The 144,179-nt window shown below is 42.5% G+C and overlaps 1 protein-coding gene across 1 annotated transcript; it reads right to left on the reverse strand.

Moving 5' to 3' along the window:
* Nucleotides 1-13,934: 13,934 nt before the first annotated feature.
* On the reverse strand, nucleotides 13,935-97,433 carry tmtopsa (teleost multiple tissue opsin a). The gene is made up of 4 exons (XM_085805152.1): nucleotides 97,061-97,433; nucleotides 87,037-87,365; nucleotides 32,194-32,427; nucleotides 13,935-14,399 (listed from the first exon to the last, which is right to left on the reverse strand). The coding sequence occupies exons 1-4, from the start codon at nucleotides 97,431-97,433 to the stop codon at nucleotides 14,118-14,120; spliced, it is 1,218 nt and encodes a 405-aa protein (XP_085661278.1). The 3' UTR covers nucleotides 13,935-14,117.
* Between the last annotated feature and the right edge of the window lie 46,746 nt (nucleotides 97,434-144,179).

Consider the following 144,179-nt stretch of genomic DNA (forward strand, 5'->3'; position numbering starts at 1 on the left):
CTGTAGCTACGTCTTGACCACATGTCAGCTGTTGAGCTGCAGCAGAGCAGTGTTGCCAACTCCTCAGTAAGCAAAGTCGCTATAGGCTGTTGTAAAAGTCGCTAGAAGTCGCTAAATGACGTCATTACCTCAGCGGGGGGGGGGGGTGCGCCGGCAGCGGCCAGCGGCAGCCATAGACATATAGACGCCGCATTGGCTGTGGAGCGACGTGCCTACGCGCCGCCATATTGGAACAGGACTGACAGCGGCAGCAGTGCATGCAGCTATGGGGAAAAGAGGAACTCCTCAACCTCAAATTCGCTGAATTTTGGACCGATTTCCAAACGGTTTGATTTGTTAAAAACGTCAGACATGTAGGTATGATACAGGATGCTTGGATATTTTGAAAATGCTGGTTTTACTTTTTTTTCTCCTATGCTATCAGCAGACAAGCTTCGGAAAATATACCAGACTTCGGTACCGCATATGGATGTGTTAATAAGGGGAACATAAAAAACAGATCTTGTAGAATCACTTTTCAGAGGTCAGATGTAAGTAAAGGATAATATATAGTGAGCAGGTTGTCCATCCATCCATCCATTGTCCACCGCTTATCCGGGTCCGGGTCGCGGGGGCAGCAGTCGGAGCAGGGATCCCCAGACTTCCCTCTCCCCGGACACTTCCTCCAGCTCTTCCGGGGGGACCCCAAGGCGTTCCCAGGCCAGCCGAGTGACGTAGTCACTCCAGCGTGTCCTGGGTCTTCCTCGGGGCCTCCTCCCGGTGGGACATGCCCGGAACACCTCACGAGGGAGGCGTCCAGGGGGCATCCTATACAGGTGCCCGAGCCACCTCAGCTGGCTCCTCTCGATGTGGAGGAGCAGCGGCTCTACTCCGAGCTCCTCCCGGGTGACAGAGCTCCTCACCCTATCTCTAAGGGAGCGCCCCGCCACCCTGCGGAGGAAACTCATTTCGGCCGCTTGTATCCGGGATCCAGTTCTTTCGGTCATGACCCAGAGTTCATGACCATAGGTGAGGGTGGGAACGTAGATCGACCGGTAAATCGAGAGCTTTGCCTTTCGGCTCAGCTCCCTCTTCACCACGACGGACTGATACAATGACCGCATTACTGCGGCCGCCGTACCGATCCGCCTGTCGATCTCGCGCTCCGTTCTCCCATCACTCGTGAACAAGACCCCAAGATACTTAAACTCCTCCACCTGAGGCAGGAACTCTCCCCCGACCTGGAGGGTGCAAGCCACCTTTTTCCGGTCGAGAACCATGGCCTCGGACTTAGAGGTGCTGATTCTCATCCCAGCTGCTTCACACTCGGCTGCAAACCGCCCCAGTGCATGCTGAAGGTCCTGGCTCGAGGGAGCCAACAAGACCACATCATCTGCAAAAAGCAGAGATGAAATCAAGTGGCTCCCGAACCGTACCCCCTCCGGCACTTGGCTGCGCCTAGAAATTCTGTCCATAAAAATAATGAACAGAACCGGTGACAAAGGGCAGCCCTGCCGGAGTCCAACACGCACCGGGAACAGGTCTGACTTACTGCCGGCAATGCGAACCAAGCTCCTGCTCCGGTCATACAGGGACCGTACAGCCCTCAGCAGAGGGCCTCCGACCCCATACTCTCGGAGCACCTCCCACAGGATGCCACGTGGGACACGGTCGAAAGCCTTCTCCAAGTCCACAAAACACATGTTGACTGGTTGGGCAAACTCCCATGCACCCTCGAGCACCCTGCGGAGGGTGTAGAGCTGGTCCAGCGTTCCACGGCCAGGGCGAAAACCGCATTGTTCCTCCTGAATCCGAGGTTCGACTATCGGCCGAATTCTCCTCTCCAGCACCCTGGAATAGACTTTCCCCGGGAGGCTGAGGAGTGTGATCCCCCGGTAGTTGGAACACACCCTCCGGTCCCCCTTTTTGAAGAGAGGGACCACCACCCCGGTCTGCCAGTCCAGAGGCACTGTCCCCGACTGCCACGCGATGCTGCAGAGGCGTGTCAGCCACGACAGCCCCGCAACATCCAGAGACTTGAGGTACTCAGGGCGGATCTCATCCACCCCCGGTGCCTTGCCACTGAGGAGCTTCCGGACTACCTCAGTGACTTCAGCTTGGGTGATGAATGAATCAACCTCTGAATCCTCAGCCTCTGCTTCCTCAACGGAAGGCGTGTCAGTGGGATTGAGGAGATCCTCGAAGTATTCCTTCCACCGCCCGACGATATCCCCCGTCGAGGTCAACAGCTCCCCTCCTCCACTGTAAACAGTGTTGGCGGAGCACTGCTTCCCCCTCCTGAGGCGCCGGATGGTTTGCCAGAATTTCCTCGAGGCCGACCGGTAGTCCTCCTCCATGGCCTCCCCGAACTTTTCCCAGACCCGAGTTTTTTGCTTCCGTGACCGCCCGGGCCGCCGTCCGCTTGGCCTGCCGGTACCCGTCAGCTGCCTCGGGGGTCCCCCGAGCTAGCCAGGCTCGGTAGGACTCCTTCTTCAGCTTGACGGCATCCCTTACTTCCGGTGTCCACCACCGAGTTCGGGGATTGCCGCCGCGACAGGCGCCGGAGACCTTACGGCCACAGCTCCGGACGGCCGCGTCAACAATGGAAGTGGAGAACATGGTCCATTCGGACTCAATGTCTCCGGCCTCCCTCGGAATCCGGTCAAAGCTCTCCCGGAGGTGGGAGTTGAAGACCTCCCTGACAGGGGATTCTGCTAGACGTTCCCAGCAGACCCTCACGATACGCTTGGGTCTGCCAAGTCTGACCAGCTTCCTCCCCTGCCAGCGGATCCAACTCACCACCAGGTGGTGATCAGTTGACAGCTCAGCCCCTCTCTTCACCCGAGTGTCCAAGACATACGGCCGGAGGTCAGATGACACGACTACAAAGTCGATCATTGACCTCCGGCCTAGGGTGTCCTGGTGCCACGTGCACTGATGGACACCCTTATGCTCGAACATGGTGTTTGTTATGGACAGACCGTGGCTAGCACAGAAGTCCAATAACAAAACACCGCTCGGGTTCAGATCGGGGAGGCCGTTCCTCCCAATCACACCTCTCCAGGTAACACTGTCGCTGCCCACGTGAGCGTTGAAGTCTCCCAACAGAACGATGGAGTCCCCAGTTGGGGCACTTTCCAGCACCCCTCCCAGGGCCTCCAGGAAGGCCGGGTACTCTGCACTGCCGTTCGGCCCGTAGGCCGAAACGACAGTGAGAGACCTATCCCCGACCCGAAGGCGCAGGGAAGCGACCCTCTCGTTAAGTGGGGAGAACTCCAACACATGGCGGCTGAGCTGGGGAGCTATGAGCAAGCCCACACCAGCTCGCCGCCTCTCACCATGGGCAACTCCAGAGTGGAAGAGAGTCCAACCTCTCTCAAGGAGTTGGGTTCCAGAGCCCAGGCTGTGCGTGGAGGTGAGCCCGACTATCTCTAGTCGGTACCTCTCAGCCTCCCGCACGAGCTCAGGCTCTTTCCCCCCCAGCGAGGTGACATTCCATGTCCCTAAAGCCAGAGTTGTCGTCCGGGGATTGGGTCGCCGGGGCCCCCGCCCACGGCTGCCACCCAAAACACACGGCACCTGCCCCCTATGAACCCTCCCGCGGGTGGTGGGCCTACGGGAGGGCGGGCCCACGTCGCTCGTTCGGGCTGCGCCCGGCCGGGTCCCGTGGGCCAAGACCCGGCCACCAGACGCTCGCCTGCGAGCCCCGACCCCAGGCCTGGCTCCAGGGTGGGGCCCCGGTAACGCCAGTCCGGGCGACGTACACTTCCTTGCTGTTTTCTTCTTCATAAGGGGCTTTGAACCGCTCTTTGTCTCTTTGTTGTTATATAGTGAAATAAACCCAGGACGGACAGAAGCCCTCAGCTCTGAGTCCAGGTTCCATTCTAACCAGCTCACTACATCATCCCGCCTATTACACAGCTGCTTACTGGTGAAATAACTCATTTGAGACAAAATGCGACGTTATTAATCTATAAATTACCTCTGAAAAAGAAAACTACCGGCACGGCTTAACAAGCGGCGTCCCTAGCAACGGCCCGGTTACGTGGTGCTGGTACTCCGGTTGATGAGGGGCAGCTGTCTGCTGCCTGTGTTGTCAGAGAGCAGCCCACGTGAATCTGTTGCCGTCGTCAGTATCGGTACCAGTACAATGCAATCATCGTTGCTGGTACCGGTGCTGGTGCCGAGCAAAGTGTGTTTTGTGTGTTGTCAGAGCTCTGGAGGGGAGGCTGGCTGGCTGCCCAGCACGAGGCACTAATAATAATAGCCTATAATATAATAATATATACCCTTAAAAAAAACTCCTTAAATAAAGACCGGATCTACATATTTATCATGTCTGACATTTGTTACAAACAAACCCCGTGAAAATAGCTTGACAGTTGAGCGAATTATGATCACTTTTACATCATACCTCTATGGAAGTAATGCACTGCAGGAGTGAGTAGTCCTGTTCCAAGATGGCCGCCCTATAGGCACGTCGCTCTAGTGGAAGGCAGCAGTCAATGCGGCGTCTATGTATATATGTCTATGGCGGCAGCGGCCAGCGGGCAGCGGCCAGCGGCAGCGGGCAGCGGCCAGCGGCAGCGGCGCTCTTTATCTGTGGCGTGGAGCAGTGCGCCTCTGAATGCAGCAGAGACAGCTCCGTGACACTACTGTGTAGGCTGACTACCTGTGAGTGCTCGCGGCAGCGCCGCTGCTCGTTGAAAACAGCTGTGATAACGTGATTTCAGGTCCAGAAACGTTTGTAATATCACTGGAAAAAGTCGCTAGATTTGTCGCTAGTCGCTTTTGACAAAAAAAGTCGCCAAGAGGGTTTGGAAAGTCGCCAGATTTAGCGACAAAGTCGGCAAGTTGGCAACACTGCAGCAGAGGAAACTCCGCTGTTCTCAGCTCTGACGAGCCCTTTTTTAGTAATTCTTTTTTTAAATTAAGCTCCGGTAGCGACCGGCTAAAATACGGGACGATACTGTAAATTGGCGCTGATCCGGTGTGTTTATCAAAGCTTGGTCGCCGTGCTGAGGCACCAGGTCGGTTTGAGCTGCGTTCATGAAGTTAAGAAGCTGCTCTCAAACTCTTCAGGCAGTGATCAGCTTTTTGACTCGTTACTCACTGGTCGTCTGTGTTTTAGCGATGGTACAGGCTGAGGCCAGTAGGCTACAACAGGTAACAGTGTGGTTGTCTCTTTTCACCTCTCTCGTGTGATCAGTGCGCCCTCAAATCTGTTCCACTGTTAAAGCGGTGCAACTTGGTGGACGTCACTGACCGTGGTAATTTAAATGCGTGAGAAATACAATGTGTGGCGTGTGAGTGTGTGAACGGGTGGGAACAGGGCTGCCCCTGACCAAAATGGGGCCCTAAGCGAAAAATTTCTTCGGGCCCTACTATAATCGATTATAATGCAAACTACAACCACTAATACTGGCAGTACTACTACTTCTATACTTACACTAATATTAATTTAAAAAAAACAACTATTGCTATTGCTATCTATTATTACTATTATTGTCATTATTATCATCATTATTATTATATACTGTAGGCTACAACTACAATCCTAATAAAACATACTAATTCAGTACCAAACAGCTGGACTGATATTTCAAAATGTAGCTACATTCAAATTTAGTTTCTTCTGTCAACCCAAGTATCAAATACACTAACTTCTATCAATATTTATCTCTAATATCTCCTCCAAAGCTGCCTGTCCTAGATTAAATTCACCACGACCAACAACTGATAAATTTACCACTGCCTCTCAACAGAGGTGAATGCATATGCAGACAAATGTTAACAAGACATTTAATAAATGGTAAGGTCCGCTGGAAAATTACTTTCATCTCCAGACCACAGTCCACATCTAGACTCTAGCTAAATGGACTGGAGGCTAGCATCTCTCCTCCTACCTGCAGCAGCAGCAGCTGTGCTGAGCATGGAGTGTGCTTGATTATGCCAAAAAGTTTTACATTTTTACTAGTGCTGGCGTATTAACAGCGTTAACGGACATTAACGGCGTTAACGGCGCCGTTAATACGGCCCAGCACTAACTTCAACACTAACTTCAACACTAACTGGTGGGTTTTTTTTTTTCTCTTGCGCCTGAGTCATAGGTTCTTTTCGAAGCCATGATCACGTCTTCACCTGCAGCTGCTTGACAAGTGCCTGCAGCACATGTGCATCTGACCAGTGATTGGTCAGATCGATTGCTGTCGATCATTGCAGTGACGGCGCGTGCGGTGTCAGATTACAAAAAAAAAGGTCTCCTCTCTCTCCTCCTGCCTCGCACTGACAGCTGATCTAGTAACGCGCCCCACGGCTGTACATATGCGCATCCTTTGTGCAAAACGGGGCCCCTATTGGATCACGGGGCCCTACGCAGTGTGCGTGATCTGCGTGTAGGCAGGGGCAGCCCTGGGTGGGAATGCGTGTGTCACACGCCAAATGCGTGAGACTTGAGAGCCCTGGCAATGTTAAGTCAGTGTGTGATGTTACCAAAAACACCAACAAATGAAGAGGTCATAACTGCTTAAAACTGTTGACCATGAATTATGTAGCAACACTTTAAGCTGCAGCTCTGATTCAAGCGTTGGTTCCTAAAGCAATGCAATGTTTACAGGATGAACTTTGTCAGTGAGCATCTCCGTGCTTGGCCTTCACTTCACGGCAGGTGGGATAAACATAAGAGATGCTTCGCTCACAGTGACCAGCACTGCTTGTTTACTGTTGGTCAGGGAGTAGTTAGGAACCCTGCAGACAACTCAGGGTCAAGTGTTTCCCCATTGGCTTGTTTGCCTCACCTGAGTGTTGGTTCCAAGGGTTCTGACTACAAACTTTTCATTAGTGTATTGCTGTGGAAATCTCCATGGTGGTTTTCTTTGGATGAAAATCAATCTTTTGCAAAGAAATAGTGCAGCGATCTGCTGGAACACCATGGCAGCAAACCTCAGCATTGGGTTGTTTGCCATCCTTTGACAAGAGTTTCATCAATCAATTTGTGTTACTTGGCTTGTTTCAGTTGGTGGGAGATGGATAGCCTGTCCACCCGGGGTCCTGTATGTTTGACTACCAAGTCTTATACCCCTTTCCCACTGGTCAACCCATTTAAACCCGCTAACAATCGGGGAGCATATGTCAGTCCGACTGCCCAAAAGTCCGACGGCTCATTTCTCCGACTACCCATTCTACAGTGTTAAGGTTAGGTTTAGGGTAAGGTTAAGGGTTAGGGCTACTTAAGTCGGAGAAGTGGGTGGTCGGACTGATGGACGCAAAAATAAAGAAATGTATGGTCGGAGAAACGGGTAGTCGGACAGACGTCATGCACCCCTAACAATCGGCTTTTGGTGGCAGTGGGAAAGGCGCACCAAGCCGCGTACGACTCGGCAAGCGACGCGGGTTAAAATCGCCTTCAATCGGATCGGCTCCGATCGGCTTGCAGTGGGAACGCCAGACCCGCGTCAAACCGCTAATTTGCGTGATGACGCTGAGCGTTACATGATGCCACCTCATCGCGCCGGTCGCGTCTCTTATCACGTACCAAAACAAAGCTCTGCTCCGCTCTGCTCTCATTCGAGACTGGGATCAAAAGATCAAAGAACACCGACCAAAACTATTGAATAAAAGAAAAGAAGCGACAGTCTGTTTAACTGACTCGTTGTCCTCGGCGGTCCTAGTGCTCCAGGTCAGCCAGACGCCTCGTCTGCCTCAGCGGACGGACACTCCGCGGCGGGCGGCTGTGGCATTTCTTGCACCGCGGATGAGAGCGGGGCGACTGGTTTATGCTCTGTCTGGGGGGGGGGGCAGACTCGGCTCATTTTGGTCAATGGGAAAGGGGCCAAATGCCGATTGTTAGCGGGTCGACCCGCATTTAAAAAACCCGCGTCGACCCGCTAATTTTAGTGGAAAAACGGCTCTAGATAAAAGAATATGTCTGGTGGGCGTAAAGTAACTGTCACCCCCTCTGAAAAGACAAGTCTCTTCTTTAGGTGTATTTGTATCATGGATCAGTTTGATATGTAAAGAAATGGAGGGTGCATTCTTGGTGGTTTGCCATTTTCTTCCTGGAAGTTGATAACTTTGAGTGGTGGTGCTAAGAGTTTGTTGGCTTTGATCCTGTATTTGTCTGTCCTTAAAGGGATAGTTCAACATTTTGGCAAATTGGCCCATTGCCATAATTGCTATAGTCATAGCAGTAGGTTCGTTACCTTTAATTGTAGGTGTAAGCTATTTTTAGTACAGCGGAGCGCAGCAGCAGGCTGCTCAGAGCTACGCTATGGAGGCTAAGGGAATTTCTTGGTTTCCCTCATTAAACTCATCAAATACAAAATCCCAAAACTCCACAGCGCTTTTGTAGACAAGTTGTGAGCTGCACAACCACCACGCTATGAGATAATGACGGAACGATACGAAACGGAGCCGTTTTCGAGGTAAATTCATACAAAACCGCTGATGCGCGTTGCGTTCAGGGACAGTTTTTCAGCAAGCAGTCTCCGTATTTACCCTGTATTTACCTCGAAAACGGCTCCGTTTCGTATCGTTCCGTCATTATCTCATAGCGTGGTGGTTGTGCAGGTCACAACTTGTCTACAAAAGCGCTGTGGAGTTTTGGGATGTTGAATTTGATGAGTTTAATGAGGGAAACCAAGAAATTCCCTTAGCCTCCATAGCGTAGCTCTGAGCAGCCAGCTGCTGCGCTCCGCCGTACTGAAAATAGCTTACACCTACAATTAAAGGTAATGAACCTACTGCTATGACTATAGCGATTATGGCAATGGGCCAATTTGCCAAAATGTTGAACTATCCCTTTAAGGAACCCTTTTCTTCCACCTGTATGAGCTTTGACTCAATGCTTTAGGAGAACTGGTCAGTGTATGATTCGGGGTGCAGATGGATGCTTCTCTTTGCTTGCCAACTGTTTCTTCTTCTTTGGCAGGAGGTTGGTGCAGGTTCACTTAGGATTCTCTGCACCACAAATGTCTCTTTTGCCTCTGGGATTGGCTTTGCTTCTTCATTTGTGTGTTTTGTATTATTTGGTGGGTTCCTGACTCGTGTCTGCCTTGATAGCGTTGTTAGTATGTGGTCCCATCTCCTGACAGTAAGTAGCAATGTATTGCTCTTATCTTAGTGGCTTTTAATTCCTCCATCACCCGTGAACCAGGTAAGTGGAGCTTGGAGGAATTCCAGAAATTGGATTTGATTGAGCTAAAAGCAGGGGGACACTCAGCCACCTCCGCACAAATATGCGGCACATTCTCTCCATGCTTCGACTTGAGTGATGTGAACTGACTCTAGATCTGGTCTACCATGAGCAGTTGAGATAACTTGCATTTCATTATCCTCATGGAACTGTAATCTGGAGATGAATTGAGTGGTCAATTCTTGCTGAGTTGATGGACAGAACATCAATCTGCAACTAATAAAAAATGGTTTTAGCTCTTTTTTTAATTCATTGTAGTTTTGTTGATGGGCAAAGTTGAGTTCTGCATTGTTTTTATTTTCAAGGTCATTAAGGTCACTCTACAGTAAAATAATATATCTAAACTGTGACAACCAGAACCAACAACACCTTGATCATGTGGCAGTGCTGTTCATAATTAACATTAGAGGCTCCACTTTAACAGGGTAGACAGGAAATGAAGAATTCTGCTTGTGCAACTGGGCATCGTGCAATACAACCTGGCACTTTAAACTGATGTGCACTTTAGGGCCTTGTGCAATACTATCTAGCACTTACATTCTTATAGGGCATCTTCAGAAGGTAAAGCTATCTTACACTGCTTGTATCTCTAGTAAACATGGCCATTTACCTAAACAGAGTGTATTTCTGAGGGTACAGTGTAGCTTTAGAGTAGACTTTTTTTTTTAAAAAAAGGTCAAAACTTTTTTTTATCCCCTCTCATTTGTTTTCATTCTGGTGACTGATTAAAGAAGAAGCTCTTGACATTATCCATGGCTAAACGTGGCTAAATGACACATTCACGCACACACACACACACACAAACAAACACACGTGCACAGAGATAGAGAGAGGTGTTGAAAGTGAGAGAGGAAAGGGAGAGGAAAATCAATGTGGACGTAGGCCTGTAGTGGCTCGCTGTTTATCAAGACAACTGAATGGCTCTTTTTTTTTGACAAAAGCTGAAAGGGTTGTTAACAAAAGGCCATTTTGATTCCACTCGCCCCAGCCTCAGTCCAGTCTTGAGGCTATTCAACCTAGTTAATCAGACATTACGCCCTGAGCCCTTGGTTAATGGAGTCCATCACTACAATGCTGTCTTACAGCCACGCTGATATTGGGGAGTCTCTTATCACTGCTCACCAGGGGCTTTATAGTAAACAGTGGAGACCAAGGACCAAACATTACACAAAAACAATTAGCAGAACATCCCTAAAGGTGCACTGAAGCCTGGAAAAGATTTGAAATCGGGGCAGAGAACAGATTTGTTCAACCTGAAGTCCCACTACCAATTTAAGTTGAGTCTCTCTGGGGAACAAGCCTTATGGGATAGACTGTGCACATCTTTTGGTTGTTATCTACTAACACAAATGTTATTTAAGGGGACTCCTCTTATATTGTAAGATCTTCCTCTCATCATGAAATTATATTTTTACCATTATGTAACAAATGTGGTAAGTCTAATAGAGTATCAATGAATAAAATATAACTGACTGGGCGACCGGCTGCTAAAACCCCAGTATAATAACTCCATGTCACAACAGTTTTTGTAATACTTAATTACCTCAATTTGTTGGCAGTTCTATAATTACATATTCAAGCCTATCTCCTATTTACTATCTCCAGTGATTCGAGTTGACTTAATTTCATTTTAAGATCTGTCATACGTGATTCAATAACTGCTGTTTGTCAGTTGCCCTTTAATCTCCATCTGAAGTCACTAAAAATGCCAACTAGTCGTGGGTGTGTAACGTGTAATCTGTGATCCTCTCTTATCTATATGTTCGTAGCTAAATGTACGTGAAAGATTGGGTTGAAAGAGTTAGGACAAGACAAATGGAAAATTGGAATTACAACACTGACTTTTTTTTGCAGTTAGATGGTCACAGGACTCCTGCTTTGATTCTGTGTGTGAATTTAAATTCTGGATGTTAAAGTCCTCAGTGACGGCTCCAGCTCTACAGGATCTTCAGTGAAGAAGAAAAAAACCTTGTGACCAGGTAGGACATAGGCTGAAACTTAATATTCCCCTCGGAAAATCAATGTTTATCAGATTATAGACGGTAACTTCATTTGCAACTTGCTAAGTTCGCCCAAGGTAACCTTTATTCAAAGTCTGCTTATCTTGCTAATGGAAGTGTTCACTGTTTACATTTTTTAAACATTCCTCTGCCTCCTTTCTTCACCAGTGTTTCCCACTGTTGACTTTATTTGGGTGAGTCATCCAGTCATATGTCAAGAGCCAGCAAGGTATATTTAGCAGCCAATTTGAACGTCTTTTTATTAGTTTGAAATAACAACTGCATCTGTGATTAAATGACAAATGGAAAATCTCTTAAGGATCTATCTGTCTAGAGTCTTTTTGCTGCCACAGTCTTATTTCTGTGTAAAATATTTTCACACCTATCATAAGAACATAAATGGTCTTTTACATAGTTTGTTCTGCTGCTTCATTGTCGAGCATTCTTAGGACCATGAATCCTGCTGCATGGGTGTCCTCCTGGCAATGAATTCATAAAGTTTTTATGGGTCATATCAGCCTCTTTTCTAGCCCTGGCAATGGGAGTGTGCTGCGTGTGTGTGTCAGCACTGGGGGCATGCAAAAAACCATAGAGATTAGATCAACCCTGATTGACCCCCCCACCCACCCCATTCTGACTGCCACAAATAGAAACTAATTCTGTGGGAAACACTGATCTCTCCTCTCAAATACTGTTTCTCTGCCTGTCAAGCTTGTCAAGATCTGTCCTCACACAGCACCTAATGCAATTTACAGTTCTAGTGGTGTCAGATTTACCACCCAATATTCTCACATATAAAAAGACCAAAGCAGGTTGGAATGACATCTGTTGCCACTTTATAAGCCATTGGTGGCTGCCTTGTTAGCTGTTTACTTCGATTAGCCCTGTATGTTGTTTGAAAACACAATATTGACTTTGTAATAGGACTACTTCCTGCTGGTTCATTTTAAATATGCGCTTGAGTTGATTGGTTTGAGTTACAGCAAACCAACCAATCAATATTTAAATCCCTTTATCCACTTTTATTTCTTTAAATTTAGTTCACTTGAACACTAAGCCCCTTCCCCAAACACTGACAGAATCACAGCTTAACAAACATTTGCATTACATAAAAGTACCCCTCCATTTGATGGATTGCATATCTTCATCGCAGACCATCTTCTTTATCTTGAATCTCACAATTTAAGCCTCTTTAATTATGATCACCCTACGTTTCTAGCAAGAGTTCACCAAAAGAAAGCACAGCACACCAACTTAGACTAAAAAGAAAAACCTTTATTGAACACCTCAAAAAATATGAATTTTCTTTACCTTTGGTATCAACTCATGTACCTTAATCTATAGATCTCGATAGCTCATAGAAAACAGTTTGTGTGCTAAAAGTGAAATACCAAAAATTGCACACACTGTGATCATATGTTGTAGCGAAAAGTACCACACCACTGATAGTTTAGACATTCACTGACAACACAGTACTGACGCACTGCTCTCAGAAACTTTCCTCTTTGTATTGCAAAAGGGAAAAAGTGTGAAATCACTTATCAAAAAATTGAACAAGATGCAGACAAGCACATTGCAAAAATATATACAGAACCAACTTATTCCATCTAACAGATATTGCTGCCTCAGATAAAGTCCTTTGTTATGTTTTGGGAAACTGTAGAAAATAATGTTGTTTCAGTTGTTTTTTCTTTTATAGATAATGATAATTATTTAAAGTATGTTACATTAGAGTGACATCTGTGAAAGCATTTAGTTTGAAAATGATGAGAAGAGGCTGGTACTGTATCTTTCCACATGCAATGCTGACTATGTGCCCCTGACCAAGGCACTCAATTGTCACATTAGGACCCAAAGGCCTGTGAGCTCAATCCTTTTTAAGTACACAGCCACAGGGCACTGTGCACTTTGGGTTTGACCAAATTCAGCACAACACGAAAACTGATTTCACAGCTTTATGTACACGTTGAAGTGTCTAATTTAAAAACATTAAAAATATCAGCCCAGGGAGGCACCCATTGCCAGGATTTGTGCCTGTACCTATCTACTGAACATTAAATCTCTTTGACCTCATTTGCATATTAAACTGCAACAGTTTGCATGCAGAGTCATTATTGAAGGAACTATACAGTAACTCTTCAACATGCAGCTATTTCTTTGACCATAAAGTCACTATCCCTGAAATAAATGTGACTGTCGCTAGCATGCTAGCAATGCTACATGTACAACAAACCACTTAATTAAAAACCACTTATGCATTTCAATGTGATGATTGAAATATAATTTGATGGCAGAGAATCAAAGCGAAAAACATTGATAGTTTAAAATTATTACCAGTACATTCTCATTACTCTTTTTTTTTCTTAATCTTCTGTACTCTAAAAAAAAAAAAACCTTTCAAAATGGTGTTATACACAACGTCTGTTCTCAGAATTCTCTTTGTAATCATAGTCAGTAAACAATCAATACATTTTTTTCCTCTTCCCGCAAAGTGAACACATTTCTGTTATGACATTTTATGAGAAAATACTTCACGGAATATTAGAAATGACACAAAATAAATTATCCAGTTCCTCTTCCATTACCATAACAGTCTGACAGCGCCTCTTCCAAAAGTCATGACAAGAACATCCTTCAAATGCTCACTCTCAGCAAGACAGATGTATTCTTTCTTTCTTTGCAGAGAAACACTTCTGCAGGTTGACTGCTTCAGATTTCGGCTCATATTGTCCAGAGGCAGTCTTAACATTTCCCTTTTTTTTTTTACCAGTTCATCATTTTTACTTGCCAATACAGAGCTGATGTTAACAGCCATGTTAAATCCATCTGTACTGGCAGTCCGCCTGGACTGCCACTCTTTAGGCTTCACTATCACCACCTCTTTTATTCTTAATGACTCCCTGCTGAGGGAATGTTGGCTGGAACCATGAAAAAGCCCCAAGTCATCAGCCATCACAGTGGGCCACCAGCGATGCTACCACAGGTTTGATGTCTGAAGAAGGGGCTTTGGTGATGTCAGCAGTTGGTTCACAGGAGGGACCCAACTGGGGCAGTGTGGTTGCCGGTTGACCCAGGGATGCTACCATAAATAAGAAGTCATTGGTACGTCGGGGACTAATAGCCGCTGTGCCTCTCACGGCCTTGGTGACGACCTTGGAGGAGCTCTTCATGCTGGAGCCTCGTTGAGGAGTCTCACAGCGCAGCAGGGCTTGGAAACATCTGTAAAACTGGGGCAAGCATACAACACAGGCACATGATCAGAAATGCACTGTGCTAGAGGAGGCAGTGAAGGACCAAACTGTGAAGACACAAGGAGCATTGCTGTAATATTTTTTGCTACTTTGGTTAAATACAGTTAAATGCTACTCCAGACATTTGTTGATTCAAGGTGTTGCTTCTATAGGAAATCAATTTACTGTACTCTTCCTGTCCCCTCCTGCCAGGCCACTGATGCTATTGTGTCACCTGATTTTCCATGTGGAACAATATGCTGAGGGACACTAATTATTTGTAAAGTTATAGATTTGATTAATACAAGCTGATGGTGAGAGAAAGAGAGTGGGAACAGAAAATAGATAGATCGATAGATTTTTTGTCTCTTTTTTCTCTCAGGTAAACTAGTTAATCAAAGGGTAACTTGCATTAAAGAGCTCTTAAAGGATCGTGATGTTTGAGTTTAAACATAAACTATAAGCTGGCTGGTTAAATTGAGGGAGATTTGGTTACTTGATATGTTGCTCATGATGTGGTTATTTTAATTCTCATGTGATAAGATTTCTATTTGCATTGCAACAATGAATTATCAGGTGTGTCAGTGAAAACATAAAGTGAAGCTTCAAAAAGTAGCTCCACCTCTATCAAACATTGCACAAGTTCTACGAGCTAATCAGAGGAACCACAGAGAGAAAAGAATATCAAAGTGTTCAGGAAGAGCAAAGGTCATCACACACCGCTGTGAATCCAGACCTCTGTGGAGGGAATCACGTTTTTTTTAAAGTATATTTTGGGGGCTTTTTATTGCTTTTAATTGACAGCACAGTGGAGAGAGAGACAGGAAACGGGGAGGCAGAGAGGGGGAATGACATGCCCAATGCGAGATTCGAACCGGGCAGTGAGGACTGTAGCCTCAACATGGGGCGGCAGCTCTACAAGTGAGCTAAACTCCGCCCCGAATCAAGGTTTTTTTTCTCTTTAATTCAGCAGTGTAAGTCTTGCTGAGAGCAGAGCTCTGGTTTTTCAGGTTCCCACTCACACTGTTTTACACATGGAAGCTTGTCAGCACCTGGCTCCATGGAGCAGTCGGTGGGTTAAGGACCTTTAGGTAGTTGGTAAGAGGGGAGGTGTTGATTTTTCAACCATCTTTGTGGTGCAGCAACTTTCCAGTTTTTAGCCAGGTTCTTTAACGTTTGTGCCACCATGACCTCATCTTCAAGCTTTATCCTCAATACTGTGCCAATCCTGTCATTTGTGGACAAGTTTCAGTTTTGAGGGCTGGACTGTAGTGGAATGTACAAAGAGAAAGAGGAATGTTTTTTTTGCCACCTGAGCTTACACAGGCCTGTCAAAACTCATCTATACATTGACTTTTCTAAAAAAAAAAAAAAAAAAAAAAATGTCTAGGTTCACAGGGACAAAAATTCAACTGTGCTGCACTGTGCCTCTTAACCCTGCTATGCTACTGTATATCTGCACAAAATAGAGAGAAGATTCTTATGCATCTTTCACGTGTTAGTGATGTGTCTAACCTCACTGCTCCCTGTTCTGTTGTTCACACTGATGAACCCCAGAGAAGCCTTGCTCTGACAAACTGAATATTGGAAGTGAGGCACCCTTCAGCATCAGTGAAATATGTGCTCTCATCCTGTCTCTGCATAGTAACTGCACAGTGGATGGTGAAGTGGTGGCAGCTATCGGTGTCTTGTTGGTTCTTCGTGTTGCTATGGAGCGTCTGTGGCGAGACATAATAACCCTTTTGAGATGAGACAGTGAGGACGTGTTAGAAGTCTTCCTATAACCATGTCACTAAAGATGCTGCAAAAGGATAGAATAAGAGCCCTACCATGCTTTATGGAACCAGAAAGCAAAGATTGAGGTCCTCCTGTTTTTCTTCTTTAAGTCAAAGTGAAACACTAGCACTATGACACCAGTCTCAAGTGGGCTGATTTGGGTCTGAGAGTTGCCCCATCAGGGCAGAAATTCATTAACAGCTCAACTGATGATCCAAAACTTTGGTGTCTGGCTTGTGATTGTGGAGTTGTGATCTGTAGCACTGTGCTCAGTCCACCTTATAAAAAGCTTTGCCTGTCAGAAGTGTAGTGAGATTTAAACCTACTGACCTCACTGCTTTCTTACTACCAGCGTCTCACTATAGGTCTTTCAAATTCTTGTACCCTGTTTGTGTCAGCAATTTTTTCCTCTTTGTTGAGCTTCTGTGAGAAAATGTGGTCAGCCATAACCATCAAAAGACTGTCAGCACTTTGCCCTGCAATGTTCCAAGTGTTATCAATGCCCTCCTGTTAGAGTCTATTGGCTGAATTATAACCTATTATCAGTGATGCCCTGGTGCCTAATGTGATTGCAGCTGGAAGCAAACTATTGTGTCGAATGTGTTGTACAAAGGAAAGTGCCGAAGCCCACTGTGCCTGTTACAACTGCACATCCTAGATTTGCACTTCAGTGGTCACATCTGTTGCAAACCTTCGGTGCCGTCCTAGGAGAGAGATGCCCTGTTTCTCCAGGCATATGAAGAAAGGTTGGGATTGTAGGTGGACATGCAGCACAACTTACTTTAAAAGTGGTAATTTGGACGTTTTCTCTGTGGACAAAAATGTTTTGTCATGAAGGAGGTGGTTATTGTCACTCGACAAGACCTTCAGCCATTTTTGCATTTACAAGACAAGAGGTTACCGCTCAGAGCTAGCTCATGATGTGAAGCCAAGGCTAGCTGGTTAGCATGCTAACCTCAGTGGAAGACAAGATGTAACGGAGACAATAACATGGCATAGTATTGCTTTCCACTGCTTAAAGCAACTCAACAACAACATCTGAGTTAAAGGGGTAAAGATGCTGAACATAATTTCCTATGGTACGTTGACCTTTGTTAATGCTACCGCTTAGCAGTAACAAAAAAGCTCTCTCATCACAGACTTGCCAATATAAACTTTAAAAACTTAAATGATTTCCACCTTAGCAAGTGTTTTATTCACCTAACCACAGCTCTCTGTCAAAGTCACAATCCTTACCTAACCTGAACGGTTCAGGTTAGGTAAGGATTGTGACTTTGGCTGTGGTTCAGGCTGAACCACAGCAGAGAGTAAGAATTTTAAAAACAGTCAATACTCTATATACATGTCTGGCTTAAGTCTTGGCTGTAGAGTTCAGAGCAACTTACAATAAGCGTGGCCTTGTTTGCACTGGTATATTAGTTTATGTGATGATCAAAGGTCTGGCTACATACAGTACCCAACAAGCTTGCTCCCTTGTGTCTGGAGGAAATGATTTGTGAGCTGGAGCATCACTCAGTACGTTTACATGCAGAGCTTAATCGAGCTATGCTCAAAATTCGATTTTGGCGTCAAGTCGGACTTCTGTCCTTGTCTCAATATACATGCAACTGAGAAAACCGAATAACTGACGGGGTCCGCCCCCTCATGCGGCGTCACCCGTCATTTCAGTGGGTTAATACGCCCCCTGTCCTGTTGACGTTTCTGTCACCTCGTAAAAAACTGAATATAAACAATTTAGTAAGCTTAATAATAAATTCTCAACTGAAGTTCCCGACCAGACGCGCCAGTCTGGGCTGGATGCTCGCTGAGAACAGGATACCCTCTCTCTCTCTCTCTCTCTCTCTCTCTCTCTCTCTTTTTTTTAATAAAACATTCTTGCTGGTCGCGCTGTGTGAAATGCATTGAATCGGCGCTGACGTTGGTTTTTTTTCTTTACTTTGCCGGGTTCGGGCGGCTTCTCTGCTCCACTTTGTGCCGTCTCTACTGTTGTGGAGCATGCGCACATGCATTGTCCAGTTATACTCTACATGATGGAGAAAATCGAATTCCAATCGCATTATCTGGGTGTCTTAATCGGAGTTCTCAAACTCCGATTTCAGTCGGACTAAGGTGTTTACATGCACTTCAGTTGTCCAGTTATAGTCGGATTAAGGCAATAATTCGTTTTTTTCAAGTGTCATGTAAACGTACTGACTGTAGCACAATGCTTCGTTTATTATGGTGTGTTGTTGTGACATATTTTTAACTCTTATCAAAATATCAATGCTAATGTGATTTTCTATATTGCAGTATTGCGATAACAATTCGATTAATTGTTCAGCCCTAGACCAGATGGCTGGAGATATTACCATAAACACATTTGCTCAAACTGATAACATTGTCTCAGCGAGTCCACATAAACTATTAGGCTACAAGTCCACACCTCCATACTGTAGTTTTACCGGAAAAAAAAAAATTGTGGAAAGAAAGGGCAGGCTGTCTCCAAGCTACAGAGGAAAGGCACTAAAGTCTACACACCATCTGTCAGGGTATAATAAATAGTGAATGGACACCTGGATACATTTTTCAATGCGAGTGTTCACCAGATCTGGAAGTCTCAGGATTATGATTTCATGCAGATCTTCCCGTATTACACCAACCTCTGCCCCTACAGAGAGCCACAGCTGCTGATGGACAGATAGGGGGATTCTGAATAATTGAGGACCCCAGCAGCAGGTTGAAAGCATAACAATGCATTCAGGGTATTTGGCTATGCTTTAAATTCTAGGCATTTCCAGCCACATCCAAGGCATACTCACAACACAAAGGCAAACACTAGACCACAATTTGGACCATTTTCAGTCCTCTTCCCGTGCTCCTGTTAGCGTGGTCTGATGCAACTCTTGAGTAAACGTAGTATACTTAGTATACTTAGAATGTTATGTATACTTATAGTCTACTACATTTTATCATGAGGTGCAGAACATGATGAATCTTTCACAGTGTCTAGTCAGAGTAAATGAAATACACATACTGAAAGCAATTCAACTGTACTGTTAGAAAAGGACAGATAAATGCATAGATAAGACACACAGATTCAGAAATTCAAAAAAACAGATTAAATAAAATGTGTACAAGTTAACATGAAGCCCAAAAAAACTGCAGGAGAGAGGCGCAATGCTGAGTGCAGTGCTGAGAAACACCACCAATATAATACTAATAATAAATCTCATGTAACAGCTTCAACCAGCTTCCTCTTGTTAAAGCATAACCCAGACCTATATTTTTCTTATTGTCAACAAACCCTATAAAAACCAATAATGAAATTATCCCACCAACAAATGTTCTTTCTGTAGCCTGATATATATCATACTCCTCTGTGCCTCAGAGCTGCACTGCTGTCCAAAAGTTATTGAAATATTTAAAAAGAACCATGAACCATGTTGCTTCATTAAATGAGTGATTGCAATGAACATGGGCACTGTCGTTTATTTTGAGTTGGCATGCTGGTACACGAAACCCACAGTTAAGAACAGTCTCAACACATGCAGCATTTACTGCACTTGAAACTGTAGTAAAGATGCTGTTTGGAGGAATCGTCTTTCATTTTTAAAAACAGAAACATTTCTATGCATTGCAATATGGTTTTAAAGATATATGATAAGAATAAATGGGCTGGGGACTAAGAGCCATTGACAAGCTGAAGAAGTCGAACAGTATTGACAGCAAAAATATTTCATATTTCCAGCTCTGCTCTTAAACTATGGACCCGAGTACTTTTCAGCTTAATGTCTCAGACATGAATTTTTTAACACATCACACACTCATCTCGTAGAATTTTCATAGCCACTGACTTGACATTGAGCTACTACATCGCTGTCCATCAAACGCTTGTATGAAAAGATGTGGAGATGCCTCTGGACATAACTGAAAATTCTCCTCCTGTATCTATGAGCAACATATTGGTCCCCATTCTTAGTGTGTCTGTAACCTAAGGTCATGTAAGAGTGAAGGCTAGCATGGAGATGTGAGGGAACGGGACGAGCAGCACCTCCGTTCCCCTCAGCTGTCCTTACAACACGCTGGAGAGAGTGCTGGAAAGATGGAAGAGAGGGAAATGGAGACAACAGGCAAGTGGTAGAGGATGAAGTTAGTTAAGACAGAAGCATCAGGGCTGAGGTCAAGGGAAAGGTGAAGGCAATGACAGATAAAAGATAAAGCATGACAGGGAGATGGAAGGAGTGAGATGCACTGATAGTATTTTGGAAAGAGGAGGTTGGACGTGACTCAGACGGGGTCATCTCATACCAGTCACATCAGGTTTAGTTGATTCCTTCTATGATCTGGACTGATGCTTTACGGGTAGAAGATGACAACCCAGAGGGTCAAAGGTCAGCCATCATCTCAGACAATAAGACCTTCTCTCACTTATGTTATTTTCTAAAGCAGGGGACGCCTGCTTGGATCCAGGAGTTTCTGTTTCTACGTGACTGTGCAGCCAGAGAATTTCATTAGCAGTTCACTCACGTCGGCTTTGCAAGAGGAGACATCAGTTTTGTTTGTTGTGTAAAAGTCCAACATAATCTGAAAAATATGAGGTAAGCAGTTTTTCATATCCAGACTACAGAGCTGGCTGCAAAAATGAACAGGTCCTCTTCCTTTAATTTAATTCTTTGTGACACTAATAATAGAGACTTTGCAGTGTTCTCACTACAGCATGAGAACACTTCAGCTGTAGACAGTCAATCACTTCAGTACATTATACTTAATGCAGTTTAAGGGATATAAATGAAATAAGCCAATGGCAGGAAGCCTTAAGCCTCTTTTAAAGGCATCAGCAGATATCCCACTACTTCATTTAACAAATGTGTGGTTTCATTTGTCCCAGTAAACTCCCCAGTTCTGCAAAGCACCCTGCAGTCCAAGGAGTGTAAAAAAAACAAACTGAAAAGGTAATAAATCTGAGAGCACAAGTCAGAAAAAATAATGACTGTCACACAGACACATGTGAACAGAATGACAATCATCTGATTTCCTCTCAGGATTTCCCGGCACATTTTCAATTCAGCAAAAGGCTGTGCTGTGTTTATATTGTGTGTATCAATCATTTCCTCACAGAGCAATCAGTCGCTGGAACTTTCAAGTTGCACAGGTTTGGATTTCATTTCCGTGAACCACAGATGTAATGTTTCCTCTCAGGTGAGTTGCCTCAGACTTTCTCTTCTTTGGCAACACATCTGTTCAAGTTTGTGTTTGAAGTGGCTGATGATTATGTTCCTGTCATGTTATGCAAGGTTCCAAAAGAGCCTTGAAAGTTTGTCAATTATTTTTTCTTTTGAATATTTTTTGGCTAGAGTATCACTGCATGCGTGCAAGAGATCACATCATGTGTCACTGTAATACAGCACTATTGAGATGTTTTTGCCCATTCAAGGCCTTCTCTCCTTGAATTGTTGTCTTTAAATCCTGCTAGTTCTCCTTCTAAAAACAATCATTAAATAACTGTCGTCAGCTGCAATACCTGTGAGCTCCAACAGAGAATTAAGTGTTCATTTCATGAAGCCCAGTAGACTGTAACTGTCATATCTGCCTGCCAAGGACTCACTGCACTGTTGAGCTCTCTTTTTTATTACACCAGACAAAGGACAAAGTTTTGGTTCCAAAATGAATGTCTGTGCTTGATTATAGGACCAAAGTGTAGGATTTTCGGAGGATCTGCTGATAGAACTGGAATAAAAATATCAGAATTATTTCCTTATAAGTATATTATCACCTGAAATTAAGACTTGTTGTGTTTTTATTACTATATTGTTAGGCCTGTAGGGTCCAAGTCTTTTCCACAGAACCAATCATGTTGCACTGCAGTCTCTCTACAGTAGCCCAGAATGGACAAAGGGCTCGAGAGAAGTTTTTCAGCTTTTTTTTTTCTTTTTTCTTTTCCTCCAGCTTTGGAAAGGGAGGAGTGAGCGCAAGGTTACTGAGTGTGTGTCCCTGCCAGATGGCTCTCAGTTCTATATAGTGGACTATATCAAAATAGAAATAAAATTAAGTATGCAGTTCTGTCGCTCAGGAGGTCCGAAATTAAGCAATAAGGCTGAAACAATTTGCTTAATATTGCTGCTGACCGAACTTTGTGATGACTCAAAACAGATTATACTGGACTGGAGCTTACAGCCACAACGTTTCAAGTCAGCCAGTTGTTTTTTCGCTGGAGTCTATTCACTTAACTCAGTGCTTCACTGGAGTTCACCAAAAACCTCTCTCCTGAGAGTCTCTACAAGTAGGACATGAAAGTAGGGTAGCAGAGACAACAGTGCATACACTGTATTATGTGTAATGCCAAAGGGGTAATTAAAATAAGGTGCTATTATAATTATCCAATTAAAAAGATGATCATATAAAGACAATATAAGGCCATAAAACTTTGAGGTAAGTTAGCCTTAATGGCTCCTAAAATCATGTCGCAAATGCATTTCCTATTTAAGTCAAACGGTGATTTGAAAATTAATATTACAAACTGACCATTTAGTGAAATATATTGATCACACTGAAAAATATGAGCTGATGAAAAATTGTGGGACTTTGTCTGGGAGTAACTGCATGATTATCTGTAAGTCTGTTGGTTGTTTCTATCATTTCATTTCATTTTGAAAGTCCTTTCATATTTCTCCAGTTTCACTCTATTATCATCACAATATCAAAAAAAGAAGTAAAACAAAACAAAATCTGAGATAACTTTTTATAATAACAACTATCCTTCAGAGATACAATAATACTGTATGTCCTGCCGGTTGAAACAAAGGAATTTGCGTTTTCTTACACTTTTTACATCCACCTGATGTGCACTGCCTGAAGCTGGAGATTTGTCCCAATTAACTGAAATGTCTGTGTTAATGATTTTCATAAGGGCCATTAGTAAATGGATATTTAAAGACAAAACTGCAAAAAGCAAGCCCCATCCCAACTCAGGGAGGTGAAGCAGCGTAACACAATTTATTGTATTTGTATTCTGTTCCACACACACAATCCTGACAGCAGTGGCTTGAACTATTGCATCAGCTGAGAGTTGTATTACAAGAATTAGCAAGCAGTATGGATCAATAACTAACCTTGAGTAAATCTTGGAATAGACTGTGTGTGAAAGAAGTGAGAACGTGAGTAATAAAGGAATAAATACTTAAACCAACCCAGTTATTTGGAGTTAATCACTCAGTAAATCACAGGCCGTGCCAAACTGTCAGTCATGATGAATCAGTTCTCAACAATGAAATGGGAATATGTGGAAATGACACCACCTGTCAGTTTGCGTGCCATAGTTTCACTGCTTGAGTCTGTTCCTCTTGACAGTAAGTAATTACACAGTCATTGGGAATAATGCTCCTGCAGTTTATCAACAGACGAGTTGTTCTTTTGAAGCACTGCTGGGTGTCTTGTGTTGTCTCTGAGCTAACAATTACTTCTGACTGCTGCTTGATGAAATGTGACTCAATGTGGCTGCAGTGTTTGTAATTATGATTAGAACTGTTTTACATTTTGGTAAAGATGCTTCATTACGTTTAGAAATTGTGCTTTTATACTTAATCCCTGGAACAGATTTAACAGAATAAAGTATGTTAAAGCAGAAGTAAGCGGAATATTTGTGTTGATATAAGTCTTAAATAGTTATATCTTCTGACAGCAATCACTTATATAGAGTGTTTGGTCTGAAACACAGGTCTGTCAGTCACTCTGCTCTGCTGTAAGCCGAGGAGAAAACTTTCCTTGTATCCTACAACCTTTATCCAATGAGGAGAGAGAACGGCATAAAGGGGCGGTCCTCTCTGTGTGTGCAGCCAAGGGATGCGCGTGAATGTGGTGACGTAGGGACGAGGGCGGGGACTGCTAACTCCATCGGCTGACAAGAAGTTAGCCAAAACCACCGGATCGCTTACTTCTGCTTTAATCTGTGAGTTTTGAAGTGCTACTGTAATAGATGAGTTTTGTTATGTTTGGATAGCACAAGGCTAGCTGTCTTGGTCTCTTTCTGATCTGTGTGTTATCAGCTTCCCTGGCTGTATTCACATATAGGTAGGCCCTGTTCATACTGTCCCTGGTATTAACATCTGTCTCAGACAGTTATAAGTCCGGGTGTAAACACACCCACGACACATTTGAGATCTGGTCACTTAGACCTCGTTTAGAGGTGGTCTGTGCCTCATGTGGACACACTTCTTTATCAGTGCGAACGCAAAGACGTCCCTGACACATTGAAGGACCGATTACAGCTAATATTTGACTATTTCAACCAGACAACACTTTATTTTATCATAGGAGATGAGCTGATTTAATTCAGTCAACCCCTACTACTCCTTCTCCCTCTCTCCCACACAAGCACATTGACCACTGACCTGTCAGATTGGTGAAGAACAACAACTCATTACTATTGTATGCATTGTATTATAATTTGCATATAGAGTCAGAAAGTGATATCCAATCACAAGTGGTGTTATGGAGATGCATTTGGAAGCAGGTGCGAAGAGATTAACTTACCACAGATCAGATCACAGGGTAGGGATCATCTCCATGCGCAAAGACAACTAAGAATATTTCTCGCTAAGTTGAACTATTCCTTCAGTCTTGAGGTCATCTCCCTTTTATATGCACAAGGCTTTTTTTTTACTGCAACTGACTGCAATGGAAGCTCTGACAAACTGTGCTTGCCATGAGTCATCTTAAATGTTTACCTGCTTACTTTTGGACCTTGAAAAGTGTGTTTATGTATGTGCGTGTGTGTGTAAATAAGAAGCAGTGAACTTTACTTTGCAGTTACTTGAGGAATTGCCAGTAGACTCAGAGTTTATGGGGCAACAGTAATGACTCCTCTGTCCCCTGTGTGCCCTTTTCCTATCAGATCTTTCAGCAAAGCTCTCGTGCACCGATGCACACGACAGACACACGGTGCAAACAACATGTTTTTCACGTGAGAAGAAAAGACGGTTAGTGAACTTACCCGTCGTCCGGCTGCTTGGCTGTGACCGCCGCTGATCGTTGGTGGGACAAATGCACACCAGCTGCTACTTGTATCTGTACAGCATTTTTAGTCTTCAACTCGCCTCAACTCACAGTTTCCATAGTAACGGGCTGGGAGGAATTGAAGACTGAAAATGACATACAGGACATTCGGTGTCCCTCTACCCCCACTTTCGCTCTCTCTCCCGCTTTCATGAGGTCGATGATGTGTGGGCTAAAATGTCCCTGTAAGGTACATTGACGGCACAGTGGCCACTAGAGCATGAGGGGAGGGTTAGATGGAATCTTGCACCTCCAGATGCTATGGCAACATCTGGAGCAGGGTGTCATCTTGTGTTGATCTCCCATAACTTTTAATAGTATAGTATATGAGCAAAGTTATCGTTGAAGGCAAAGTATTAAACTTGACTGGTTTTGGAAAACGATAAGAAATCCATTGCAATATATAGTACTGTATGTAATTCTCTGTACAGTTCATGAAATCCCTCTGGCTGAGTCTGAGGGAAATTCCCTAAAGCCCTTACACAGCGTTTTGTGCTTTACTTAATAGACCAGAGTGAGATGATGAAGATTACATTGAGGACAAAAAAGTTTTATCGGTCGGCCCCAGTGGGAGTGAAGGACAATCTTGTTATCTTCTCCTATTTTTTTCCCACCATGATGAACTGTGTTTCAGAATGGAGCAAAACATCTTAAATCTTAAGTTTCAATGTTTTGTTTTGTACAAAGAGTTTTACTTCAGAGAAGAACTTGGTATAAAGAACAAAGTGGAGTTAACTTTTGGAAAGCTACACATTGAGATGAAAGTAGTAGGCAGCAAAATGTGTCCAATGATAGGTTATTAAGTCTGTGAAAGCAGTGCTGTCATCTGTCAACCAACCCGGCCTATACACAAAAGACGTTTAATTCAGACTATTTTCACCCAGGCCCATATTTGCCTAGTTTTTCCCATTTTGTTGCTGGATTCTAGTCAAACTTCACTTTTTCAATTTTAAGCTACAGCTTCATGCACAGTGCCTGTCATTCACCAGTGCTGACGTTCTCCTTAACACCAAGACAACCAGGACAAGCTCCAGCAGTCAAACCTATAATCCAATTTCTGATAATTCGCTGCTTAAAACACACGCATGCTGCAGCAGAAGGTGACTGACAAGTACTGTAGACCGTTAAAGTATTCTGAATGCTCTGGAACTGCAAACTGTCAACATAGTAAAACTGTCCATGTCAACTTCTTGTAGCTCCTGTTATGGCACATCTGTGCTTGTGTCCATGTGCTACATAGCAACTTTATAGCCACCGATCTAATGACATGAATATGTGTTGAAGTGAATTTTTGTTTGCCACTGAGTAACATGCATTTTAAACAGTTTAAATCTCAACCAAGGCATACATGTAAATATAAAGGGGTTATAAGTAAATTGCCCCCCTTTTATACATTGCACTATATTGTTTCATTTTATATATGGCTTCTAAAAACTTTTCTAAACTTTTCTAAAAAAAGATGTTTGCACTGGAGCGTCTAGGTCCTTGTGTTTCAAATAGTTGAACATAGCCTAATCTATTTAAAGGACATTTAGATGCCCAAAGAGGTAATGTGACAAAAGTAATTTAATGTAACAGAAATATTCATAACATTAAATTATTTTACACATGATTTATCTCTAACCACAGCCTGAGGCAGAGTTGCCTGTTTGCTAATCCAGTGATTGTCAACAATGATGATTAAGCATCAAATAAGTAATCTCAGCTGCAATGTTATCATCAATCAGTGTAATGTAATGCATTATTCAGAATATCTCTGACTCAACTGTTAGTTGATCTACAGTGAAGCAACACCGTCAGTCATATTGTTAGAAAACACCAGGAAATTAAGAGCTTGTTAAAGTACCTTATCATATCATTCCTTCTGGGGTAAAACTGCACCAGCACTCCCGCTGATTAGGCAATGTGTCTCATTAAATAAGATTTAAATTCACCAAAGACCTTTGCTGGAAATAGCCTGATCTAATTTTCAGGAAAGAGAATCTCGGATCCATCTCAAACATTGTTCTGGAGTCAAAGCCCCATCCTGAACCTGGAACTGCTAAATAAAGAGGCTCCAACTGAATGATTCAACAAAAACACACTTGTTTTCATCAGTCTGTGGACTGAATTAAATAACACAAACAGGCAAGAGTTGCATGATAAATGTGACACTACTTTTAAGGTCTGCGGTGATTAATTATTTGGATACAAAGGCTTTGTGTCCCCCAGTCCTTGATCAATAATCTAGTGTGTGAGTGTACAACTAGAATCAGAAGCGGATCTCCACATGTTAGCCACTAGAGGCACAACATGACGCTGATGTTAGAGTTCACTTCCCAACCCTGGCTGTTTGTGTGCTTTCATCCTGTGCCCTGTCTATCTGTCTGTCTGTCTGTCTGTCCGTCTGGCCTCCAGCCTGAGTAGTACTGGCAGAGCCTGCGCAGATGTCACGGCTGGCCCCAAAACTTTGTTTGTCTTTTCTTTGCAGTTTGTGACACAAGTGTTTCAGTATTCCTGAAGTTTACGCAACAACAAAGTTAAAGACCCTGAGAACTTCGTCATTCAGTCTCCATGGGATCCTGTATTAAAATATTGTATTCTCCCATAGTTTAAACAGGTATGATTATGTTAGTAGGCGGGACCCTGGGGTGAACGAGGTGACAGTTAGTGTCAATCAAAGGTGATCAAACCCACACAGTTATATTGAAGCACTTAGTCAGCTGGCAGTGCCAACTACCTTAAGTATTTTTTGATTTATAGTTTTTATCTACACCTTTAGACATTTTGGGAAATTTGCTTATTTGCTGTCAGGAGACAGTTAGTGCCTTTAGAGGTCCCATATTTATTATTTATTTTTCCTCTCAGTGTTTTCTCCCTGGAGCTCTTGCAACATTGTTTTTACAGTCAGGCTTAGAAGATATCTTTCTTCTGATTGGCTGTCTGTTGTCTTCGTGATTGAAAAAAAAAACAGCATATTTGAGCAGTAAAGACTCAGAGAAACAAAATGCTGTGAGGTAAAACGGTGGTCCAGGTGGGCAGAGCTATGTCTGCTTTGTTGTGACATCAGAAAGTGAAGGCTGTGTATATTGCTCTGTGGAGGGAGCATTTCAACGCATTCAGAGAATGACCTGGGCATCTATGGGACCTTTAAGGATAAAGCAAACAGGTAGTGTTACACTTACTGTATAGCGTGACACAAAGGAGGAACAGCTTCCCTGGCTCTTTTTGAAGGTGACAAGATCTGTCCATTGCCTAATAGAGCTAATTCATTTACACAATTTATCTAATTAGTGAAACTATTACAAATACCAGTGTTTCCCACAGGTCTGAAATGTACTTGGAGTCAGAGCTGGTGGAGATGGGTGGTTTTATCTATGACAAAACACTGTATTTACATTAATTCAACATATATTTCACAGACTGGAGCCCCACAGCCCTCTCCTCCATCTACCCACATGGGAGTAAGACAAAGTAAAAGCTATAAAGAATAAATTACTCTTTAGTGGTACAAATATGGCTCTGTTTGTCAGAGCACTTCATCTTTCTGTGGTTTTTCAAAGAGGGGCTCCAATGCCTGGTCATATGGGAACACCTCTGGTACTGGTCCATTTATTGCTGCTCCCTTTTCAGTCTGTTTCTCAAATCAGCTTTGACCTGAAAACCAGATGAAAAACAGCCACTTGGCTTTAAATGAACTTGAAATGAAAATGAAATTGAAATTATATATGAAATTATATGCAAAATCTGATTTAATGCCGTTAGATAAAATAAACACTTAACCTGTTCACTCAAGAACCAGTTCAAAAATCTCTGTCAGGTTACACTGGAGTTTGGGCATGACTGGGAAGAAGGCAGACCCCAAGTTACGTGTTTTTTTTTTTTTTTTTTTTAAAGCAGTACTAAAGAACTTTCATTTTTGGTTGAGTTTGGCGGCGCCAGTGGCCCAAAGCGGTAGTGTTTTGCCTGAAGGAAGACTCCATCTCCCATGAGCACCAGCACATAGCGCTGTAAAAATTCTGATCTCCCGGTGCATGGAAATTAACAGAAGACGTCCAAACTAAGTTTCTGTTTCCAGTGGATCACATCACAGTAAACACACATACACAATCCGACGGAAAGGTGCCGCATTGCCTGCTCCCTCCTCGTCGTGACTCGCGAAAGTGAAAGTGAAAGTGAAACTTAAGGGAGAGCCGGGTTCCTACCATGCTCCTCAAAGCTGCTTAGTGCCAGTGAAAGCGATACAGACCCCCTCAGGCCATGACAGCGGTGTCATTCAACTTGTTGTAAGTCGATGTACCATCACAAAAGTTATGGAAATATTTTATGAAGGTTGAAAAGTTACTTAGTGTTGTAGTATTTTTTTTTTGGCGTTTTTGCCTTTATTTGATAGCACAGTGAGATAGACAGGAAAGAAGGAACGACATGCAGGAAATGTCTGCCGGACGCTAGATTCGAACCGGGGACACCTTCGTTGAGGACTGTAGCCTCTACATGGGGCGGCCGCCTTAACCACTGCGCCACGCACCGCCCTCTATATATTTTTTGAATGGGATAATACCTCAAATTAGGTCTGTGGTTAACAAAAGCTTCAGCGAGTTTCAGGTTTACACCCTGTCAGGGACATTAATGTCATCACCCCTGAACAAGCAAGAGTGTTCTTATGTATATTATTTTATGTTATTTATGGGTCTTCAACAAGTAAAAACAGCCTGATTTCCCCATTATGCAATGTTTTTAAAATAAAGCAGCTGAAATCAGTCAAAAGCTTAGTGGTCCGTTAAAGCCTAACATTAGCTTTTTACTTCTGGTGATCGCATTAAAGCTTCAAAATACGGTATAAAAGGTGTTCATATGTGAAGATTATCTCACTGAACAAAACTTGTAAGTATCATTAGCCACAGAGCTTATTTTCTGACATAATCCAACACAAAATTCCCATTCACTTTCTTTTCCCGAGAACCAGCACGATGCTAAACTTCCGTTTTTTTTTTTTTACATCAGCCCAGCACACTCCATACACCGCTGAGTCCTTTGGCTAACACTCAGTGTAGCGGCTACTTTGTTCCCTGTAAAATTTTTCAGAGGCAATACTAGAGAACTCGTAGAAATTCTGTCATGATCAATTATACTATGATTTTCAAAAACAACGTGGATTATGCAGCCATGAGGGCATGAAGAGACAAAATTAACATTGACTGCGACTTTTCATGTCAACACCATATGAAGCAGGTGGATGTTGTTGTTGTTGTTTTTTTAAATGCCACAGTGACACAGGACACTACAACACTGTGGTTACTGTGCCTAAACAAATATGAACAGTGCAATCAAACTCAAGCCCTCTTTCAGGTTTTGAACTGGGTGTACACATCGGAGGAACAGACACAGCTTCACATGGCCATTGATTTTTCCCCGAAGCCTGAACTCGTGCTCTGCTGCAACAACTGAGATTTCAATCATCGGCGCCACTTCAGCATAAACTCTTGTGTTTTTCTTGCTGTTGTGGATTTACTTCTGATTCCAATTTCGCTGTGTTATCCTTCAACAATGTTTTTTTCCTACATATCTAGAACTTTCTACTGGAGATAACTTAATGCTACAGCACAGTATTTTTTTTTGCATCCTACCACTGTTAAATTACCCCTGGACAAGGTGTTTATTTGTTGATAGTGGGGGATGTGTGTGGCGTTCTTGTCCACTAGTTAATCAATCTTAATAAAAAATGCTAAAATGGGTCACCAAACACACTTTGGCAGTTAATAAATCTGGGCAGCCATCCATGTAAACTCTGTGGGTAGTTAAATCTACCTCCATCCCCCTTTTCTTTATTTCTCTTTCTCTCTCCCACTCTCACCTCAGCTGTGTGTCATTTCAAATTAAAAGCCTTTTGCAGAGTTTATAATTGCAACTCCTTGTCATGCAGTGACAGCAAGAACTGCAGCAGTGGTTGGCTGCTGCATAATGTACTGTATATAGGGACAACATCCTCTTTATTTATAACAGAGTATAAGCAAAGTATTGATCATCTGTGCCAGACAGTGAATATGTTTATTTTCCCAAATGCTGAAGAATTCTTTAAATATAATCAACAGATCTTTGAAATAATTGATAACAGATTTGAAGGAGTTTTCTAATGTGAAGGTTATTCAAGGGTCACATGGGACAGGCACAGATATAGAAAGTTTGAATTGCTGGTAATAGTGGTCATATATCAGTACGTCTTGGGGTCATTGTGTCATTTTGATTAATCACCTCACAGCAACTAAAAATTTAATGAAGCAGAAGTGCTTGTAAAGCATAGTAATAGTCCCCGTCCACTTATAACAGCTACCTGGAAAAAACAGCACACAATTAAAGATAACTCCCCAAGCTATTCATCATATTGTCTAAAGTGGGCGTGGGCCAAAATTAATAGAGACCTACTGTGAGTTTAATTATCAACACTTCAGATGGCTGGTGTCTTTGTGACACTGCAAATATCTGTTCTGCTTTGACAAGCAGTCAGCAGGTTGCAGGACTCACATGAAGGGCTTGGCTCAGTTGATCACAAATATATTAGATTAGTTCAATGTGGCCTAAAGTGCACCGAATGCCAACTCCTTTCAAGTTGTTGCATTGCTGATGTCATGAGTTGGCTCGTGCAAAATGAATTAGTACAACATATTTTAAGTGTTAAGTTGAATATGTAACAAACAACTTTATGCACTGTAAAAAACAAAACAAAACAAAACTAAAAACTAAAAGAACAACATCAACAACAACAAAAATAGATGTAATATAATTTGGAGCCACTGAGCCTCTGGGATTCCATCTGATAGGAAAATAAAACAATGACTCATTAGCCCACCTTGAAAACAGTCAAGATGGTTGGTCTCAGTAGATGTGACCTCCGCCCACAGCTTTGTGACAGTAAAAGACAAACAGGACTGACCCCAGGCCAGCTACAGCCCTCACCTCCTCCATACTTCCCTCCCTCCCTCCTTCCCTCCCTCCCTCTCTCTCTCACCTGTTTATTCATGAAGACGTAGATGACCGGGTTGATGACCGTGCTGGTCTTAGCCAGGACTGAGGGGATGATGCTGGCCTCGGGTGTGACCAGGCCTGGTGGCCCGAAGGTGGCCAACAAGGCCATGATACCGTACGGCAGCCAGCACAAGAGGTAGCAGATCACCATGACCACCACCATGAATAACACGCGCTGCTCACGCTTCCTGCTCATCGACGCGTTGATCCCGCTCACCTGCACATATGAAGAGGGAAAGGGGAGGGAGGAAGAGAAATTGGACTTTAATGAGGTAGCAGTCTCCTGTGATGACACAATGTGTTGAGACATTTTGCTGTCACAATGCATCTGACCTTCCCCCACTGAGAGAGAGCTGTTAGAAGGAGAGGAGTCTTGGAAATAGACTGAAGGCGTGACAGGAGAGAGAGCAGGTCAGGTGGGTTGAAGAGAGATATTGAAAGACGTTCAGATAGGTGTAGAGAGCAGGAAAGGGACAGAGGGAGAGGCTGAGACTCATCTCTACACCTACATAACGAGTCTAATCAGAGACGGCTAGTGGAAGAAAGTGACAGGGAGTGTTTTCATTCATCAGTGGGTTTCCTGGAAGTCTTGATGTCAAACATGAAGCTGAAGTGGTGCAAACAGAGAAATGCACACAGTCATTCAGTGATGTAAACATGCACACAAGCTGTCTATCACAGATTAAATTACATTTAATTGCAATAAGATAACACTTAGGGATAGGTTGGTTAAGCATATTAACATTTGAGGAAAAAGTCCAAAGGTGACAAAATCCACATACCAGCCCCTGTAAAGTGAACTCAATAATGTACTTTATCTTGGTTGTTTAATCTGTACAAAAGCACGACCACTATTTTTCAGAGGGACTTTGTGAGTTTCTGCTGGACAGATGTTAAGTAGTAGAAAGTATCTTTGGGGACATGTTGTTACCTTTGGACAGAGACAAGCTTACTGTGGAACCCTTTTTCCTTAGAACACTGCTGCAAATTGAAGTCAGAAAAGATACAGTTGCGCGACTCTGCAGGAGTCTTGAAACAATGGACACACTAAATAGAGACACATCGTGTCTGATTGAGGCTGAGAGTGAAAAAATAGAACAGTTTCAAATAGCTATCATTAGGTTAGATAGAGTTTTATGATGTATTGATATTCACTGCTGTACCACACATTGCAGTGCATACAGATCTGGGTGGTTTGCAGTGTTGCAGGTTTAGACCCAGTTCCAAATGGTACAGTAATACAGCTGGAATCTTTCATCATTGGCAGATGAATCTGATTGTATGAGAATGGACAGCTAAAGGCTAATACATGCACTCACCTGCACATGAACACACCTTCACTCTCACACACTTGAGCTGTCTCCATTTGTTTCTCTGCTTGATGGCCCCATGTCGGGTGCTGTCACTCAATTTCATCGTCATAGAGACACATGCTGACAGGTAGCCAGTTTCAGGAAGGGCTCAAGCTGTGGCAGGTTTGTGCTTCTTTTGGGGGAGGTGGTTTGGAAAGGTGGGGTGAGGCGCTCTACTGTGCATTAAGCTACACACACGCAAGTAAAACACTCAAAGAGGAAAAGACTTTTAGATTAGCATTAAGAAGAAGAGAAAAAAAACAATCATGGGCCCAGAGATCAGTCTTCATAACTCACATGACAGCTAATAATGCAGAAAATATTCTTGGCACTTTCTGTTATCCACTTAATCATGCCTATCAAACCTTCTTTTAATAGATATTTTCAATTTACCAAATGTTCCATCCATATGCTTTAAATGCTATAAAGCTTTTACAAAATATATGGAAAAGTATAATTGGGTATTTCTCTCCTGCATTATTCAGTTCACATGACACTAACCAGGCTGTAAAGTGACACGTCCCTATATGGACACCGTCATACTGTCACTCACACTGTGCCATTTGCATGAATACACATTACTGTCAGTGTTTGTGGAAAATTACTTGTATGACAAACACTTTTCCCCTGTCGCAGACTAATCAAGCCAAACCAATGACCGTCAGCCTCTCCTCTATATTTCACTCATTTACCCTTCTGCAGTTGAGAATTTAGGGTGTGTTCATGCACAGCGTGTTGAGGTTTAAATAGGAATAAAGTTTTTATTGCCTTTATTTATTTTTTTTTGTGTGTGTGTTTTAATACACTGTGTTTTTATGTCTTTATGTCATTTTTACTTCACTGTTTGTGATCTGTGTTGTTGTCTGTATTGTCTTGCTGCTGCTCTGTGACATTTTAAATTTCCCCTCGGGGATTAAATAAAGTATTTCTATTTCTATTTCTATTTCTTAGTTTGCTTTAGGCAAACTGTATAGTGCAGCTGGCTTAGTATAGTTTATGAGACAATGGGTTCTTGATGTACAGAGGTAAACAAAATTTCTATCTGTCGTTTCTAGCTGGCGACCCTCTTCATAAATCGTCTCCTATCTGAAATTTGTAATACACACTATGATTGCCTAGGAGTGGGGGGTGGGGAAGCATAACAAATGCATATAGTCTATTATGTAGAGTCTATTTCTTTTTTTGCTCTTTCGATCATCATCATTATCATTATTATTTCTTATTATTTGGGGTCAGCAATGAATGCGTGGACCTCATTTAATTACCTGCTATATGTATTATTATGGCTCGTATAATTATTTTCATTATTATTACTATCACAGGAAATGACAACCATGATTCATCAAGATGGGGTTGGTGCCAAAGAAAAATGTTACCTCCCCTTTTTGGCAATATGTCTATTCTTCTGGCTGGGGTGAAACAGCCTGTTGCCACAATGCCTGCAAAGTTATTGATGATGATGATGAGAAGCCACTGGAACGGAGCAAGAGAGACAATAGAAGCCAATTTCCTTTACTGGAACACACACTCCTGATTTGCAGACACATGTTTTTCAAACCAGAATAATCCAGTTTGTTGTATTGTCTGTAGGTATAGATGGCTGCCTGGCATAACTCCCAGATAAAATCTGTAGTCTGAAGCATTTTATTACTGAAAAAGACTCTAGACTAATTTAATTTTTGAAATCCTTCAACAAGTGATTGATAAAATACTTTTTTTCAGCTCACATTCAGGCTTTTCATTGCAGTTCTTAACTGATGGGCCAAGTTTCTGTGCAACCTTTTAAGTTAAATAAATTCAGTCCAATAAAGTTGGTGTTTCAAATAAACCTGCTTTAAACTTTCATCAATGACTGATTATTGGACAGCTATTTGATTATTAATTAGTAAGCAATTAGTACTATTAATCACAGCATTAATGTTTCTATCAGTGCGTTACATTATCATCAATAATAATCACAAGTAAACAACACTGTTTCAGTGGGACACAAACTGTCCATGGTTCTGAAATAACAGCTGAAACACAAAGTCTATATGGGAAAAGGTATTTCAGTTAGTCAGAGTGTGAGTGTTAATGTGTGTGTGCTTGCACATGCCCATGGAGGTTTGAGTGCTTACAACTATAATGACTGGCATTGTCTTGACATTGGCAATTGCCCGTCCTCTTGGCAATCACTCTGAGGATAGCTGATCACCAAGATCTTTGTCTATCAGGACAACCCTATGTGTAACTACCCACAATCAATGTTGCTGGGGTCCAGGGCTTCAACACAATGGGAAAATATTTCTCAGTGGATGTTTGTCTTGAATTGGTCTTTTACTAACATAACACGTAACCTCACAAAATAATGTAGTATAAAATCCCTCTTGGCTTCAGACCTAACCCTACGTCGGCATGTCTCACTAACTACCATTTTTCCTTTGCATTATAAATACTAAGCTCTACAGAGTATTGCTTTTACTGGCATAAACAATGCTTTAATCTGTACAGTTGCTGTACAGGGGAGAAGTTTAGTAAATTGTCAAAAGACAGAGAGCAGAGACTAATCCATTACAATGAAATTGAATATTTGATTCCCTCCCCCTCGACATTAGATCTCTGACTTGGCAGCACATTAGGGCAAAACAGTCCCACATACAAGTTCTTTAGAAAACACATAGATTTGTGTCTGGTTAATTTACATTTCACCGGAAAAAACACAAAAATAACCTTAGATTCCAGACTGTACTGTATCTTGCCAAGACCTGAGTGTATATCTCTCCTGATACACTGGCTCATCTGTGCAGAAGTACACACATGTTTATCTCTTTTGAGCCACCTCATGTCCTGTAAACTTTATTTTAAAACTCATTCTTGTTGAACTGAAAAGGTCAGCTATTATTGTGGCTTAAAAAAAAAGTTTGTGTTGTACTTCTACTTTGGATCTATTTCCATCCCCTACACTTTCTCGCTTTGTCAGCTCTGGAGAATAGGTGGCTAATAGTGTCAGTGTTGGCTCTGATTAAATAAATGAAGTGGCGGAGATCACAGACAAATTGAGGAAATGGAGAGTAAGTGCTGAATGATTGCAATCAAAGGCAGGGTGTCTGGTGAAAGGAGCTTGCTTACTAATTGACTGCCCTTACAGAGAAACTGTTTCATATGCTAAACAGCAATCCCCAAAGCTGCATAATTAATATGAATGCGTTGTGTCTGTGTGACGGCACAAAACAGAATTTGTCAAGAACAGTCTGACATGAAATATTTGTCAAGAGAGAATATCTTCACTGCCTTCACTGACTTAATTAGATATGCAATGGCTAATTTTTTTTTTCTTACGACACAGAAGGAGCATTGTGTCTGCTTAAGGCCCTGGCGGGCTGTCTGTTATTCAGACAGATCATCTGTCCGGTGCGTTGCAGTGATAAAATGAGTTTGAAACTAAACTGACATGAATTGCCTGGAAATTGAATAACGTTTAAGGTGTCACCTCATGAATTGTCTTTATGCTTTTTGTGCTTCTACTGTCTATTCATATGGTTTGCTTGTCCTGTCCCTTTCACATGCACATAAAAAATAAGTGGAAATTACACATGTTTATGAATATATTCTGTAGTGTCTGATAATATAAAGAATTTGCAAGGAAAATTCATCTTGAATGTTAACAAATATGTCAAATAATGAGCACAATATATGAAACAATCAGTGTGGATTCAGCTTTAGTTGTTATGCTGAGAGCACACTGCCTGTGTGTGGCAGCTGTGTTGCTGAATTACTGTTACTTGAACATGTATTCACATCTGCTGTGTCTCTGCTACAGCTGGCTCTGTCTTTACCCTGCATTACAAATATTCAATGAATGTAAATTATATGACTAAATTGATATTTTCATTTCAAATAAATTTGTGATTTATTTTTCTCAAAAATTACCAAAAAAGACCCCCCCCCGCCCCCCCAAAAAAAGAAAAGAATAGTATATTCATATTTTTAATGTCCATGTGATAGTCAGACTTAGCCTGGATATGGAAAGCCGTCAGTCTAATATAATGTTGCTGGTGTGATATCACTATGACTACAGGCCTTTTTGCTGGTAACCACATGCATCATGAAAAATAAGTGAGGCGCCAGATTTCTAGATTACATGATGCAGCTGCGAGGGCAGTGATGCTCAAAGGACAACCAAAATGTTCAATATCTGACACACACACACACACATATTGGTGTGGCCTGTGTGTTCTCAGCGTGCACACACAATGTATTTATGTCAAAGTGACATAATTGAATTTAAAATCCAATAACAAGCAGAGTAGGGGGAAAAAAACATTTGTGACAACCCTCAATTTGTATTTCCAAGTCTGAGAAGTCTGACTGGATTTTCTGATATCAGCTCTTTGACAGTGTTTATTGTATGTTCGGTTTTCTAGCAAATAGAGATGCCTCTCTTGTTGATAGGTTGGATAGTCGGGGATTTGTTGGTGTGCAGATGTTTGATAGGAGTTCAGCAGAGGATAAATCATTTAGTATTGTGTAATGATGGGGAGAGGGGAATGCTTCAACCCAATACTATGAGGTGTTTTTGTGTTAGTGCTGTTTGTTTGTTTTGTTTGTTTTATTATGGATCCCCATTAGTCCTCACCTTGGTAAGGACTATTCTTCCTGGGTAGGTAGACATAACCATAAGGTGTGGAGGAGTGATCTGTGGTGTCTGGAGGCCATTGTGTTCATTTGTCTATGTTAGAGACCCATTTTTGTGCTTTCTGTTGAGGATTGTTTACTGCATAAGTTGTACATTTGTACTTTATTTAATTTTAAATGAAAGAGTGGTGGAGGGGAGAATTGTTTTTCACATTTAGCACTATAAGACGGTGGACATGGAGATTAAAGTTTGAGATAGTTTTGGTGGCTGTAGAAATGTTCATGATCTGTTTGGCTTGTTGGGTTGAGAGAAGGAGGGTGTTTGATGTATTGATTTCAATTTTCATGACTTAATTTGTTAGTATTGGAGGACCCCATACCTTTGGATCGGGTCCAGATCCTGATTGCATTCATTCCCATGTGTGAAGTTGAGATTTGTTGAGTTGAAAGTCCAGGTTTTGGCAGAGAGAGGTGTGCATGGGGGGGGGGGGGTTGAGGGCAACAGTGATGTTTGATGTTTGAGCCGATGAGAGGTTAATCATTCATTTTTATATTATTACATTCTCCAAGATCAAGATATGTGAGCCAGGTTAGAGTGAATCCATTTATACTGATGATATACTGGATACTGATATTGGGTGCCAGATGGTAATGATAAAAAATTGGGTGCATTAAAGGACAATTCCAGGCGAATTCAACTCGGGGGTGTATTTTCCTATCATTTTAGGTCTAAAAGAATGAATCTGAAGATTTTCAGTTTAATTGCTCCTGTTTTGCGGTAGTTGCGTCTGTCCCCACATCGCCACGGCAGCAATGAATGGGAGTGGATGTAAGTTCCGCTGTTTAGGCTGTTTACATCCCTCAAAGCTGCAATTTTTTTCCACAGACAGCATCAGATGGCGACTCAAACATGCACCGAGAAGTTTATTTACTTCAAGCAAGCCGACATGTTTGTAAAAGTCGATCTAATTCAAAGTCTCCCGGAGTCTCGCGCGAGACAGTTGCTGTGCTGGTGTGTTCAGGTGCAGTGGGAAAAGCTACCGTTTGTGTCATAAACACAGGAATATCAACTCTTGACTTGCTTCAAGTAAAAAAAACTTATCAGCGCATGTTTGAGTAGCCATCTGACGCTGTCTGTGGAAAAAAATGTACACTTAAAGCAAGTAAAGAGTTGATATTCCTGTGTTTATGACACAAGCGGTAGCTCCGACTGCGCCTGAATACACCAGCACTGCAACTTCAAGCTCGCGCGAGACTCCGGGAGACTTTGAATTAGATCGACTTTTACAAATATGTCGGCTTGCTTGAAGTAAATAAACTTCTGCATGTTTGAGTAGCCATCTGACGCTGTCTGTGGAAAAAAATTGCAGCTTTGAGGGCTGGAAACAGCCTAAACAGCGGAACTTACATCCACTCCCATTCATTGCTGCCGTGGCGATGCAGGGACAGACGCAGCTACCGCAAAACAGGTGACGTTAAACTGAAAATCTTCAGATTCATTCTTTTAGACCTAAAATGATATGAAAATACACCCCCGAGTTGAATTCGCCTGGAATTGTCCTTTAAGGCCACCGCTAAATCTGTTGAGTGGACATACTGATTTTTTTTTTCATTTTTCCAGTAGAGTTGTGATAAAACAAGAGGATAAAAATATAGTGATTGAAACCATTTCCTGTGGGTTTGGTAAGAATCATTAAAAGTATCTGCATCATTGAACGCGGGCTGCATTAAAGGGACAACAAGGAGTTTCTCCATCGGCAGAACGCAAAATTCTGCGACAATAAAAAAGTCTCATATTAATGTGGATGAATCTACGTTACCCACACTTGTTAAAGGGCCCATTTTCGATAAATATATCGTTTTGTCTCTATCGTTATTTTGTTATTATTAGTGGTGGTGGAAATGCTGGTCGGACCAGCATTTCCTTACTTTCGGTTTTGCGGCGAGTCATGAGAATAACGCCGCAGAATCGCCGTTTATGGTCGGAACTACGATGGTATATGATCGTCTTCAAACCTCTGACTTTAATTCTTGATGAATGAAAACATGAGTCTGTCTTGCGCCAGTCAAAGAATTTCACGGTGCGCGCGGAGGCTCAAAATGTAGTGTGAAAACTAGGGCTGTCAAACGATTAATTTTTCTAATCGCGATTAATCGCATTTTTTCCATAGTTAACTCGCGATTAATCTCTATTAAAAATATTATATATGGCGCTTTGGAACACTCCAAAGTGTTATAATCTCTAGACAAACAACTTTTAGACCAGACCTAGTAGGCCTACCTAATCATAACACATGATGCATGAAACTCACACAGAATTGAAACGAATTGCATCCAGTGGAAATTGCCCTTTACTTTGCTACGTCTCTGCCTGGCCATGTGCATTTGTTGACAACCGATGCCGTCAAAAAAATCAATACATGGCCATGTGCATTTGTTGACAACAAAGCCGTCAAAAAAATCAATGGATGGAGCTGTGGATATATGTTAGACTGTGTATATTTGTGTAGCAACCAACTTGAAGGTGCCTTACCGCCACCTACTGGACTGGAGGTCCCACACTCCAGTCCTCCAGTCCAGCAGACAGAGGACAAAATGGGCCGCGATTAACCGCTTAAAAAATTTAATCCGTTAATTTTTTAAATTAATCTCATCGCGATTAACACGTTAACTCTGACAGCCCTAGTGAAAACACTTAGCTTATCCAAAACTCCTCGTTGTCCCTTTAAAAAATAAATTAGGGAGGAAAACGTGCAAAAAATGATGCTACCTTCTCCCAGCCCTTATGTATGCAGAGCACTGCTGCATCTATATGTATGGGTGTGTGTGGCTGGGGAGAAAGGATGTGACATATGACAGCGACTGCGTGTTTGGTGCGCCTTGCTTCTTCTTTCTTCCTGTCTCAGTGCACATACTTTTTGCCACAGAAGCATTTCTGCTCTTCCCGATGACACTCAACTTGAGAGTAAGAAACCTGCATTCAATATGTGTCATCCATGTCGACCCTCTGTGGGAAAAGGCAGTCACTGTGCTGTCACACTGACATCTGCTGTAGGAATTTCCTGTCTGTAGGCAAAGCCATCTATTCTAATCACAACATGTCACATGCAAGAGGATGAATAATGGTGTGTGAAGCAAGAGAGACGGATAAACGGGATGGCGCGCCATGTCACTCTGCGTATTTGACTGTATACTTCACTTCAGCCATTGAGCCGTTCATATTTGATGTTGAAAAGGAGATCTTGCAGTGGATTAAATGGGAGGATCTGTTCCCATAAAAGACTTTAAGAATCAGGCATCTGACACACATAAAGTGTGCACTTACTGAGGTACTACATGATGTACTGTTAGAGTAGAGTTCAGAAAATAAGAAGTTATTTTAGGATGCCAAATACAGAGGGCAGACACTGAGCCAGGTGGTCTCATGGAGGGCAGTGCTGCATGGTGCAGGCTGCAGCTCCACATAGTAGCTTTGCTCAAGGAGGAATTATTCCAAAGACAAGAATCATGTGAGTGTCAGTTTAAGGGAATATTTCAGCCGCCAGAGTCCAGGAGGGAAGCTCAGATTTTGAAGGATTTCTGGGAGAGATAACCTCTGCACTCCAGTTGTGGCTGCACTGTGGGCTTCATATGACAGTTCCTCGTCTAGAATCGAGTCAGGTCTACTGCAGTTTTCAGGTAGTACTCATTATAGTCCTGTCAGTGATGATGGAAAGGTCTAGTCGAGGGGAGGAAGTACTGCAGAGTCCTTACTCCCAGCCTATCCATTTTTTAGTGTTAGTTTTCAAGGAGAGTAGTTCTCAGCCCATTGTTGGCATATTCTGCAGCCCCCTAGATATTGAATTACACACAGGGAAGATGAAATAGGGAAATTAAATGTTTTGAATACTTTGCAGACATAAATGAAACCTTCGCTCTTGCTTTATTCAGCTGCCTCTGAATGGCAAACAGTTATCTTCATTCAGAAAGTGTTTTCATTTCCTGAGTTCAGGCAGAGGGGACACCCGACCAGAAATGTACTTGAGTTAACATTTGTATTGGTTCTAATTTGCCAGACAAGTTAAGTCAATGAAAGAAAACTGAAAAGAATGAACATGTTGACTCAGTTGGATTGTTTGCCCACTGTTATTTCCATTGCCCTGTCGAGTCAGCTGTGAGATATTGTTTTTTTGGACCTCAGTGTGAGGACAGCCTGGGTCACCAGAGAAGCTATGTTTATTGGAAAATATGGCTTCTGCAGCTTCTATTGTCTCCTCTAGATAGAAGGAGTCCACAAAAGCTGACAAAAAGGCTTTTCATAGGAATTCTTAGCTTCACTCAGAGACATAGTTTGAACTTTAACAGTCTCCACCATTTTGCACATCGTATTAGCAGTATTAGGGAAGTTACTCACTGTAGCATAGTTGTACAAGTTACTAATGACTTCACACTGACGAGTGAATTGACAAAGTCTGTGTGATATGAAAGTTTAGGAAAATGTAATATAAAAAAAAACATTTTCAAGCTCATTTGTGCTCATTCTTGCTTATTCACGGGTCATAAGCCCTATTCGCACAGGATTAGTATCACCTGGGGACCTCTGATAATTTGTAATAATTGTGGAGGACGTCTGTGATCTTAATCCCGTGCGAATGCGTCATGTCTGTAATTTGTAAAGTAAAACTTGCACTGCAAATTACCTACTATATTTCGCCAAACATCTCAGTGATTGAGGGGTATTTGTTGTTTTTATTACGCGCCTTTTTCTACTTCTTTCCCAGTTGAAACATGGAGGCTGCAGTGGAAATTATGAGTGGCAATTTTGACACCATTTAAGGTGCAAATACAGTCTTCTCTCGGTACTGGAGACCCATTTGAAGAAACAGCTCAGATCCATAAAAGAGTGAAATTTAGGAGGATATTGAGATGGACGACATGCGGCTTTCAACAAGCTTAATACAAATGCCATGACGGCCCGTTATTGTAACAACAACTGCACTGTTGCGAAGTCACGTTGCTGCTTTGACATTTTATTTACATTGGCTTCGCACATGGATGTGACAGCAGCGGATGTTACAACATGCACAGCTTTGACGTCATATTGGAGCCTTAATGTCAGTAAATTTGAGTAAAAATACAGACTTCACTTATCCCGTGTGAATGCACCGCAAGAAACACAGACGTGGGGGGGTAATTTAGGCAACACTAATCCCGAGCGAATAGGGCAACATAAATCATAATCAGAAACATGGTTTAAAGGGATAGTTCACCCAAAATTCAAATTTCAGTCATTATCTACTCACCCTCATGTCAACTAAGAGCTGTGAGAATTTTCAGAGTCCTCCGTGCCTTCTCTGAGTTACGGGGGGGGGGGGGTCCGTGCAGCAGTATTTGTCCATATAATGGTTGTCAATGGATACCAAATTTCTTTGTCCAAAAAGACACACCAAAAAACATCCAAATACCTCCATAGTGCTCATGTGTAATGTCCCTCTTGTATTGAATTTCTCATGCCCCGACATGAGAAATTAAATAAGTCTGTATTTTAAGCTTGTTTGTAGCGGAAGCTCGCGTGATTTGCACTGACCGGCTGAACAATTTCTCATATTGGCGCTTCAATACAAGAGGGACATTACAGACGAGCAGTATGGAGGTATTTGGATGTTTTTTGGTGTGTCTTTTTGGACGAAGAAAGTTGGTATCCATTCACAACCATTATATGGACAAATACTGCTGCACGGACCCCCCCCCCCCCCGTAACTCAGAGAACGCACGGAGGACTCTGAAAATTCTCACAGCTCTTAGTCGACATGAGGGTGAGTAGATAATGAGTGAAATTTGAATTTTGGGTGAACTATCCCTTTAATGGACCATAATTAAAGACGGCTGTGATGATTCTTCCTCGAGATGAAATTTTTATTCTTGATGATGTCGCTGTGTGAGCACTGAATAACACCTGCCCCTCCCTTTAGCACATACATTACACGAAGGTCAAGTGTGTGGCTGCTGCTGCGTGATGGAAACATTTCCAGGACATTCTTTCACAGCAGACAGGGTGAAAAAAAAAGATAAAACTTCAAAGCACACATGAAAACATCCAGACCTGACTGTAGTAAACAATGTGGAAGCTCAGGCCCAGTTTTCTTTGATGGTCAGCTCTGAAGCCTGAAGACACACCGGTGGGATCGACCAGTGTTTATGCCTTCACCCCAGCAACAGCCAAAATAAAATTCTGTTTTATGGACGTCTGTCTGTCTTTCCGATTTTTCTTTTTTTGATTTTTTGTAAACAAGGTCTCTTACTAACACCTTTAGGAGAGGGATTTCTTATTTGGTATAAACATTCATTGGGACTGATAAGACTTTCGTTGTAAAAGGTCAAGGTCACTCTGACCCTACATTCTTTGTATCAGGTCAGCCTACACTGTAAATTCTAACAAGTTGAGTTTACTTAAAGAAATTTAGGAAACCGATTACCTTGGGAAAAGTAAGTAAACGAACTTAATTGTGTGAAGTAGTGTGAAATTATTGTATCTAAGTAAGCTTTACTTTCTTTTAAGTTGTGAGCACTTAATTTATCTCAGTATAGTTAAATCCACACAAGTGGGCATTACTTGAAATTTGTAATATATTACACTTAAGATATCTAAGTGTAATCCACTTCAATTAAATTGACAGAACTCAGTTAAAATAAGTCGCCTGTACTTAATATACTTTGCAAAAGTAAGTGAGCAGTACTTCATTTTAAATAATTTCACTTAACATACCTTAGTTAACTTAAATAAGAACACACAAAATGTCATTATGAAAACCATAATTTATTTCTATTTCAGTAAACAACAATAACAACAATCAACATGCTGTTCTTCTGAAACTTGTCTAGAAAGAGACCATCAAAGGTCGAGTTTGGCTGAACAATTGGGGTGGGAGTTTGACATTGTACTGTATAAATAATAAAAACAAAAACAATAAAATAGTGCCATTTCACTACTATATTGACAATACATTTTCTTTTACATATAAGTATAAATTCATAATTTTTGTGAGAGAGGATTGTTCTCACTGTGTTGTGTATCAAACATATTTTCTTATTTCTGGAGAATACAATATGTAGAGCTGTAGCTCACAGAAAAAAAAAAAAAAAGTACCGGTATCTGTCACAGTTTTTCATTATAAAATTAAAAAAAAAAAAAAGATGTAAGTAAAATATAATATTCAATTCAGTAAAAAAATAAATGCATAAAACATTCAATAATGTTTTGTTTAATTGTTCAGCCCCATCATACTTGCACTCATTCACACACCACACTTATGTAGACAACCAGTATAGCTATCCCTAGCCACAACATCTGGCCCACAAGAGCATGTTTTAATGTTTGCAGTTTTGGACTGAGCTTTTGTTGTCCGAGGTTCAACATTATCTTCTGGATGGAGTCAAATGTGTTCTTCATACCTTTAATCCAGATGGAGTGCATATATTAAGCCGCCAACAGAACACAAAGTGCTTGAGAGGTTATGGGAACCTCATCCATGACAATGTTTCCTTCAAGGATGATTGCAATGCTGTTAATCACTGGAGGCGTGTCCTCAGTCAAGACTCTAAGAACCCCAACAGGCACCTGGGTGAAGTCATCTGCAGTGTCCGAATCCTGCAATCAAAATAAAAGAACACAAATAAATTTAGGTAGGATGTTATTACCCACGGTTATAGTGTGTTCATTCATGTAATCAAAGTGTCCACAGGAATCACACTTTAAAACCACATAGAAAAAACTAGCACTCTGGAATATTGTCTGACAGAGCTCTCTTTAAAGACTATGAGCAGGAAGATATGGCTGCATTTCAGCACAAAGTCCTAACAAAAAGCATAAAAAATTTGAAAAATTCCTGTACATTTTGAAATCAGCCACGGTGCCTGAGAACTTTAAGACATGTGTTTGGACTGTGGCTGTTAGAAGTCCAGGTGCAGGTAGGCATTTGCTCGAGTAACAACATTGAATTTTAAGAATTACTTAGTAGTAGTAGAGGTAGCAGGAGCACTTACAACACTTACTTGTGTATTGGGAGGAGGATCAGGTGATTGGCCGACAACTCCTTTTCTGGATTTGAAGAGGTCAGTGAGACGAGAAGTATGGTGGTCCAGAGCTTCGTAGAGGTCTTTCTTGAGGTTTTCACTGGCAACTCTGTAGAACTCGGCAAACACCTTAAGAAACAAAAAAACACATCCAAAGGATTGTTTACTCCATCATAGTAGTCATTTAACGCCAATAGTCTATTTGACTGTCACATGATAACATAGTCAACAGTGTTGGTGACCGAGCGTACCTCTTTTCAAACTGCCACCAACTTCACTGCCAGAGACACCACCACCTAAGATAGGCTATGGAGAAAAAAATAAATGTAAAGATAATTATTAAATAAGTACAATTTTAACAGTCATGTGTTGTGTCATATCCAAGAAAGATTAATTGATGAACTGATTAATATTTTTTCCATTATGTTTTCAAATTAGTGCCATAAAACAGACAGCATTTTTGAATTTCTAAATGAAAGCAGTACAGTAGGCTACCCACCTTGTCTCTTTTCTTCTGTTGATTTGTTGGTTTTGTTTACCAGGGTCTTGTACCACCTGCATGAAATAAAACAAACAGGGTGAAGTCACTCAGTGCCATGGTATCAGCACTGATCAAAATACTGCAATTATTATTCATATCATCATGATCATCCTTTGATAGTCGAATAACAGCTGAAACTAAACTGTCTCTCCTATTTAGTTGGTTATGTTACTATATCTGATTAGCATTGGATTTGCACCCAGAGCAAACAGTGAGGCTGCGAGTGTGGGGCTCATGATATCATGATATTTTAGAAAAGTACGTCGAGGCTCCTGTTGCCGGGGCAACAGCCATGATCTGCGGAGCCGGAGCCGCCCCCTCCATGGCCGTTAAGAAACAGCTAAATTAGCTGCTAAATTAGCTGCTAACAGGCAACAGGGCTGGTGCAGGAACAGGGGGACATGTTACACTACATGGGGGCTCGCACCACACCGTTTAGACCGAGTCACAACACTTTTTTATCGGACTCGTTTTTGAACTTTCTAACACCTGCTCTGTGAACACGCGCGCAGACACACACATGCTAACCATGATGCTAACATGCCACCGGTCTCGGAAGAGAAAGTCGGGGCTGTTGGCTGGTTTATTCGAACAATTCTCATTCCAAAAATTAAATTATATTGACAAGATTATAAACAAAAGCTTTACACTTACCGAAATAAACGTTAGATCCATCCTTCCGTGAAAGCACCGGCTGTACTGTGCATGGCCTCTACCGGCTTGCGTGGGCATGCGCACTGGAGCACACAGCTCTGTTTACTTGAGTCTCATACCACAAACCATACTACGAACTCAGAAAAACCAAGTGCACGAGACTTAATAAACAAGTATGCAGGTAAAAAGTACAGAAAACTCTGTGTAATAAAGTAAACTTAAAGAACTAGTATGAATTGAGTTAAATGCACTATTTCAGCTTTAGTCAGGACATTGTTTGCATTTACAGTGTAGTGTGTCACACACAGCCCACTCTACGCATGCACACACACAAGGTAAACAGTCAGATAGAGACTGTTTTGATGGTCCAGCAGGACGCCCACTGTTCAGTATGCAGCAGGATTTCCAGCAGCTTAAAGTTAAATGGTCTCTGAATCAGTGAAGCTCTCACTGAAATAGTGGGTTCAGATTATCATCGCTTTGGATTAATCATCTGAGTCTTGCAGTCATTAAAGGTTGGGTTGGAGATCTTATTCTGGAGCATTTTTTACTAATCTGCTAGAAATCCTCTTAACACCCGATTGCAACTGAGTAAATAAAGGTTTTTTCACAAATATCAAAAACAAGCCTCAAAAAACACCATCCAATCACGTACAATGTCACGTTGTAGTCAATTGGATCATGATGTGTCAATCAAGCTACCGTCGCTCGCCCGCCCTCTCTCCCTCCTCTCTCGTGCGTGATCGGACCTACCTTTAAACACATGAAAACGCATAGTAGCTAATAATGTATCTTGTTTTTTTTATATATACTGTATATATTTTCTCTGACGAAGAGCTGCTTCTGCTCGAAACATTACTCCTTTTTCTGTGCAAATAAATGGACTGCAAATTGGAGCCCTGCAGTGTGCAAGCCGTTTTCTTTTCCTTTTCACTTTTGTATGTTTCCGACTAAGCACCTGCCCAAAGCTTTTTTGGCACGGATGTGCGTGTGGATGTTTGTTTTTTTACATATATTTTTTCATCTTTAATGGAAAGCACAGTGGAAAGAGAGACAGGAAATGGGGAGGCAGAGAGCGGGGGAATGACATGCAGGAAAGGGCCCCTCGATGCAGGATTCGAACCGGGGCTGCCTGCAGTGAGGACTACAGCATCAACACATGGGGCTGCTCTACCAACTCAGCTGAACACCACCCCATAATGTCTCTTTTCAACTTTTGGTTTTCCACAACCTGGTAGCTGCTTATTTTTGGTAGCCTATCACTCTGTAAATTGTCATAAAAACATTGCAGGCTACTTACTGGTCAGAGAGAACTACTACTGCATCATCACTGTGTGAGACAGGACAGAACAAACCTGCCGTGACTGTAACCAACACTCACTCTAGCCTGTTATCCTACCATATTTTTAGTGGGGCAACATACTGTGTGATACCACGTGGTGGTCAGTTGAGAGAGTGCAGCTGTTTCTCTGTTTGCCATCCACATTAATATCCTGCATTATTATGCATGTGTTATGTAAGGGATAATGTATAGTTTGGAGGTTGTTATGGAGAAATAAACCCCAACAGGAAGTATGGAGTATGTGGTTTCATACATCCTGAAGGGGTTTATTTCTTCATAACAACCGACCAACTATACATTATCCCGCTTATTACACGGTTTACGAGTAAAATAATTAATTTGAAACATAATGTTGACGAAAATACGACTTTAATCAATTTTTAATTGCATCATTTAGCGAATCTGCAAGACTGGCCATGTCCACTGTTTTGCTGAGCCCCCTCCCGGTCGTGCATTTGAAGCCTTGGATAATCAATCAGTGGGTCGATGGAATACCATACACGTGTTACGATGTGTGTATTTTGTGTAGTCTTATCTGTCATAAACAAGAGATTACTGTTTACGGGGTGCGTTTGTGTCGCGGAGGACGAGAGGAAACACCGGGTCAGAGGTTCTGGTGCAAGTTTGGTTTCCAGCCACAATGTGGAAGGAGCCTCCACTCTCAAGTTACAAGTCATTTATCTAACATCAATATTAGTCTGAAGCTGTTTAACTCATTGAGTGCCATTGACGTCTATGGACGTCAATCAAAATCCAACGCTTGAGTGCCATTGACGTCCATAGACGTTTTCTGCGGCTGGTAAATGGGGACGCTCTCGCGCACATTGTGAGTAATTTTGGGGCTTCTGGGATGTGTAGAACGAAGAAGACTGTAGATCAGAGCAAGAAGTGAAGAGGAAGGAGAAGACGAGCGCGATCGGTACAGAGATAAAAAAGTCGGAAAAAGTTTCTATTTCTAGAGAAAAACGACAGGCAGAGCCTGGAACAAGTGTAACGTGGAGCTGGAGGAAGCTTAGCCACGGATGCTATTAGCATAGCTCCAGCATGAAGTGATCAGAGGAGGCAGGAAAGGTAAACTCATCTAGATGATCAGCACCGAAATGCCGAAGCGAAAGCGGATCGCGGAGTCAGTTTCACCAGTTGCTGCCTAACCGACGTGACGACGAACCGAGAGATCAGTGCGGTGAGACGCTGCCGCGGCCGCGTCCAGCAGAGAGGCTGAAGACGCCACGACGTCTCCCTCCCTCCTTCAGAGACGAGGGGATGCAGCAGGAGGAGAAGAGAGGGGAGGGGAGGGGGTGGAGGGGGAGGGTGGCGTAGGAGAGGCTGAGGGGGTAGCAACCGCTCGTACTTGTTGTATTTTAGTTGTTGTTGTTGTTATGTTTTTTGTTTAGTCTTTTTTTTTTTTTGTGGGGGGGGGGGGGGGTTAAAAAAAACATGTAAAATGAAATTTTCAGATGTCTTACATATTTTTTGAAGCCAAAATTAAAACGGATAAATCACTGTTTTTCTTGAGAGACTCTCTTTCACAAAAATGCATTTTTCTCAGCTTTCTAGAAAAAAAGTGGTATTTTTGGTGCAACCAGGCTCTATTCAACTTTAGATAAATCAAGAATGGAACAAGGTACAAACAAATGGTTTTTTCCCTAGTTAAATAGAGAGTCTCCTCTTTCCTTTGAGCTGTTTGGTGTTTTCAGAGTCATAGTACAAAATACTCTCTGGGTCTTGACATATTACTCAGAATGCCCCAAAACGCTGGCACCTGGCACTGACCATTTTATAAAAGGTCTGGCACTCAATGAGTTAATGACGGTAAAAATGAAACATAAGGTAAATATCCTGCATAGTTTCTCTCATAGTTTTTTGTAGGCTACTGCGCTGATCAAAGCGGAGTCCCTAGCAACGGTCTGTTATACTTGACGACGGTCATTAATATAACGGACCGCAGAACGCAGCGAAGGACCAATCAGAGAGCAGCATTCAATAGAGCTGTGTAATAAGTAAGGGATAATGCCCGACGAGGTGTCCATTATCAGAAATTAATGGACGACGCGGAGGCGTGAACCGTCCTCCGCTTCGCGTCGGACGGTTGCTTCCGCGAAGTCCATTAATCTCTGATAATCGGACACCTCGAAGGGCATTATCCCGCTTATACCATGGTCACTTACGAGATAAATACATATTAAATCAATTACTTATAATTTAATGTTGTTTTTACCGTTAAAATCATACGTCTTTAACAATAAGCGGCTGAGCGGACTATTTAATAACTCTCGTCGGCGATAAAAGAGAAAAAAAGAGGGACCCGCTATGACCGCAGCGTGTTGCCATAGTGACTCTGCCACAGCCTGGTAGTTGATCAGTGAAGGGAGGTGAGGTGATGGCTTAAATGTTACGTGACACAAAGTATTATTTCAGACGGCCAGTGCACTTCTTACCGCTTGTGTGTTTACAGACTCCAGTGCCGTGATGCGCTGAAAAAAAGTTGTTTTGGTCTGAGTGTCCGTTGCCGTGGTTACCAACAAGCGTTTGAGCCAGCGCAGTAATATTTAGAACGTAATCAGGCTATTTTACCGGAACGTCTTTATGGGTGTCCATTATCACTTTTTAATGGACACCCCGCAGCCAATCAGAATCGAGGATTCACCCAGACCATGGTATAAGTAAGGGATAATGCCCGACGAGGTGTCCATTATCAGAAATTAATGGACGACGCGGAGGCGTGAACCGTCCGACGCGACTCCACTTGCTTTTGGCCTGGTGCCAAAAGCAAGTGGAGTCGAGTTGAGTCGGTACCATGTGGTGGAAAACACTATTAGTGCAAGTTGAGTGTTTTGGTGGATTTGGAGGAGGATCATTGCAGACCATCAATCTGTGTCTGATACTGGGCCAGCCGGCAAGCAGGAGGTCCCCAGTGTAAAGGATAAGTCACTTCCAGCATGCTCCAAACACACATGAAACGGTTGTGCAGGTGGTGGAGACAGGCTGACAGCACTGTTGACACATTGCTCAGACAAGGCTGAATTAAATCAACATACAACTCTGAGTGCGCGTCCAATTTAGGAAACTGCTCTGACAGGAAGTGTGGAGTCATTACATGCTAAACTACACACACACTTACGTTACTCTTTATAGCCCTGACGTCTTATCAGCCCTCCACTCTCTCAGCTTCGTCTTCATTCCCTGTCTCTCTCTCTCATCCCTGTTTCTTCTTTTCTCTTCCTCGCCTCACTTCTTTCTTCATTAGTCGCTGCACAAATGCTGCTGTTTTCCTTCACTATTATCTATAATTCTATCACGAAAAAAGCAGATTGTAGCAGAACAGAAATAACAACAACAACAACAGGAAGTGTATGTTCATTTATCAGACACGTCCAGAGGGAAATCTAGTTACACAAGCAACTGAAATAAAATAGAATAACTGTTGGTGACAGAGTTAAACAACAGTCACACCAGCTGCCCCCACTTTCTTCTTCACTGACCCACTGCAACACACACACACACACACACACACACACACACACACACACACACACACACACAAAACCATATTAGTGTACTCTAAGTGTTCATAATGAATCCACATAATCAGTTAATTTGGAGTCTTCAGGGCAGCTAACCGGGTTCCACTGATGGAGAGAGAGGCAGCCAGAGTGGCTGCTGAAAATCACCTCTGCCCTCCGAGGCTGGGAGGGAGGGGGCACAGTGCACCTCCTGCACCTTCCCCAGCTGCTGCCTGCCCCCCCTCTGCCTGCAGCAGCAGCACCAGACACTGGCTATTAGACTGTGAGATTGGTAGTGGCGGAGGCGATGCGACAGAAAGCAGGTGGTACGAGCTAGACACGGGGTTGAGAGCAGACAGGGGGAAGATAGAGGGAGCGCTCATGCAGCAGCAGGGCCATTGCTAAGAATTCTGGGCCCCCTGAAAGAATACTAAAGTAGGCCCCTGCCCCCTGACTTTTCCACTTACACTGCAAAAACTCAAAATCTTTCCAAGAATATTTGTCCCTTTTCTTGTTAAAATGTCTCATTTCTAGTCAAAACTAATTTCTTTCCACTTAAAATAAGACTCATCACCTAAAAATGTACTTGTTTTTAGATAATTTTCACTTGTTTCAAACAAATATTCACTTGAAATAAGTAGAATAATCTGCCAGTGAAAGCAAGCTTTTTTGTGCTTGTAATAAGAAAGAAAAATTTGCTCCACTATCAGATTTTTCTACTTATTTCAAGTGAAAATCTGCTTGAAAGAAGTAAAAACTGTCTAGAAACAAGCTACTTTTTAATATTATTTTAAGTATAATGAGATTTGTTTTGACTAGAAATGACATTTTGACTAGAAATAAGACAAATATTCTTGGTAATTATTTGAGTTTTTGCAGTGTAGACTACAGGTATTATCATGTGTTATTAACTTTGTTTTGATGCTAATGCAGCATTACTATGAGTATTAGTCAGGGTCTTATGCAGAATAATCCAGTCATTATACTACTGGGGTTTTTTGTGGGCCCTACTGGGTACTGGGCCCCTGGAATTATCATCACCTTTCTCCCCTATACAACGGCCCTGTGCAGCAGAGAGGTGGGTGTTTGAGCGTACAGAGGAAGGAGTGGGACCAGAGTAACACGCGCATTTCCACTGCAGGCACTTGGGGGTGATTTTCCGGGGGCCAGCCCCGTTGGTGTGTGTCTCCACTGCAGGAACCTCCCCCACAGGGCCATTTACAGGAACCTTTACGGGTCCAAACAGAGTCCCTGGTAGGTACTCAGATCAGCCCTAAAATAGGGGCTTGAGATTTACTCTGTGCTGATTGGTCAGACTCAAAGCAGGATCATGTGACGCTAAGAGAAAGCCCCGAAATAGGGAGAGGGACCCAACTGCAGTCAATATGGCGGACACGGGCGGCGCCATACATCCAATCCATACCGGAAGTCCCAAGCGGAAGTTTGTTCTTCGTGCAGTCTGGTTCACACTCCAGGACAGAAGGTGGCGGTAATGCACCAAAAGTGTAGAAGAAGGAAGAAGTCCATAAAATCCACCATCTTTGGTGTAGACAGAGCGGTTATCATTCCACGAGTGTGGTATTATCTTTAGGATGTAATTCGTGCTTTTTACAAATGCGATGCATGGAATAACTGAGTGACACGTCTCGTGCAGGTTGTTTTTTCTTGTCCGAGCTATTAGCTTAGCTTAGCTTAGCTTAGCTCATACGGCAATTTTAGCAGCGTGGTTGGGTGGGTAAGTTACTGGGGCTGTCCCATTCCTCCACACTTGACTCAGTGCGCTTGGCCCGGCTTGGCCACGCACACACTTTGGTGACGTTTTGCCGGCGTAACGTACATTTGCGTGTAGTGTGCAAGCATGGATTAAGTGGCCAAGCGTGTGGGGGGATATTTAAGAGCAATCGGGACACACTTGACAAGTGCAGCCTGTGCCATTGCGCACAGTAGCACAACAACACACACACACAGCACCGGTTTTAATAAACAGTGCTGCTGTTCTCAAACTCCGTGTTAAGAACTTTGTTGCCTTGTTTGTTTGTACAACACACACATTTATTCATTCATTCATCCATTCTTTTCTTCCAGATGCATCCTTCTATATTAAAAGAGGGCGACAGCCTGATCTACTCCGTGTTGCCGTCTGGTTTTGGGTGTCCTCTCTGCCCCTCATTCAACACAAAACATGAGAGCGTCATCCACAGGCACCTTCGGAATCATGTGGCAAATGCAGTGCATTTCAATGGTATGGCCATGATTAAATATATTATTTAGATCATATGCCTGTACGTGTCATTTTGAATGATACTTGTGTTTTTGCATGTCTAAGGTAATGTTTTAACCAGTCTTACACTGGGTTGCACTCCTTTGATGTCTGATAAGTTTATCAAAGAAAGCAAGTTACTCTCAAGAGATTCCTACTTGTAGCACTCCGTGGAGAAGTTTCACTTTTTGAAATGGACATACCGGTAACTGTTTATAATGAGGAAAAACACATCTGTATTATACTCTATATAGGATGTTTTCTCATATGATTTTCTTTTACGGCTAATTATTCTTTATTTTTAGGAAATATCATCTGCAGATGTAATCTGCAGTGCAGAAATGGAGGACATTTCCATTGTCCATTTTGTTGTTCAACAATAATTCGGAAAGAGGCCATTACCACACATGTCACAGACTGTCAAAACAAATGTGATGTGCCCCAGCTCACACCGGTTTCACCCTCTCAACCATCAGTTCCACCCTCTCAACCGCCCTTATCAGAGACCCACCCTACTGTGTCATCATCAATGAGTGTGGACCATTTATATTCACTGCCAGCTTTGGTTTCAGCCATTGAAATGGACCATTCCTACACAATAGCATCCCCAAAAACCCCTGCTGTTGAGCCAGAAGAGCCAGATCACCCTCAGTCACCCCCAGCTACAACTTCAGAGGAGCCCATTGCTGCAGAGGAACAAGTCACTGAGGATGTGCTACCAACCCATGTAAAGTGCCCACACTGCCCAGTTGTCCTGTACAAGAGGAATTTGTTTTTACATATCCAAAGAAAACATGGCAAAGCACAAGACATAACGGCACAATCCCACTTACGAAGTACATCGGTTGATCAAAGTAATGGCCTTTATGCTGTTAGAAAAACTTTAAGAAGATTCAGTGTTCCAGTGCATGTGCAGCGCAAGACATGGGGACAGCAACATCTGACAAGATGTGAGATGGAGGATTGCCGGCAATACCACCTGCTTGCACAGCGAAGTGGCCTCTCTCACAGCTTGTGCCATCACATCCGTTCATTGGATTATTGTGACAGTACAGCCAGTGAGGACCAACTGGACCACCAAGTCCTCCAGGAAATGGTGGAAAACCGTTTTTTTGCAGACTCTAAAGTAGCAGTGTGCAAAACAAGGCAACAAGAAGCAGAAGCAGCACATGTCCCCTTGTCTGTCCTTGTTGACCTTACTGGTTCAAAAAATCATATCTGCCTTTCCATTCATGAACCAAAATTGCAACATTACAGCACTTTAGGGAGAGTCTTTGTAACGTATAACATTAAAAAAAACACCTGGCATTGTCCCTGCGCTAAGGCACGTGCATCTTGTACTCACAAATACATTGCAAAGTGGCACCTTTTCCAGACACACAAGCACCTTTTCAAGACGGTGCCACCAACCACCACACCAGCAACGACAACTCACTCTGTCAGTCACCCCACTGCAGAGACGGAGAGAAGTGTGCGGTATGTCTACAAGTACAAAAAAATACCAACCACTCTCCCTGAAGATGTGACAGCCCGCAGAGCTCCAACAGATTTCCCTCAGCAATTGTTTCCTATTGAAACAACCTGTAAGCTCTGTGAAGGCAATCCAAAACTGGAGAATGCTATTAGAATAACTAACAAAGCCACAATTGTTGGCATGGAAGGCTTAATACAAAGTAAGTTCATTAATTTTTTTTTTTGATTTATCATGTACAGTTAATTTGATATATCATAATATATGTTTTTATGTTTATTGCAGACATCTCAACTTACAATAGAAGATGCACCAAATGTCAGATGGTGTACAGATACCAGGAGTGGACAGATGGCCTCCACAACTTCAATGACCGTGTCATCATTACACTGCAGCTATGTCTGTATTTGAGGCACAATCTTCAGGTGTGTGTGAAACCACAAACCATACAAGGTGTTGCTACTCATGTTGCCACAAATGTAATTATTTGCTCTGGTTCTAAATTTGTTTTCCAAGAGTTATTTCAGCTAATGTGGTTTGTTTGGCACATGGCACATTTATTGTGACAGTTATTCTCTGTTTAAAACATAATTTGCAGTGATTTACAGATGCAAATGTCCAGGCACAGTGATATCTGGGATTAATTTTATTACTTTTCTGGGTATTTTTTGTCAATCATAATATTTTCCTGTTACTCTTCTGTTTTTAACTATAGAATCATGTGTCTGTGTCTCGAGTCATCAACTCTCATGAGAAGCTGCTGAAGGTTAAGTTTCCAGCCAGTGACCTCATTTTTCAAGGATACTGCCAGTTCGAAGCTCTTTGCGAGACAGAGTACAGACACTCTTGTGTCAATTGTGGCTTCTACCCTCCTGTGGTAATTATGGACCTCCACAGAAAAGGAGTATTCAATTTTGAGGGTATGACTCCCTTTCAGTTACACATATACATACTCTTTTACAAATGTTATTATTGTGACTAAAGATTTATGTACAAAACTATCTGATCTAAGAGTACTTGTATTTTATGCTTGTCAATTTCAGTTAGTGAGCTTGAAGAACCAAGAGAGGATTTTAATGGTGAACACGACATAGTTGCATTCTGGGATTCTGTTGATCTCCACATGATCAGCCGAGGATTTTTTTGATTGTAAGTCTGTCTAGATGTTAAAATTCAGGCACAGGTGGTTGTGTATTCTTCCCTTCAGAATTAACATTATTCAAATCTCTGTCTTTTCCTTGAAGCTCCTGCACAGAACCCATTTGTTGTCAAACCAAAATACGACAACAAGATGGTGGTGTCTGTTGCTTTTGGAAAACAACACCTTGAACAGGTAGAAATAAGTATTCACTAGATGAGATGGCCAAATTAACATTGGTAGCCATTTTTATTTTTCCACTATTATGAAGTAACTTTTCTCATCTCTTTCTGTTACTGCTGTTGACTGACTGTCATTGCTTTATGTATTGTTGTTGCATACCAAGCATGGTTTTGGTTTTCTTTGATCATTAGGAGGCGTTGTAAAGCCATTTGATACTTGTTTGTTAAGTTAATACACAACTGGACTGGACTAGAAGAAGCTCAACTTCCTTGTACTTCTATGATATGTCATTATGATATGCTCCTACTCATCCCTGAAGATCCCTGAAGGGTTAAAATATGATCAGCAGGATTGAAGTCCCTACTCCACAGCAGACTGCAGCATAAAAGAACACACTTGCTATCACAGACTGATTGTACTACAGATGTCAAGAAATCTGAGCCTCCTTAAGACAGCACAGTTCCCCAAACTGGCCTTTATCTCCTCGGTCACATCTTACCTGACAGGAAGGATCATGATCAGTGCATAATGTCTGGTACCACCAATTATTTGTGTCTTCTATTTTTCTACCTCCCCAATAATTAAAATATTAATGTCAAAGTATGACTGTGTGGTGTGCATGTTGCAACTACTGACTAATCTGAAAGTGGTCAATTAATTTGATATTGTAAATTCTCATTTTATTAATCCTAGGTTTATTTAATGAGAATTCAGTCTATTCAATATTTATATTATTCAGTCCTATTGGGAGCTAGAGAGAGTGTGCGTGAGTGAACCCCACCACACAACCATATTTTTATGTTAACGTTGAACGTTAGAAGTTATAGAAGAAGTTATTAATCCATGAAAAGTTAACATTATATTTAGTGATTAGTGGACTTCTAACTTCTGAGTTTTACAGTAGCCTATAAACTTGCGAAGTTAATTACCTAGTCAATTATACCGTTGCGATAAACATGTAACTGCAAAAAGAATCCATAATTATGTGTAAACGTACGTGCTTTTATTGTTGTAGCTCGCCTCGGAGCGGTGTTTAACTAACTTACGCTTGAGACTTCCGGTATGGATTGAAACGTACGTGCTTTTATTGTTGTAGCTCGCCTCGGAGCGGTGTTTAACTAACTTCCGCTTGAGACTTCCGGTATGGATTGAAACGTACGTGCTTTTATTGTTGTAGCTCGCCTCAGAGCGGTGTTTAATTAACTTCCGCTTCCTCAGAGCGGTGTTTAACTAACTTCCGCTTGAAACTTCCGGTATGGATTGGATGTATGGCGCCGCTCGTGTCGGCCATATTGACTGCAGCAAGGTACTCTTGGAAATAGGCGGCATTTTTAAAACCCAACATTACTAAAAATGGAAAAACGGCCGGAAAAAAGAGAGAATAAGTCAGTAAAAGATGAGAGTAGCAGTAGGCCTGGTAAAAAAAAAAAAAAAGTGTGATAAATACACGATCCTGGGATTACGTGACGATCGAGACGGCAGAAAAGAAAAAAAACAAAACAACAGACGGCAGTAGGGCTGTCAAAATTGCTCCAAAATGACGTTTGAATATTTGTTCTAAAAATAACACATAATTCGAATATATTCGAATATCTATTTGCGTATTATGCCAACAGGAGGACAAACTAATACAAGACATAACTACTGGTATAGGTTTTTTTTGTTTTTTGTTTTTTTTTCAATTTTAACATCTGACACAATCGGTTAACGCTATTTCGCGTCCGACGTCTATGCTAAGCACATGTTTTTATTGATATTGTAGCGTCCGACCCGACGTAACTACAACAACATAACACAAACTTATCTGACAGCTCTCACTTCTTCCTCTGCTCCTCCTCACTCATTCACCTACACACACACACACACACACACACACACAGGTCTTCCTCACACTCACCCCAGCCCCGTTTCTCATCCAACCTGCCCGTACACATTCAGTCAGAAATCACAGAACTTAAACATCATAACAACAACATTACTGCAGGGTCGCTACAATATTGTCAGTTGTGCAGTCGGCTATATAATGAGCGATGAGCCCGGCCGTCATACAGTGCGCCCGCTGTTTTATTTATTTATTTTTTTTCGTTTTTTTCCCCACTCAGTTTTTTTCCCCACTGTTTATTTAAAGCAGAAGTAAGCGATCCGGTCGTGTTGGCTAATGCTGTGTTCCAGGCAGGCTTTTGAAACCGTAAGTTACGGCTTCAAGTCACGACTTACGACTTTGTAGCGTTCCAGGCAACCCGCAACTCGCATTTCTCCGACCTGTTGCCTGTGAAAGTGAACTATAACGGCCACTCGTAACTTCCGACCCGCGAACTTGTACCAGATCGAACTGGTACGACTTCACAGGTCGGAAAAACACGAGTTACGGGTTGCCCTGAATGCATCATAACTTCTTGTCAGCCAACGGAGTTAGCAGCCCCCGCCCTCGTCATGGCTCTATTGGTCCTCATCCCTACGTCACCGCATTCACGCGCATCCCTTGGCTGCACACACAGCCCTTCATGCCGTTCTCTCTCCTCATTGGATAAAAATTGTAGGATACAAGAAAAGTTTTCTCCTCGGCTCAGAGCAGAGCAGAGGGACTGACAGACCCGTGTTTCAGTCCAAACACTCTATGTAAGTGATTGCTGTCGGAAGATATAACTATTTAAGACTTATATTAACACAAAAATATCGCTTACTTCTGCTTTAATATTCAAATATTCATTTTCACATTCTGTTCTCGGGTTTTTTTTAATATTCGAATATTCAAATTTAGAATATTCGTTGACAGCCCTAGACGGCAGAAAACAACAACAACAAGAAGAAAAAAAAAAAAAAATGCTGCACGATGACCTCGCGATGATCAAAACTGTTGCACGTCACCATGTCTGCAGTGGAGACACGGCCACCGAGAGGACGGTTCCTGTAGAAGTTCCCTCCTTTTACCAGGAACTCCTGCAGTGGAAACGCGGCTAATGAGAGAGGAGAAGTGTGGGAGCGAGACCGTGGCAGATTTGCGATCTCTGCTGAAGACTCCTAAAGTCCAATTGTTCATAGCAAATCAGCAGAGAGGCTTAAATCCTGCTGTGAGTAAATTAATAAGTTCAGCCCTCCCCTGTTGCTGTCTTTTTATCCTCTTTATGGACTGTTGCTGTGGGAGTTGGAGCCACGAGGGCCTCCAGAAGGAAACAGTGGCAGCTGCAGCCATGTTTGCTTTGCCAGTTACACAAACATGTACACAACCTTCACATAAGTGCACTTTTCTGAGCAAGCCGCCACAGATAACTGTCTCTGACTGTCGCTTTCAAGCACAGATGCTCTTAGAAAACCCTTCACCAAGTGGAGAACTCAGCCAAATCATTTAAAGTAATTAGCAGTTGCCACGCAGGGAGATTTTCTTTTTCAGTGAGAATGCGCTGTCAACACTCATGAAGCTCCTGAGAAGAGGTGTGGTGGAACAACTTTGCAGCTCAACCAGGAAAGGAAGAGTAGAAGTTGTTCTCTGAGAGCAGCTACTGTAAATTCTACCTTCACATCTTCTTCTACAGAAACACTCGGTAAGTCAGCTGCATCAAACTTTGCAATGCCAAGAGCCAAAAAACTTAACATGTCACTGTTGAGTGTGACTAAAGTGATGTGGAGAGGAACAAAATGAAGAGATACATGATAGTTGCAGGCAACTTAAAGTTGAGTTAATGAGGGGGAAACTTGTGAACTACTAATGCCGCTGCACTTGACTCACGCAGCTCGCCCCTCAGGAAAACTGTGATTCCTCATGAGTGACGGATACTTTTTTGCCTCTGATCATTTATTCAACATGAGCACATCATATGTCGCTATCAAAACATCCCCAGCTTCTGACTGAAAGATACAGAGCAGGACAGTAAATGTAATAAAATTGGTTCATTTTGTTTCCGGCATCGCTGTAATCACTGAAAAAAGTTAAGTTACAACCATGTTGTTGTTCATTTGGAAAATTCCTCCATATGTTTTTTTTTTTTTTTTTTTTTTGCCCACTGGCAGGGCTTTAGTAGCTGGAACTCTATATCAAAGCTAAGATGAATCTAAGCACCATAACATGAACGCCTCAGAAAGCTACATCCTCACCAGTCTGATTGTACTTCTCGCCCTTCCATCAACCCAGACAAAGACTCCCACACTACACTACACTACACACACACACACATCTGCCCAGAAGGGGGAAAGACACAGGCACAGCACTTTCCACTGACTTCCTTCGCCTCAGCATTCCGGCTCCCAAGTCGGCCGGGGGAGTTCTGCCGGCACAGTTGTTGGCTGTTAAACATGATTGATCGCAAGATTTGTGTCTGCTGCATCTGTCCCGTACACTGGCAGCCAAACTCTCCACCAGCCTGTCGCCCATCAAAGGGCCTCTCTCAGCAAGAATCCTCAACGCTCCGTTGAGTCGCTTTACAAACACTCACTGTCCCCCTCGCCTCCGCCTCTGCCTCCTCCCTCGCTTTTCCATATCCCCCAGAGCCCCCCTTCCACCTGCTCCATGCCCCCCTCCCACCCCATTTTGCCATCACATCGAGGTGTCTGCAAGGTCACACAAAAAAAGGGGCCATGATTGTAACTTTTATTGAATGAGGGAGAGTCAAGTAAATCTGTGGAGCGCTGCAGGGGGAATAAGCATCACCGGCTGCTCTCCACAGACAAACAACTTGTAAAGGAGGGAATCAGGAATCAAATTGAGGGTGAGGCTCTGTTGGGCTGCTGGGGTAATTCGGGGGTGGACGGAGTGAATGAAAGGTTGGTGCAGGCACATGTGTGTGTATGCTGAAGATGAAGTGCCAGGACATTCATTTTCATTTGGAATAACAGCACTCAGAGGACCAGAGAGTCAGGAGAACTGTACAAGTGGTGTGGAATTGACTTGTTGAATTGTAGAGCTCAAGGGCTTTTTTTTAACTGTTAGATTGCTTTTTGGTCTGGAGATCCTGCCTCTTGTCCTGCCTCCTGCAAATTCTAAAGCGACTCAATCAGAGGACTGGCGCTCTCTCCAGTGTCAGAGAGTCTTTACAGAGTTCACCATCTACTGAGAACAAAATGAGTCACATCCCCCCCGCTGTGAGCGAGGTGTCAAAGATGAGTTTGTAGCTGTCCTTCAGCATGCCTGCTTTTGGCAAACACAAGCGACATCTTTGACATCAAGACAGACTCAAATCTGTTTCCTAAAATGTTCTGCATGAACCCATACCGCCGTTAAATTGAAGAAAAGAACTCCACAAGAAAATAAATTGAAAATAAGGTGGAAAACTACTGGGAAATTGTCACTTCACTGAACTAAATTGAGCCCTTGAAGGCTTATATTTGTGTGACAGGCTTTGTTGAAAGAGTGAGCGTTTCATTCCAACTCATTGACGGGTTCGTCCTGAGTTAAAGCCAAACTGCCAGCTAGTTCAGTCAAAGCCAGTAACAGACATAATGACATAGACATCTAAACTCTAACAAAGACATGCATTTGGCTGCGGTAGCACTGACTCAAACACAGCTTCCCTGCACACCTGAGTAAGAACTGTGCAACAGTTACCGCCTTTTATTGTGCTGAGCAGCGTAGCCACGAATGTGAAATTTGTAAATGAGAAAACTGGCATCTGTGCGGAATTAATGAGGTAGATTCTCTCCAAGTCCAGGCTTTTTCCATCACAAAAGCATCTCACTATAATTTGCTACATCTGTACTCACACACGAACTGACAAACAAGGAGAGACAGAGGAGTTTGGCTGCAACAAGCGAACACATCAGGCCTAATGATTCTCAGTATGTTTTAGAGATGGATCCATTGCAGAAATTACAAAGTAGTACCGTACATGGGGATTCCTGCAATTAAAATGTCACTTAAATCTGCCAAATATGCATATTGAGATTTGGAAAAAAAAGTTAAGGTTCAAAGTCACTGGATTTCCAATGTGAAACTCAACAACGTTAAAGGGATAGTTCACCCAAAATTCAAATTTCACTCATTATCTACTCACCCTCATGTCAACTAAGGGCTGGGAGAATTTTCAGAGTCCTCCGTGCCTTCTCTGAGTTACTGGGTGGGTCCGCGCAGCAGTATTTGTCCATATAATGGTTGTGAATGGATACCAACTTTCTTCGTCCAAAAAGACACACCAAAAAACATCCAAATACCTCCATACTGCTCGTCTGTAATGTCCCTCTTGTATTAAAGACCTGAAATGAGAAACTGTTCCGAAAAAAATTGAATAAGTCTATATTTTAAGCTTGTTTGTAGCGGAAGCTCCCAGTGTCTCAGTTCACTGCTCTTCTGAGATTTGCACTGACCGGTGGAACAATTCCTCATGTCGGGGCTTCAATGCAAGAGGGACATTACAGACGAGCACTATGGAGGTATTTGGATGTTTTTTGGTGTGTCTTTTTGGACGAAGAAAAGTGAGCACCATTCACAACCAGTATATGAACAAATTCTGCTGCGCGGACCCCCCCGTAACTCAGAGAAGGCACGGAGGACTTCGAAACTTCTCACAGCTCTTAGTCGACATGAGGGTGAGTAGATAATGAGTGAAATTTGAATTTTGGGTGAACTATCCCTTTAAGAAAAGGGTCTATTTTGTCAAGCTTTCAGAGTACACCTCAAAACAAGTAGATTGAACTTCATGTGTAGAATTGACAGAGTGCCCTTTAACCAATCTGTCCAATAGAACTCATACAAAAAGTATTTTACCAGCGCACGCTCACACATGTACAAGCATGGACAAGCACAATCAGAGAGTTAAACTGTTTGTTATGTCCCTGTGTTTCATCAGTTAGCAGCAGGGGGCTAACAGCTCATCGCTCAGTGTGTCCTGGAACTGCCTACATCACACACACACACACACACACACAAACAGACAGACTCACCTTACCAGGAGGATTCCCCTCTGTGTGGCTTTAATCATGTTCAGTATGAATATTATTGATTGTCCCAGTATGGTTCCAGTTTAATACATCAGGGGGACATTAAATTCCAACAGCAAATTAATTATCAACATGAATATTTAATTTGGTTTAGTGTAAGACAAAGCAATTAGTCGAGCTGCAACAATACAGTTGTGAAGATTTACATTTTCTCCAACCTTCAACTAATTATCAGTGTTGGCATTTTCCAATTATGTTTTTGAACTTGACTGCAAACATGATCCTGAGTATTAATGAATATTTTTGCCAACCTCTGCTGTTGTGCTATTCAGCTATTATTGGTTCTGTGGTACATAGATTGAAGGAGGTGTAGTAAACTTCTGGTGAAGCTGACAATGACATCACAACAAGATGCTGAGGAAGCTTATCTTGTTAAAGGTTTTCAACCAAGAAAACAACTTTCATCATGACTGATATGATGAATAAACTAAGTCTATGACTGGAGAAGAGAGGTGACCTGGTTGAGTCAGTGAAGGTAAAAAAATGTATCATACACAGTTGATGTGTGAGGCAGGCACCTAGACGTCCTCTCAACACCCTTTACCCCCCCAAAAAGTGCTACAGGGTAGGTGTGTGAAAAGTCACTTAATCTAGTGATAAGATGTTGTCATGTGTCTTCAGACTGGGAGGTGCAACTTAAAAGGCACAGCTTCACAGCTTCTGTAGTCGTGAGTGGCAACCAACAAACTCCAGACGACCTTGTGAACTTATTTGTAAAAAAGAAAAAAAGAAAAATATGCAGGGAATCTCAAACACAGGCAGCCTATTCACACAAAGGCCTGGAAATAATAACTATAATGAATTGGTTTCTGAATTTGATGTCTCTCTCAGGCCACCTGAATAAAGGTCTATTTTTCTTTCTATGAAAATGTACAAAATGTGACAAACAAATTGTTGAATTTCTGATTCCTGAGCCGTAAAAATTTAGTCAGAGTCAGGAACCAGCAGAAGTCCAGTGAGTGCCGTGATCACACAGGTCACTGTGCAGTAATCCCTTTCTGAGGCTGGAGGGAACGTGTTCAGAGCCAACTCCTCAGCCTCATGTGGGATCTTTTTCCTGCCCAGCGTTCAGATGTGAAACTTTGTTAACCAGCAGGATGTGACCCAGGACCAACCTGGAAGACGATCAAGAGATTCTAAGAGAAATAGATAGCTACAAATAGCAGGCTAAAATGTCACGCAGAGGAGGAGAAAGTGGGTGCAAGAAATTACAAAAGCTGAGGCAACTAACAGAGTTTAAGATTACAAATCTTTTGATTTCAGAAATGGATTTAAATCTTTAGGAAAGGGAATCTCCAGCAGAAATCAACTTTTCCACAAGCAGGACCAGGGAACAAAGGAACGTGTGAAAAATAGGTCAGGAAGAACCCAATCAAAGTGATAATGTATCTGTGGCCACTGCTCCATTTCCAATGCAGAATTCTCAAGAGGTGTGTTAGATTTATATCCTTAGGAGAAAGACAGGAGGGGCGGAGCCAGGGCAAGCACACGCTGTCATAACAGCAGGCAGCCACCCTTAATAAACCTGTGGCTTGTAAAATATGGCAAAGAACGACTGCTATATATTGTATAGGAATGCATCACTGTTCATCGCTGCTAAGCTGAATGAAAGAGCATCTGTGGGTGTCACAGTCGACAATGAAATGCTGCTGCATCCATACAGACACATGGCTGCAGAGGCTGCTGGAGCCAGACGGGAGGCAGCCTCACATTCAATTTCCCCAATTAGGCCATGGCTTAGTGGGTCAGGACGACGAGTGAAAGTGTGGCTGCCATACACAGCCACAGATGCACACAAAGAACATAAAGACCAACAGTGGGCAACTCTCAATTTTTCATCTACTTTGTATTGAATTGGCTGAATTAAATTGTGGGTGTTGTCCATGAATGCTGTGCATGCTGGTGTCAGCAGTGTTGGGAAGATTACTTTGGAAATGTAGTTGGTTACAGTTACAAGTTACCCTGTTGAAAATGTAATAGTAGTGTAACTATTTCAATTACTTCATCAAAGTAATGTAAGTAATTACATTTGATTACATTTTAATTACTTTTCTTAATTTTGAATGAATGCTCTCAACTTTTAACCATTTTCACACTTTCAGACCTAACGGTTAACCTTACAGCAGTAGCCTACGGTACTTAACTCATTGAGTGCCGCGCTCCTTTCCAAAGTTTTAGTCAAGTGTACCGGCAAATTAGACCATATTTGACTTTTTATTTTAGAGCCATAGTGTATTCTATATTATTGCCACCAACACATACTGTGGCTCATTTGAAAGGTTTAACTTTATCCTTCAAATGGCCACAAACCGTTTGTTTCTACGTGCCTCCGTTCCTGAGAAAAGTCAAGCTAAACATGGCTGGGTTTCACCAAAATCCCTCCTTTTTTTCTAGAAAAGGAGATAGAGCGTCTTTTATGAAAGGTGCTCTGTTTGTGCCTGTCGCTCTTCTCACACTCGCATTTCTGGATCAAAGGGCTCGTATAAGATAAATATACACAACAATTGTTGTTCTATTCACAAAACCACCATCGGGGGCGGGGGGGGCGCCACTAAACAGCAATAACACAGACGCACCGTGCCGTGTCACAGCCTCTCGCCGCGGAACGTGAGGCTCTGCCGGCCACAGCGGCTCGCGAACACCGGTCCCGCCGGTGGTCGCGGTCCGTCTGTGGTACGGGTCGGTGGTGCCGGTCTGCTTTGACCCAGAGACCATCAGATTTTACCGCGGGAGGACTTTGGGGAGGACACGGTGTTGCTCCAGATGAAGACCGGGCGGGACAGTGGGCTGAGAGCTTCCTGGTTCAGCTCCCAGCTGCTGCAGCCTCGCGGGTGAGAGCGGAGCAGCTGCTGCATCCACATGCAGAACTCCGTTTGCAGAAGCTGAGTTATGATAAAAACTTCCAGATCATGAGCTGTCATGTGACTTTGATCGTCATCTATTTCAGTTCTCCTCGTCGTAGAGTCCCCAAATTTACATATAATGTGTATTAAAGTGTCTATTTTCATAATTTAAAAAAAAAGCAAAAAACGAAAAATTTCGTTTTTGGCACTCAACGCATGGGAACGAAAAACGAGAAATTACGTGGTTGGCACTCAATGAGTTAAGACAACATAAAGACAATATAATAATAGACTCCACAAGATACCTCTTTTTACCGTGGGAACCGCTGTATACTTTACATTAGGCCTATAGACACATAAGGGTAGGCTAAGGGTATACAGTAGCTGTAACTCTTCAGATTCGACATTGACAGTTTAGATGTCAACAGCTTCACCGCTGGTAAACATCTTTGCACCACACCAATGTAATAGTATTATGATATTCACAGCAACAAGCAATTATTAGCTTACTAACAGTATAGCAAGAGGCACACAGCTATAGGCTACATGACATCCATACCATTAGTGCAGATTTTTAAACCCATCTGCAAAATGTCCACAAATTCTACAGCAGCATCTGTACAACCCTTCACCTCAACAAGAGCCAGCGGAGACCGAGTCACATACGTAGAGAGAGAGAGAGAGAGAGAGCATCAGCTGTCCCGACTGGCGGATCATCTGGTGTGCGTGCGGTAGCCTATATGTTCCTTTTTTATTTCTCCATTGCGCGGTACATCTTCACGTTTATGCGCGTATAGGCCGACGTACAGTGTGGGATGACATCGAAATAATGTAGAGCAGGTGGATCATCGCGGGTCAGACACGTGTCAGTATCCAACTTGAGGCTTTGGAAGGAGGACGTTGACATGAAAAAACGATTTGATGAATCCAAGTTTTTGCGATGATTTTTCAAATGTAACTATTGTAATCTTGGAAATTTATAAAAGCAACTGTAATTTAATTACACATTTTCCCACAGTAATGTAACAGATTACAATTACGTAAATTTTGTTATTAAATTACGTAACGGCGTTACATGTAATTTGTTACTCCCCAACACTGGGTGTCAGCAGCATCCAGACTGAGCCTCAAAGAAACACACAACAAACACCCTTTTAAAGAGTTTGTACAAAGTAACAAAGTTGTGAGCTGCACAACCAACTATCATCTGACAAAATGCTGATATTGAATTATAATCTGAACACTGAGTACAGTGTAATCACATGGCAAATTGGGATCATGAAGCAAAAAGATTTGTTTGAAAAAAATATGAACGAGTGAATCCAGTGTGGATCACAAATAGTTAGCAGTAGAAGTACTGACTTATGTTAAATTCACCCGAGGTCACAGGAAAAGGAACAATGGAAATGTCACTGTAGATTTGAATTGTCTTGTGTGAACCCAGCGGGAGACGACTGACAGCTGGCATTACTGTAACATTGGATACCAATTCCTCAGCACTAAAGGTGAATAATAGTTGTTTTTTGCATTGTTTCTGAGAGTTGATGTAAATTACTATACCATGTGGCCAGTTTGAAGAAACATCCAATAACTCTTTAACCATAAAAAATGTGCTTGTTTTTTTTCTCTCTCTTTTAGCAGAAACGAAAATTCTTTAGAGCTCTATTAGGACTCAACCAAATTTCACATTGATTTTGTGACAACCAGCTGTGTTGCACCGAAAAACAAAATAACTGCAATTAGTCCTGTTTGATGCAACAGAGGAGAGACTTTCCTTTTCCTACTTTGTGGCGACTTTGACGCCTGCACTTTGTTTTTCCTCTTTTGGAAGCCAACATGAAAGTGTGTGAGTGGAAAAACTGGGCTTGATATTTTCAGATCCGTCTGTCCCAGTTTGCTTTGGAGGCAAATGGAATGGGAATTACTGGAAGCACATTTACTCTATATGGTAATTTGATGACGGCCATCAAAACGTTGTCTCCAAGCAGAGTCTATGGTTCAAGTCTTAATAATTAATATACTTTTAATGAATAATTTAATCATTTCTGCCCATGTGGTGGACATGGTTGGAGTTACTGGGTCAGTAATACTCACAGAACACTACTCTCCTTTTAGATTATATGGACATTAGGTACATTATTTGTGGATAAGTTAAGTAACTTTATCTGTCAGAACTTTAACCATTTGTAAGTTATCGATCAAACTTACTGTACACTCTATCACATTTCCTGTTAGTGTGAGTCCAATCTATATAAAATGTAGGTTCAATTATACTTATGCAATGACCACAGTATTACCTGCATGACTGATAATCAGCTATACTGCAGGTTTCACAGAGGGTCAGTTAAAATTAATGAGCCTTATTCATATTGGAGTTCAGGAGGGTTATAACATACTGTCTCTGTATTAATCCCACCAAGCTTCTGTTTCTACTGCTATCTGTCTGATGGCCATAAAAAAAATATTAGCTCCATCAAATACAACGTGATCAGCTTTGATAACTGTAGTAAAATAAATGGTCCGAGGGCTGCTGTCACAGTAACAAATTAAACTAATGATACATCATCCTTCATTTGGTAGAATACATGCTTTTAAAAGCTTGCACAGCATAAAAAAAGACATAGCTACATCCATAGCAGTTTTACAACCATGAGAGATTGAATATTAGTCAGTATATGGTCATTAAGTAGAAATGTACTACATACTATTATGTACTTTATACTTTTACTTTAAAAGTTTCCTTTGCATACTATAGAGGAGTTTCAGTATCAGAGCTGGAGCTGTTTGGATGGGACCATGCCACCACAATGATGTAAGAATGAGATTATCTTTATTGACTGAAGCTGAACCAGAATGGAACAGGTCAACATTTTGGGAAATATGCTTACTTCCTTTTTCTCTCTCTCGCCAAGAGCCCAATCATAAGATCAATAGCACTCTCATGCGTGTAAGCTAAATATGAGGCTACATCTCTGCTTATAGCTAATCTTAGCACTGAGACTTTAAACAGGAGGGGACAACCAGTGAGCCCTTGTCCACAGGCAACGCAGTTTACCTTTGAAGCTCACTAATTAACATGTTATACATGTTTGTTTAATCTGCACAGGAACTGAAGTGTGAAAGTGAAAATGACGGTTTTAGCAGCTGCTGGTGACAACATCATCATATTTACTGTGCAGACGTTATTTTCCATTATGTACAGATAGTAAGTAAAGTAAGTAATGTAAAATTTTATTTATATAGCACTTCTCACAGAGAAGACTCACAAAGTGCTTCACAGATACATAAAAAATACAAACATCATACCACTATTATACAAAATAAATAACAACAAAGAAGAGACGTACAGCATCACAATACAATATCCCAATACAATACCCCCAGGCTTATTGAATTGCCTGCCTGAACAAATACGTCTTAAACTGTTTTTTAAAAGTGTCGGCAGAAGAAGCGGCTCTTAACTCAAAAGGGAGAGAGTTCCACCATTTTGTAGCAATTGACTGAAAAGCTCTATCACCTCTGGTTTTTAGTCTGCTGTGTGGAACCTGGAGTAGCAGGCTTCCAGCAGATCGCAGATAGTAGAAGTGGATGAAGAAATTTAGAGCCGTAATCTTGTCTTCTCTAAGTTCAACACAAGGGGCCCTAGTTTGGTGGCGCAGCGCAGGTGGCGCAAGGTAGCGCAGCCGGTCTAATGCAAGTTTCAACCAGCGCAGCCTAGCGCAAAGTCAGATTGGCAGATTCGTAGATCGCGCTGCGCTGAGATAGGCGTGGCCGCGCAGCAGGGGGAGGCGTCACAGATTCAGCTTGGTGCAGTGGAAGTTTCGTCCGAAAATGTCCCGCCGAGGTTGCGCTGAAAGCTCGCCACCTCAAACCAGGTCTACTCTCAGCGCAGGGCGAAGCGCAGTAGGTGCAGTGGAAGTTTGGCTGACTGACGTGCAGTGCACACACGTCACCAAGACCTCACAGGCAGGTTTTCACAGTTCCAGGCACATTTCAATGCAATAAATATCCACAATAACCACTATTTAATGCAACTAATGGAATCAACACGTGAATTTATATCTACATAGATTGTCCCGTCACATCTGACGTCAGATCAAAGCAGAGATCAAAGGCTGTCGGCACGCGTAATGGAAACTCCACCTGAATTAACACAGCAGGGATGAACTGGCACTGATAAGCAGCTGCTCTCTTAGCCCACCACAACATCCTCGGTATCAGATAGTCAGTATATAGCCTATACTCAGCATCTCTATCACAGAAAAAAAAAGAGACGGACAGACAGAGAGAGAGAGAGAGAGAGTCCTTTACGCTGATTCCAGTGGCGTAGTGGCGTAGATGACGTAGGGTTGGTGGGTTTTGTAAACCCATGGGCCCTTCTTGTGGTGAAATCCTGCGGCCCCCCCACACACTGCCGAGGATTTTTATTTTTTTTATTTTTTTGGTTTAAATCAGGGGCGGGCTGGTCATAGGGAGGTTCCTTCTGTCGCAGCGGCAGGTAGCACAGAGTGTAACATCAGACTGGGTCACTGCATTATGTTGCATATTAAGGGGGGATACGAGCGGGCGCGGCCCCTCCCAATTTGAGCTGATCCATACGTCTATTACATCAAATTAAACAACAGAAGCTGGTCTACAACGTGTAAAAACCATGTTTCTATGACCCAAACACAGCCCACTACTACTACACTACTCAAACAAACAACTAGACATCAAACTTCATGAAGCACCTGTGTGTGGACCCAGTCGCCACATTTCTGGCCCCTATAGTACTGTGCATTATGCAAAACAGTACACAGCTGCCGCTCAAGGGCTACAAAGATTGGAACGTTACATAGCAGCCGCGGCTGCACAGCAGCAGGCAGAGAGAGAAGACAACAACCAGCAAAGTCCAGCACACACAGACACTGCTTGACCAAAACATGGTTGTACATTTCCTCTTACCTTTGCTGTTTTGCCGTGAAAAGTTTGTTTTATGGGTAAATCCCATAGACCAGGGGTGCTCATTACGATTGGGTCAATCGCGTGATGAAGAACAAAAAAAAAGTAGGCTAGGCCTATATTTAAAAAAACACAGTTGTCTGGACAGCAGGCATTTTTCTCACAACCGACCTCAAAAGCGAGGGCAGGTCCGCCGAAGCATCATTCCGGGTGAGTCACACTCTCCGCCCGTTGTCTTTGTTGTCACTTTGTTGCCGCTCCACAGAGCACATGGCTACTTAATTATGCACGTGCTGATCATATGGTTGTGCTGAGGCATTCTGGGGGAATATGAGGTGTGTTCATGTCCGCACCATTCTTGGGTCCGGTGTGATTTAATGGAATATTGCGGAGAGGTGTGCGTACGCACCGCTTGATCAGTGTTTCCCACTAACAGAAAAAAAAAAGTGTTTTTTTTTTTCCTCACGTGTGTTTACGCACGCGAGAGAGGTGGCAGGTTAGGCTGACTGGCGGAGATGAGAGATGGTGAAACGCTAGCATGATTATTAAAAAAACACCATCTCTTATCTCTGCCCGCACATTAGACTTGTAGTTCTCGAGACCGGTCTTGGTCTCGAGACCGGTCTCGAGACCGCTTTTTCGTGGTCTTGGTCTTGTCACGGCCTCGACAGTCTTTGGTCTCGGTCTTGTCTCGGTCTCGGGTCTCTCGGTCTCGCAATGTCTCGGACTGGCAGCGCGGTCTCGAAGGGAATGTAACCTATACAGGCAGGCAAGGACAGTTTTTTTTTAAATACAGCTATCATTATACGCCCCCTTCAAGTACCAATCACATACATTTTGTGACACAGACGGCGGCGCTTGTCCTCTCACGCTTCCCCTCCCTCCTCCTCCCCCCTCCCCCCTCCCCCCTCTGAAGCCTCTGAAGCACGGTCAAGATCTATGAAGGAGGACGCAAAATGTCGGCGAATTCGTCAGTCATCAGGTTCGGTTTTACAGACCATAAAGAGTTTGTTTGCCACACAACTAACAATTGTTATTTTGTTAGATGACTTTAGGACTATAGTCATGTCAGTCCTTAACAGCACTCAAGAGTCAATCCTCAAATAGTGTAGTACGGTGTGGTCATGCAATTGCTACACATATTAGATTTTTAGTCAATTGATGAAAACATTTATAGTGAGTTCACACAAGACATGTACTGTCACTGTATTATTGTGCCTGTAGTTGAAATAATACATTTCTCATACTAAGCAGCTGAACCCAATATGGTGCTTATGTTCTACAACTCATGCAAAATGGCAAAAACAACTTTTTTTTTTGGTCTCGGTCTCGGTCTCGGTCTCGAGCTGAACTGGTCTTGGTCTTGACTTGGTCTGTCTTGGTCTTGGTCTTGGTCTTGGTAGTGTCTTGGTCTTGATACTGTCTGGTCTTGGTAGTGTCTTGGTCTCGGTTTAGGCGGTCTTGACTACAAGTCTACCGCACATAGACAGACACAGGTTCACATACAGACAGGGGCGCACGGCAAATGCAGCTGCAGCGCTATTAACCCCGCATAGTCCGACAAACCACTGGATGACCAAAAATGTATGGACATTTATTGTGCCATATGGATTCATGCAGTTATGAAAAGTAGACTACACCGACATATTGTATATGAAGTGTTATGTATGTTCATATACTAGACTATATAAATAAACGTGAATCATTAATAATGTTGGTAGATCATTTTGACTTGGTCACTTGAAAAGTAGCTCTCAGGCTGAAAAAGTGTGAGCACCCCTGCCATAGACTGTAAGGTAAATCCACAATATTTCCAGTTTGAACAGAACTTTGACAGGTGTTAGCTTGGACGGGCTTTAGGAGCGGCCGAACCTTTGTTGTTTATTTATTTATTTATTTATTTTTTTCAACTTTATTTAAAGTTGTAGCAACAACAACATTTCAGTCTTTCCAGCTCACATTCGTTACAACAGTAACAGCACACTTTATCAGAATCAACCACTGCAGAGATAATGTTCATACATTGTACAATCATTTGATAGAGGTTTTGAGCTTTAGCAGCATCATTCTGAAGGACACATCTAAAATATGATTACATTTTTTTTTTTTTTTTTTTTTTTGGGGGGGGGGGGGGGCTTTTTTTATGTCCTCTATTTGTGTGTGCAATGTGGCCCGCTGCGCACGCGGGCCCTTTGGACCTCAAAACCCATGTGGAATACAGCCCAGCTACGCCACTGCTGTTACGCATGGTGTTTGTTTATGCTGTGATTAGTGTACACCTCTCATCTGTCTTACACAGGGAATAATACATTGAATTGAATAAATGTGAGTTTCTTTATTAGTTTATGAGTTGTTGTTTTTTACACTGGGTAGCGGTTCTCAGTGTATCAGATCAAACCTGATTAAGGATATTAGTAAACTCATTATTCGGCCACTCTGAGCTCGGACCTCCGGACCAAAAACAGCTGTTTCCTCCTGGGAGAGGTTCGGCCTCTGGCGTCGCTGTCTCCTCCGTCCATGTCAAAGTATAAAATGACAAACTTGCAGCGCGCATCGCCCGCGGCGCAGTTAAAGGTGAGGAGAGGAGCTCATTTGATTGGTGAAGATCCGAATCGGCCTTTCTCTCCTCCTCCTATCTCCCTCCCGCCCTCTCTCCTCCCTCTTTGCCGTTTGCGCCGGTAGGAGGGACGAGGGGAGGGCCCGCGCTGGCCTAAGTCGGACCGCGCTGCCCACCAAACTTGCGAAATGGACCTGGACACGCCTCGTTGGTGTGGCAAAGCTGCGCTGAGCTTAGACTTCGCTCGGTCTAGGAAACTAGGGCCCCATGTCTCTATACTGTACACAAACCCCTTAAAAGAATAGTTCACTCAAAAATGAAATTTCATTAGTAGCAGTGCATGTCCATATAACGGTTGCAAATGAAAGTTGGTATACATTTGCAACCGTTATATGGACATGCACTGCTACGCCGAGACCCCCATAACTCAGAGAAGCCACGGAGGACTCTGAAACTTCTCCCAGCCCTTAGTCGACATGAGGGTGAGTAGATAATGAAATTTCAATTTTGAGTGAACTATTCCTTTAACACAGAACAATTACCTCCCTTACTGTATACAGTATAAGGCTCAGGCTGCTACATGATGGAAATATACTCATGTTGGTCTCCTTGTGAATACAATATTAGAAATGAGAGGGAAATGAAGAGGGAATTCCATTACATCTGGTACAAAGATGATTTTGGTCATGTTGTTTTTAGAAAGGATGACACAATTTAACACAAAAATCTAAGTAATAAAATGATATCACATTTCCTGCATACCAGCGTCAGTCTTGCGGTTCTCCTAATGGATCTTAGAGGACCACTGACCATAATTTGGAGGTTATCAATTAAAGTCTCAGCAGGGTCTAGCTGATGGTGTCTCTCAGCTTGGTTTTAAGTGTGAGCTGCATGTTCTCTCCATATGTCCACAGATTGGCAATAACGGGTTAGCAGATGTCGGGGAAGTAAGAGGTGAGAAGAGCTGCGTTGTCTGCAGTGCACTGTTCCTGCGTCGCAGCAGCAGAGACTGTACTGCTACATTTTATGCAACATTTTATGGTTCAGTATTTAAAGTGTTTAGTATTTATGCTCTGCTTCTTGTTTAATCAATGTGATTTCTACAGCAGCTTTTTGATTGTGCACACACGGATTGGCACCAGTGAGAGCTTCAATGCAAGTCACTGAACTATTGAATTACATTTTTTTTCTTAAAAGTAGACACATCTAAATGTTGGTTTACGTTGATTTGTAATTCACAAAACAAACATCAGACACAGTACTAATGAATAGCTGAAAACATTCTTACTCACCTTAGTTTGGCGCCGCTGGTGTAGATTGCAGTGAATTATCTGCATACACATTCATACAGCTCTAAGCTCCAAACCTGTAATAGCTGTAATACTGTATGTTCTGTCTGTGTTGATCTCTTTTGCTCTATTTAATCAACACACAGCACCTACACACGTCAGAGTGTGTTTGTGTGCATGTGTGTTTATTAGTCATTTGCTGTTAGGCATTTAAACTATGGCAAGGCAATTGTAAATTTAATTTTGAACAAATACTAATAATAATGTAATAACTGAATATATTATAATGTAGCCTATTCAACAAGATAGATTAATTGTTAGAAAAATACTCGTTAGTTGTAGTCGTCTTTTTATCCATCAATAAAACTGCTCAGCTGTCCTGGTTACTGTTAAAGTCCCCCTCCCTCCAACGACCCTTTTTGGTTATTTTAAAGCATTCTCTATGTAATATAGTGGTTGCTTGGGGTCGAAAACAAAGTATATGAAGTTTTTAGCCAAAATCACAAAACCTGTGCCATTTCCTTCTGCACAGCACCAGCAGCTCATTAGCAATGCGTCTCTGAGTGGTGGGCGGAGACTGTGCTGCTCTGCACCCGCCCAGCCACCCCCCTCGCACCAACTATGCCCCGCCCTGCGGTTGTGACGTGTCAACCCCAGTCTCCCTGAAATTGCCAGTTTTCGTCTGCCGTTGGTTCACTAGAAGGCAGACAAACTCAGAAATGCAATTTTGCACTTCCCTTTCTGCTGATATGTCCTCAAACATCAGAAAAATGCCACAAGAACATGTGAGACCAGTCGTTTCATGAGATGACTTTTTGACAGCAGGTTACAGAGAGGACAGTCTGACCCCTGCAGGATAAACAACCTGTTTCACTCCAACATAAAACATTCTCCAAAAAAGAGAAGATTTTACCACTTTTCAAAGTCTAAAAGTGAGCTATAACAGGCTTTCTCTCAGGAGCTATTTCACTGTTTTTATCAGGTGGGAACACATGAGCAAAGAGAGCGTCTGAGCAGATCAACATTATTCAAAACAAAAGGCCTCCCACCTCACTTTGTTTCAGGTGTTTTGTATGCACAGCTAACTACTGGTTGTGATATGTCAACATCCGTCTCATTGTTAGATGAAGAACAGCTCACATGGGTTTGCTTTCTGGAGAGGTGATGAGGGGTAGAGATGGGATGGAGGTGATAATGGCAGCCGAGACAACCAAGGTGAAGAAGACAGATGATAATGGTGCAGTCAAAGGGAAGGAATATTCACACAGGGCACAAGGAGAGCTGGAAGATGAGGAGAGAGAGCTTTGAAAAGAGTAAAAGAGCACGTGAGAAAGCAGGGATTGAAGCAGCCACCGCAGAGATGAAATGAGCCATTGGGGTGTGTGTGTGTGTGTGTGTGTGTGTGTGTGTGTGTGTGTGTGTGTGTGTGTGTGTGTGTGTAAACCACTGACAGGCCCAATCAGAGTGAGAAGGTGTGGAGAAAGAGTTGGATATGGATGCACAGAGAGGAATAGAGGAATATAGATATGAGAAAGGTAAAAGAAAAAAAAAGTAAAGAGAATCAAAACGGAGCATGATAATAAAGAAGGACGCTTGGAGGCCGCATGCACAGAGAACAAGAACTTCATGACATGAGCCGGTCTGATTGAGAACTAATTTGAGTGTGCAGTCTCCTGCTCGCCAGTATCTGGCCACTCCCCCACTGCTCCCATCAAGCATGAGTGCTGGCAATTTTCACTCTGAGGGCTGCCATTATGTATTTTCACAGCTGTGTCTCCTTTTTGCTGCATCTCTGATTCTTTCATGTGTGTAAGTACGTGTGTGGAGTTTTCGTTACTCTTCTTACTCTTCTACATCTAACATGATATAAGCAGACTATTACGTTTTAAGTTTAAGTTTTTTGGCACAGCCAGCCAGTCTCATACTGTACATGTTTTAAGGTCAATCACACATTCCAGTTAAAAAAACAAACACATGTGTACTAAAAGTTTGCTTTTGATGTAACTGTTTTGTTCCAGTATAAGTGTTTCTATGGAGTTTGTTGGAGTCTGAAAACTGTCCATCTGCAAAATGAAAATAATTTACTGTTAAAACGTTTTTTGTTTTTTTGTATGACATAGCTGTTGTTCATTTCACGCTTTTATTTATTTATTAATTTATTATTTATTTTATTGAAGACATGTAAAACAACAAAAGCGCCGAGAGCTGTGTCAGCACATGTGTGCTGCCATGGCAACTCAACATAACACATTTTCAATATTTTTCCATACATTTCTTCACTAATGTAGATAATGAGCCTTTAATCTGCATATCTTTTTTGTCCTCATATAGTCCTCAGCCCAGCTCTGTGCTGTGAATATGTTGAACTGTTATAGCCTGGGTACGTTTTCCTGACAAAGATGAGCATGTCTGTGTAATCTAAAGATAATTTAGGGAGACGCACACAGATCAAGTATTTGTGGTGATTTATCGAATCCTTAGCTGCTGAAATCAAAGTTCTTTGGTCATTTGCATTAGACTTATTTTTGTTCAGTGAAGCTGAAATGACGCAGCTTCCCTTGAGGTATAAGCTGCTCAGGTTGTGGCTCAGTGCTGGTGATTGTGTTGTGATTGCTTAGGTTTCTGTGAACACTGACGAACATTAGTTGGATGGGGCTGAAGCTCATGACTGAACACAGTGTTAATATTTAAAGGGAAAGTTTGAGAAAGTGTTAACTGAATGAACACAACTAAGTATAATGATTTTAAACAAAGAAAAACAGAGGGTCTCCTTTTTGCGTTATTGCTTGGAAAATAAGAAAAACTTAAAGCCAGTTGTCCACAAAATACATGGCGACTAGCAAATACAGAAGCATGTGAAGATTTGATAGTGCAGCATTACAGACATGATCCCTCATTTTGCCCTGATGCACTTTGTCCGCTGAATTTGATGGGCTGCAATAGTGCCACTCGTTCTCTCTTATGAAATATAAATAGGAACATTCACAATACCTCTGGATGCATGCAAAGTAGGTGGAGGTACAAGTGTAATTTCATAATCTATACTTCAGCACTTAATTTGCATTGAGATTCCCCTCCGGTGCTCTTGTGAAATATGATAGCAGGTCACAACATCACCAAATGGGCAAAGGTGGAAAAAACATCAGCTTGTGACCAGTACAAGGTCACTACATCTGATGTGGGCCAGCACAGAATTAGGAGCCCAACCCTCACCTCCTCCTCCCATCAGCCTCTTTCTCTCTCTTTCATCTCTCTACCTCCTCTCTCTTCCTATCTCCATCTCCCCCCTCCTCTCTATCTCTACCTCTGTGCCACATACCGGTATAGCTTCCAGGATATTGGAGAAATATTGTAGCACTTGAGAGTATTGCTAGATATCCACAGGGACATATGAGTCATATAATAAATTCAGACCAAGGGTAAAGATGTTGAGACAAGTGAGAGAAAACTGCTGGTTATCTAAGCCAACACTCCTTCATCTGTATATATTTGTATGCATGTGCATATATTATCCTCTGTTTTCTTGTTTCGTCCAGACTCTTTGGATCCACGTCACCCTATTGAAGCATTAATCCACAAATGCTGCTGCTTATTTCAATGACATCTTTGTTGCTAATAGAAACTGAAGGGAAGATCTACTGGGGGATGGTTGTTTAGATTAGGAAATCTAATAGCTTTGATGAACCACATTGAATTGAATCATGAATCATCAGAATCAAGGTTCATCACTTCATCTGTGTGTCCACAGTCCTGCAGTAACAAAGCAGCAAATTAGCAGTTACCCAAATCCAAAAACATATCTGTCCAGTTTGATCATTGTTATCTTGGTTCCTTGTGAGATATTAAGGCAGACATCAAATTATGTTAAACTCTGTGAGTCAAGAAGACTAGAGCAGTCAGTTTGCAAAAACTACATATTATATCTTTTGTTTCTCAAGCTTTACATGAAAGGCCCCTATTCTCAGGCCAGTGCACAGTTCACCATGTGCCTTTGCTGTATTATATTTTTGCTGCTATTCCTCTGTCCCATGATGTTTCCACCTCATCCTTGACTCTTAGGTTAGTGATTAATACTGTCAGAGTGAGAGGAGAGACACAGTAGGTAGTACATAGCTTCTGTTTTTTTTGGTGACAGTGATTTGCATCAACTGCCACCCACCTGCTCAAACTAGTTGAACAGCTGCATAGCCCAAGGTACACTAAATACAGCACATGTACAGTATCTGCAACTGAATAGGCCTGTGTATTATCACCCAGTGATGATCAGTCAAGATGAGGTGATGCACTCAGACAGCGACAGCCTTTATAGGGTAATATGTGGAGATGTGGTGATTTTACAATGCAGCACAGCAGCTTCAGTGAATATGTTTAACCGCTGTTTGAACATGTGCATTTCCACATTTATATCTCTATATTATGTGCCCTGGTCCTGTTGCAGAAAGCTCCAATTTTTAAGGGGGAGGTGAGAAAAGACATGTAATTTCGTCCTCCCAATCTCCACCCAGGCCATTACCAACTTACCCACAAATTGCTGTTCCTTAAACTGTCCCAGAATACAAAATCAAGTTCTGTTAAAAATTGGTGCAATGCTGCTGAATACAAGACATAGCGCATTCAGAGATTGGCAGAGTGACATATTCTGAATTAGTGACAGGTAACATTGTAACTGTTGTTTAATTATTTGTTAATCAACCAGATAATGTGTAGAACCAGTACCCTCCACCATCTGTTGTCTGTGACTGAGGTTGGTCGTTATAATTGTGTGTTGCAGTTTAAGTGCCAAGAAAATGTCTCATCAGTGTCCACACCTGACACCAGGAATATACTTAGAAAAACTGAGATGTTATTTTACACCCCTTAAAATCACCCTGTGCAGCTTTAATGTTGACAAGAGCCACAATAATAATACTATTAACACTTCTCATATCCATATTCCTCACATTTGACACCACACCTTCAATATCAGCACAGGAACTCGAGCATTTATTTGTGGATGTGAACTTGCACAGTTTCTAGTATGATCATGAGGTGTTGGAGGTACATGATGGCTATTTTAGAGTTAGGGTTATTTTAGTTTTTGCAGACTGGAGAAATGTCCTGTTTAAGGTCTGGGGATGCAGGCTCATAATGTTGAAGTGAATATTAGGACTGGGACGATATGCTTTTCTCCCGATTCAATTCTTCTGCAATTTTTTGGATGGCGATTCGATTTAAATTGCGATTCTACGATATTGCCGATTGCATTTTTAACATTTATCTGCACACAAATACTGTAGGAGCCTATAAATTAACATACTCCATTATAAAGTTAACTTAAACCCTTTTCAAAACCTGTACTCTCTGTATGTAAAAAAGACTAACAAATGCACATTGCACAATATTTAAAAAAATTTCAAAAAAAAAAGATTTTTGAAAAATCGCCAAAAAAGATATCGCGATATTTATGTGAATCGATTTTTTCTCCCACCCCTAGTGAATATGTTGGTGTGTTGCAGTGGGGCTCAGAGTGATTTTGAGTATTGGGCAGTTTATCTGTATGAAAATCACATACCTACTTCATGCATGAGCCACACGCTTGTGCATACTGATAGAACATGTACTTATACATAGGCTAATTACAATAATCAGAAGCAGGCCTTTGAAACATATACCTGTTTCACAGCGTTGTCTCACTGAAGAGACTGTGAAGGAACAAACTCAACTCTCTCACAGCATCTGTCCTCTGCACTGATAGAGACCTCAATTTGCCATCACAGAGAGGGAGCAATAAAAAGAGATGACAACGGTGACAGACACTACAAGCAGGCAGGGAGGCGTCCCTGTCTTCTTGTTCACGCTTTATCTGTCTGTCTCTTTTCTTCTCCCAGCAAAAGCATGTGGTGGATGTTAGGATTTCCAAACCCTGGAAACATTTATTTTCTAATTTCACAATGATGGCAGTGAGTTCAATGCACACCACCTTGGACCAAACCCAAACTACTGGTAGATCCATTCACCCCCAGTTGGATCATCACATTATCAGATCAGGGAGTTCCTCTCTTTTAAAGCGATAGTTCACCCAAAATTCAAATTTCACTCATTATCTACTCACCCTCATGTCGACTAGAGCTGTGAGAATTTTCAGAGTCCTCTGTGCCTTCTCTGAGTTACGGGGGGGTCTGCGCAGCAGTATTTGTCCATATAATGGTTGTCAATGGATACCAACTTTTTCTTCGTCCAAAAAGACACACCAAAAAACATCCAAATACCTCCATACTGCTCGTCTGTAATGTCCCTCTTGTATTGAAGCCCCGACATGAGAAATTGTTCCGACACAGGAAGAGTAGTGAACTGACACACTGGGAGCTTCCGCTACAAACAAGCTTAAAATATAGACTTATTCAATTTTTTTCGGAACAATTTCTCATGTTGGGGCTTCAATACCAGAGGGACATTACAGACGAGCAGTATGGAGGTATTTGGATGTTTTTTGGTGTGTCTTTTTGGACGAAGAAAGTTGGTATCCATTGACAACCATTATATGGACAAATACTGCTGCGCAGATCCCCCCAGTAACTCAGAGAAGGAAGGGAGGACTCTGAAAATTCTCACAGCTCTTAGTTGACATGAGGGTGAGTAGATAATGGGTGAAATTTGAATTTTGGGTGAACTATCCCTTTAACGTCTCCCTTCACAAGCTCCTGACCTACTATCTGTCCATCATGGCCTGACTTTCCTTCTGAACAATATCCTTTACTCTACTGTCAGTGAACAACCCTGAGCAGCACTGTACTCCTAAAACAAACAAAAAAAAGATAAATAATGTATATAAGCTAGCACAAGGGATGAGAAAAGGGACAAAGAAGCTGTAGTTGGCATTCAATAGATACATAAGAGAAAGAGAAGTGGAAAAAAGCTGACAAAGAGAGAAAGAACTCAATGCTGTAACTTCCCCTCGTCTCCTCATTCATCAGTACAATGTTTTCTGACGAGGGAAGATAAATAGAAAAAAAAAACAGATAAAGTGAGAAAAAAGGGAAAATGGAAGAAAAAAAAGTGAGAGAAACTGATGCAAATCCACAGAGACAGACCTTCCATGACGACTCATGAAAGAGAAGACCACATCGTTGTTATTAGATTAATTGTTACTCATCTCTGCTCACAGTTCTGTCAGTGTCACACAGCGGGCTGCCGAGCCGTTCATCGGGGAAGACAGAGCCGAGGCATGCTCATGCAAACCCCACACACAAACAAACACAACTCATTGTTTGTCTGAGAGGACATGATGCTCACAGAGTCTGAGTGAGTTGTAATCCTGGAAAAATTGCTCTGGGACTTGTTTTTGAAAACTGCACGGCGTGTGTGAGTGTGTGCAGCTTCCCTGGAGAGGGTGAACACTGCCTTCCTCACTGTCTGCCCTCATATTCTCTCAGTCAGTCAGTCAGGTTAGAGCAGTGTGTATGTAACACTGCACATGCAGTCACAATCTCTTCCACTCTTTCAACTCACCTTACACCTTCTCTTAAAGGGATAGTTCACCCAAAATTGAAATTTCACTCATTATCTACTCACCCTCATGTGGACTAAGGGCTGGGAGAAGTTTCAGAGTTATCCGTGGCTTCTCTGAATTACAGGGGGTCTCGGTGTAGCCGGTAAGAGGAGCTTGTGTATCCTCATGGTTGGAGGGAAGTATTGAGTTGACTAATGTTACCCAGTGTGGGGAAGTACAAGGTAACATCTCTATTTCTACCATATAAAGTATCTTGAGTTCAGTTCCCCATCTGCTATTAAACATGTATCAAATGTCTCATTTGTTTGCACTTTCTGCTTTTGCACCAACAGGTTAGAAGACCACTGGAGAGCTCTGCAATGTTAGCATAGATACAAGTCATTTCCTGAGAGGAACTTAACGCCAGGCTGACAAACAAACAGTCTGCTGCCCTTGAAAGTTTCCAACCACATCCAGCACTGATGCTGAAATGTGCTCTGTTGCACCAGTAACCATACCCAACAGTAGTGTCAGGTACACCTGCCCATCACTGCAGCAAGGTGAGAAGTTAAAACCACTGCAGGTCAGCAAGAACAAGACTTTCATTGCATGTTACAGTAAGTTACAATTTAAAGGGATAGTTTCAAGTCAAAATTCAAATTTCACTCACTATCTACTCACCCTCATGTCGACTAAGAGCTGTGAGAATTTTCAGAGTCCTCCGTGCCTTCTCTGAGTTACGGGGGGGGGGGGGGTCCGTGCAGCAGTGTTTGTCCATATAATGGTTGTCAATGGATACCAACTTTCTTCGTCCAAAAAGACACACCAAAAAACATCCAAATACCTCCATACTGCTCGTCTGTAATGTCCCTCTTGTATTGAAGCCCCGACATGAGAAATTGTTCCGCCGGTCAGTGCAAATCACGAGAGATTTGCACTGACACAGGAAGAGCAGTGAACCGAGACACTGGGAGCTTCCGCTACAAACAAGCTTAAAATATAGACTTATTTAATTTTTTTCGGAACAATTTCTCATGTCGGGGCTTCAATACAAGAGGGACATTACAAACGAGCAGTATGGAGGTATTTTGATGTTTTTTTGGTGTGTCTTCTTGGACGAAGAAAGTTGGTATCCATTGACAACCATTATATGGACAAATACTGCTGCACGGACCCCCCCGTAACTCAGAGAAGGCACGGCGGACTCTGATAATTGTCACAGCTCTTAGTTGACATGAGGGTGAGTAGATAATGAGTGAAATTTGAATTTTGGGTGAACTATCCCTTTAAGAACTCTGATAAAAGACTTCTACTCGTAGACTCCTATTTCTGTCCGGTTGAAACCTGCTTCCTACTCACTTGATAAACACAGGCTCTGGCTCAGCTCATTCTGAATTTAACACATCAGTCCACTCTAATAATAAACGTGTTTATGATGTGTGTGGTGTGGTCCATCTAAATTCAGCTCCACTGCCCACAACCCCAGGGCCTGACTTTATGGACCTGCACTGACAAAAGTGAGGGTAATTTTGGTGGGATTGAGCCACAGTTTATGGTTCATAACCCTCATTAGCTCAACTAACAGCAGTTTGAATGGGAGATTGTAACAACAAACAAACAAATTAACACATAATTAGGTCCAAATTCAGTTGCATAAGTGTTCATAAAGCAGCTGCGGGTGTCAGTTGACTGCTTTGGACTGAATGAAGGATGCTTTCATTGCCAGACAGCAGCAGAGTAAGTGGATAAGTGGAATGGACTGAGAAGGGCATAGTTTAGAGGATACATTTACTGAACAACAAAATAGAGATTTCATTGTACATTCAGCTCTTGACATTATATTAAATGTGAGAGTAATGCCCTACAGATATGAGTGTTATTCCATGATGCACACATGGATACCACTAAGTTATCTGCACAATATCCAAGTCTTCCATTTTATTACATTTTTAATTTACTGGGTTCACAACAGTTTTTTGTTGTTGTTTTTTTTCACTTACTTTGCAATACCCGCTAGAGTCAAAAAGAGATGCTTCATAAACCAGGACCCAACTGCTGCACTGTAAGCAGAGGCAGTCTGATGCACTTTCCAATACAACTGACAAAACCATGTATATGTAAATTGCAAATTTTCACTTGTTTTTATTATTTTGGCTATTTAATTTGAAGCTATATCCAGCAACTTTGATGTGTATTACTCTCACGCAATATGTGATGGACTGTTGTTTATATGAAGAAGTTGTCTTCAATCCCAATCCCAAACATCTGCTGAATCAGCTTGCACTGATGTACTGACACCGTCCTATGAGCTTGATATAGTATAACCTTTAATAAACCTGCATTAACTATTTCTGGCTACTTGGAATAGTGATACTATGCTCAGGTATTGTAGTGACTATAAAGCTCAATCTATAATGTCTGCCGTATGTGTGCATGGTTGCTGCAGAATCTTTGGTTTTGATTTTGCCTATTTTTCAGACATGAGGTGCACTATTCCCAGTAAAAACAAACAGGGAAAAACAGAAATATGGGACTAGCGATACTGACATCATATCAGCAATATTAGCTGAATGAATGAGAACTGACTGACCATTTATCATTTAACAAGACATCAAATATCAGAACTCAAATCTCACATTTCTTTTTGCTTTTACAAAAAGCATAAAAGATAAAATGTCCATAAATCTGCTTAGAAACCAAAGAGAAAATAAACTTTTAAGTAAGTAATCCTGTGATGTCAGTACACCCAATGGTACATACAGTAACAAACAGGAATGTACAAATAACTAATTCAGCACAATATATTTAATCTAAACAAGCAAGTGCTGAAAAAACAACACTCATGTTAAAGCTTACAATTAAACCTGCTTAAACTTTAGTGTCTATCTATCTGTTCTGTTATAAGAGGAGTTTCTATCACTACTGATCTGATGTCAGCAAAGACAGCAAAACTCATTTGACTGACAACTAACAAAAAACCATTTGCAGTTGAAGCAGGGGGTGTGTCTGTGTTTTATTCAGTTGGAGCAGATTTACTGAGGGAAGTTGTGTTGCTTAAAGTTTGTACTGCGCATTAATGTCTTTACGGATTAGATTCTCTGAACATTTGAGTGAGCTAGTGGCAGCTCACGAGCCAAGACCCCTGATGAAGCAACATCTGAATAAGATGAATAATGAAATACAGACATTTTGTGAGCACATTTGGAAATGGAATGTGGACACAATCAAGGCCACATGTGTGCTATCTAGTTATAGCAGGAAGCCAATGTAGACTATAATTATATTATGTCAATAATTCAACAGGTGAAGGGCAGCATTTATCAGCACTCTCTCTCTGTCTCTCTCTCTCCCACTGTGTTTGCTCTCAAACAAGGTAACTGAGGTTAATAAGGGTCATAATGAAAGTAAATCAAACATCTGATTACTGATGGCTATTACCAATACAAACTCAATGTAGAAAGATAGAGCTGGCAGTTCAGCAAACTATCACAAACTTAGCCACTGTGCTCCAGTGTCTGTTGGTGTGTGTTGTTGCAGATGTTTGGTGCTGAGCAGGGAGTGTAGAGTGGGTTTTTAGTTGCCTGCTGCTGCTGCTGCTGCTGCTGCTGCTGCTGCTGGATACAAAGTTCATGAGATCTGTGAGTGTGAACCAAAACGGTGAATCTGTGGCCTGGAAAACCAAAACACTCACCTGTCTGATGGCGCACAGCAGCTTCCCGTAACAGAACACGATCACCAGGAATGGCACGATGAGGCAGAACACAAACAGGCAGATGATGTAAGAGATGTTATTGGCTGTCTTCTCTGTCCAGTCAACAGAGCAGGTGGTGCCGGGACCTTCGGGGCCATAGTGGCTCCAACCTAAAAGCGGAGGCAGGGTCCAGACGAGGGAGTAGCCCCAGGACAGGGCGATGCCCAGGGAGATCTTGTGGTAGTTGGAGGGGTCGGCCTCAGTGGGGGCCATCATGGTGCTGTAGCGCTCGTAGGAGAGGACGGCCAGGGAGATGAGGGACACGATGCCTACAGCAGCAAAGACAGACCAAGGTATCACCATCTTGTAGAAGCAATAGTTTATAGCAGGGGGTTAAAGGTACATTGTGTATGAATTAACTCCCATCTAGCGTTGTGGTTGTACTGTATATCACAAGCAACTCAATTGTATTTTTCATGCTGCATTCACGTGAAATTGGGCAGACGGCAGACGGACGACAGCCGCTGCACGTAATGGCATAAACAAGCCTAAATGTAAACAAGTGTTCCGTCAGCACGAGGCAAAACAATACACGTGACAATATGTTGTCATGGCGATGTGGTATTGTTTACCTGACCCACGTTTTACCGTCTTTCTCTGGACTTCTGTGACTAAAATGACATCTGGTTTGTTACCAACGGCCGTCTGTCCGACTGCAGGTGAATGCAGCATCAGTGTAACACACAGCCGACAGCTCCGGTGTCCCCGCTGAGTTTCCGTGGTTTCCTACTGTCACGCTGCCTCTGAACGTAAAAACATGGCGACACCACATGGCAGCCAGCACCGAGCTTACCCGCTCCATGTAGATATGAATGATATGAACGGCTAATTCAGAGCTGAAAGGAACACTTCAGTTTGTTGATGGGGGGTATTACTGATTAATGAAAAACAGACTTTTGAACCAAATAATCGATTTTCGTGACTAGATAACAGAAGTTACACAATGTCCCTTTAGATACATATCCAATACATGAGCAAGATGTAACAACAGGTCACAACAGGAGACAGCAGGTGCAGGTTTGTTCTCCCTTTTTAAACCCTGACTACTGTACATCACATTTAATGAGACCGTCAAATGCAGACAAAATGTGCTGTCTGTCCCCGTGTTTATCTGCTCCGTGAGGGAAACATGCAGTCAGTGTGATATAAAGCCTCACAGCTCTCTCTGAAATCACAAGTACAGCTAAAATGAGCTTTATGGTTTATGGCTTCAAAAAGAGGCCGGGATATGATTTAAAAAAATAATTGTCCCGAGTGAAATGTGCAGTGTAATAAAACTATAGCAAACACAACGGTGTAATCATCTAATATTTCACTTCACATGCCGGGCCCTGCCGCAGATACGTGCAGCTGCAAATCATAAACAGCGGTACTACCTGAAGCAGTGCAGTATGAGACAACACAACAGACTTCATGAAGCTCCTTTTCTCTCTGCATATCAGTGTTCTTCTTTCTCAGTATTTCAAAAGGCAGAGCTGGAGCTCAATGCTCATGCTGACCCCTCAGTCTTTTTTATCCTGTTAGCTATTTGTTTTGAAGCCATTATGATCTACAAGGCCGTCCTTAATGCCCATTGATTTTCAGTTGGCAATGAAGTGGACCTAAACTGGATGTTCCTTTAGGAAAACGGTCCAGACCTTTTTTTTTTTTGAGGTACCAAAACTGTGACTACTCAGCATAACGAATGAATAAAAGTAAAAAAAGTGAGGAGGGAAAGGCAGGATGGGGGGAGGGAGAGGGGGTGGGGTTAGAAAAATGAGGTAGGAGACTGAAACTGATTCCAGCTCTGTGAAGGTTTCTGTGTCTGTCTGTGTGCACCTGCATTACCGCTGCCTGCAGTCTCTTTGGCACAGCGGATTATGCTTGTCTGTTGCCCCCTGGTATTGCGGTCATGTTGTTTTTCCTGCACAGACTGCTTAGCTCTCTTACTGCAATATTACAAAGTCAACATAGTTTTACAACAACCCACTTGTGCTTCTGTTTGATGTGGGCTGACTGACTCATAGCAACCAACCCCAAACACACACCCATGTATTTTGACAAAGGATGTTTTCATCTCAGCTCATCACCACTCGATCTCATCCAGCGCAGCCTCTCGTCCTCTTCTCTGTCTAAACTCGGAAGTTTAACCGTAACAGCAGGAGGATTGTCTTTTCACAGGCGTACTGTCAGCAAAAACAATGGTGTGGTGCCATAGACCTAAAAAAAAAAAAAATACACCTGCTAGATGAAGTCTTTTCTCCAGTGTGTTTTAGAACAGTGAAAGTTAGACAGCTACAGCTTTTTTTAAACTGTGAGTATTTTTGTTAAATTGATGAATATCAGTGACTTCAAATAATCTGCAGCTCTACTCATTGGTTCAAAACAGTGCCCTCTATATTACGCCACAGGAATCCATTAGCAGCAATCAATATGTCAATGTGTGTGTAAATGTGTCAAGAAAGCACTTGACTTCCAGGGCTCCATAATTCACATGTTTCTGTGTTTTATTCCTAGTGCTGAACCACAAGAAGATATATTTAGAGTTTTACATACCAAAGAAAACATCTTAATGTAGTTATATTGTATATTTATATATTGTATGTATATTTTATCTCTCTTCTTTCAGGAGCTTAACAGGCTGGTGAGACAATCAGAAGAGAAGAGGTTCTGAGCCTCTCCTGTGATTGGCTGGCTATCTTATTAGAATGAATATAAAGCAGATAGACTTCAGGTACATGGTTGGATTGTGGAGCTTGGGGCATTGCTGTGGTCAGTGACTCCTTGGTTGTGACGTCACTAATAAATTACACAAGTTCCAACAACTTGTATTAAGGCTCGGGACTGAGCATTTTGATTGACGTTATATAGAACCTAAATCTGATTTATAATTTTAAAAACAAGGACAGGGACATCTACCTGTGTACTATATGGGACCTTTAGATGTTTTCTGTATAGGATTTTCCTTGGAGTGCTTACACTATTCTTTTTAGAACAATGACCACATCATTTTCTTAACATTAACCAGTTGGTAGCTATTGCTTACTGCAGCGTTTCTCAAACTTTTTTCAGTCAGGGCACCTTTCAAAAGTGCATAAAATCTCACGGCACCCCTGTGTAAAATATAATTCAAAATGACACTGCATAGCCTAAATGTAAATGTCCTGTTTATTTAGACGGGACAGTATTACAGTATTTATGCATAGGTGCCTCTGTAGCCTACATATGCACACACACGCACACAATAATCCGCAATGTGAGAGGAAGAGAGAAAGGTCTACATGCGCGCAGCGCAGGCACGCGTTCAGATGAATATCCGCCGGCGGTCTCCGCTCCGTTCTGACTCCGTTACGAACAATCAGAGAGGAGGGGGTGTGATACGTGTGTGATCAATGTGAGACGTGTGCCTGGTACGACGCATTTTTTTCATAGCGTCCGGTGTCCGGTGGACACGGACCCCACTGCTCTGAGTACCCGTGACCAACGGCCGTGTCCACAGAGCGGTCTCTCTCTCTGAACGCTGCCGAAACGAGCCGCCTCACATCCGAGCCGCTTGACAAGCGCGGCGCTGTTCCAAAAGTTGAACATATTTCAACTCTGAGCGCTCTGAGCGCCGCAACAAAAAAAGGAAGCTCCGAGAGCTTTTTTCTGAGCTCCATAGGATCTGACGCCCAGTGCGCTAAAAGGGCATCCGGTGGACAAGGCCCCTTTGCATATATGCATCGTATGAAATGTCAGAAGAGGTATTTTTTTCACGGCACCCTTGACGCAGTCAGACGGCACCCCAGTGTGCCGCGGCACCCACTTTGAGAAAGGCTGGCTTACTGTACCAAAACCACAGACTTTCCTACCCTAAAAACTGAGTTGTATACCAAAACCTTGACAAGCCTTTTCACAGTGAGGGCAGATAAGCAACCAATCATATGAATCATTGTGTAATAGTTTCACTTTTTTTTTTGAAGGTAAATGGAAGGAATATATTTGTGCTAGTAAAGATGTTAGATGAGAAAATGAACACAAAGAGAATGTGCTGTTTTTTAAGGCAATGGTGCATTTTGTTATTTGGTGGAGCTGATAAACAAATTCTCTATGCCTGCATGGGTTGCACCATGCACTGATGCACAGTTTCTCCTACAATACAGTTTAGATTTCTAAACCCACAGTGTCCTGTTGATGCCTAGCACCAGTCTAGTATAAGAGCTGAGCTCTCATTTTCCTAATTTAATATCTTTATACCTTGCTGCGATCATTTTAATTTAAGGGGATGTGAAGCCAGGGAGTTGGCTTATAAATGCAACTGATCTGGAAATTACAGCGACAATCAAAGTGTTTTAATGCTGAACTGCTGCATTTAACTAATCCCTGAAATGCCTTTTAAGGTCAATATTGGCACCGGTACTGATCCAGGATCTTGGATCGCTGTATTCTTAATGGGATGAGCAAGATAATTCACTGTAATAATGCAGTCAGATTTCCTGAGAAACAGATAGGCAACGCAGGGGTAAATGATGTCACAACATGAGCGATTATGTTAATTACACTTTATAAGGGCTGCCATCCCAAAACCCAGGTAGCCAGGAGCATGTGGTGTATCACATTTTTGAGATTACAGGCTGATAATATCTATTTATGTCTACCGTGTCCACATCCAGCTTTGAACAAGGAGCCAAATCGAATCGCACTTTCCCAAATTTGCTAATTAGCAGCTGTCCTTTCTGACTCCCATGCAGAGGAGAATTTAATACTGGCTGCCGAAATGTTGCTGAAACAACGACAGCAGTCCTTTGGCCTCGGGCTCCTCAAAACCGTTGTATTTGATTATGTTTCATCACATTTAAAAACTGGATTATGCTAGCTCATCCCCTCATGTCCACTGGTCTTTCTCTGGTTACACACCCCAGTTGACTGACAAGGAAATCTTTATTAGAGCTGATGTAATGCCATTGTGAAAGACAGCCGCACAACTCTGGGTGTAACTTCATAGCAACACAAATCAAACATCTCCCCTACATCCATCTTCCAGCAGTTTTCAGGCAGGATCAAAGGCAGCAGTTGAGTCTAATATTCCAAAATGAAACATCTTATGATCTGATAAGGTCTGAAATCAAGAAAAAGGAGTGAGTGTATTTGCTCTGCTGTGATGCTCCGCCACTGCCTCGCTGTCTTAGTTGTTAAAGAGTATATTGCTCTCTCTCGCCCGTCTGATACTGTATATCCAGGAAAATGCAGTTTGAATGAAAAACACAGGATCGAATAAAGCTTGTGTTTGGTCTATAAATCCCATCCCCGCATCTTTCTCCTCAGTCATCACAGGTGCACAGATGCATTGTGATGCCACGAAAGAAAAGAGAGAATGCTTTCCTTAGGTAGCAAATGTCTGGCTGGCAAACAAATGACTGCATGACTCAAACCAGGAGCCTTATCATCCACTAAACATATTTGTGTCTCTGTTTTAGGAGACCTTTTATTCACTATTTATTACACCGGTCATTAGCTGGCTCACTATCTTTGACCTTTATGGCGGAGCAGCGTTGTTCTGCTTTCTTTCTCCCTGCTGAGACTACTTCCCACCGTCGCAACAAATTAAAATCACTCAGACCAGGTGCAGCTTGTGCCTGCGTGACGCACATGTATATGCATTCCCTTCCCTCTGTACATCTTCATCCATATCTGCGCTCATTTGTGTGTGTGTGTGTGTGTGTGTGTGTGTGTGTATGCGCATGCAGGAGGGCAATCTAACTTCAGTATGCAGCGAGTGGGCCCAGCAGTGCAAGGTTAATCCAGTGACTGTGTGCAGAGATCACTTGAGGCAGAAGGAGGCAGTCGACAGTATGCAGGGACACGCAGATCCGGTGTCAAATAAAGACAGGGAAAAGATTCTGTCCTGTTCCTCCACAGTGTAATGGAAGACATTAAAAAGTTCAGGGGGGAGAGAACGGGAAATGCAAAGAGGTGGGCAGGAGAGGTGAAGCAGTTAAACAGGTGCCAGGAGGTTGATGGCAAAAGAAAAAGTACAGGGTGAAACTGTGTTGACATGAGTGCATGCACACACAGAGACACACACACACACACAAGCAAGCACGTCTCCACAAATTGTTTTCAGTTTGTGCTCTTGGCTCTAAGTCAAAGCGGTGGATCTTCAGTTGTTCAGTCATTCAAAAATCTAAGGCGTTAGAGGCTAAAAGCAGGAGACAGCGAACAAAAAGTAGAAATCAATATGGAGAGGAAGAGAGGGAGGACGATGTCCTAACGCCTCAGCGACAATGTCTTTTGTCACTGACAGTGATGCCCTCTAATTTGAAGAAACATCGATCACTCAGAAAAGCTTTATAGAGATTTGGTGAAGACAGACACAGTCACTTTGTCAAAAGATGCAGCCGGCATTATTCATCTAAACAATCAATTTCACTTTTCCTATCTCTGACCTCCTTCATTCCGTCTTTCACTCTGGTTTTACGAGCCCATTGAGGAATTACTCATCCATAACCAATGGGCGCTCTAATGATGTCTGCGAGCCATGTCTCTCGCACAAATACGCGCTGTCTCTCTTCCTGCCATGTTTTAGCTTGGAGAAGCTCAAGTCCTGTTTGACAGGTTTTTAATAAATTGGCTCCTTGTGGACGTCACAGTTACACATCTTCAAGACGGTGCTCAATCTCAGCATAAAATTCAAGTTAGCAAGGCAGCGGGCACAATCAAGAGTACATCCAGATACTGAGCGACATTGGAGGCTCACTTTATTCTTCACAATATGACTGAAATAAAGTAATTCTGTTTTCAAAATTGCCAAACTTATCCCAGAGGAAGTGAAAGTAGCACTGAAGAGTCTGTTTTCAATTTAAAAGTTTGACAGATTCAAGAGGCTGTTAAGCAACAGGAAATTCAATTGAGTTAAGTTGAATGTACTGTGTGAAAATTCTTAGCAGGCCAGGGAAAGCAACACAGCAGCCGGGTGACAAAAAAACCACAGAAGGAAAAGTCTGCAAGAGTGGCCTGCAGCATGAATCTTAATCACCGAGAGTAATGTGTGTAAATCTTTAGTTCCCTGCTCTGCTGCATGGATAGATGGGTCGACAGGGTGCCCGGGGTTTCACCTGCAAATGTCACTGAAATACTGTAGATACCATCATCAAAACAGACAACAGCAAAACCAGCCCATACAAAAGCCATTAAGAGATTCAAATCGACCGCAAAGACACACAAAACTATTAAATGACTATAAAGAGATACAAGAGTACAAGAGACATAAAGGATCATAAAGTAATTAAACTTTACCTAAAACAAATGCAGAATAGCAAAAGCTGAAGACACAAAAGGAAAGCAGACTGATGCAAAACGACTATAAAGTAACATCAACTGTCTGCAAGGAGACAGAAGACTACAACATAGATACAAATGACTACAGAGGAACAAAACCAACGGCTAAATGACAAAATGAGCACAAAGACTCTCAAAACTGGTGTTGAAAAGAGACTGAAAACAACTCAAGTGGAGCCAACACAACACAAAGAGACAATGGTGCTTAATGTGAGCTGGACTCTGGAGCAGGTGATACTCCAGATAAGGACAAATGTCTGAAATCTTTGGTTACAACAGGTATCACAGCCCCGATGTTTGTCTCGTGTGTTGCTGAGATTATGAGTGGTTACTGGGGTTTTAAGCATCAGGAGATTGGACGCACTGAAGTGAGTGAGAGGGAACCCTTTGTGCAAGATTTATGAGCCCTTTATACAAACTTCATCAGAGGAAAGTTACGGCCGCTGACTACAGACGCTCAGAATGCAATGTGCAGTCAATGTGCAGTCGTAAAGGGAGCTTGAGGTCTCTGTTTCTGAAAAGCTCTAAATATTTCATCAAATGTTATCTTTTTTTTTTTCAAATCCTGTGAAAAGCCATTCACAAAGCCGACATGCTTTTTTAATTATTATTATTATTATTTTATTATTATTCCAGAGGCCAATGAACTTCAGGAAGTCATTTTTAGATGAAGCTGACCGTGAAATTCAGCGTCTATGATTAATTGATGTGGGCTGTATTGCTGAAAACAAAGTGGCACAGGAATGAAAACATGATAAATTATTCAAACGGGACTAAAGGAGTGACAGATGTCAGTTAAAGTTTGATTATCTACACATGCAGCGAATTTTACATGCATATAGATTGGGGTTTCTGACACAGTCAGTCATGCGGGATCATGAATGTGACAGACATACAGTAGACTTTCATACCCACTGCATCTCTCGCCCCGCCTGTTTCTTATTCCCAAAAATATGCAATTTGAATTTCAGACCTTGGCTTCAAATCATGAATTGTGAAATATCCTTTGGCTTTGACAGAATGTGTAGCCACAGTATAAACAGCAGTGAAAATGTTATAGCATTGTGTTAATGTCAAAGATTTGAGAAATGAGTGTGTTCCCAACCCAATATCTCACACAGCCCGGTCTCTGAAGGTTGTTCAGATGGCTGGGAAAGCTTTTTACAGCAATTAGTGGAGACTGATAGCAGGAGAGGCTGTTCATTAAAGAAACCTGAATTACGCATCAGGCCAAGGACGTGTGGTGATGGAAGCATTTTCATGTTCATGTGATGTATTAATGAATCTTCTCCCATAGGCTATCAAACAAATTTCATGAATTAAACTGACTGGCACAATGCTTCAATGGGTTTCATCCAAAATTCCTTATTTGCAACTTCTTTATAGCAGTCCTGGCACATCCAAAGGTGAACACTAAGCTTTTTTTTTTTTTTACTTCAGTATCCCAGCCTGGCCAGACTCCAGGTGAGTGAGTGAGTGCCTTATTCTCCATTGCATCATTGTGGCACATTTGCATCAGTATCAGCACAACTGAGCAAAGGTAGAGCTGCCTCTCCTCTCATTACTAATTTCCCCTGGGTGATTTTATTCTGCAACAAATGCTGTTGATGCATCTGCCACAGCCTGATCACGGAGCGAGACCGACAGACCCGCAGCCAAATGAACAGTGATGAGGCTCCCTTTGCCTCAGGCGCAGACACTCTAACTGTATGATAACAAGCGTTTAGCGGTCACTTAGTGGCAGCCTGCACACTGCTTTACATACAGCATACGTGCAGCGCCCAAATCACCAGGGTGACATGTTGTCAAGAGTTCCTAATGACATTTGAACGTGTGACTGAGAGCCGTAAACACACACACACAGACTATGCGCTTCTGCTCCAAATACCCAGAGCGGTGTCTCATTATGAAAATGCAGCACATGCATCTTTGGAAGTGACTGGAAGTGGTTCAACAGCCTCAGCAGGAGATTATGACCATGAGCAGCTCCACTGAACTGGTTTCCACAACTCATCAACTAGAAAGAAAAAATATGGGGGCATCTGCATGTGCATGTGCAGCCAGGGGTCTACTGGACCGTGATGGAGGATTTGCACCCTCAAAGTCCGTGATCCGCAACACCACACCAGCGCTCTTGACTTGAATTATTCTGCGCTTTGAGCAGCAACAGCAAATAAATGACATGATCTGCACTTAAAGACCGTAACCTTATCATGACCGTAGGCTGCAGCATGATCACACCCACCACTAAGAAAAAGAAACAAGATATCAGTGTTCAAACCCAATCAACTGGCCGAACAATACTAATAATGATGGAATTTGGTGCATGTAGTCATTTTCATGTAGGTTGGGCGGATCTTCAGGCTTTTCTATTAAAGTTTGACATGGTCGTAAAGAGGCACCGTGTTCATCACAGCGGACGTTATAAACCCAGACAGTCAAAGATTTATCTGATGTTTGAAAACGCGCTGTTCCGACCACAGAAATGAAGATTAACTTCATGCAACCTAACGAGTGCAGAAGGATTCGCACGCAGCGCACCATCACTCACACCCAACATCAGAAATAGAAAATAAAACAGCTCGCAGATGTGCAACAAACACGGCAAATCTAACAGAAAAAACATATATAATGAACATCGCTTCACACATCCGGCATTCCTACTCACCAAAGAGGGAATTGGCGAAGCCGTACCACACGCATCCGCTCTCTCCTATGAGCCACCGTCCCTGCGTGCTGGCCGCGAAGCTGAACGGAGTCCCCAGTACGCACACCAGCAGGTCGCTGATGGAAATGTTAATCAGGAGCAGGTTGATGGGCGACCGCAGCATCTTGTAGCGGCAGAAGAGCACGAGCACCAGCAGGTTGTTCAGAAGTCCGAAAGTGCCGATGAAGCCCAGGCACACAGCCACGATCAGGTTCCCGGTCGGGGTGAGGGTGGTCCGGTATGAGCCGCCCCCCAGCTGCCCTTCCCCGGCTCCGGCGCACACAGCGCTGTTGACCCCCGCGCAGCCGCTCAGGCTCACGTTGGACACGATCATCACGGCGGCCACAGTGCACTGATCAGCGGCTAATATGTCGTTTCCATTTCTTTTTTTCTTTGCTTTTCTTTCTTTCTTTTTTTTAAATGTGTGTTTGAAAAAGATTTGACAGTGTCGCTCCAAGCCCTGCAGCACTTGTTGCTTTAAAAGAAATGGTGACCGAGAGGAAAAAAAAGTAAAAACCAAGCACGAGTGTGGGATGATACACAATTTTTTTTGTTTGTTGGGGGTATCAAAACTTTATGTCTCAGTTCAAAGGGGAGAGGGAGTTAGGAAATAAAAAGGAGGAAAAAAAAAAGTTTGGTCAGGCTTTGCTCCACCGTGTGGCAGGCTACAATGCACTCTCTGACTCGTGCACCTTCCCTCTCTGTCCGTATTTAAATCACCGTAGCCCGCTCTCCAGCAGCTGACGTCTGATCAGGGGGAGGGAGGGAGGGGGGTTGGCGTGGGGGCGCACACGTTTCGGCGATGGGGAGAGAGCCGCATGGAAATCCAGCGGCAGACCAATCGGACCAATCATCATGTGGCTGTATAAGACAGCAGGACTGCGCTAAAGCCAACTCCCCCTGGGCTCAAAGCCACTCTCAAAAAAAAAAAAGTCCACCATAGAAGTTTCAGCAGCTGCTCCCTTGTATTTCTCCCACTGCTGCTATATGGAATATAATTAAACAAAACTCCTTAACAGGGGTACGCCATCATTGCCGCATGAGTTTACGAGTGACAACTCCTTTGTTGTCATCATCCATAAAGTCATGTAACAGACTGTGGACCCACACCGTCCCACTGCTGCAAGTTCACACCTGGTCTGGTTTGTTCAGACCTAAAAGTCAAAACAAAACCACTTTCTGGTGGAGTGTGTGTGTACAGTATGTCTGCCCTACAAAGGCAAAGTGCAGCATCTGCATTTTTTCTTTTTTCTTTTTTATGACCAATCAAAAGTGTGGCATATTCTCTTCAATCTGGTAGAATTTGATATTGGTACTGCTAAAATTTCCAGAGTTATTGGGCTTTTTATTTTGCTGTCCATCCAAAAAAACATTGTGAAACAAAGGCAAAGTGCAATATCTGCAAACTCCCTACATTCTATAATTTACTCTATAATTCCATTGGAGTAAAACCAAGCCAAAATGCTGTATCTGTAGCTAATACCAAGGCAAAGTGCAGTATCTGCACCAAAACCAAGGTAAAAGTGCAGTATCTGCCATAAAACGGTCAAAATTGGTCAGAAAGACAAACTACAAAATAGATTTAATTCAGTCCACCTAATCAATTATAGACTTGGTAGTTATTCATAATTTGATGCTTAAACCTGACATGAAAAACACAAAAAGCTGTTTTTCTCAGTTTGACATTTTTACAGATTGCACTTTGCCTTTGTAGGGCAGATGTGGTTGATGTGTCCAAGTCATCATCTGCTATAGTGCAATTTAAAATAGTTGTCATATAGCAGCAATAAATGAACAGTTTCTTTACACCTGTCTACAGAAATGTCTCTCTAGTGTCAGCCTCGGTTCAGCGTGTGTAGCCCTATGTATTTGTGTAGTAAATCACTGACTAACAGCATAAGTAATGTTCAATGAAAAATTGTTGAGTGATGTTGATGTGATAAGACACATAGCTTTGTGAGACCACAGTGCTGAAGCTGTGACTGTAATGTCTATTGTCTACAAAGGGTTGACGCACAAGATGTCCTATAAGACATAAAAGTTCAGGGCAGCGCAGGTCAGGACATACATCAATAACTGGTCGGGTCAAACTTATGAAATCATGATCAATAAACACTGTAAAGCCACCAACTTCAGGACATAACATTGTGTTCCAGTAATAATAGAAAAATAAATCCCCTGTTATGTTTTATGACATATTTTCATTATTGCACCATCTTGTGCAGCTTGATTTATTTACTGTGACATTGTTTGCAGCTCTATCGTTTTATTCATTTATTTATTTTTTGGCGAGGGGCAAAGCAAAGTTCAATAAGCTCTAATAAGCCAGCAAAGTGGGAGCCATTTCATTGTATGCCCTTTATTCTTTACAAAAAACTGTGAGACAACCCCCTCACCAGTTCAGGATCTACAGCACATGCAGGCGGGTCCGGGGGAAGAGAAGTCTTTCCATGCCTGAGGAGGTGACTCATGCAGAGGTGGCGTATCTTCCTCTGTCTGGCACTGACTCAATCAACTGATCAAGCAAATGTCTTTGTCTAGCACACACAATTAAAGAAACTATTGAAAATTCATAATACAAACTTACATTTTTGCTCTGCAGCCTTGTTAAAAATCTCTGGAGGTTGGCCTGTGTGCAAAGCAGCCGGGAAGAAGTCATATGCATCTTGTAATCAGGGGTGCAGATCCGATGTCAGGATTGGGGGGGACACAAAAGTGATTCTTTTTTTTTTTTTTGCTCGTATGCAGCTCATACCATGCCGCCATAAATCACAACTTGGTAGAGGCTCACCATATCATTCAAAAAGTACTGCACAGGGAATCATTTATTGTGCTTACCTTTCTTGTTTATTTGTCCTAAACAGCCAACAGCGCGTATCACTGCTGTTATATTAGTAAATCATAATTTTAAGGGTCTCAGACATATAATATCTGCTCACGTTCTTATCTTTCGCCTCCCTCCGACCTTACCAGATCCCCAATTCTTCTCCCCATCTTCCTTTTCTCCCAGTGTATGGAACTTTATGCATGATTAATTGATATGGATGAATATCAAAATATGAAGCCCTAAGATTGGGGGGGTCATTTTTTTAAAGCATCGTAGTGAAGGAGACCAGAGACCAGAGATGGAATATGGAGTCAGAAATACATTTGTCAAACATTATTTGTTTCACCATTTCAATCATTTCTTTTTAGATGTGAATCTAAAATGTGAAGTCTGAAAATACATTTGTTCAATTCTGAATAATTTGGGGTATTTTTATTGGGGGGGACAATTCATGTTTTTCGGAAATTGGGGGGGACCCCCCGGGATCTGCACCCATGCTTGTAATAGAATTATAGTTTGAGCCTGATGTGAAATACTTATAAGTTTTGTAATTTTTTCAGCAGACAGAAAGGAAAGACAGCATTTATCTGTTGCACCCTCTGAATCAGAGGGATATGATCAGAAGTGCTTCTGTAGAGGGCAGACCAGGTTGTACGTTGTTCCCTCACAGGAGGAATTCGATTTAGCGCCTCTTCCCAATGATGCCCAGGAGTCTCCCTCATGCCAACGGTTGAAAGCAAGTTCTGTTTTATAGTTCTGCTCCTGCAGCTTCTTTTCCTCCACATTAAAAGCATAAAATTGCCCCTAGTGTGACTCACTTTAAGACACTGAACCAGAGATAAAATACAGTAGTTCCTTCTGTGTAAACAGAGACACATGGATGACAAGTCACTTCTTCTCAATGTCATTTCTTTGTCTTTAAAGGGATAGTTCACCCAAAATTGAAATTTCACTCATTATCTACTCACCCTCATGTCGACTAAGGGCTGGGAGAAGTTTCAGAGTCCTCCGTGGCTTCTCTGAGTTACAGGGGGTCTTGGCGTAGCAGTGCATGTCCATATAACGGTTGCAAATGGATACCAACTGTCTTCGTAACAAAAAGACACGCCAAAAAACATCCAAATACCTCCATGCTGCTCGTATGTAATGTCCGTCTTGTATTGAAGCCCCGAAATGCGAAATTGTCCCGAAAGAAATTAAATAAGTCTATATTTCAAGCTTGTTTTGTACAAGACAGACCCTGGTTCGTCCAAATTTGACGAACCGGGAAGAGGAGCTGCCGCTACAAAACAAGCTTGAAAAATAGACTTATTTAATTTTTTTCGGGACAATTTCGTATTTCGGGGCTTCAATACAAGACGGACATTACATACGAGCAGCATGGAGGTATTTGGATGTTTTTTGGTGTGTCTTTTTGTTACGAAGACAGTTGGTATCCATTTGCAACCGTTATATGGACATGCACTGCTATGCCGAGACCCCCTGTAACTCAGAGAAGCCACGGATAACTCTGAAACGTCTCCCAGCCCATAGTCGACATGAGGGTGAGTAGATAATGAGTGAAATTTCAATTTTGGGTGAACTATCCCTTTAACTGAGCTAACTGTCCTCTGACAGTATTTCAACTGAAGAAGTTGAAACATTTGTACAGATTTCAAACTCAACATTCAAAATGAAAATCAAAGCACAAGTCCAATCAGAAAGACTATCTCTGTCTTACTCACATTTCCTCCCTCTCTTTCCTGCCTTCAGGTGTTTGGCTGGTTGGGCTCATGGTGAGATCAGATTGGTTACTAATTGTCCATACTTAAAAGATCTGTGCTCCTCCTTCACTCTTCATCCATCCAGACTCTCACTTACATCTCCCACTTGTCCTCCCTGGTTTAGCACATAGCAATAAAGTTAATTTGTTAGAACTAATCAGTCTTTCCTGATTGAACTTCATATTCAATATCTCAAATACTGATTATGAAGCTTTGTGAAATTATGTTGTATTACATCACTATCCAGCCTCCACTAAAAGAAAGCATTAACCACCAACAGACTGAAACGTATACCCAAGCCTCAAGAAACAATGTCTCACATACAGTATCATGTGTCATTCATACTAATTAATAATACATTAAAATTCCATCCAGCTGTATGGTGACTGACTACATGGTCATAGTCACTATTATCTCATATTTTGACCACCAACTGATTAAACAGTGTTAGGTTTTTGAATTGAAACCAATGCATAAACTAAGTCAATAATATAATTGTATTTATTTAACCGATATCGACACCTCTACTTTTCTGATGAAGTGAATGTTCTTTTTTTCCCTTTTTTTTCTGCGACTGACTTCCAAGCTGCTGTCTGAAATCTATGCAAAGTAGGGCTCAACTAAAATTTAACTTAACTGAAATCACAATATGGCCAAGTCTAATACAGAAATCCCAGGACTTTTTGATAAAAAGTAAAAGGTGTTAAAACAAACCATGTGGTGTTAAGTGATCTTATTCTCCAGAGATAAGGGAACATGCTCTTTTGGTACAAACAAGACCCAACAAATTTTAAATGTGAGAAAAGGAATGTACACACAATGTTTCTGACACGTGATTGGCACAGGATAAAACAACAAAAAGATATGCCATGTTTCATCAAATGGCTCAAGGGCTCACTGAATTGTTCGATGAGGATGAAAATGACGTAAATCTATGCAATTGACTTCAGTTGCCAGATCTCAACCCAACTGAATACCTATGGGAGATCTTGGACTCACGTGTTAGACAACGCTCTCCAACCCATCATCAAATGAGGGAATATCTGTTCGAACTATGTTGTTCAGGCCTCCAGCTGTTTTTCCCAGGGAGCAGTGAAGCCGTTCCACCTTGTTGGTTAATTTTTCACCACTTTTCTACAGTGGTGAAAAAACATGCACTGTGGTCTCAGTTTTATATTTTCCACCCTCATTTGAAAATTGAATAATAAATGACTTGTCATTTGATTGTGAGAGATGAGTGAGAACTCTTTTACTTTTTGTACATTCTTTTAGGAGTTAGAAGAATAAAGTGTACATTTAGTGAGGGCAAGTGTGTGTGTGTGTGTAAGAAAGCGAGAGAGAGAGAAAACACAAGATTGAAAGTCGCATCTGATTAATTTATGGTTGGTGTCTACATGAACTATGGACAATGGTGCAGAAACACAGCAGCTTCTGTGAGCTACCAATCCAAATTGTATCATCCTGAATAACACTGTGGCTCCATCCACCCAGTATGTAGCAGCCTGTCACAGCAACCTCCGGCTAGCAGCTCACCTTTCACCACCGTCCACTCAGCACAAGCCACTCACGACATGACGAAACTCATCATCACATATTTTGCAATTGAATTCAGGAACAGAGAGGGGTGTGATTTCTTCTTCCTGAAATACCACAGAACTCGGCTGGCAGTGGCAGTCACGATATCTGACACATTAACTGATTGTTCTTCAGCCGATTGAATAGGTAAGGGTGTGGATCGACCCCTGCAGACTGTTAATGAGTTCCAGTGGGATGTTTAGGTGATGTGAAGTCATTGTTGCCAAGGGAAGCTCTCAGTGAGCGAGGTCCAGGAGGTAATGCCCATCCAGCATCACATTTCTGAGAATTAAGTTGAAATGTTGCTTAAGTCGCTTAGTTGCTTAGTCGTGTTACGCGACTAAAAACATTTCTTTTCTGCCCAGCTATAGAAGATGCAGCCATGTGTATGTTTATGTTCACATCACCAGGCTTGTTAATCTATATGTGACCTTTGGTTTTGTGCTCATTTACATATGCAGGTAGATTCTGCATGATTTTTTTCAGACTGTTTCAGATCTTTACTCTATCCTTGCACATTTTTTATTGCAAGTTCCTCTTTCTTCTATTTTCCTAAATTTAGGTATTGTATCTGTCGTATTTATTGTTTCTGACTGTGATCATTAGCCATTACCTTTCATTAGGTCCTAATGTATCCTGTCACGACAGTTTAGTATTTATTGTATGTATTCATTGTGTCGCGACCATACGCCACCCTGGTAAGTAAAGTTTTACGGTTAGGGCTCTAATGAGTCTAGGCTACAGGGATGACACAGGTGCACATATTTCTTTTGCTGAAAAACCTGGAGCTTGGTGGGATTCGCTGCCATATTGCCCAATGTTCAACTTACCGACTGCTTCCCGCTCACCACCTTTCCTGGCAGACCGGTGTCCTGCTCCAGCGGCACCGGGCCGGCCACCAGCTCCGGCGTCCTGCGTGTGTCGACCTCCTCGACAATAACTAAAATGATAATTCACTCTTGAGGTGGAGCGGGGTCCTTCCTATCGTCAACTCCCTTGACTTCTCCTCGGGGCGGCCGCCTCATCAGTCCACGAGACTCTCTCGTTGGCGTTTTCCCAGACTCCCTTGCTTCTTCCGCTCACGTCAGACTTCAGCGGCCAGGTAACCAGGCAACCAATCAAACATTACACAGTATGGCAGCCCCCCTTCTCAAACCTACGAAAGTAACCCCAACAATTGCACTGTACCTTTGTATATTGATTATATTTTAATATTGTTGATATTTAATATTTGAATTCCTTACACTCAGACATGTGGGAAAGTGACTGGTTTGTGTCACACAGTCACTCCTATTTAAGATGGCTTCCTGTGTTGGCACAAACATTTGCTTGAAGAAGGTCCAGTACCGAAACGTCACAATAAATTCTGCAAGTTGGCTATGTGTGCGGGAACTCTTCTTTGTTTAATTATGACTTAATTGTCACCCTCCGACGCACCTGCCAAGGAAATAAATGTACAAAGATTTTTGCTTTTTCAGTGTTTACACTACTAAAAACATTTCTTTACATGATCAATGCTACTTCTGTAACTTTGAGTTCAATGTAAATTTTAGCGCTAAATGTATTTGGATTTAGATTTAGGGAGCTTGTGCATATTCTCATTTGTCCAGGTCATAGTATTTCAAAGGAGGTTAAATCGAAAGCAACTGGACTTAGTTATTTGTCTAGGAAGACGTTTCACCTTTCATCCAAGAGGCTTCATCAGTTCATGTACGCATCTGACCAGGCTGGGACTGGTCCAACTATCTGATGTGGAGACTCACTATTTAACCTCTTGTGTGGGCGTTCACAAGGCTGATGATGTCACTGGTTCCCTTTTGTGCTCCAAGTGCCAATGACAGTCGTTCAAGTGACTGTCTTTGATGGAAAGTTGGTTTCGACTTCGTTAGTGCCCTATGTTGTTATAACGACAGTCGTTGGAGTCACTTGCCACTTGTGAACAGTTAGATTTAGGGAGCAAACTAGAGTGACCACCTCACCTCATAGTGGAGATCTGAAGGAATTAGATACAAGATATTATGTATATTATGTCACAGTTTGCATATCAATTCTGGGGTTATGCCCAAATGTCCTTGACCTTTGACCTCAGATTTGTTGAAATGAAGATTGTGCCAGTATGTAATATAATAAGGAGTCATGGTCAGTGTGTTTGTGTCGCTGACCTACCTGCCACTGTGTCATGTTTATCACAGGTCAGCCTTTGCTCATTGCTCATTTGCATGCCTTCTTTTTATCGAATGCATATCACATGCACTTACATTGACAACAAGAAATGAGAACAGCCCAGTACACCCAGGCACATCCCTCTGTGTGGGTTCTCATCCATGCATACATGGCACTACAGTATACTCACAGCCAGTAAATTAACCTCTGCTGATTAGGTAACTGCATACATATGTAACTGAGTTTGGCTTTACTTCTAAATGAACACAACAAAACGTCTAGTACAGGACAGACAACATACTGTATGATCAGCGCTTCACTGATCTTGTAGGAATCCAGTAAAGTTATATAATCCAGTCCAAAGTGCCACAGTTGAGGTTGTTTGTACCCACCAAACCTGAATCGCTTGCTTCAAACATCTTGGGTACTAAACCGTCACTCACAAACTCATGAGTTATAGGGACACACAGCGGAACAGAAAAAAAAAACACTCTTGCCAGTGGTTTGTGCCAAAACTGCAAAGTCAGGCAACGAAAACAAGAGAGCTGGCAGGAAAAGTGCAAAGCCAACAGTGAGGGCAGAAGTCTGATCATTGAGAAAGAAGCAGTGAACTGTAAACATGACACTAGGTTACACAAATTATTTGTTATAAACGACTGGTTGTGCTCTTGAGATGACATTGGTTTTACTTCGCTGAGTTTTGTTCTCTCACTTTCGTATCCTGTTTGATATTTGAGGAACGCCGTTTGACAATATTGACACCAGTGAGATGAGCTCTTATTGATGCACGGTGCTGTCCATGGTGCTGAAGTTCCTCTGCAGTCTCCGAGGAGCAGATCACCCACTGTTCCACGATGGCAGCTCCACCGATCAACACTTTATTCTGGTCTGACATGCATTTTAATGACTGTTTGAAGTAATTAAAGGATGATTAAAGAGTTCAAAGCCGTGAGCATTAATTTTCTTCATTCAAGTTACAAACTCAGGAACATTTACTATCCAAATGCCAACTAGGTATAATTAATAGAATGCACTAGGTGAGTTAATGATCACAGGTCAAACTTGTTCTTTACCTTTTTGTACTTTGGTCATTATTTGACCAGGTTGGATATTTTAAAAATGTTCACGGCCATGTGCCTGAGTCCAGCACATGGCCGAGCTGATTCATGGTCTAGATTTAGCCGCACACAAGAGGCTGAGTCACTGCCGTGTTAAAGATGAAATATCCGGGCAACTTAATTTGGTGTCACTTTGGATAAGAAGATGGTGACGAGGTCATTTTGGAGTCACTGTGTAACACTTAGAGCAGCCAGAAGTTAAGTCAGCGTGACTCTGGGCTGTCATTGATATCCAGATGTTCAGACATTTGGCATAGTAAGTTGTTTTTTCCCCTGCAGAGGACATGAATTCAAGTTGATTTGCCATTGTCCAGTGCCCTTTTTCTTGTCTGTTTCAGTCAATTCTATCTATGAAATTCAATCATCTTTTTTTCTTTCTGTCAGCTTTAAAGACATACTCTCAGGATGGCAGTTTCAGACTGGAATAATGAGCGGCAGCGAGATGCTAAAACCTGATGTGTGACAGCCATCTCCCCTCACGGTGTCCGTATATTCCACCGCAGACTATAAGAAGCTGCAGGCCTTGTTTGTAGAAAGCACACACTGTGCTACTGAACCTTGGCTTCCCTCTGAGTCAAACAAGCATAATGTGGCTCAACCTTGTCCACTGCAGTGCTAAACCTCTCATCTGTTACCTAATTTACATGGCTGGCAGGTAAAGTACTACCAAATGCAGCAGCCTTTTTTTTATTTATTTTGGGGCAAGAACAGCTTGTTCTAATTTTAATTAGGCAGTTTCAAATTACGAATACGGAGTTGAGTTTTTAAAGTTAAAGTAAGAGTAAGCAGAACTACTGAATACAAAGGTGCTCTAATGACTTTCTTAGAGAACAGTTGCATTTGGCAGCAGGTACAGCAGAGAAGTTTCTTGGTTGTTTTCTGTGTATATGCTGCTGCCATACTCGCACAAGACAGTACAGACACCCACAATATGATCGGAGAAAAAGAGAAAGAAAGGGAAAAAAAAGAAAAAAGTCAAGCATGGGTTCAGGATGTCAGCAGTTACTTGGTAATTAAAGGGAAATCCTTGTGGTTAAATGCTGGCATTTCATGTTAATGTGGTGTTCTTAATTATGCGTGGCCGGGTAAAAACCTGCCCTCTGTAACACTTGGCTTCGCACGACGATGAAAACTTACAGAATCAGATGGGGGAACTTACTCTGCCCCTTCATGGTCTGTTCTAATCCCTTCTTAGAAAATAACCCCCTTGTCACACAGGAGCAAGGTAATTACCCGTGAAAACTGTACAGCGACATTTACTCTGACAACATCTTCCGCTTATACAGTCCTAATTGGGTTGAATTAAGACACTTGGGTTGTATTGTGAATACCATCCCTATTTAATCACTGCAGTGGGGCCGGCCAGTTGGTATTTAGTTGGATTTTTAGGTCGACTTGGTGGCTTTGCTCTGGGGAACTGTCCAGGAAGATGAAGTGCAGATGGGGCAAGAAGGTCACAGAAAATCTACAGTATGTGTAGAGAAAAGGTGCAACCAGAATGCTGTTTTATGGCTATATATGTGATTTGGTATGGCCTTCCTAATGGATTATGTATAATAATAATAAATAACATTTAGTAAAAAAAAACAGCATTATTTATTAGTAAAGGTTTTTTTTGTTTTTGCTTAGAGGGCTGCAAGTTTTCACACCAGTTGTCAGACTCAGTTACCTACTGTATAACTGAAATGTCACATGTCAGAGTGGTGACACTTTATCATTCAGCAACCTGAGTTAAGTTTTAGTCAGAAAATAAAAGGACTGACTTGTGGTCAGTCAATCATGCCAATACGATGCATTATGTTTCTGCTATTACCTAATGTATTGTGATTATAGAGTCTCCAGTGCCTTCCTGCAGCTTAAATTTGCAATTACAGATCAAGAGTTGCACCCAAAATGAAATTAGAGGACAGTTATGGTCCCAGCAGCCAATTAAATCTCATTAACCCTCCCCCTAAAAAGACCAAGGGCAATGCATCTCATTGCTTCTCTGTTGGGGATGTGAACAAATTATCCTGTTGCTCCGAACTTTCCCTCATCTCACAGATTTGTTGTATCATAGCAGAGAAGGATGTTTATAACTTCTCTAACTTAATCAACATTAAAACAAAAAGCTAACAGCTCTGCGAGGCTGTTATATCAGCAGGCACAGATGCTAGTCGGTATGAAGTTAACCATGTTCTCCATTAAACTTGTTAGCAAGCCATAGCCACTGCAATTAGGATAAATAATATTCTATAGGTGTTATACCAGGTGAATCACATTATACATAAAATTATATGGAGCCCCCTACCCTCACCAGGTAGAGTCTGTACCATGTAGGCTTAGTCCTGACGCCTGCAGCAGCCATGGGTTTAAGTCTGACCTTTACCCCCACGCCCCCCCGCCTTTCTGGCTTATCTCTACTGCCTCATCCAATTAAAGCCAAAAGTGATCCCCCGACCTCCGCCCACCCTAAAAAAGCATTATGTAACATGTTTTACAAGTAGCTACTGAAAAAAAAAGGTAAGTACAAGATAAAAGTGATGAGGTTCCAGAAAATATATATATTTTAAAAGAAACAAAATAGACAGACTTTTTTTTTCCCACAGGCAATATTAATTTATTTCATTTCCATTTATTTACGGTACTTTACTTTTTACTAAGACTTTTTAGTATTCTTGTGGAGACTATTTGTTCAAGACACAAACATCAACCTGGTTATTGTGGTGAAGTCAGAAGATCACTAAACTTTGATCACTACGGAAACACACACACAGTTGTGTGACACTTTGTGCCAAGACATGCCACTGGATAGGTGAAACCCTCCTCCTGTTGTTAGAAACGTCAGAGGATCACCTTAAATCTGCTGGATTCATCCTCTGCGAGTTGAATGTCTGCACTTAATTTCTTCTTTCGGCAGGTGTTGATGTTTTTGTCTACACTAAAGTGGTGAACTGAACCAACTGACTTATTGATGTTGCTGTTACGCCCCGTTGCCGGGGAAAAAGATAAAGTAAAAAGGTGGAAAAACTACACGAGCACGACACGTTAGCAGCCAGTGTGTATTCTCATCAGTCAGCCATACTGCTTCTTCATCAACACGGAAACAGGCATCAACAATCGATCGCTGTGCAGCACATTCGCCACTTGATAAACAGACTTGATAAAGAAAATAAAAACAATTGAAGTTCCCAAAAAATAACTTATACAAGTGAATTTTGATAAAAGGTAAGTAAAATGTTGTAAACAGAAAGTGATATAAAATAAACAATTTTATGTATCAGTGCTGTTACTGTCTCTGTTGTCGTCTTCCATACCTGCCAAAAGCAGTTATGCACAGAATAGATGATCAATCATCATTTTAACCGTTTTAACTCAAGACACATGAAAACAATGAATTATTATTCTTTTAAAACTCACTCTTTCTACTGAATTGCTATTTTAACATATGAAAATCATGAACTATCTTTTTAATCAGGTCTTACCATTAATTATTATTATTTTCAGCCATTATATCCTGTTTTAAACAACATTTTATCATTCAGTATTATAACCATGACAGTTTTTTTAACCACATTTTGCCATGAACTATTATTATTCTTCTCAGCCATTAGCTCTTGTTTTAAACTTAGCTTTTTATCATGTTCACTATTATAACCATGACATTGCCACTTTTTTTCTGCTGGGTATATTACAACTCATCCATTGCTCCATTTGTCTCAAGTGTTTGTTATGTCTGGCGAAGGAGACAAGGCTTTATACTTTCATGCACTTTCATCACACTTGAGCAATATTACAAAGGTTCTAGCCCATCTATAGAGGCTCTACACCTCCACCTCCACCTGGAGACTTTGCAGACCATGTTTGCAATTTGTTGTTTGTTTGTTGATAAAATTAAACTAAAAAAGATGCTATTCTGTATATATGTATGTACTGTATAGAACCTTACCCTGAACAATCTCAGCATAGAAATAAATTGAGCACAAAGTTAGTTTAGACAGACCACAACGTGAAGCTCTCAAGATGTGTGCACCAGCCCACCTCTGTTGACGCCTTAGATGATACTGTTCTACACATTCATCTACTAAATCTTATAAATGGTGTTCTATTTAAGCTGCTTTAGGCCGCCTACCTGTCCTGTTTCCACTGCAACCAGCTATACAACCCACCTCCATCCCAACATCTCTTTTTTATGATGTTTCTGTAGTTGCAATTTTGAAGTCTTTTCAACTGAGTGGGCCTGACTTGTCCAAATCTAAATCAAAGGTTCCATTATTGTCTTTTTATTCAATTATTATTTTCTGACTTATTTCCCTTTTATTACCCAACTTTTTGTTTTTATTTCTACTTTTATTACCCACTCACATTCCCTCTCCTTTACCATTTTATGATTTTATTTTTATTATATATACTGCCTTTAATTTCTGCTTCTTCTCTTTTTAATATAACACCTCCATTTCAGTATTTTTGTTAAATCTTTTTTTATGACTCACATCTTTGCTATATAGTCTTGAATGTTTCCTTGGTGAAGTGGGGTTTGAAGTTGAAGTTTTATTGTAATTGTATTTTTTATTTTTTAATTGTGTAAAACATGTATTTGTGTTGCATTGTTTGTACATAAAGGGAAATTCGAATCAAGTTTCATTGATTGATTGCTTGATTTGTTGTTGACAGCGATCATATGAACTTGAGTCAGACCGCCATTTGTGCATGTTACATTTTGATTAACAGGCTGTTTTACCAGAGACTAATTGTACATTGGAGGCAGAGATGCGAGAGCTGCCATCTTGACAGGGCTAAGTATTGAAGAAGTATTGAAGGCTGTTTGTTTTCTTGTGTTTGACAGTTATTAAGTGCTGTGGAACTGGGCTTTTTACTTTGGTTTCATATCTTTCTGATGCTATAAATCTCTGTACTTCCTCTTCTCCGACTGTCACTGTTTCACTATCAGGCCTGGAATCAGTAGATTTGATTTGTTTATCCTGCCTTGCAGAGAGATTATGGAGGCCTTGGTGCTTTGTTTATGTCAACATTATGCTGGCTCCAAACGGTGCAAAACTCAAGGTAACAGTGTCACTTGGTATCACCACCCTGCATTCAAATAATAAGTAGAGTATGTACAGTAGATTTTTATGCATGAGGCCAAACCGCTGCCGTATTGTCGGAGACAGAAAACACAATGACATCTCACCAAGTCAAGGACAGGAAATGGGAAGAGAACAAAACAAGTGCCTGAGAGAGCGTGTGTAGGGGAGAAGAGCGAAAGGTCGAACATGAGCTGTGTCAAAGTGTGTACTGCAGCAGGTACACACATATTTTTGTTGCACAATGTTTTGTTGGCCACAATCATACTGCTGTTTTCTTCTCCCATTCTTTCACTCTCGCACTCTTGGACCCCCCAGGCTCCCCCTCCTTCACCCCGCTCCTCCTCCATCACTGACCTTGGGAGAGTGACCACAGCTCAATATGCCCATAGCTTTAAGGAAAGATGAGGTGCCGACCAGGGGTTTTAGAGATTTATTATCCACAAGTCTAATACGCAGGTCTGCCACAGCCCTTACTTTATCTGGACACGTGTGTCAGCTGAGCCCCATGTTTTAAATGCCTGACACACAGCCTGTCATGACGTGATACAGGTGAGGAGAATATATCCTGGATGACAGGCAAGGAGAGGTGGCAAGGAAAAGCTGTCTGAGAACGCACCGTGAGAGGCAATTCATGATGCAGCACAGCATCGAGTGACAGATGTCAAATCAAGTGCATGTCCCTGCATCGCTGTCCCCAACTCCAGGTTTACAACATTCAGCTGTTCAAATACAAAAAGATACGAGAATACATTTTTAAAGCAAGCTGAGGATTTTTATTTTTATTGCACCTTGTTTCACAGTAGAGAATGATTTAGCTGTATGTACTGTAAATGTTGTTATTAAAATCAGTCCCTTGATCAAGAAAAACAAAAAGAAACCTGAGCTCAGATTCTGATTCCGATATATTCATGTACTAAGAAAGAAAAATATGTTACACATGAGCAGTTTACAACAGATGTACATGAAAGGGAACCCAGAGAAGCAAAAAGGGCTTATACTGTAGGGGACCCAATAACCGACAACATGCACCCACATCCACCCCAACCCCCAACCCCCATCCCCCCCAGCAACAGATATAAGTAAAGTTATAGTGTTTGTTGAGTTCTGACAATAGAGTTCATTTTATGAGCAAATTTAACATTTTCATGGCTTTGGGTTTTTCAGGAACCAGCATTTGCTGTAGACATTTAAATGCTACACACTTGATGGCAACAGAATAGATTCAGAATGGTTAGCATGAAAACCCTGGGAAAGGCACCTCACCCCCTCACCCCCTGATTGAGTCTTGTCAGTCAGAGATAACACCACCAATTTGTTTCATGATGTAGGACACAATGGCAGTAGCAAATAATATGTATTGTATACTGTAAGGCTAAAAAAAGAGGGACTGACAAGCACCAACATAATCATTATGTTCAAAGTTATGATTATAATAATTAAAAATAAATACATTTGAAATCATATTGGCGGTATATCTCAATGTCTATGTCAATGCTGGTGCAATGAAAGAAAAAAAACAAAGCAAATGTTGGAGATTTTTTTGTTTGTTTGTTTGTGTAGGCCATAGGTGTCAGAAACACACTCCTATTATCATTTAAGCTCTGTGAGATGTTTCCTGTCTGAAAACAGCTGCCTGCTAAGGATGACTCTGAGGCAGATCAGAAAAGTTCACTGTGAAGCTGTGAAGTGCAGAATCTGATGTTAATTCTCAGTGGGTTTCTCTCAATGATCCCTTTCACATTATACATACAGTAATCATTTGATCCTTTGTTATTATTAAGTATTGATTACTGCAGCTTACAATTGTTTGTTTAGAAGCAAACTCACTATGCAACTTTACTTTAGATCTCTGCAGGTCAGTAGGTATTTGTGTCAATCGATAATAGCCTCTGCTTCATTACAGCCTCATGTGCCTCTTGACCATCGGTTAAAGGGATAGTTCAACATCAGAGGCTAATGGGATTTCTTGGTTTCCCTCATCAAACTCATCAAATACACAATCCAACAACTCCAAAACGCTCTGGTGGACAAGTTGTGACCTGCACATTCACCACGCTATGAGAAAATAATGGAACATTACGAAACAGAGCCGTTTTCGAGGTAAATGCAGAGACTGCTTGCTGAAAAACTGTCCCTGAAGGCAACGCGCATCAACGGTTTTGCATGAATTGACCTCTAAAACAACTCTGTCTGGTAACATTCTGTTATTATCTAATAGCGTGGTGAATGTGCAGGTCACAACTTGTCCATCAGAGCGTTTTGGAGTTGTTGGATTGTGTATTTGATGAGTTTGATGAGGGAAACCAAGAAATCCCATTAGCCTCTGTAGCGTAGCTCTGAGCAGCTCACGGCTCTGCTCCGCCGTTCTAAAAATAGCTTGCACCGACAATTAAAGGTAACGAACCTACTGCTATGACTATAGCGATTATGGCAATGGGCCAATTTGCCAAAATGTTGAACTATCCCTTTAAAGAAGACACAAACAAACAGCAGAGGAGCCTCCACTTCATTGGTTTCCCCAACAGTCAGTTACTCAACCCACTCCAGAGAGCACAAGGAGAGGAACATGTGACATACACAGCAAATGTGTGGAAAATAGAAGTTAAACAGAACGTTGACCCTTTTCCTCCTGTCGTTAAAATGTATCTCGTCTCCTGGTGTGAAAATTGTCCTGGCACGGTCACACCTGCCGGAGGCGTGAACCCCTGAGGTGCAGCTCGCAGGCTGTTATTCAGACTGCAAACAAGTGGCTTTGACTCTGTTTACTCTAGGTGAACACACAACCCAAATTTTATATCAACACTTCCTGAAAAAGCTATTATCAATTGTATAATTATGTGTGGAGTGCACAGTGGGAGGTGGAGCGATACAGCTCAGCTCCTGTGTCCTTTTTCTCTCTCTTTTAAATTGAACATGCTTGAAATCTGAACTGCTGCGTGTGTTTGGCTTGACTAGTGTGATTTGTTTCCGTCTGCAAATGCAGTAAATCATCAAAACAAATGCTGCTTTCAAATCTTTCAATATGTAACGTCTCATCCCCATCAATGATGTCACAGTGGCATCGTGGAGACAAACCTCCTGTTTGTCTGAGATGGGGTCGCTGCAACAGGCTTGAAAGTGTCAGGCTAGAGAGACAAGTAACACAGCAGGATTATTTTTAGCACCTTTTATATGCTGCAGTATTTTTCTGTGGCTGACTGACTTTTGCTCTTTCAAAAATAATTTGGCACCAATAGTTTTGGTTGCATAATCAGGAGGCGGTTGCAGCAGCTCCTCAGCCGTTTCAGTTTCCAGCTAATGTATCTCCTCTAATAGAGACCAAGGACTTAATTTGCATCAGCTGTAGAAGGTAAAAAGCTTTTATTTGAGGCATGCAGGCTTGTATCAGAGGCAGGCTGTCTTAGGTCCCTCTGCTGGACATAGGCTTGTGGCTTGTCATACTTATCATATGAGAGTGGACAACAGTTTGCGGAGAGAGAGCCCAAGGCGCCTTCACTACTTTAGATCAGAGCTGCATTGAAAAATCTCACAAAACAAACTAAGTAGAATTTAAATACAACTGTTGGACCTCATCATGGTTGTGTTAGAGAGCATGTTCAGTCCTTCATCAGCAAAGATTGGATGATGAAGAGTCTTAAACGATGGTTGATTGCCCTATCATGACACTTTCCAATGATCCAAATGATCTTGAGGCACTCTCCCCAAACCGCTTGATCTATTGAAAAGAAAATCAATTATCTTGCCAGGACTATTTGAAAAGATTCATTTATATGCAAAGAAAAGATGGCAACAAGTCCAACACTGTTGGTGTCCTCCACAAAAGATGTTTTCCTCAATATTTACCAGTGTTACAAGAAAGACAAAGATGGATAAAAGAGCAAAGTGCCGTACTTGTAGTGTAGTTGAAGTTGTAGACTCTGTAGTATCATGTCGATAATCATCAATGCTGATAAGAGAACCAAAAACGTGTCCTGTTCTGTTTGTCTTTCAAGATACAATCGAGAGAATGGAACTAAAGTCAGTCTTTTATATGAAGCCACAGATTAGATTACTATATAGCTTGTGTACTGGTGATAAGTTTTGTTTGCATTTTACGGCTCCTTTGAATATTGTTTAGAATAGAAAATCTCTGTCCCCTGCAGTAAGCAGTCTGAAGCTGATGTGAAGGAGCCTTGCATTTGATCTGTGTGATATCCCTGGGATCACTAGGTGGTGTAATGTAAGACTGTCCACAGAAAACTTAAATCACAGGTAAACCCAGGTGCTGCTTAATGTGAAGGAGTAGAATGTTTTAGAATCTTCTCAGACAACTTGGTGGCAGTTTTTATTTAACTTTGTACACTGTTATTATTGGACAAGATAGCTGGCACAGATCGACAAAAAAGATCAATAAAAAGTGTCAAATTAAAGCATCATGAAGCAGTAGAAAGCACGCACATCCAAAAAACTAAATAGTGCAGGTGCTGAGCTGAAAAATGAGAACTGAAAGTGAAGAAAAGCTTGCACACTGCGCACACTACGCACACACACGTTGTCACTAGTCAATAAATTGCACTATATAGGAGCCCTTGCAGTGTGCAAGCTTTTCTTCGCTTTCAAATTAAAGCATCATGACATAAAGTATTGGCAATTATTGTGTCATTATCATCATTTGAGGGCAAATCCAAACAAGTAGAGTTTCTGTGAGCAGCTGGAAGCACCTAAAGTCTCTACACCTAATTTTATTGTCGCTACACCTGCTCCAATCTGCCCTGTAACTTAACTGCAAGTTAATACAAACGTAAACACCTCCTTTACTGATCTGAAAAGCCCTCTCCTATTTGAGGGGGCATCCTCATGTCTCCTTTAGCGATAATGACACATGTGAAAAATTTAGTTTATTTGCAGTAATGGAGGTGAGGCTCAGATTGAATTTATAAAACTACAGTGGCATACAATGTGCATGCCTGTTAAAGCATAATGTACATTTCTGGCAGACACTGGGAGTTTTCTCCTCTGTCCCTGCCTCTGCTAAATATTTTTATCCCCAGTGGAAACAAAATTTTATCCTAGCTTTATACCTCATCTATTTTCCCTGGGCTACATGGTTTCATTTTATATTTCTTAAAGTGAAAAAGTTTTTATAGGTGTGTACGATGTACATTTTAGGACATCCTCAGGTGTCAGGCTTCAGCCTCAGACTTTAGATGAAAAGGCATAAGGTCTCAGGAAAACCTCCGTCGGGTGTCCACTAAACAGCTCAGAAAAAAGGCGTCAGACCAAAAGGCATCAGAAAAAAGTCATCAGACAAAATGGCATCAGAAAAAAAATCATCAGAACAAAAGGTGTCAGAAAAAAAGTCATCAGACAAAATGGCGTCAGACCAAAAGGCGTCATCGTGTTTCGATGATGTCATTAAATACAGCGATAGATAAATAAATTACTAGTCTGCCCCCCCCCTCCAAAAAAAATGCCCCCACTGAATCAAAGTTTGAAGAAATAAAAAAAGACTGTTTTTAATCTGACGTCTTTTGGGCTGACGCCTTTTTTCTGACGCCTTTTGGTCTGACATATTTTTTCTGACGCCATTTTGTCTGATGACTTTTTTTCTGGCGCCTTTTGGTCTGACGCCTTTTTTTCCAACGCCATTTTGTCTGATGATTCTGACCAGTGGTGGCTGGTCAATAGAGGGCGCTCGGGCGCCGCCCCCCCTGATGAAAAGCAAATTTTAATGATTATTATTTTTTCTAAAATAATAATTTAAAATTAATATTTTTTTCTTATTGTACCTGTGAATGTGATAGGAATTCTTAAAATCGAGCTGTATATAAAATAAAACCATTATTTAGAGGCTAATTTGCCTACAGGTTCATTTACTGTCTCTGTTATTGAGAGTGAGGAGTTGTCGTCACAGCTCAGAGCCCCACCCCCCTTCTCCGCCATGATGGAAGGATTCCGGTGGCAAAAGCCTTACTAGTCTATGGGCAAAACAAAATCGTCTACTCCGTAATTTACTGTTTTAAAATGCCTGGAAATCACTGCTGTGTTAAAAACTGCTCCAGTGATTTACTTTCTCCTTATTCTTTCTTGTAATTTGTTGATCTGTTGGCGCAAAAAAGAGCTAGAATTTAGTCCGTCTCTGTGCTGTTCTGATGACGTTGCCCCTGGCAACCGATAGCGTCTCCTTCCATCATGGCCGACCGGACTGTAAAAAGCTCAAACCCCGCCCAGATTAGACCAAATCGGCACGTGACTCCTCACTCTCAATATCTATCGCTCTGTGTCTGGGGCGCTGGAGAAGTCGCCTGAGCAGTGTACCGACTCAGCCAATCAGTGACTGTTGCTAAGTAAAAAATATACGGAGCAACAGGTAATTTAGCCAATCAGCGTCGTCGGATTTTATGCCTTTGGGGAGCAGAAAATATCGCCCCAAACCAAACATGTTGGTCTCCCGTGGCAACCAGAAATCGAGGGGGAAATTAACTGAGGAGCTGTCCTCGGTAGCAGGATGGCTACGGAGTTTTCATCAGTTTCAAATTCTGTTTCCCGTATAATTTACTTTTTTAAAACAGTGAGGACAGATACCACACGGACTGTTACTGGAGTTAGAGACCTATTTATCTGAACGGATTACAAAACATGAACTCTCAAGGGACACATGAATGGTGCTGTCAGCTAACGTTAGCCAAGCTAGGCAGGACCATATAATACATCCATGGGCAAAACTAGCAGCAGAGCATCACAGCTGGATGAAGACGGTGAGGAAATACAATGAACAGGTGGATAAAACTCTGTGGGCGGGTGGCGGGAGGCTGCTATGATGCGACAGGCTGCGTAGTGTGTGAGAGGAGCACCGGAGGACCGGAGCACCGTTAACCGGCACGTCAGAGACGGCTCTCTCTTGATGCTCGGAGCAAACTTTTGGACTGCATGTTGTTGGTTCGTCCGCGGTGCGTTCACAGCTCGTCCGAGAGCGTTTTTATTAGTTCATCCAGCTTCTGGGACACTGGACTGGACACTGTTATTCCTGAGTGACACCAGGGGAAACTAATCACCCAGGCTGTGACAGGACGTCTGTGATGCGGAGCATCAGGCTGCAGCGCACTGTTCAATATGTTTACAGGTGTAACCAGTACGTTCACAGTTAGACTCGTCATCAAACCTGATAATGCAGCAGTTAAGTTAACAATCATCTCACATCAGCAAGGTCAGACCAAACTTAATCACGTTATGCTCCTCCTATAGTGTTCCTGTCACACTTTGTCAATAGTTAACATTAATCACTGCTGTAGCTTAAATCATACACATGCCTTTTAATAACCATATTTTTGTATTAAGAGTATTTGCTAATGTATTTCACGTCCACTGTGTGCCACCAGTGAAAGACTACTGTTTGTTCATTGTCATTATCTGTCAAACTGCTGATTTATCAAAGGCAAATAAATAATTAATGTTTATCCCTAAAAATGGGTATGGGGTTCTTTTATCAAGATGGTCACCAAAAACTTCAGGGACAAACAGCCCCACCTAGAATATTTTTCACCAGCCGCCACTGATTCTGACGCCTTTTGGTCTGACGCCTTTTGGTCTGATGACTTTTTTCTGATGCCTTTTGGTCTGACGTCTTTTTTCTGACACCTTTTGGTTTGACGTCTTTTTTTCTGACGCCTTTTGGTCTGACGACTTTTTTCTGAGGCTGTTTAATGGACACCTGATGGAGGTTTTCCTGAGACCTTATGCCTTTTCATCTAAAGTCTGAGGCTGAAGCCTGACACCTGAGGATGTCCTAAAATGTACACCGTAATCAGCTGCTCTTTTGTTTTTTTTATTTTTCTGATCCTAATAGATCTCAATGGGTGAACGTTAAGAGTAAAATCAGCATATTTTCTCCCCACAAGGTTTGCACTTTCTCTAATTTAGTATACAAATGACTGCAGCTGTCAGCATGCAGATCTGCAGGCCAAGGGAAAATGGATCAGATTGTCTCCAGATAAAGATACTTGGCTATATGCATTGGTTACTACACAGGCATGTCAGTCAGAGACATACCAAGGCGCTAACGGTTGAAAAAGGTGAAAAAAGAGCAAAAGAAAGAAAGAAACTGCTTGACATGCTGTTGTTACTGTGTTGTTTCTTTTTCACTGTTGAAACAGAACAAAGATATATTCATGGAGATCGTCCAGTGTGAATTGATTTCCTCCATTCCTTCAGCTGTTCACTGATCATTATCAAACTGACACATTTTCCTCTGTGCATCGACTTCCTTCCACAGAGCAGTGAATATTTTGTACAGATCTCAGCTAAATAGTCCTTCACCTCATCAGGATGTCATCATAGCTACAGTTTGAAAATCTCCACCTGATGGTTTATAGATCATGAGTGTTTCAATATTACAGTATGAGCCGATGAGCCATTTGAAATAATGCACCTGGGTAATATGTTAATTGTTAATTGTGCATCTGATGTCTCTAGCATGTGTGTTATGAAGCTGGACCACTACGTGCCCGGCTGATCAAACTGTTATAATAATTTCACACAAATTAGATGAATCACGAGTCAGCCTCTCAGAGTCAGCCTGAGGTTTTGTCAGTGTTATATAGCTGTCCTTGTTAAGTATCTCACATGACATTTAACGTTTACATCAAAGTCAGAAAAATTCTTGGTCTTGTTTTTATGCAGCTGTTGAAATCTTCTTGACATTCATGTTATCACTGTGGGCGTTAGATTTTCTGCTGGAGCCTGCCACTGGCCTGATTGTTCCCCCTCCTGCCAGGCCTGGGCCGGGCTTGGCCAGTTTTGAGGTCAGATCAAATTTGGGGTGGGAGTGGGGAGTAAACTATCTGTGTGATGTGTTGTTAGGATTAATCTGATCAGATTTCTGTATTTCAAACAGCTTGGAATAGTGGTTTAAATGTTTGTTTGTTTTTTTATTAACAGACAACTTGTAATAAAAAATGCCAGGTTTAAAGGGGACATATTATGGAAATATCACTTTTTGAAGGCTCTCTAATATATTTGGGTGTTTGTCTTGCCTTCCGGCCCACAAAATGTGAGAATTGACAAAAAAAATGATTTGCAGGCTGAAATCCATGTGGTTACACAAGCTGTTCTCTCTGTAATTAGTTTTCAAATTTGCATAACCCCACCCCTAACTGATACCAGTAGAAGGGGTGGGGCGGGGCAAGCAGTGGTTCATTTGCATTTAAAGGGACAGGCACTGAAACCAGCCGTTCTGAACAGGGCTGTTTTGAGACGATGAAAAGAGCTGTGATGTTTGATCCTTGGAGTATTTTGACCAAAGCATGTCATAGACATGTCTTTAAGACACCTGGGAACTATTTTAATTTGTGAAAAAGGAGCAGAATATGTCTCCTTTAAATTGGACACAAACATAAAGTAATGGGTCAGACCAGGCTGGGCTTGAGCAGAATGCGGACAAGCTCAGGTCGGGCTCGATTTTTGGATATGGTCTAAGCCCTCACTGATACACTTAATCAGATAGAATGGAAATCATCAGAAGATGTTTCTTTGTAGTGCATGGACAAAATAGATAAATAAAAGCAAAAAAAAAAGGGTCCAAGAACTGATCCTTGTGTAATCCCTTGAGAAGTCATTGTTTCAGTAGATTTAGAGCCTCAGAGGGAAACATGGCCTGTCCTGCCATTAAAGAAGGAAAACAACTGAAGAACAGGACCTTTCACTTTCAAATGAATATTGAATATGAGTGGGCTCCAGTTCATTTCCTGGCCATTTAAAAGACATTATATTGCATTCTCATAAGTTATGACACCATTTCTGAGTTGTAAATTAGGAGTTGCTAAGGCACAGCAGGGTATTATTCCATTACCAGTCCAGTGGAGTCAAGACTAAGCCCAGGGTAAATGGCTCCTGGCAAAACAAAGCACACTGTAGCCAGTTTCTCATTGAAAATGACAAGCTCTTTCAATTTTGAATCAGTGCTTGACTGAAGGAAAGGGGAGAGCAGCATGTGAGTCTTTATGCTTAATGAAACCTCAGGGACAGAGGGATATAAAAGGCTTTACAAAGACCTCCTCATAATATAGAAACAGTCTCTGATAGTTATTCTGAGTATTATTTCACAGATGAAAGGACACAAACACAAGCATGCAGGGCTGGAGTGGCTTTAGAGATAAACACACACCTGCAATTCAGTATCAAAATAGACTTAGCAGGTTAATTAGCAAGATCATTAGAGGTACACTCAAGAGGGGCCGTATCAGCTATAAAGTGCATCCACCCGGTGCTGGAATAAAAGTGACGGTTTGAACAATTGTTTGCGAAGTGACATGTTATTAATTGGTCTTTTGTGATTGTCTCATTTCACGAAGCGGTGTCCAAGAAAAAATAAACACTATTCATCACTAGCCTACTGTGTTACGGCTCAGCAGGTTGGAAGAATCACAGGGACTTGAGCAGGGCTTCATTTGTCCCTGGTCCTGCTGGAACTGGATCCAGGACCTCACAGACTGGGACCTATTTGATTGAATATTTCACATCATTTGTCAAAATCTATAATGCTAGGTAATATGTAATGTGATCTGTCCTGCCAATCTTTTTCATCACACCGATGTTACTAATGAATTATTTGTCTTGTGTTGGTTGACTGTTTAATTCTGATTAGAGAGAGAGAGAGAGAGAGAGAGAGAGAGAGAGAGAGAGAGAGAGAGAGAGAGAGAGACAGAGACAGAGAGAGAGAGAGCGAGAGAGAGAGAGAAGGTGTCAATCACTCATGTTTCTATAGTGAAAAAGATAAAAGTGACTCTTGTTTAAGAGCCGTGCACAGCTCTGTTTGTGTGTTTGGCTGTGCAGTGTTAGCAGAGGAGCAGAGGAAGTCAATAGGCCTATAGAGATGGACAGAACATGGCTCTTAGTTCAATTTAAGCCTGTTTGCTTTTGTGCTTGTTAATAGAACTTCAGGCCGTTTTCCATTTCCATTTGCCTACCATTGTAGCCACCCAGACATTTAACTTTTTGCTCTAGCAAAAATGTCAGTAACATTTTTATTTTATTTAACCCAAGTCCAGAGTAAGTTAAGATGTGTTTGTGTTTTTTTAAGAAAATAAATTGGCCTATGAATACTATTTCAAACTACCTAAGAAATACTTGAAATTCTGATGTGCTCCATTTTCATGCATTTTCTGAGAGTGTGTTTTGAGCTCATAAATATTATGCTTTTCAGTAAGTTTGAAGATATTTAGTGCACTGTTTGATTTTCTCTCAGCTCCAGAAATCTGTGCTTTTAGGTGTCTTAATTATAGCCTTGTCATCATTTACTCCAGAACCAGCACATTATGTTTTCTGTTAGTTCACTGATCATTTGAACCTTTTTAGAGATCATCCTTGTGAAGAGTCTCATGAAAGGTAGTTTCAAGGCCTTTTTAACTTCCCTTTAATCCTTTAAAACTTTTTAGGTTTTAGTATCGTAATTTATTTAGTGTCTGTTTTTATTTATTATGCATATTGTGGAGCGTCCACCCAACCCAAGCTTCTCACAATGTATGTACCTGTACATCTATGTGACAATAAACTTCTTGAACTTGAACTTGTTGTCATTTGAACCCATTCTTTCAGGTCAGTAACAGGCAAACGAAGGAAGGCTGATCATTGTACAGTCTGAGAGCTGCAGTCTAAAAAAAACACTCAACACTGTTAAGTTCCTCTTTGGGTGGTAGCCCAATTGTGAGGAAACCTCTTTTCATGCTTCATCAAAACATTTTTTTTTTCAGTGTGTTTTCAAGATCTGCCATTGAGTTACAATATGGCACCAATTCCAAACCAAACACTAATTTTTCTGTAACTATAGATGTTGGCAGCATTTGTGGCGTCAGTGGAGTCATGTTTTGTTCCAAAGACATATTTAGATTTCTGCACCACCTTTTCATAACAGCACTATTTAGAATTGGGATTTTTCACACTACCAAACAGATACATCGGGTGAAGTCAGGTAATATGGGACAATGACATCATGTAAAATGGGACATATAAGGTCTGAGCTATTTTGCAATTCAAATATTACCAGCCAATCACAAAAACACTTTTGAATTGTTGCCATAACACCTTGGTGGGTGAAAACTGTCTTAACACTGAATGTTTGCCTTTTACTAACTGAGTTCTCTATCGTCTCGAGACTATCTCTCCACTCAGTTACATATTCCATATGTACGGGATATGACCCCCGCTGCTTGTCAGGGCACGTGGATATTTCTTTAAGACACACCGGCTTGCCCGGCCACACCCTATTGCATAGCTATAAAGCGCCTGTGCTGGCGTGTAATCACTGATTGTTTGATCTCCACTTGTACGTCAGGGTGCTGTGTCTCACAATCCGAATCGTTACCTGTGTAAGTCGGGGCGTCTGTCACTAGCAGCCTCCCTGGATTGCTGTATCTTGAAGCTCTTTCTGTCTGTCTTTTTCCAAAACACCATAGCCTGTCTGGTCGAGCCGGAGGTCCTCTGGCTCCCAGCGGCGGTGGCTGTGTTCCTCCTGGCGTATTGCTCGCGGCTCGTGAGCTGACGCGCCTGGTGGATTCACGGCGAACATCGTCTGTGTGGCTGAGCCAGACCTCTTTGGCTCCCGGGCCAGCCTCGGCAGTGTTCCCTCAACGGCGTATTGCTCGCGGCTCGCGCGCTGACACGCTCGTGGATACATGCAGACTGCGTCCGGTATTGTGCTCCCTCCCCAGCGTATTGCTCGCGGTTCGTGAGCTGACGCGCTCGGTGGTTGAGTACGGACTGGGTCGGCAGTGTCTCCCATCGGCGTATTGCTCGCGGCTCGTGAGCTGACGCGCATGGTGGATTCACGGTGAACATCGTCTGTGTGGCTGAGCCGGAGCTCTCGGCTCCCGGCCTCGGCAGTGTTCTTCACCGGCGTATTGCTCGCGGGCTGACGCGCTCGGCGGCGAACGTCTGTCTCCCTTCTCCAACAGTTCGAGCACTCTCACCCCATCATAAGCGTACGGTTCCCACAGGGCCGACACGCAGAGTACACTCACAAAAGCAAATAAAAAGTAAAGTTAGCTGCGGTGCTACAGGCTATCTGTAAACAGGAAGTGTGGTACTTCCTGTTTCCGGTCCTGGGCAGTATAGCAAGCCAGGAGGGCTATTGCTGTGTGGGCTGTGGGGTGGCCATGCCCCTAGAGGATGGGCATGATAGTTGTGTGCTTTGTTTGGGGCATGAGCGTGCCTTGGCCTCAAGGGACAAACCCCAATCATGCATGGACTGTTTTATTCTGCCCCCACATACTAGGGAGGCTCGGTGTCGTTTCTTTGCCTCAAAACGCTCAGGCCCTCAGGTTTCTGAGGGGCCGAGGCGGAAAACTGGCAGAACGGCTGCAGCTTCGGAGGGGAGGGGGGAGTCTTCAGGGGTCTGGCAGACGCCACTGCTCCCCCCTCAGCCCATGGTGATCCGGCCTCCGCTCAGTTCTTTCCTGCCCCCGTCTTCGGGGTTGGACAGGGAGGAAGAGGCGGAGGAGGAGGTAGATATAGAAACGGTCTCCTCCTCCGATGACAACGACCTCTCTTGCGTGCAGCAAACTGTGGGCGAAGCCACGAGTGGGGAGTTAGCTCACCGCTTTGAGGCGGTGATGAACAGGGCCTCCAGAGCTCTGGGGGTTTCCCTCCCTGCAAATCCTAGGGCCACGTCCTCTAGGTTTGAGGAGGATGCGGAGGTGCGCCCTGCATCAACCCAGGTGCCCCTCCTGCTTGATTTTAAGGAACTGCTGTGTCAGCAGTTCCATTCCCCAGCTTCTACCCACAAGTGGTCTGCAGCATGTCGCCGGTTTTCTGACATGCATGACAGGGACCAGGTTGCTTGTGGGACGCTTCCCCCAGTGGACCGAACCCTCACTCCACTGGTTTCCCCCTCCAGTTCTATCCTTGGCAACGCCACCTGCTCCAGCAAGAACTGCAGGCTAATGGATGGTCTGCTGGCTAAGCTACATAAAGCTATGGCGGTGCAGACCCGGTTGGCCAACACTGGGGCTATTCTGTCTCTTTACCTCCGTGACTTGTCTCGGCAGGTTCAAGATGACACCGGTGTGGGGGTGGAGCTAAAGATGGCCTCCTCATGCCTCTCCTCCGTGATGAAGGAGCAGGCTGAGGCAGAAGGCTGTGCTTTGGCTTCCCTCTGGGTGGCTAGGCGCCACTTGTGGCTGTCTCAATCCCTGCTGCAGCAAGAGGATAGAGACTGCCTGCTTAAGGTGCCGGTGGAACCTCCCGCTATGTTTGGGCCCCATGCTACTGCTTTGTTGCAGCAGGCACAGGAGCGCCGCCGCTGTGCAAAGGAGGTTTCAGTGGGCCTTGCCAGGCGTGCCACAGACATGGTCTCCACCAACTCCAGAGGCCTCAACATGGGGTCAAGGGGATCTCAGACTTGCAATGGAGGCTTCCCGGCGGCGTGGGTACCCCCGACGGGGCAGGAGGGGAGGACCACCTGCCAAGGCTGAGGGGGCCTCTGCAGAAATGTCTGCTGGGCTTGAATTTGTGCCCGCAGGGGTCCCACGAGACCACAGTGGCGGTCTCTTGGAGGCTTCACAGGGCCCTCCAGTGTCGGCGGATCCTGGCAAACATCAAAATGGGCCAGGCTCTGGCGTGTGGGATTTTGGCTGCACCGTCTCCTCACGGGGTTTCTTAAAGATCTATCCCGTACATATGGAATATGTAACTGAGTGGAGAGATAGTCTCGAGACGATAGAGAACGTATGGTTACATTGTAACCTTGGTTCTCTGAGTGAGAGATCTCTCCAGACCTTAGGCCGCTTGGAGACACGTTTCGATCAAACTATCAGTGATTACACGCCAGCGCAGGCGCTTTATAGCTACACAATAGGGCGTGGCCGGGCAAGCCAGTGTGTCTTAAAGAAATATCCACGTACCCTGACAAGCAGCGGGGGTCATATCCCGTACATATGGAATATGTAACTGAGTGGAGAGATAGTCTCTCACTCAGAGAACCAAGGTTACAATGTAACCATATGTTTGATATTGTGCCGACTAACAAATAAAACAGAGCGCCATTGTCTCACTGACTGATGAGATAAAGCTGAACCTGTGTCTCTACACTGTAGACTGCAAAACTGCACACAGTTACCTCATCAGAACTAACACTGAACATATATTCTCCACTTTGACATTACTGATCAACACTGAATATATCTCACTGATGGTTGTATTATTAGATTGAGCACTTACTCATTTTACCCAGTTAAACAAGTTAATCCTGTGTGGTGTGAAACATTTGCCTTATGTAAGTTGTTTTTAGCTGAATCTGACCTGTGTCCTGTTGAAGAATGTGAGGGAGTCAAGCATTAGCCCTTGGTGCGAATTGTTAACATATGGAGAGATAGAAGCCAGGACACATAGAAGGATTTATGTGCCTGTTTACGCATTAGAGTTTAGTCTTATGTTTTAACTAACCTGTTGTGCCTTATATTTTTGACTAACCCATTGAGTTTAAAGACAACTGAAACTTGTAAGCAAACCGTATAGATTTGTGTTGAGCCTGATTCATAATGTAATAAATACCAGTAACCTGTGGCCTGCTGAATGCAGCATTGTGAGGAAGAAGTTTTAATGATCTGTCTTATCTGCCTTGGACCGTCAGACACCTGGGATGGAAAGTTATGTCAGTGTAGGGAGGATCTTGTTGTGTTTCAGGCCCAGAGGTTCGTGTGCTGGGAAGATGGGACCAGCCTGTGCCAGCCAGAGGGCACCAATGAAGGGAGGGCTGAGTTTAAACCACAGCCACTCCGCACCTGTTTCTGACCAATAAGAGTTAATACACACACATAGTGCGAAGTAAAAAAATGAAATGTAATGTTTTTGTCTTGGACTGATGACAGAGAATTCTTACTCTCTCGGGATGGTGGTTGCAGCTAACTGCTTGCAAACTGCAATTTCCTGAACAGAAGAGTTTTTGTATCTGATTCCTTTGATGATCCAATTTGTCCTCTCTTGGAATAAACGAACACGTCAGCTTTCCTGTTTTTTAACACCTGACAACCTCTTGACAGAAGCTGTGTCCTAATTCAGCGGCTGCAGCCTCGGCATTTGAAGGCCAATTGACCTATGGCTAAGCCACGCCCCCAAACGCGATGAGCCAATCACAGTGCGCATAGCTAGCCCATACACTCGGACATTCTCTGCTTCCACGTCCATTGAAATGCATTGCAGTTAGTCAGTTTTCATTCGTTTTTATATGTTTTTTCTTGACATATTAAGTTTAAAATGCTCAAACGGTGTGCATGGGGTACATGCAACTCCGACACTATCCCGAGAGGCTGGGTGACGGGGTGGATTTTTTTTAACCTTTTCCCAAGCCACATCTCAACCGAGAGAAGTGTCTGCTCTGGATAAAGTTATGCAGTAGACCACAACACCAACTAAACATGGATAAAATTGACAAGGATGTCTACATCTGTTCTAAGTTAAGTCAACAACGTATTTAAAGGTTCATGAGGCAAGAAATTCACATGCGTTTTAAGTTTTTTACTGCTAATGGGCGATGAAGCGTTAAAAACCAAAAAGAATGAGCCCACTCGCGTATCTCTTCGTTGCCTTGAACAGGCTGTGTGCTGCATAATGCGCTGCAATTCTGGGTCCGAATTTCCCGCGCTGTCCGCGGATGTGACGTCAAATGACGCTGCATGCGCGTCCTCGACAGCTTCTGCTTTCCTCCGCTTGCGCCCAGCGGTCGGCGGATGTCTTGCAGCCTGAACAGTTATGTGAGCAGCGAGTAGAGAAATAACGTCACTTTCTTACATTTTAATATTTTTTCATGCGAGAAAGTGACGGTTTAGATTCCCAATCTGTTGTCAGTTTATCCAAATAACGTCTGTAAGTATTAGATTTGCTCCGACATTTTTCGGAGGAGTGCAGAGCCACACACGCAGCAGCAGCAGCGGCTCGTCACAGAGGCTGCAGCCGGGGAGCTGAGCTCATCGGCCGGGCAACCTCTGTCCTCCTCCCAGGGAAGAAAACCAGCCGAGTAACTTCCCCACAGGTTTTTAGACGTTTTCTGCCGGCTGGTTGAATTGTTTTTAGGAGATAAATGCTGGATGAAATCTAACAGTGGCATGTGGCAGTCGGATTAGTTCATTTGAATGAAAGTGAAGCTTCAGGTGTCTGTGAGCAGCGCAGCCTTGGGGCTCTGTACGTACAAAAATCACCATATTTAGGCTACTTCAATAAATAAATAAATAGTTTTACAATGAGCCGATTGATTCATCCGTGGTCAGTTTATCCAAACAACGCCTGTAAGGAAATTCTCCGACGTGTTCGGAGGAGAGCAGAGCCACTAGAGCAGCTGAGCGGCACCAGCGGCTCACAGAGGCGGCGGCGGCGGCCGGTGCTGACCAGATGCCTGGGCGGTCAACCTCACGGTGTCGCGGTACAGTGAGCACTGTACAATGAGCGCGGCACGGCGCATTTACTGTTTATTAACAGCCAGGTGTGTAGCCTACGTGTGTGCGTGCGTGCGTGCGTGCGTGTGTGTGTGCGTGTGTCTGTGTCTGTGTCGTGAGACAGCAGGGAGAGGGGCTGACTGGCAGAGATGAGGGATAGTGAAAAATGTTCTTTTTTTTTGTGTGAGAGACTGCTGCGGTGGACACAAACCAAACTGTGGCGGCTGATTAATGTAAAACACTGGTATAGTAACGTTGTGCCGTTTCCAATTCAGCCACAGTGTCACTGTCACATCATCAGCTGCACTGCTGTGGAGAGTTGATGCGCGCTCCCGCACCAGCTTGGCCGATATGGCTGCAGTAACCCTGACGGCCGCTACGGCCGTTGTATCGCTACTGAGTTTTATTCCTCGATGTTGCCTCAAGCACCTTTAAGGAAACATATTGTCAGAGATGTTTAGATGTTAGCCAGTATCACAACTAAGCATAAAGTCCGCTAGCTTAATGCTAACGTGTAATGTAAAACTCCATAGACAGGCTAACAGAAATTAGCCCGTCGTTATCGTCGTTTCACGGCAACCGACAGCCATAGCAGTAAAGCTAAGTGAAGTTTTGGTGATTCGAGATGATATTTAATCTCTCTGTCTCCAAAAATCATCAATTGCCTCCTGTGAAATGTCTCCTACTGTGACAGCTGCCATAGCGCCTGTCACCGAATGTTGACTGTTTGTCTGAGTGAGTGGAGGGGGCGGGGCTTAGCCATAGGTCAATTACGTCACAGCGTCGCGACTAGGCCTGTCCCAATTCAATTTCATTCGAAGGCTCCTCCAAATATGGCCGACGAATGCAGCCTTCCTCTGCCTGTTCTAGGAGGACGCACCGCAGCTGTGTCTCAATTCAGCGGCTGCAGCCTCCGGAAACGGTCTTTCCTGATTGCGTCCGAATGTAAACAACGTCCTAACGTTAAACATTTGAAAGTGGCGCTTGCAACAGCTCTTCCGTTCCGCCGCTCCTCACCTGTGTGGCCAGCGGAGCCCGGCTCAGCGGGCGTCCACGCCTCCAAGCCGGCCGCAGAGCAGGGAGACGGCGGGAGCTGCAATCGAGCTGTTCGATAGCATGCTACGTTGCTAATAACAACAACAGCGCGCAAAGAATCTTGGGATACGGGAGGCCACGAAGGATAGGTGCGGTGCGTGTCACTGCCCGATAGTGTTGTCACGATACCAACATTTTGGTACCGGTATCGGTACCAACATGTTTTTCGATACTTTTCGATACTTTTCGGTACTTTTCCAAATAAAAAGAGAACACAAAAAATGTCATTATTGACTTTATTTTAATAGAAAATCTTAGAACTATAACATATGCATCAGTACTGAACTCTTCCTAAATTAAATCATTAGTGGTCTGTTTAAAAATGATTATCAACTGCGTTATTTGAGGTCTGAAAACACTGCATCATTTTTTGTTATTTTGACCAGTTGTAATTTTTGGGAGAAATTGTTCTCAGTAGTTTATAGAATGACCACCCCCACCCCCACCCCCCCATCAACGCAATATCGCTCCGTTAATTCATCTCCGCGTAGCGCTGTTCACTCACTCACTCACAGAGAGAGGGAGAGAGAGAGAGAGAGAGAGAGAGAGACAGAGACAGAGAGCATGCCAGTGGTGATCCGCGGTAAAAACGAACTTATCAACCAGCTGTTTGCATTAATTAACGAGTCTGTGGCGGCCCGTCTCTCTCGCGCGCGGCGCGCACACACACAGACACACACAAACACAGGTGGCGCTGTAACGGTAATAAAAAAAAAGCACCGGCGCCGGCGGCGCAAAATGAAAGTACCGGTCCCATCTAAGCGCAGTATGGTACCGTTTTAAATGCGTCAGTACCCCGGTACCACTCTAGTACCGGTATACCGAACAACCCTACTGCCCGATTTGAATCGCTGCCCGATCGGGCTCCGCTGGCCGCACAGCAGGTGAGGAGCGGCGGAACGGAAGAGCCGTTGCAAGCGCCACTTTCAAATGTTTATCGTTAGGACGTTGTTTACATTCGGACGCAATCATGTAAGACCGTCTCATTTACCGACAGTTGACGCAGCCTTTGGAGGAGCCTCCAAAGCCGTTTCCTCTGTAGACCGCGTAGGCTGGGTCCTCCGAAGGCTGCAGCCGCTGAATTGAGACACATTTGTCGGTAATGTAACTGGGTGGTTATTTTGTTGTGTGAATATACATGTGTTCTCCTTCTGTGTCCCTCAGTCTTTGATGCTGCAGCAGGTCTGGCGCCTCGCGTCAGGTGTGTGGTCACGCCCCTTACCGGCACCTGTAGTGCGGAGTCGCTCATTGGCTGTTAATGCGGACCTGTTTAAATAGCCCCCGTTGTTGTTCAGTTGCTCTCTCTCTCCTCGCCTGCGTAGGCCCGGTAAACGGCTCCTCCGAGCCGCGGTCTACCGGCGCCATTATGCGCCGGGGTGTTGGTTCTCCAGGTTGGCGTGTATGCCGAGATGGTGGATGTGTGTGTGTCCCCTTCGGTTAGCAACCGCTGCCGCCACTAGCTTCTGAAGGCTACATTATTTATTGGTGCAGGCTACAGCCCGCCATGCAGCCTGCCTGGCGTTAGGCTGTTGTGCCCTGCCTTGCCTCTTGCCTCTTGCCCTTTTATCTCCACGTTTTGTTTCTTTTTTTTTTTTTTTTTTTTAGTAACCAGGAAGTTCTTGATGAAACTTTGAAGGAGACTTTGGGAAGGAAACTCAAGTGTTAAGTGCAGTGACATGCAGGATTTCATTTTTGCATAATAAGGGTCCTAAACAAAAAACAAACTATTTTGTATCTGCAAAATTGTATTTTTATGATGTGTTTAAAGGGACAGTATGGGACATTTACCCCCATCTAGCGGTGCGGTTGCATGTCGGCACGTATTCTTGCTGTTGCGTTTACGTAAACTCGGGCAGAAGTCAGAAAAACAACACACGCTGCATGTATCAGGATAAACAAGCCTCTATGTAAACAAACGGTCCGCCAGCACGAGGCAAAACAATACAGGCGTGACAATATGTTGTCATGGTGATGTCGTATTGTTTACCTGACCCACGTTTTACCGGCTTTCTCTCGTCGAGTAAAATAACATCCAGTCGGTTTGCCGACGGCGTCACTCACGGCGTCATTCAGGTGTCTGACTGCACCTGAAGGCAACACCAGTGCCTCCGTCCTTCCTCACACTAGCCTACACGGTGGTGACAGTTTTAACAGGCGCTGTCTGGAAAACTTTCTCCCCGAGCCGAGAAGCTCCGGCGGCCCGAGTTTGAGGTTACTTACAGCCACGGTGACACTGAACGTAAAACATGGCGATTCAACATGGCAGAGAAGGTTCGGTGAACCCCCCCCCCCCTGTATGTTTGTAACGACTTGTAACATCTCATTCTAAGGTACGAGAAAGCGCTCGTTTGTATGCGGGCGCGATTCCACTTCAGTGAAATACGTATTTATGAAAGCGATATTTGATTTTTGTCAATAAAAAGCCAATAAAGTCCCATACTGTCCATTTAATAAAGTCCTCTAATTTTGATAAAAAATATTTGTCAAATACACATTGTTTTTTGTCAATTAGCATTTTTAGAACTGTCCCATATGGGAGAAAAATTTCAGCTATATCGGGACACTTTCTAAACTGTTAATAGTTGCAATAAAATCATGATTTAAACAGTTATGATGAACAATCCTGCTGTTAGTGTTTTGTTCTTAATATTTTTTGTGTATATTTTTTTAACCTTGTACACATTTTTCCTCACACAGTTAAAATAATCCCTAGGATAAACTCTATAGCCAAGGTTCACAATAGGCTCTAATTGCAGCAGGTCAGAAACCTAGGCTGAGGTTCCTTGCCAGGAATGTGCCAAAATCAACTTTTGAGAGGATTGATAATTGATTGTTTGCATTGTATTATTAATTATTATTATCTTCTATGTTTACAAACTGAATTTAGCACATACCTGTTCAAATAAAGAAAAGAAAATCTGGCTGAAAATGAATGTCCCATATTACCATAACCGCTGTCCTATTATCTGAAACTTGCAGAAGGGGAAGAGAAGGTGTCTCATTGACTTTATTGGTCTGTAGTTTCTAACATAATTTCACCACAGAAATATTGAAGAGATCTGTGATAAATTATAAAAACATCAATAAGGTGAGTAACCACCTTTTTTGATGGTGGCTGGTACCAAAAAATGTCCCATATTACCTGATTTCACCCTCCACAGTAAGCATCTATCTACATAGCACTAGATGTAGAAATAGGCTACCAGTCATAATTAACCTTTAACATGAAGACCTCGTACTGTGAGCGCACTGTGAGATAATTGCACTGCAATTTACAGCCAGAGAACAATGGCAAAAACTTGTTAGAACGTGACACAAAGACAAAAGTGAGGAAGATCATCCTCCTGTCTCACACTGTAATTATAACCCATCTTTTTTGAACAACAATTGAGCCTGAAAGTTTCTGATGTTCTCTTCCTCATTTATTTTGTATGATGCCAAGACTGGCAAATCACTTGTGTCGGCCTAGATGACCTGTTATGTATTCATCAACTACCTTTGTGAAAAGGACCACATGAATTTCTACGAAGGTTAATTCTTACAAACTGATTTTTTTTTGTGGAAACATGAGATTAGGTCATATAGTACCAGTGCTGGCTCCGGCCAGAGAAATGGCAATTAAAGCAGAAGTAAGCGGAATGTTTGTGTTAAAGCAGAAGTAAGGTTGTTTTGGCTAAATTTTTGTCAGCCGATGGAGTTAGCAACCCCCGCCCTCGTCATAGATCTATTGGTCCTCGTCCCTACGTCACCACATTCAGGCGCATCCCTTGGCTGCACACACAGCCCTTCATGCCGTTCTCTCTCCTCATTGGATAAAGGTTGTAGGATACAAGGAAGTATACAAGAAGTTTTCTCCTCGGCTTACAGCAGAGCAGAGTGACTGACAGACCCGTGTTTCGGACCAAACACTCTATGTAAGTGATGGCCGTGGGAAGATAGTTATATCTTCCGACAGCAATCACTTATATAGAGCGTTTGGTCCGAAACACGGGTCTGTCAGTCACTCTGCTCTGCTGTAAGCCGAGGAGAAAACTTTCCTTGTATCCTACAACCTTTATCCAATGAGGAGAGAGAACGGCATAAAGGGGCGGTCCTCTCTGTGTGTGCAGCCAAGGGATGCGCGTGAATGTGGTGACGTAGGGACGAGGGCGGGGACTGCTAACTCCATCCGCTGACAAGGAGTTAGCCAAAACCACCGGATCGCTTACTTCTGCTTTAACTGAATGTTTTCTCAATCTTGTTTTCTCATCCACTGAGTTTAGCATGCTAACCCGCTAGGCCCAGCATATTGCTTCAATAGCAACTACTCTAGCTACAAAAAGTGGTAGAGAAGTATTGTAAAATCTTGCCAAGCGAATGCAAGCGAAAACTATCAGACAGACCATCAATGCTAAGCTGTTTTATTTTATCAAAAAAAAAAAAAAAAAAAAAGCCTGTATGTACACTGCTGAAAATTAGCAACGCCTGCTTAACTTTGAATCAGACACTTATTCAAATAGGTAAAAGGTTACTGCAACATCAACACAAGTGAACAGACTCACTGTATATGTATGCTGCAGCAGCAAAAAAAATGTTGTATTGAGCAATGGTGTATTTTATTGGCCATAATGTCAACCTTTTATTTATATGAGGGAAAACATAATTTTCTATTTCCCCTGCTTAAAAAAATGCATCTTGCTTTATGGCCTAGGTAGGAGTGGGACAGTTTCTTAAAATACTGAGCAAAAGTCAAATAAGGGCATATGTTTTATAGTCAGAGATATTCCAGTAGTGTTAGAGAAAACCTTCTCCACTTCTGTTGTGTCTGTGTAAATTCAAGAGGATCTAGCATAATTTCAGTTTTTGCCTAATCAGTGTTTTCAAAGCAGTCTCTTTGCACTGCCTCATCGCTCTCTCTTTGTGGATCCACTTACCCCTGTCTTTAAGAGCTGCGAGTCTCTCAGGGGAAGCAAAATATTATGTCAGCAGCGATAGGGTCAATAATTCTATACAGGGAGGTCCAGAGTCTTTGCACCAAACAACCAACATACCCTGCTTTAAATTGCGATTTTCCTGTGTTACTGTGTGTGAAGCCAGTTCATGAGGCTGTCAGCTACTCAAGCTCCAGTTGAGTCTCAAGCACATGCTTTGTTGCATCCGATAAGAATGAAACTCATCCGTCTTATTAGCTATATGAGATGGGCGAAAGATTTAGTTTTCGCCATCCTTCTTGCTCCATCTATGAGCCGTCAAACAATTAATTAATTAATTGGGAAGTTTAATGATTGATTTGTCTGCTGCAGGAGTGACAGTCTGTAACAGATTCTTTGGCCACACTGTGGTACTCAAACAACGGATCTTAAGGATCTAAGGAAAGATTCACTAATTGTCATTGATTTTCTGACATCTGTAGTTCTTTTAAAATCCCACATGGCACCTCCATCCTCCATCCAACATTTCTGCTAATTGTTCATTTTACGCATAGTCCCCTGGCTCATAATTATCCAACAATGTGTCACGTTGAGTTCCTGGAAAACCAGTCCATGGTGGCTCAATATTATTCACACTGAGACAAACTTTCTTAGATATATTGTTGTACTTTTTCTTGTTTGACACAGTCTGGCATTTTTACCACATCCAAGAAGTGTAACTCCATTAGTAACACACAAGACATAGGCTATTTGTATATAAAAGCACCCAAGGATGAAATAAAGTGCCACTTTAAGAATAATAAAATTCTTTGGCAGCTTTTTTTTATCTCCTTCATTTTGTCCTGTCTTTTTGCTCTCTGCAGCAGCTAGTATTTCTGCACAACCAGCCAAGCTCCTCAGGATGTTTTGGACAAAGCCTCTAAATGCTCATCAATGCTGATGAGTGTTCATGTTGATGGGAGGCTTGTCATGTGGTAAAAGAGGGGGAAATGAACTGTGATCAACACCTGAATCATTAAAGTTTAGTCCTGTAGAAAATGTTCCATTGTACCAACCTGTAAAAGCCAATTAAGATCCTTCTTGTCCAGTTTCCCAACTGCCTCAAAGCCAATGGATGATAGAGCAACTTGATTTAGGCTACCACAGAGTTTGTCATCCTCAAGTCCCTCTAAATACATGAACTGAGATAATACAGATATATGAAGTAACAGTTCCTGTTAATGTCAGTGAATTTTTCCTGGAAAAAAATGGGTGTTGAAAAGATGACAGTGGACAGATAATAAAAAAAAACTAAAAAAAACAATTGTATATAAAATAATAAAAATGTATCTGAAAACACAAAAATACAACAAGTAAGCACAAAGATATGAGTTGCGAAAAGCTGGCAGAAGCCCCTGCCCGCGGTGACCCTGGGGGAAAATCTGTATGGGTGAGCGTTTAATGAAAAGCGGACAGTGATGATATAAACATTACAGTTTTCACACTAAAGCAGAGTAAGCTCTTTAATTACAGAAGAGACTTTAAGACATAAAAGATTGGAGAGTTGATTTATGATCCCTCTGCTGAGTGCTGCTGCACTGTACAATAATATTGCTTTGTCATTTGCTTTTATTGCCTCAGGACAAAAGGCCTTGTGTTACTGGCTGCTCCCTGGTGACTCAGTCCATTGATGAGTTGAGAGAAATGCTCTGATAAAGGGCTCAAATTAGGAGGCAGGTGAAAGAGGAAGACGGACGACAGCAAACCTTTAATACAGAAAATTCACTCATCCAGCAATAAATAATCAGTTTACAGTTAAATTGGAACTAATGGACGGCAGACGCAGAAAAGTGGGAATCAGATTAATGTGACATAACAGGACATTCTTTTTGTCTTTTTTGCTAAATCAGCAGTAAACACAGCAAAACTGTACAAGACAATTATACTTTCAATTTAAACAAAATGTTGCTTTAATGGAAGCAGTGAATCAATGAAAATATTGCACAGCTCTCAATTTTCTCATCAGGATGTGTGTTTGTGTGTATGTGTGTGTGTTTGTGCCGTCTGGCATGCAGGAGCACACGTTTCAGTTACACCCTCACGGGAACGTTGTCCCTCACACAGCATCATCTTTTCATTTGACAGTCATTACTCTTTGTCACTGACAAAATGAGAAGTGAGTGAAAAAACGAGTGCGTGCTGTTGAGGCCTCTCTCTCAGTGTGTGCCCGCTAACATCACGGATCAACAGCAGTTTTCAAAGTGACAAGCTGAGGAAGCAGAAATCTGCAATGTATCAATGAGGAGCAATTATTCATCATTTTACCTGAGGGAGCTCCTTTACCATTAAATAAACACAACGCTTACAGGGGTGTGTGAAATTTTCAGAGAGCGCTTGCTCTGTTATTTGGTAGTGAAGGAACAAAGTGATTTGTCAAGGGAGGCTGAATCCGCCTGGGTGTTGAGATTAATAGTCATGTGATAAGATAACAGAGTAGCATGTGCAGCTTTGTTGTTAAAGGCCAGAAACAATGTCTGTCAAGATGGTCATTTTAATGAACCAAGGCACAGTGAGCGCTGCTGCGCACAGTGTAACATGAAAACACCCCTAAACCAGGGCTAAGTTAGCATCTAAAATATGAACACAAATAACAGAACGTTTCTTTTCTAGTGGCTGTCGAAAACATGTTAATTCAAAATGCAACCTCTTCATACAGTGCTTTTAGCATTGATTTGTTTCCTCTCTGATAGTGTGTAAGTGTTAGGTGTTGACACCACATTAATGAAGTGAAGCCTGCAAGCTAATTCAGGCAGCCACCTCCAGCCACGCTGCATCACTCACATGACATATCTCATGCAATCGTACACACCCTCCCAATTTGGCCGCCTATTTAAGATGGGTGACTTACCCATCATCCTCTTTGCCTGTTTATGACACAGCAGCATTACACAGCTCTACCATATTCCTGTCCCACCACCACCCCAGCATCCACCTGTAGGCTCTGGGTTAATATATTTGCTCATCAACATACATTACTGAAATCCTCTTCTCAGGGAGAGATGAAGTCGGAGCATTGACGTTAAATTCAAATGCATAGAAAATTTAATCGTGAGTTGTCTGACTGAAATCACTTTGTTGCTGCTTTGACAGCTTTTCATTCTTTGAAAGTGACCCAACAGGATATGTGAAGGCTGGAGGGAAGCTGACAAGTGACCATGGTCAATAGCTGGACAGGAAATAGGATGTCACAGTGACATGTTCTGTCTCTTTTACCTCCTCCCCTGACTGATACCACCAACATCCAATCATAAAGTAGTATAGGCAGTGCAGGCCTGATGGGCTTTAGCTTTTTCTACATGTTATTAAGAGCTATGCTGTCACAGTGACATGGCTGTTCAGCTTACTGCCTACAATAGCAAATTAGCTCAGTGTTACTTAAGGCCTGAGGTATTTCATTTGCTAACTACTATTCCGGGCTGACATTGTGTTTTTATTATTTCTATTACTATATCTTTCAAGGCGACACAGTGGTGCTGTGTTTAGTACTGGCTCTGGGTTGGATTCCTGGGCCTAGGTGTACCCCGCCACCCTGCATGGTTTAGTGGCTTCTAGGGATGTCCCGATCCGATATTGATATCGGATTTATGTCCGATATCAGCCAAAAAAACGAATATCGGATTATATCGGACTGCATCTAAAATCTCCGATATAAACGCTCCGATAAAAGCAGTCCATTATTCCGCTCCAGCACTTCTGTCCCATATGAATAGGTGACTCGTTCACACTCCAACACAGTTGGTGGCGCTAATGCACCTTAATGTTGGTGCGCCGCCTGCCAGAGAAGAAGAGCGGCCGGCTCCAGCATGCAGAGATCACATGATCACAACAACAACAGCGTGGTGCATGGACAGGTCGCGCTTGCCCGCTAATAAACGGTAAATGCGCTATAGGCTATTGCTCTAAAGGTCGGTGGTCAGATACTTCTGGAGGAAGACCAGCTGGTCCACATGTTGTGCCGTGTTACGGTCAGGTTACGGTGCGTTCACACCGTGCGCGAGTAACTGCTAAAGCAAGCATTAAATTAACGATGCTAATTTCTGTTAGCCTGTCTATGGCGTTTTACATTATACGTTAGCATTAAGCTAGCAGGCTTTATGCTTAGTTGTGACACTGGCTGTGTGTTTTGAACGTTGTTTCAAACTATGTGGGTTTGATTAAACATCTTTGATGCTTAAATATTGCTGCTTAATATATTGCTTTACTCCTCTTTTTATTTGATGTAGGCTATGCCATTTTTACTGTAACGCAGGCTATAATCTTCAATTTGGAGTGACAAATAAAACCTTGAAGCAAGAAGATTTTGCCTTTTGTTTGACATTGATGTACCTACAGTAATTCAATAACAGTTGTAAATAAGGTTTATTTTTTAATATTTCACAGTTCAAAAGTAAGCTCACTACTGTCTGTCCCATAGAAGAACATGACAGCAGCAGCCTAGTCAGCAACAGGAGGACTCTCCTTTGTATTAGAATTTGAAAAATATAAATAATGTTTTTTTTTCACCACTCCTAATATCGGATCAATATCGGTATCGGGCCGATATTGAAGGCTGCAATATCGGTATCGTATCGGAAGTGAAAAAGTGGTATCGGGACATCCCTAGTGGCTTCACTGTTCCACTGTGTTGTATTTACCCACTGTGCAGGGGCTGGTTCTGGATGATAGAGTTTAGCAGCTCTGTGGATATGATGAGGTTTGCACAGCCATAATCATTATTAGTAATGCTGTTACATTTTCCAAGAACACTTAACTATAGGACAGTCTAGCTCTGCCTGATGAGGCCAGAAACACACGGGATCCATCACAATGTGCTGTGGAACATCTTGGTTTTCCTTTGGGAGCCATGTTGCAAGTTGCAAGCGAGTCGACACACTGCCTGTGTGACGCTGTTTCTCCCATGTTTGCATTGTGTGATCTAGAGATTGGCATCGCACCTACTTTTCATGCACTCCACATTTATGCGCCAGCAAAAATAGAGAAAATACCTGTTCATCGTCATATTGACGTTATACCAGCAACATTACAGATAGGCTGGATCTGAACATGTCACAGACATGAAAAAAAAATCATTATATATATATATATATATATATATATATAAATCACTTACATAGACAAATGGCGTCCGGGGGCGCTACTCTGCTAGAGCGACTCCTGACACGGCTCTGAGTGTCTGTGTGTTTTATTTTGTGATTTTGAATGTGTTTCTGCAAAAATGGATTGCTTCAATGGACAGCTAACAACAACAGCGCTTTATTTGCTTGGCATTTTGCTTATTTTGACGACCTTACGGACAGTAAACGGACATTGTTTGCCACCAGCACAGCCATTCACTACCACCACAGGTAGGCTCTCATATTCACGGAGCCACCTGTTGGAGCTCGGCCATCATCTGCCGGTGCCAACACCCGCTCCCCTCCTCATCGACAACATCCCTACCGAGATATTTCGTAATCAGAAGCGAAAACGTATCCGGAGGAAGAGAGGGTCCAGAGGGGGCATAAGGAACAGACTGAGGAGGAGAGGCAGCCGGCTACCGCTACCTGCCATTGCGCTGTCAAATGTGCGATCGCTGCGGAATAAAACAGATGAACTTTCCACCCTCCTACAGTCCGATCAGGACTACCGACAGACCAGCCTCTTCTGCTTCACTGAGACCTGGCTTACCGAGGACACAGACCTGCAACTGGATGGCTTCAGCATCATTCGCTTTGACAGAGACGCAGCGAGAACCAGGAAATCGATTGGGGGCGGGCTCTGTATGGCTGTCAACAGAAAGTGGGCTACAAACTTTACAGTGAGAGGGACCGAGAGCTGTAAGCACTTTGAGCTGTTGACAGTGTCTTTCAGACCGCATTACCTACCCCGTGAATTCTCCCAGCTGACTATCATCCTAGCATGCGTCCCAGGACCGGATTTTAACATGGCAGCAGAGCGGATAGCTGATAGCTATCACAGAGCTGTCAATCAGACTGGAGCGCAGCCTGTGTTTCTCCTGGGGGACTTCAATCGCTGTGACGTCACATCACATCTGCCCGATCTGGAGCAATACGTCACCACCCCCACCAGAATGAACAACATGTTGGACTTATGCTATGGGAATATCCCCAAAGCATATGTATCAAAGCCACGCCCCCCTCTTGGCCGGTCAGATCATAACGTCATCCTGCTGCTACCACAATACAAATCACAACTTAAAGCAGGTGAGACAATAACAAAAAACATTAAAGTCTGGAACAATGAAGCAACCGAAGCACTCAGAGGTTGCTTCGAGCTCACAGACTGGGACTTGTTTTTCAATGACTGTGGCAGGGATTTGAATTCATTGACAGAAGTACTGACCTCATACATTTTATTCTGTGAGGAAACTGTCACTCCCACAAAAAAATAACCATCTACCCTAATAATAAAAAATGGTTCACCAAAGACATGAAAATCTGCCTAACCCAGAAGAAAAGAGCATTTCTTCAAGGGGATAGGCAGAAGGTGAAAGAACTGGAGAAGGAGTTCAGAAGACAGTCTGCCCTTGCAAAAAACAACTACAGGAAAAAAGTAGAGGAAAAATTAACATCTGGGAATGTGAGAGAGGCATGGCAGGGATTAAACATCATGATGGGGCGTGCCACCAAATCAGCTGCAATTAGCTGCACAGATCCTGCCTCCTTTGCAGAGGAACTGAACATCTTCTTCACGAGGTTCAATCAAAGCAAAGCCCTTACTGTGGATGAGCAGCAGGTGACTTCCATCCTACAGAGAGTGAACCCACACAAAGCCTCGGGCCCTGACAGGCTCGGGGGCAGGGTGCTCAAAGGCTGCGCTGCACAGTTGGGGGCAGTCATTACCAAACTGTTCCAGCATCTTTTGGACTCTGGTTGTGTTCCAAACTTGTGGAAGGAGTCCTCAATAATTCCTATCCCTAAAAAGGCACGTGCTATGGACACTAAAGATTTCAGGCCGGTGGTCCTCACATCGGTACTGTGCAAATGTATGGAGAGAGTTGTGTGCGACTTAATGTCACATATGCTGTCTGAAAAACTGGATCCTCTACAGTTTGCGTACAAAGCTAAGCGAGGTGTAGAGGACGCAAGCCTGACTCTTTTAAACACAGTTGTGAAAAACATGGACTCTGCACAACCACACACTCGGATTTTATTCATGGGTTTCTCTTCTGCTTTTAACACTGTTAACACTGACATGCTGCTGCACTGCCTGCTGGACCTACAGATCCACCCAACTTTGATTTTATGGATAAAAGACTTTTTAATGGACAGACCACAACAGGTGTTTTTAAATGGTTTTAAATCCAGTAAACTGGTTTTAAACACAGGGCTCCCACAAGGTTGTGTTTTATCCCCCATTCTGTTTTCTGCCTACACTAACAACATCACTTGTAGCAGGGATGGAATGAGTCTTTTTAAATACGCCGATGATATGGCCCTGGTGGCCCACATGGACAGTTTGGAGGCTCCCACCCAGTACCAACTGGCAGTCAACGACCTGGTCACAACATTCAGGGAGAAATCACTGGAACTGAACACTTCCAAGACGAAGGAGTTGTGTTGTGTGAGCAGAGACAGAGAGGCAACCACATCACAGCTTTTTAAACCTCTGTCGGTTCAGGGAGAACAGGTGGAACAGGTGGAGAGTTTTAAATATCTGGGGACACAGATGGACACCCGCCTGTCCTTTCAAACACACTCCGACACCATCTACAACAAAGCACTCCAGCGTCTCCATCTTCTTAGGAAGCTGAGGCATTTTAATGTCAGCAGAAAGATTTTAACAATGGTTTACCGGTCACTCATAGAATCCATTCTCACCTTCAATATCATATCTTGGTACAACTTCCTCACCAGCAAACAGAAAACAAAACTATCACGCATCACAGCTCAAGCCAGTAAAATAATCGGTTCACCACAAACCCCACTGTCCCATCTGTATGAGCGCTCTGTGATCAGGAAAGCCATCCTGATCACAGAGGAACCCTCACATCCTCTCCATTCCTCATTCACCCTCCTCCCTTCAGGCAGGAGGTACAAAGTCCCCCTGGCCAGAAAATCAATCTACAAAAAATCATTCATTCCATCTGCAGTCACAGCCCTCAACAGTAGAAGAACTCTAACAACCTAAAATGACTTGCTGCTATTGTGCTTTTTATTTTTGTAAATGTTTTTATTGCCTTATTGTGTTTTTATTGAGTGTATGTAAAGTGATGAGCCCTGTCAAAGACAAATTTCTGCTACCCTTGGGGCAGACAATAAATGATCTATCTATCTATCTATCTATCTAGAGTGTTTGGTCTGAAACACGGGTCTGTCAGTCACTCTGCTCTGCTGTAAGCCGAGGAGAAAACTTTCCTTGTATCACAACCTTTATCCAATGAGGAGAGAGAACGGCATAAAGGGGCGGTCCTCTCTGTGTGTGCAGCCAAGGGATGCGCGTGAATGTGGTGACGTAGGGACGAGGGCGGGGACTGCTAACTGGAAGTTAGCCAAAACGACCGGATCACTTACTTCTGCTTTAATGTCATGTGGAGACACTATCATTTTGGTAACATATTTGGTCAAAAAAAATCAGGAATCAATTTATAATGAAAAGATATTCAACGTGTCTTGTGGAGAGTGACAGAGCTGGTGGTAGCAGCGGAGCCAGTGTGAACATAATGTGCTTGACCAAAGTAGTTCAGCAACATCAGCAGCTGTGCACGTGCAGCACTGGCAGTGTGTTCCCACCTTAACACATGGACAATGCTGCTCCTTTCTCTCCGTATCTGCATAGACCATCAACAGAGCAAACGTTTCCCAGTGACATTCAACATCAATATTGCCTGCTTGAAATGCAGCTTTAATTTATGTTTCTTAAATGACTTCAATGTTGAAATGACTTTGAGCAGCAGATCTGCCTCTGTTAAAGGACAATTCCAGGCGAATTCAACTCGGGGGTGTATTTTCATATCATTTTAGGTCTAAAAGAATGAATCTGAAGATTTTCAGTTTAATCGCTCCTGTTTTGCGGTAGTTGCGTCTGTCCGCGCATCGCCACGGCAGCAATGAATGGGAGTGGATGTAAGTTCCGCTGTTTAGGCTGTTTCCAGCCCTCAAAGCCGCATTTCTTTCCCACAGACA

This window comes from Trachurus japonicus, chromosome 17 (assembly GCF_045865225.1).
Source record: "Trachurus japonicus isolate A0001 chromosome 17, Traja_1.0".
Classification (NCBI taxonomy): Eukaryota; Metazoa; Chordata; class Actinopteri; order Carangiformes; family Carangidae; genus Trachurus; species Trachurus japonicus.

Coding starts and splice junctions, on each gene's coding strand:
- tmtopsa (XM_085805152.1), bottom strand. CDS start 97,433: ATGATCGTGTCCAACGTGAGCCTGAGCGGCTGCGCGGGGGTCAACAGC. Junction 87,366..97,060: donor CTTCGCCAATTCCCTCTTTG/GTGAGTAGGAAT, acceptor TTGCTGCTGTAG/GCATCGTGTCCCTCATCTCC. Junction 14,400..32,193: donor ACGTCTTCATGAATAAACAG/GTGAGAGAGAGA, acceptor TGCTTGCCCCAG/TTTTACAGATGTTTCCAAGC.